The sequence below is a fragment of the Hypanus sabinus genome, chromosome 14 (assembly GCF_030144855.1).
Source record: "Hypanus sabinus isolate sHypSab1 chromosome 14, sHypSab1.hap1, whole genome shotgun sequence".
NCBI lineage: Eukaryota > Metazoa > Chordata > Chondrichthyes > Myliobatiformes > Dasyatidae > Hypanus > Hypanus sabinus.
Genome location: NC_082719.1, coordinates 104,395,855 through 104,534,707, shown reverse-complemented (window position 1 = coordinate 104,534,707; position 138,853 = coordinate 104,395,855). Strand labels below are relative to the sequence as shown.

The following is a 138,853-nucleotide window of genomic DNA, read 5'->3' as shown; positions in this document are numbered from 1 at the left end:
TCTTCTGCTACCACGAGGCCACTCTCAGGGCAGAGGAGCAACTGCTTACACACCTAGGCAGCCTCCAACATCGATTTCTCCAATTTCCAGTGATCCCCTTCCATCACTTTCCTACTCTGGCCTCTTACCCCATCTCCTCACCTGCCTTCCACCTCCCCATGGGTTCCCCTTCTGCCATGATCTACTCTCCTCTCAGATTTCTTCTTCTCCAGCCCTTTGCCTTTTGTACCTCTCATCTCCCAGCTTCTCACTTCATTCCCTCCCCCACCAACCTCATCAGCTCTGGGGATCTCCCATCCACGGCCACCAACCTCATAGTTCCCACACCCCGCACTTCCCGTTTCTACCTCCTACCCAAGGTCCACAAACCTGCCTGTCCAGGTAGACCATTGTCTCAGCTTCCTCCTGCCCCACCGAACTCATTTCTGCATACCTTGACACTGTTTTATCCCCCCTTGTTCAATCCCTTCCCACCTATGTTTGTGACACTTCTCAGGCTTTGAATTTTTCCAATGATTTTAAGTTCCCTGGCCCCCACCGCCTTATTTTCACCATGGACATCCAGTCCCTATATACCTCCATCCCCCACCAGGAAGGTCTCAAAGCTCTTTGCTTCTTTTTGGATTCCAGACCTAACCAATTCCCCTCTACCACCACTTTCCTGCTTCTACCGGGATTAGTTCTTACTCTCAATAATTTCTCCTTTGGCTCCTCCCACTTCCTCCAAACCAAAGGTGTAACCATGGGCACCCGCATGGGTCCCAGTTATGCCTGCCTTTTTGTTGGCTTTGTGGAACAGTCCATGTTCCAAGCCTGTACGGGTATCCGTCCCCCTCTTTTCCTTCGCTACATCGACGACTGCATTGGTGCTGCCTCCTGCACGCATGCTGAGCTCGTTGACTTCATTAACCTTGCCTCCAACTTTCACCCTGCCCTCAAATTTGCCTGGTCCATTTCCGACACCTCCCTCCCCTTTCTTGATCTTTCTGTCTCCATCTCTGGAGATGGCTTATCTACTGATATCTACTATAAGCCTACAGACTCTCACAGCTACCTGGACTATTCCTCTTCCCACCCTCTCTCTTGCAAAAATGCTATCCCCTTCTCACAATTCCTCCGTCTCCGCCGCATCTGCTCTCAGGATGAGGCTTTTCATTCCAGGACAAAGGAGATGTCTTCCTTTTTTAAACAAAGGGGCTTCCCTTCTTCCACCATCAACTCTGCTCTCAAACACATCTCTCCCAATTCTTGCACATCTGCCCTCACCCCATCCACCTGCCACCCCACTCGGGATAGGGTTCCCTTTGTCCTCACCTACCACCCCACCAGCCTCCAGGTCCAACGTATAATTCTCCATAACTTCCGCCACCTCCAACGGGATCCCACTACCTAGCACATCTTTCCCTCCCCCCCCTTTCTGCTTTCTGCAGGGATCGCTCCCTACGCGACTCCCTTGTCCACTCATCCCCCCCATCCCTTCCCACCGATCTCCCTCCTGGCACTTAGCCTTGCAAGCGGAACAAGTGCTACACCTGCCCTTACACTTCCTCCCTCACCATCATTCAGGGCCCCAGACAGTCCTTCCAGGTGAGGCGACAATTCACCTGTGAGTCGGCTGGTGTGGTATACTGTGTCTGGTGCTCCCGGTGTGGCCTTTTATATATTGGTGAGACCCAATGCAGACTGGGAGACCATTTCGCTGAACACCTACGCTCGGTCCACCAGAGAAAGCAGGATCTCCCAGTGGCCACACATTTTAATTCCACGTCCCATTCCCATTCTGATGTGTCTATCCATGGCCTCCTCTACTATCAAGATGAAGCCACACTCAGGTTGGAGGAACAACACCTTATATACCAGCTGGGTAGCCTCCAACCTGATGGCATGAACATTGACTTCTCTAACTTCTGTTAATGCCCCTCCTCCCCTTCTTACCCCATCCCTTATTTATTTATTCATTCATTCATTCTCCTTTCTTTCTTCTTTTCCCTCTCTCTTTTTTCTCTCTCTGCCCCTCTCACAATCACTCTTTGCCTGTTCTCCATCTCCCTCTGGTGCTCCCATCCCCCTTTCTTTCTCCCTAGGCCTCCTGTCCCATGATCCTTTCCCTTCTCCAGCTCTGTATCCCTTTTGCCAATCACCTTTCCAGCTTTTAGCTTCATCCCACCCCCTCCGGTCTTCTCCTATCATTTCGGATCTCCCCCTCCCCCTCCCACTTTCAAATCTCTTACTATCTCTCCTTTCAGTTAGTCCTGACGAAAGGTCTCGGCCCGAAATGTCATCTGTACTTCTTCCTATAGATGCTGCCTGGCCTGCTGTGTTCCACTAGCATTTTGTGTGTGCTGAGAGAATTTCTAGCATCTGCAGATTTCCTCATGCGCACGTATCACCTTCTAATTTGTCCTCTTTCCTCTCCCCCCCACCACCTTGTTCTGCATCTTCTCCCTTCCCTTCCAGTCCGGATGAAGCGTCAGTCTGAAACATTGGCTGCTTATTCATTTAAATAGAAGCTGCCTGACCTGCTGGGCCTCTCCACTGTTTTGTCTGTGTTGACCTAGTAAGTGTGATTTCGTACACTATTGAATATCTCCAGTTTAACAGGATGCTTGATGGAGGTCTAATGTGACTGTATCTTTGCTTAGTTTGTACTTGGTTTGTTAACTGATGGAACTAGCCAAAAAAGGCAAGTTTCCCTACTGCCCCCACTCTAACAGGAGCACCATCGAGTGTCCTGTCTGTCTGCATCATTGTGTGGAACAGAGGCTGCAAGGTATCAGACGCAGACCCTACAGAGGATCACAATTTGGGACATTTACTGATACAGCAGTGCCATGGAGAGAATGAAGAACACGAAGTGCACACACTGGACAATCTAACCTGGACCCACAATACTTCCGTATTAGTCAAGAAGGCACTTTCTGAGGAGATGGGGTGTGTAAGGCTCCCTGCCTCAATTCGAACAACTTTTTACTGAGAACAGTAAACATCGCCTAAAGAATCACCGGGGTCTCCCTGCCTGCCATGTGTGACATTTACTGGAAACATCGTAGACAAGGAACTTGAAGCCTTGTTAACGATCCCACCACCAGGTACAGGAGCATCAGGACGCAGACTGCCAGGCTGGGTAACCACTTCCTCCCTCAGGCTGTAAGACTAATGAATTCCCTGTCACCACTGAGATCTTGTCACCAGGACACTGTTTACTTGTGAAGCACACTACAGACATTTTGAATTATATTTTATTAACTTACTATATATCGATTAGATTAGATTAAGTTCAACTTTATTGTCATTGTACTGAGTACAGATACAAAGCCAAATGAAATGCAGTTAGCATCTAACTAGAAATGCAAAGAATAGTGTTATTTACAAAATAACTGCAAATAAAAAGTAAGTGCTACAGCACACAGATATAAAAGTACTGAGACAGTACGATATGGGTGCAATATTGCTTAGCGCTGTGATGTGAGGTTCAGCAGGGTCACAGCCTCAGGGAAGAAGCTCTTCCTGTGCCCGCTGGTGTGGGAGCGGAGGCTCCTGTAGTGCCTACCGGATGGGAGGAGAGTAAAAAGTCCATGATGCATCCTTGATGATGCTTTTCACCCTGCCCAGGTATGGTAATGTGGTTATATTTTGATTTATGTGCTGAGTGTGATCTCTGCTTTGTGGTTGCACCATGGTCCGGAGGAACATTGTTTCATTTGGTTATATCAGATAATGATAAACTTGAACCTGAACTTGATTCCTGTCTCTCAGCTATCAGCTACTTCAAAGCAGCATGGGAATTTGTCTTTAAGATTCTTTCTCCTAATTGTTGTTCTTCTCCGGAAGAGTTCTGGACCAGCTTCACTCACCTCAGTGCTGAACTGCCCCGTGTCTGTGGACTGACTCTCACGGACTCTGTTCTGCGTATCACTAGTTTACTTTGCATAATTTGTTCTTTTTTTCGCACAGGGGTGTTTGACGATCTTTGCTGTGTGGATTCTTTTGTGTTTCTTTGTTTTGTGGCTTTTTTATTTATTCATTTACGGGATGTGGCATTGCCAACTAAACCAGCGTTTATTGCCCATCCCTAGTTGCCCTTGGGAAGGTGGTGATGAGCTGCCTTCTTGAACCGCTGCAGTCCCTGAGGTGTAGGTACCCCCACAGTGCTGTTAGGGAGGGAATTCCATGAGCTTGACCAATGACAGTGAAGGAACAGCGATATGTTTCCAAGTCAGGATGGTGAGTGACTTGGAGGGGGATTTCCAAGTGGTGGTGCTCCCAGGTATCTGCTGTTCTCACCATTCTAGATGGCAGTGGTCGTGGGTCTGGAAGAATTCAGCCATTCATTGCCTACAAGAAGATGAATTTCAAGGCTATATATGGTATACAGTACTGTACAAAATTCTTCAGCACCCTAGCTTTTTATATGGTTTCAGGTGATACAGCCTGCACAGAGCCTGATCCCAACATCATCAGGGCTGTCTGGGATCACCTGGAGAGACAGAAACAAGAGAGACAGCCAGAGTCTGCAGAAGAACTGGGAAAAGTTCTCCAAGATGCTGGGAACAACCGACCAGTCGATTTTCTTATAAAACTGCACGATAGTCTACCTAAGAGAATTGATGCAGTTTTAAAGGCAAAGTGTGATAACATCAAATATTGAGGTGATTTCATTTTTTAGTGTTTACTACTCTTTGTAGTAAATTTTCTGATATTTAGAAAAATCATTTAATTATTTAGAAGCATCTCCACTTTACAGAATGCTTCACACATGCCTAAGACTTTTGCACAGCTCTGTACAGATGATAAGAGGAATAGATCAAATGGACAGCCTGCCCTTTTCTCAGGGCAGGAGTGGCTAATGCAAGAGGTATAATTTTAAGGTGACTGGAGGAAAGTATAGGAGGGGATGTTAGAGGTAGGTTTTTTACACACAGTGGGTGTGTGGAACACCCTGCCAAGGGAGGTGCTGGAGGCAGTTACATTAAGGACATTTAAGAAGCTCTTTGATAGGCATATGGATGAAAGAAGAATGGAGGGCCATGTAAGAGGGACAGTTAGATTGATCTTAGAGTAAGTTAAAACGACGACTCCTTTGCTTACATCTTCAGAAACGGCTCTATTTCGATCTTTCCTTTTCAGGGTTCTTTTGAAGACCCAGACCTGGAGTTACACACTGACTTTGGTTCTTTGCAGGAATGGGACCCCCTCTCGGGGTCTGGCCGCTGGCCGCTATTCGATATACCGAGGACACGGCCTAGAAGACTAGCTTGCCTTCAGGGTTCCGCGATTTCATGGTTCTGGAGGCGGGCGGACTCGCAATCGGTGCCTCTGCAGGGAATCGGTTTGTCGTGGGAGAGGGAAGATCGAAAGCAGCGAGCGGGCTGCTGGCCCTGTCCCCAGAGACCCGAGTTTGTTGGGCACAGAGCTCGGAAAAAGCCACTCTACAGACTTTCAACATCGTAAGTCAGCGAGTTGTTTGTTATGTCTCCCCTCTTGCTGTGAAACAGGGACATCTCTTTTTCCCTTATTAGGGAGAGAGAGAGCCTGTGGTGCGTTGAATTACTGGCTGAACGAGTAGTCTTTGGGGTACTGCAAGTCTGTCTCTTTATTGAGTGCTCGGTGGGGGGAGCTGATGTCCTTTTGCTGGTGGGGAAGGGGGTCGTTGCTTTGCTGCTGTTTACATGTGGGAGGGGGAGCTGGGGGGTTTGGGGCTCTAACGTTTAACTGTCATTCATTCTTTGGAGCACTCCTGTTTCTGCGAAGAAAAAGAATCTCAGGATGTATGTTGTAATCATTTCTCTGACATTAAATGCACCTTTGACACCTCTGAAAAGATCAGCACAACATCATAGTCAAAAGGCCTGTAACGTTCTGTGTTCTAGCATCACCATCATCATTATGTGCTGTGTCATATGACGTGAGCGATCATCGTCTTTGACCAGGATTGTTCTTGACAAACTTTTCTGCAGAAATGGCTTGCCATTGCCTTCCTCTGGGCAGTGTCTTTACAAGACAGGAGACCCCAGCCATTATCAATACTCTTCAGAGATTGTCTGCCTGGAGTCAGTGGTTGCATAACCAGGACTTGTGGTATGCACCAGCTGCTCATTCGACCTTCCAGCACCTGCACCATGGCTCAAAGTGACCCTGATCCGCAGGTGGGGGTAGGGGGTGCTCGAGCAGGTCCTAGGAGTGCCTTGAACCTCCTTCAGGACAGACGTATCTCCACCCCACCACCTTCTATGTTCTATAATGTTGAAAAACAACGAGCTTTAAAATACATACAACACAATATTATAAAACCTACTACCAATTAAATATGTAAGGTTAATTACATCAAATTCAGTATGGTAAACAGCGTTGTCACAAATGATAATACTGAATAAATCTGATTATATTTATTGTAGGCAGGTTGTAACACGCTGTGTGCTCCTGGTAGGTTACACATAAATCTTTCTGTGTTGCTGAATCACCAGGGAACCAGGGAACCAGGGAACCATGGAACCAGGAAACCAGGGAACCAGGAAACCAGGGAACCATGGAACCAGGAAACCAGGGAACCAGGAAACCAGGAAACCAGGGATCCAGGGAACCAGCCCAGTAGAAGGCATAGGAAGAACACGGGGCTTAACATTCAAAGGTCAAAGTACATTTATTATCAGAGTACATATATATCTGGATATGCAATCCTGAGATACATTTTCTTGTGGCATTCACACAAAGAAATGCAAAAATATCAATGAAAAAATGCACTCAAAGACTGACAATCAATGTGCAAAAGAAAAACAAAAACAAAAAAACATAATAATAATATAAATAAATAGACAGAAAATCCTCCAAGAGGATTACAACCTTGTTGTGGTTTGGAGGCTTGAGTGCCTCAATGACCCGGAGATCAATGTTGGCTGAAGTCAGGGCTTTACGCTTTGGCTCTTGGTAGGGTCACCCATGCAAACAGGTCAAAGGGTAAAGGCCAGACTAAGAGACGTCCACTGGTCACCAGGTTCAGGGTTCAGCTGAGGGCTAACAACCCTGACTGGGACACCAGAACTGTTATAGAAACAGCAGTGAACAATCTTTCTACTACAGAGTGACCAAGAATGGACAGAGATGGAGGACCTTCATTGCTGTCTTGAATGCCAGCAGTGAGTAAGTAAATAAATAAACAAACAAACAAACAAATAATTAATACTGAGGACGTGAGTTGTAGAGTCTTGAAAGTGAGTCCACAGGTTGTGGAATTAGTTCAGTGATGGGTTAGGTGAAGTTATCCCCTCTGGTTGAGAAATAGTAACTGTTCCTGAACCTGCTGGTGTGGGTCCTAAGGTTCCTTTACCTCCTGCCCGATGGTAGAGGTAAGATGAGAGCATGGCCTGGATGGTGAGGTTCCTTGATGATGGATGACGGCTTCTTGTGAAAACTGCTCTCCAGGATGACCCAAGCAACAGAACAATTGTCCAGAAACAAACAGGTCAGAGCAAGTTTGCAAAGTTCAAAGTTCCCAGTACATTTATGATCAAACTTTGTATACCGTATACAGGCCTGAGATTCGTCTTCTTGCAGGCAGTCACAAAACTCAGAAACACAATAGAATTCACGAGAAGCCCTTACACAACAAAACCCATCAAACATCCAATGTGTGTAGAAAAAGAACAAATTGTGCAAACGGAATTTGAAAAGTAAACAAATAACACACAGAATGAACCACAGAGAACCCGAAACTGAGTACATGGCCATGGGCACAGTTCAGCGCAGCAGCTGATCCAGGAGCCCGACAGCTGTAGGCCACGGTCACAGAGACAATTCAGCACAAGAGTCCGATGGCTGAAGACCACAGACACGTCCGTGGCTGGTAGTCAGATAAGTAATAGGAGGATTCAACAAAATTTCCCTCCTCTTACCAGGCGAGCATGGGGATAAGTGAGTTTGAGTGAGGATAAGCCAAAGTGTTTGCAAATGTCTCCAGGCCTCTCTTGGCTCTGGTCCAGGGGCCCCACCACTTTGGTATGGTTTGTTCACATTAAGAAGCAACTGTGTACACAACCTTGAAAAAGGATCACTCAACACTCATTCTTCTCAGCACTTTGTAACTCAGAATCAATTTCAGCTGAAAGAAATCACGCTATACCAGGTTGCAATTCAGCTCAACACAATATTGGACTGAGAAACTGTGGGCCATGTTAGTAACCCCCATTGCTTTCAGTGGTCCGACACACATCTAATGACTGCATAAGGCCATAAGACCATGAGACAACGGAGCAGAATTAGACCATTTGGCCCATCGAGTCTGCTCCACCATTCCATCATGGCCACCTGTGGCAATGAAATCCACAGATTCAATACCCTTGGGCTAAAAGCTGAGAGTTTAAAATTTCAAAGTAAGTATATTATCAAAGTACATGTATGTCACCAGATATAGTCCAACCTTGAGATTCATTTACTTGCAGGCATAGTCAATAGTCCACAACAGAATAATACTCATAACAGAATCAATGAAAGACCACACCAACCCAGGCGTTCAACCAGTGAGCAAAAGAAAAAACACTGTCAATGCAAACAGCAAGAATTAATAATAAGAAATAAATCAGCAATAAATATCAAGAACATGAAATGAAGAGTCCTTGAAAGTGAGTCCATAGGTTGTGGGAACAGTTCAGTGTTGGGGTGAGTGAAGTTGAGTGAAGTTATCCCCTCTGGTTCAAGAGCCAGATGGTTGAGGGGTAATAACTATTCCTGAACAATTCAGGAATCTTCATCCTTGTTCTAAGGGGATGTCCTTCTGTTCTGAGGCTGTGCGCTCTGGTCCATAACTCTCCCAAAGTGGGCAGCCACTATTTCTTTTAATTTTAGAGTTGTTTGTTTTTAATTCAATTTTAACTTAGATGTGATTCTAAGTATCTCAGATAATTATTTTAAATTTAGTCATTGTGTTTTTAGTATGTTGTTTTACTGAATGCAGTCTCGTTGCCCTCACCCATGACAATAAAGCTCAAACTAACTAAAGCTCAAACATCCTTTCCACATCCACCCTGTCTAGGCCTTTCAATATTTAATGGGTTTCAATGAGATCTGCCCTCATTCATCTAAACTCCAGCGAGTTCAGGCACTAGTAGCCCTGATCTTATCCAAGGCTACACTCATCTACAGAGGTCTGTACACAATGTTCATTCCTCCTGCATACAGTAATTGGACCTCCCCCCCTCCAGCATACAAAGGTCAAAGTTCAAAGTAGATTTATTCTCAAAGTGCAACTTCTTGCAACCCTGAGTTTCAGTTCTTGTGGGCATTCACAGTAAATCCAAGAGCCGCAATCGAATCAATGAAAGACCGTACCCAACAGGACGGATAAACAACCCATGTCCAAAAGATAACTAACTGTGCAAATACAAAGAGAACTAATATTAAAACTAAATAAATAAGCAATAAATAGCAAGAATATGAGAACATCAAGGATGAAGAATCCGTAAAAGCGACTTAAGAGTCCATAGGTTAAGAAACCACTTCAGTGATGGAGTGAGTGAAGTTGGTTCAGGAGCTGAAGGGTGATAACTGTTCCTGAACCTGGTGGTTTGGGTCCTGAAGCTCCTGTACCCCCTTCCCAAGAGGAGAGCACGGCCTGTGTGGTGGGGGTAGCTGATGATGGATGCTGCTTTCCTGCGACAAAGCTCCATGTAGATGTGCTCAGTGGTGGGAGGCTTTACCCATGATGGACTGAGCCGTATTCTCTAGTTTTTGTAGGATTCTCTGTTCAAGGACATTGGGCATTGATACAACCAGTCAATATACACCACACATCTATAGAAGTTTGTCAAAGTTTTAGATATCACGCTGAATCTTCGCAAACTTCTAACAAAGCAGAGGCGCTCCATACTTTGTTCGTAATTGCAATTACATGCTGGCCCAGGACAGGCCCTCCGCATGTTAACACCAGCAGCAGGCAATAATCTCAGCTGGACTCAGAGCACATTGTTATAGTCTTAAACACGAGAGTTTCTCCAGTTGCTGGAAATTCAGAGCAAAACACACAAAATGCTGAAGGAACTCAGCAGGTCAGGCAGCATCTATGGAAATGAGTAAACTCTCAATGTTTCAGGCTGAGACCCTTCATCAGGATGAGAAAGAAAGGGGAAAGATGCGAGGATAAGAAGGTTGGGGGAGGGGGAAGAGGACAAATTAGAAGATGATAGATGAGACCAGGTGAAGGAGAGTGTGGGTGGGAGGAAAAGGGGGGGGGGAATGAAGTAAGAAGCTGGGAGGTGATAGATAGAGAAGGTAAAGGGCTGAAGAATAAGGAATCTGATAGGAGAGAAGAGTGGATCATAGGAGGAGGAGGGGCACTAGAGGGAGGTGATAACAGGAAGCAGAATGGGGGCAGAAAAAGAGAGGGGGGAGTGAAATTGCCAGACATTAGTGAAATCGATGTTTATTCTGTCAGGTTGGAGGCTATCCACATGCTTTCCAACCGCAGTGCTTGTTTGGTGCTGTTGTCAACATTTCAGGATCAGAGTAGGTTTATTATCACTGACATATGTTGTAAAATCAGTTGTTTTGTGCAGCGGTACAGTGCCAGCATAACAAATAACCACACGTTATAATAAAATAAATAAGCAGAGTAAAAGGAGAAAAGGGGAATAGGGAGAAACTGGTGATCTCAGGGACAGATGTAGTCACCTGCAGGCTGCAAAAATGCCAGCAGAGATTGCCATGTGCGGCTCCGTTAACGGGATTAGTCATTGAGAGGGAGTCCAGCAGCGACATTGCAGCCTGATCATACCTCGAGGCACTCCTCCCTCCCCATCATCCTCAGTACAGGGCCTTGTACTGAGCCCATCACACACAACTGCACAGCAATCACATTGTCAAGTTCACCAACAGTGGAGGAGGAGAAAGAGCTCGATGCGACCTGCTAGGACCTGCTAGGATGTCTCCCTCAGTGTCAACAGGGGTTATTGGTTGTTAACGCAAAGACAACTTTTACCGCATGTTTTGATGTACATGTGAGACAGACGAATCTGAAGTGGATTCTGATTCTGAAGAGAGATAGGTGATGAGTCCATGGCCACTGCAGGGCCTGGGAAGTCTCGACTGATATGGCTTCACACAGAAATTTTCTCTCTCCAGACTCACTCCAGGTTATCTGAGCTGTATCAGATACCGAGAGCTGCTGACGCACGGCTGCACGGCTAGATCCAGTTCAAACCGAATCCAGTTCACTGATGACACAACAGTGGTTGCCCTCATCAACAATGACAGCAAGGTGGGATAGACAGAGGGGTAGAGCAACAAACTGAGTCTCTGCAGGAAGAAGACCAGAGGAATGGTTGTGGACTTCAGGAAGGAGCAGGCTGGCCACTCCTCACCGTATAAACAGGTGGAGAGAGTTAGGAGCACCAGCTTTCTGTGCGTGTACATAATGGATGATCCCACCACCACCTCGTTAGTCAGGAAAGTACAGCAGTGTCTGCACTTCCTGAGGAGGCTGAAGTGAACAAGGGTCCCCCCCCCCCCCTCACCCACCAATTCAAACCAAATTTTACAGGAGGGTGTCCTGACCAGCTGCATCACCGTCTGGTACAGGAATTGAAAGGCATCTGACCGCAAGACCCTAAGAAGGGTTGTGAGGGCTGCTGAAAGAATCATCAGGGTCTCTCTCCGCCACCCAGGAGCGCTGTGTGCACAGGGCCCTTGGCAGTTTCAATGACACTGATACTTGGATGAGGATCTTGGAGCAGGGTGGAATTGAAAAGGTTGGGCACAAGCCTAATCCAGGTAGTGGGGTACAGGCCCCAGAGCATGTTGAAGCAACTGAACCCAATGCTTGGACAATGATTTGGGCGCTGGGCCAGATTGAAAAGGTCGGGGTGTTGGGGTTCAGCTACTGCTCCAGGACGTTTACTCAGCTCTGCACTGAGGGGTCTCCCCTCAGTTCAGAGTCCTATTTGCTTGCATTTATTGTTTGCGTGATTTGTTTGTTTTTCTCTGCACATAGGGTGTTTGATGGTCTGTTTTTAAATGGGTTCTTTTGTGTTTCTTTGTTTTGCGGCTGCCTGTGAAGAGACGAATCTCAACGTTGTTTAATGTACACATACTTCGATAATAAATGTACTCAGAGCTCTGATCCCCCCCATCCATCCCACAATCTCTTTGATCCCCTACCATCAGGCAGGAGGTACCATAGTGTTAAACCAAGAACTGTTAGGATGGGAAACAGCTTCTTCTCCCAGGCCGTAAGACTACTGAACTCCCTGCCAGCACCCAGGTCTCGACGTGTATGAAGCGCCAGTAGCATTATACTGTTTACTTTTTAATTTGTATTGTGTATGTACCTTATTATTTTTGTGATAATATTACTTTATGAGTTATGTGTGTGTGTGTGTGTGTGTGTGTGTGTGTGTGTGTGTTATATGTTCTGTGTTATGCACCTTGGTCCAGAGGAAAGTTTGCTGGTATACATGTGTATGGTTAAATTACAATAAATGGACCTTGAACTTGAGAAGATGAATAAGGCTTTTAAATGGCTCCCTAGTATGATGAGCTAGACTCTTGACCTTACAACCTACCTCATTATGATCTTGCTCCTCATTGTCTATCTACGCTGCACTTTCTCTGTAACTGTTACACTTTATTCTGCATTCTGCTAATGTTTCATCTTGTTTTATCTCAATACACTGTGTGAAGATTCGACTTGTATGAACAGTAGGCAAGACAAGCAGTTCAGTGTGCATCAAGTTCAAGTTCAAGTTTATCATCATCTGACTGTACATAGATGCAACCAAAAGAAATAACTTTCCTTTGGACTATGGTGCACCCACACACGGCACATAAACCAAAATATTCCTATTAATGAGTTAATGAAATATAATTCAAAGTGCAGGTAATGGGCAACTATTCACAGGTCACTATCTGAGGGACGAGACTTCAGTGGTGGCAGGGTATTCATTAGTCATTACATGTATATATTCATACATGTGATAATCACATGTGACAATAAAGCCGAGATAGACTGGACATGGAGAGGAGGTTTCCTATATTGGGGAAGTCTAGAACTAGAGGGCACAGCCTCAGAATATAAGGAAGTTCCTTTAGAAGAGATGAGGAATTTCTTTAGCCAGATGGTGGTAAATCTGTGGAATTTGTTGCCACAGGTGGCTGTGTAAGCCAAGTCTTTGGGTATATTTAAGGAAAAGGCTGAGAGATTCTTGATTGGTCAGGGCATAAAGGGATATGGGGAGAAGGCAAGAGATTGGGCTGAGAGGGAAATGGATCAGCCATGATGAAGTGGAAAAGCAGACTCGATGGGCCAAATGGCCTAATTCTGCTATAGCTTATGGTCTTGTGGTTATGGGGAGAAATCAGGAGAATAGGGATGAGAGATAATAACTCAGCCATGATGGAATGGCGGATCAGACTCAATGGGCCAAATAGCCTAATTCTGCTCCTTTATCTTGTGCTCTTATATTAAGCCAATACCAATTTTAATTCAGTGGAGGGGTGGGCATAATTTTATGTCAAGCACAGGAAAGTGTAATTCACCAAAAAAAGCAAATTTCTCATTTACATTCAAGTTTTTTCTATCTTTTCTAAAGCATTTCATGTCTGGTGATAATCTGCTTTGACTAACCTTCAAGAAAACTGAACTGCAGTCACCAGCATCAATTTGAGCTCATTTCTGCTTTTCTGAAGGAGGATTAAAGAGGTTTTTTTTCTGCAGCATTGGAATAAATACAGGAAAAAGAATGTAATGACTCTAGGCTGTTTCTAGCTTAATCGCCATGGTAGGCCTCGTTACCATGGTTATATACCAATAAGCTTCGGAAAAGCTGAAAATCCAAATTGGATGAATTTCTGTCCCTAATTAAGAACAGCCCCATATAGGTCTAGGGCAAATATATTTACCCTTGGCTCAAAGATACATCTGTACTTTAAACTCTGACAAGTTCACATTCCTTTCTGATCAGAAGGCCCCCTTGGGATTCTGTGCGGGCGGCCTTTAGCCATACTCAGGGGCAGTGATAAAATTACCTGTTTGGGCTGAGAATTCCAGATTAAATCTGAAGAATTCCATCCTGCCCATTTCCTCTCCTGAAAACATTTGACTCTTTGCTGGTGTTCCGTTGTACAGAAGTGTGTTGTTCTGTGCTACACCACGCTCATATTTATGTGCAAGTTTGCAGACAGAGTCACCAAGCTGCTCAATGGAACAGACAGCACGGTAGTGTAACAGTTAGTGTAATGCAATTACAGCAACAGCAACCCAGGTTCAATTCCCGTCACTGTAAGGGGATTGATTATGTGTTCTCCCTGTGTCCACGTGGGATTCCTCCCACACTCCAAACACACAAGAGGTTAGTAGGTTGCATGATCATATGTGTGTAATTGGGCAAAACAGGCTCACTGGTCTGGGTAGGCCTGTTTACCGTGCTGTATCTCTAAATAAATAAAACCTTTGTAAATCACAAGCAATTCTAATCACCTAGACATCCCATCAAATGGTGCCTGAAAACGGGCCCAAAGTAACCAAATTTCTCATTCAATCTGGGCACATTGTGTTTGGGATAATTTTTTAACGAGATTACAGCGGGCATCAAATTCAATCAGGAAATTCCATGAACTCTTCAACACAAGTCATATTGTCCTAGCATCAGGCACAATCTACAAAATCATTCCATTATTCCACTAACCCTCAACTCCGGATGCCAGATGGAATGGAACTGCCGCAAAATATTTGCGATAGAACTGGAGTTAATGTATCAGGAGCATTTGATGGCTCTGGGCCTATACTTGGTGAAGTTTAGAAGTCTGAGGGGGGAATCTCATCGAAACTTATCAAATAGTCTAGGTAGAATTGATATGGAGAAGAGGTTTCCTTTAGTGGGAGAGTCTAGGACCATAGGGCATAGATTCAGGATAGAGGGATCTCTACTAAGTGATCTAAATTAATTAAAAATATAAAACACAAAATAATTGATTGCACAAGTATTTTCCCCCTTCAAGTCAATATTTAATAGGTGCACCTCTGGCAGCAATTACAGCCTTGAGTCTGTGTGGATTGGCCTCCTTTCAGCTTTGCACATCTGGACACTGCAATTTTGCCCTATTCTTCTTTACAAAACTGCTCAAGCTCTGTCAGATTGCATGGGGATAATGACTGAACAGCTTTTGGTCCAGACATAAATTTTCAACTGGATTGAGGTCTGGACTCTGACTTGGCTACTCCTGGACATTAACTTTGTTGTTTTTAAGCCATTTCTGTGTAGCTTTGGCTTTATATTTGAGGTCATTGTCTTGCTGTTAAACAAATCTTTTCCCAAGCTGCAGTTCTCTTACAGACTGAATCAGGTTTTCCTCCAGGATTTCCCTGCATTTTCCTGCATTCATTTCACCCTCCACCTTCACAAGCCTCCCAGGGCCTGCTGCAGTGAAGCATCCCCACAGCGTGATGCAGTCACCACCGTGCTTCACGGTAGGGGTGGTGTGTTCAGCTTACGCCAAACATAGTGTTTAGTCTGATGGCCAAAAAGCACAATTTTGATTTCTTCGGTCCATAGAACCTTCTTCCAGCTGACTTCAGTCTCCCACATGCCTTCTGGCAAACTCTAGCCAAGATTTCATGAGTTTTTTCAATATTGCCACTCTCCCATAAAGCTGAGTAGTGAACTACCTGGGCAACAGTCGTACATGCAGTCTCTGCCATCTCAGCCACTGAAGCTTGTAACTCCTCCAGGGTTGTCACAGGTCTCTCAGTGACCTCCCAGTCCCCTTCTTGCACAGTCGTTCAGTTTTTGAAGATGGCCTGAACTGGTCAGATATACTGCAGTGCCATATTCTTTCCATTTCTTGATGATAGACTTAACTGTACTCCATGGGATATTCTGTGATTTGGAAATTTTCTTGTATCCATCTCCTGAGTTGTACTTCTCAATAACCTTTTCACGGAGTTGCTTGGAGTGTTCTTTTGCCTTCATGCTGCAGTTTTCATCAGGAAACTGACTCACCAACAGTTGGACTTTCCAGGTACAGGAGTATTTTTACTACAGTCAATTGGAACACCTTGAACGAACACAGGTCTCCAAGAAAGTCCTCCACCTGACTGATTACGACTTCTAAAACCAATTGGCTGCAACAGTGATGATTTGGTGTGTCATATTAAAGGGGAGTGAATACTTATTCAATCAATTATTTTGTGTTTTATATTTATAACTAATTTAGATCACTTTGTAATGATCTGTTTTCACTTAGATACAAATTTTTTTCTGTTGATCAGTGTCAAAAAAGCTGAATGAATCCATGTTGTAAATCAATAAAACATGACAACTTCCAATGGGGTGAATATTTTCTGTAGGCTTTGTATCACAGTCCAGGCAGACAGCCTCAGCTGGTCACTGCCGCACTAATCTCTCCACTTCATTGTGAGAAAATAAAATTATTTTCTTTGTGGCGACACGATAGGTTAACAGTTTACAGTGCAGGAGATCAGGATCCAGTTCCTGCCGCATTCGGTGACCACGTGGGTCTCCTCTGGGTGCTCTGGTTTCCTCCCACATACCCGGGCTGGAGTTAGTGAATTGGAGACATGCTATGTTGGTACCAGAAACATGGGGATCCTTGCAGGCTGCCACCAGCACAATCCTCACTGATTTAATTCCACCGACTCGTGTTTACTGTATGTTTCAGTGTAAATGTGACAAATAAATGTCATCTTCATTCACGCTTACTGATATAGGTTGTGTGAGCTCCTCACTCTACAGCAAGAGGAATATAGGATCTATAACTACCGGGGTGTACCCTAAAAGTCAGCTCAGGAAGATACTCAGGTATTTCTTGGAAGGATAGCAAAGGATTTAATGAGGTGAAAATTATTTAAAAAGAGAAAGATTAGTTGTAGCCACACACTCCCAACTCTCCAAAATGTCACAAATAAATGCAGGGCCAGAAGAAATGAGATTCTGCAGATGTTGGAAATCCCGAGTTCACTCACAGAATGTTGGAGGAACCCAGCAGCTCAGGCAGTTTCCACAGAGAGGAGTAAACAGTCCACACTTCATCAGGGGTGGGGAAGACCCCAGAACGAGGTGGGCAAAGGGGAAGAGGACAAACTAGAAGGGGGTAGATGAAGCCAGGTGGGTGGGGGAGGGAGGATGAAGTAAGAAGCTAGGAGGCAATAGGTTGAAAAGGAGGTGATAGGCAGGCGAGTAAAAGAGATAAGAGGTGGGCCAGAATGGTGAATTGAAGAAGAGGGAAGGAAAAGGGGGAATATTTATCAGAAGTTGGAGAAATCGATGTTCATGCCATCAGGTTGGATACTACCTAGACAGAATATAAAATGTTGCTTCTCCAACCCGAGAGTGGCCTCATCATGGCAGAAGAGCAGGTCTGGACTGACATGTTGGAACGGGAAAGGAGATTGGAATTAAAAAATGTTTGGCCACCAGGAAATGCCACTTTTAGCAGTTGGAGCAGCAGGATAAGTTGTATGCTGTTTGGTTCAACCACACCCGGAGTATTCTACTCTGCTCTGGCTGCCTCATTAGAGGAAGGATGTGAAAGCTTCAGAGAGGGTGCAGAGGAAAATTACCAGGATGCTGCCTGGATTAGCGAGCATGTCTTACGAAGATAAGGTTAAGTGATCTGGGCTTCTGTCTTTGGAGTGAAGGGGGATGAGAGATGAATTCATAAAGACGTACAAGATGATTAAGAGTAATAGATCGAGTAGATAGCCAAAGACTTTTTCCCAGAGAAAAATTACTAATACAAGGGGGCAGAACTTCAAGATGATTGGAAGGAAGTATAGGGGGGATGTCAGAGGTAGGGCTTTCTAACATAGAGAGTGAACAGTGCTGGGGCAGTGGTAGAGACAGAAACGGTAGGGACATTTAAAAGACTCTTAGGTAGGCACATGGATGATAGAAAAATGGAAGGGTATGTGGGAGAAAAGCTTAAAGGTCAGCACAACCCATGGATCGTGGGGCCTGCCTTGTTCTATGTTCTAAAACAGATCCCTACTCTTCACTAATTACTAAGTGGGAATTACTTTCCCTTCACCTGAAAGAGACAGCCAAATTACATTTGTTAAATCAGGTGTACAATTTTATTTTTTCCACTTGAACATAAACTCCTCTATTTAAAAAAAAACATTCTCCTTGGTTTCAGCACCCATAAGAACACCAATTTGTGTTATTTAAATTTTGGCGTTTTCATCTTATTTGCATTTATATTAAGCAAAGTGCATTTTTAATTGTCTGGTTTACACATTGCACAATACATAAATAATGCTATAAAATGTCTTCATATTTACAAGTAATATAATATATTTATATATAACATAAAATACACTTTTCTTTTATTAAATCTCATTACTTTTCATTGAAAGCATCTCTCCTTTAATAACACTGCTCTATCGACTATCGAGGAACACCTCCAGCCAACAAGGGCAGCTGGTTATGAACTGTCTTGTGTAACATTGGCCCCAGCCTTTTACAAAACTAATCTGAACACTGAACCCGGACCACGGCTCGTGCGTGAAATCATGGTCGTTGGGTCTCTGCAAGGTGTAAGACTTCTCGTAGTCGAAAGCCTTGATGGAAAAGCCCGGGAATACTTTGTGCACCAGTAACGTCCTGGAGTCCGGGTTGTCCAGTGTGACCGACTTAATGAAGATTGGGTAGTTGCTGCGATTGTAGACCCACACACCGTCTGGCTCTTTGCTCAGCTGAATTCCGTAACCGATTTTACTCCGCACTTTGGTCACCAATTGGCTTTTGTTGTCAGAGTTCAACTGGCCAAGGCAGAAACCATTCCCGTGAGGTAGATCATAGAAAATATCCAGGGAGGGTTCCTGGACAGTGTAGAGACGTCCCACTCGCGTCCTCTCCTCCCAGTATGCAACAACGCACCAGTGCGATTGACTTCCCAGCTCCTGACTTATTCGCGATTCTGCAGAAGAAAGGAAAAGGAAAACCTTTAGCCTTTTATCTTAAACCAGCATCCAAAGTCATAGAATTTGCTCGTTATTTACAGAAATAAAACATCATTGAAATAGCCATGTACCAGGGAAGAGGGGAGTGGAGTTGGATAGTCTTCCGGAACCAATGGCAAATCCATTGACCATTAGCACCAAAACCCATCCTAGAGTTATAGAGCGCTACTGTACAGAAACAAGCCCTTTGGCCCATCTAATCAATGCCAAACTATTACTCTGCATAGTCCCATCGACCTACACCTGCACCGTTGACCCCCCCCCCCCGTACACCTCCCATCCAAGTACCTATCCAAATTTCCCTTAATTGTTGCAATCAAAGCCTCATACACGATTTCCACCGGCAGCTCATTCTACACTCTCACCACCCTCTGAGTGAAGAATTTCCCCCTCAGATTCCTTTTAACTTTTAACCCATGGCCTCTAGTTCTAGTTTCACACAATTTCAGTAGACAATCCTGCTTGCATTTACCCCATCTATACCCCTCATAATTTTGTGCACCTCTATCAAATCTCCCCTCAATCTCCTCCACTCCAGGGAATAAAGTCCTGACCTATTCAACCTTTCCGTATAACTCAGGTCCTCAAGTTCCTGCAGCATCTTTGTAATCGTCACACACCTCAAATCATCAATACACTAAAGACTGTAGATGAAAGAACAGGATCTTCTGAAACCGAGAAGCTTTGACTCTGCTACACCACAGAATGCACACCATGCACCATGCCTCTGGTTTCTGTTTTATCAAGCTAAACTATACTGAGCTATAGTTTTAAAGGTTAGCTTTATGAGCCACAGGTACATAAACATACAGTGAAATACATCATTAGCATTCATTAAATCAGTGACCAGTGCCAACGGAACAAATCCACAACTTGCTAACCCTAACCGGTACTTTTTTGGAATGTGGGAGGAAACTGGAGCACCCAGAGGAAATACACATGGTTACGGGAGAATGAACAAACTCCTTACAGGGAGTAGCAAGAATTGAACCCTGGCCGGTGAATGCTGGCACTGTAAAAAGCGTCATGCTAAACACTGCACTCATTAGTATCTCCTCCCGCTTTTAGTTAACTGTTCATTACAGATTGTCTCTGAGTCAGAAAGCTTACCAGTACTAAGACAAGTACACACCTGTAACTAATTGGAATCTAGGCTAAATTATTAACATCTAGACTGTGCGCTCACACGTGAATGTTTTATAAGAGCTGGGTTTGTTTACAGTAGTGATTCTCTCTCTCTCTCTCTCTCTCTGGTTAATCCAACAGCCCACACCATTAGCTCTAATATTGTCATCTGAAAATTCGCCAAACTTCTACAGGTGTGAAGTGGAGAGCATTCAGAATGCCTGCATCACACCCTGGTACAGAAAGCATAATGCCCTTGAACTGAAAAGACAACAGAAAGCAGTGGATATGGCCCTGTCCATCACGGGGAGCCCACCACACAGACCATGCTCTCTTCTCAATACTGCCCTCTGGAAGGAGGTAGAGTGCCTCAGGACTCACACCACCAGGCTCAGGAGCAGTTATTATCCCTCAACCATCCGGCTCCCGAACCAGAGGGGATAACTTCACTCACCACAACACTGAACTGGTTCCATCTCTTCATCTAATTTTCTCAATATTTATTATTTATGTATTATTATTTGGGGGTTTTTGTATTTGCAAATTTTGTGGTCCTTTGTGCACTGGTTGTTTGTCCATCTCCATTGTGCGCGGTCTCTCATTGATTCTACCGTGTTTCTTTATATTTACTGTGAATGCCCGCAAGAAAATGAATCTCGGGGTTGCATACAGTGACATATATGTACTTTGAACTAATACATTTATTTTGAACTTTGAGTCAGGCACTGGTAACTAACCAGTTCACTCACCTTGCTCAATACTACAAACTTCAAAGTAAATTTGCTATTGATGTATAGGGTATGTTACCGTATACTGTACAATCCTGAGGTTCACTGTCCTGCAGGAATAAACAGCTGCAATAGAACTTATGTAAAACTATACATAAACATACAAACAAATGACCGGCAAAAAAGACAAACTGCAAATGATCCCGGGAATGAGAGGGTTAACTCGTGAGCAGCTTGTGATGTCTCTGGGCCTGTACTCACTGGAGTTTAGAAGAATGGGGGCAGGGATATCTCATTTAAACCTATCGAATACTGAAAGGCCTAAATAATGTGAAGAGTATGTTTCCTAGTGTTGGGGGGAGGGGGGAGGTCTAGAACCAGAGGGGGGTTCTAGAACCAGAGGTACAGCCTCAGAATTGAGGGACTTCCCTTTAGAACAGAGATAAGGCTGTGTCCTCCGGTTCTAGACTCCCCCACTACAGGAAACATCCTCTCCACATCCACTCTATCTGTGTCCTCCGGTTCTAGACTCCCCCACTACAGGAAACATCCTCTCCACATCCACTCTATCTGTGTCCTCTGGTTCTAGACTCCCCCACTACAGGAAACATCCTCTCCATGTCCACTCTATCTGTGTCCTCTGGTCCTAGACCCCCCCAGTGTAGGAAACATCCCCTCCACATCCACTCCATCTGTACCCTCTGGTCCTAGACTCCCCCACTATAGGAAACATCCTCTCCACATCCACTCCATCTGTGTCCTCTGGTCCTAGACTCCACCACTATAGGAAACATCCTCTCCACATACACTCTATCTGTGTCCTCTGGTCCTAGACCCCCCCAGTGTAGGAAACATCCTCTCCACATCCACTCTATCTGTGTCCTCTGGTCCTAGACTCCCCCCACTATAGGAATCATCCTCTCCACATCCACTCTATCTGTGTCCTCTGGTCCTAGACTCCCCACTATAGGAAACATCCTCTCCACATCCACTCTATCTGTGTCCTCTGGTCCTAGACTCCCCAACTATAGGAAACATCCTCCCCACATCCACTCTATCTGTGTCCTCTGGTCCTAGACTCCCCCACTGTAGGACACATCCTCTCCACATCCACTCTATCTCTGCCCTCTGGTCCGAGACTCCCCCACTGTAGGACACATCCTCTCCACATCCACTCGTATCTGTGTCCTCTGGTCCTAGACTCCCCCACTATAGGAAACATCCTCTCCACATCCACTCTATCTGTGTCCTCTGGTCCTAGATTCCCCCACTATAGGAAACATCCCCTCCACATCCACTCTTTCTGTGTCCTCTGGTCCTAGACACCCCCACTATAGGAAACATCCTCTCCACATCCACTCTATCTGTACCCTCTGGTCCTAGACCCCCCCCCCCCCCCCACTACAGGAAACATCCTCTCCACATCCACTCTATCTGTGTCCTCTGGTCCTAGACACCCCCACTACAGGAAACATCCTCTCCACATCCACTCTATCTGTGCCCTCTGGTCCTAGACTCCCCCACTATAGGAAACATCCTCTCCACATCCACTCTATCTGTGTCCTCTGGTCCTAGACTCCCCCACTATAGGAAACATTCTCTTCACATCCACTCCATCTGTGCCCTCTGGTCCTAGACTCCCCCCCACTACAGGAAACATCCACTCCATGTCCACTCTATCTGTACCCTCTGGTCCTAGACCCCCCCCCCCACTGTAGGACACATCCAGTCCAGCAAGGGCCTTTCAACGAGATCCTCACTTATTCTTCCAAACTCTCATGAGTACTGTGAATGGGACAGAGCGCAGATTACTGTGAATGGGACAGAGCAGAGATTACTTACTGTGAATGGCTACACAGTGTTTATTCATTGTCAAAAGTTTCTCATCAGCCATGCAAATTATAGGCTGCAACGCTGTCTGCAGCAATTACTGCCTTTGCCATTCAAAATAAGTGAAGCCCTTAAAGGGAGGGCAGAGGAGTTACAGCATAAAACAATTTATTCCCAGACAGAATGTAATTGTCTTTGGAGTCTTCACATCCTTTATTTTATGATGCGGTACATGTAGATGATTATTTTATGCAGTTAAGAGATTTAAGTATAAATTTAGAAAAGAGGCCAGATATAAATTTCCCACAAAGATACATCTAAATGTTAAAACCGTAAGATTTGGGAACAGAATTAGGCCATTTGGCCCATCAAGTCTGCTCCACCATTCCATCATGGCTGATTTATTATCCCTCGCAACCCCATTAACCTGCCTTAGACCATAAAATAAAAGGGCAGAATTAGGCCAGTCAGCCCATAAAGTCTGCCCTGCCATTCCATCATGGCAGATTGATTATCCCTCTCAACCCTATTCTCCTGCCTTCTCCCTGAAATCTTTGATGCCCTGACTAATCAAGAACCTATCAACCTCCACTTTAAATATACCTAATGAGTTGTCCTCCACAGCTGTCTAAGAAATTCCTCCTCATCTCAATTATTATTTTATCTAAAAGCTGAATCCGTGGCGACACTTGCAGCTGCCCAGCACAACCCTCGCTGATCTGATGACACAAACAATGCCCTGCACTGTTTGTTCCACTGTCCGTGTGACAAATGAAGCTGATCTACCCTTTACTTGGAGGGGGGGCATAGTCACTCAGTGTTCTGAACCCATATGTGAAAACATATTTAGTACCCCCCCCCCCCAAGTTCAAAGTTCTAAGTAAATTTATTATCAGAGAAGAAATGCGCCACAGCCCTGAGATTCCTTTTCTCGTGGGCATACTCAATAAATCCGTAATAAAATCAATGAAAAACCGCACCAACTTGGATGTTCAACCTATGTGCAAAAGACAACAAACTCTGCAAAACAAAATAGTAAATAGATAAACAATAAATATTGAGAACAAAGTGAGTCCATAGGTTGTGGGGAAGTTCAGTGGTGGGGTGAGCGCAGTTATCCCCACTGATCTAAGAGGCTGATGGTTGAGGGGGTAATAACTGTTCCTGAACCTGATGGAGCAGGTCCTGAGGCTCTGGTACCTCCTTCCTGATAGCGGCAGCGAGAAGAGAGCATGTCCTGGGTGCTGGCGGTCCCTGCTGATGGACACTGCTTTCCTGTGTGTCGATGTGCTCAATGTTGGGGAAGGTTTTACCCGTGATGGACCTGGCCACATTCACTCATTTGTGTATGATTTTCTGTCTAAGGGCGTGTCTGAACCCTCAAGCGTGTGAAGTAATGGAGGGGAGGAGTTACAATAATAAATAAGCAAGCGTGATTTTTTAAAACATGGTCTACAGCCAACTTTTGTTCAAGATCCATAGAATTTGGATGAGGTAATTGAAAGAGAGCAGGAAATAAACATGAGAGATTCTGGAGTGCTGGAAATCCAGAGCAACACACACAAAATGCTGGAGGAACTCAGCAGGTCAGGAGGGAGCATCCATGGAGAGGAACAAGCAGTCGATGTTTTGGGCCGAGACCCTTTATCAGGACTGACTTCTCTAAGAAAGGATGTGCTGGCACTGCACAGAATCCAGAGGTGGTCCACGAAAATGATGCTGGGAACGAAGGGTTAAATGTACAAGGAGCATTTGATGGCTCTAGGTCTACATTGGCTGAAGTTTAGAAGAATAAATGGGGATCTCGTTGAAATCTCTCAAATGAGGGTGCTGAGTCTGTGGAGTTCATTGCCAAAGGTGGCAATGGAGGACACGTCATTGGGTATACCGAAAGCGAGACTGATGGGCTCTTGGCTACTCGGTGCACCAAAGGTTTCAGGAAGAAGGCAGATGGGATGAGAAGGATAATGAACCATGATGGAATGGCAGAGCAGACTCGATGGGCTGAATGTCATATCATCTCATGTTAATGAAGGCAATAAATTATTTACATGAAAGGCATTAACAACTTCACTAAAACGACAAGGCAATTATTGTCGGCTGAAAAAGGGCAGGAAGTAGAGATTAAAAACTCTGTCACCGCTGTCAAATCGGCAAAGTAGCTAGACAGGCTTTCGAAGAGGGACAGTTGTGAAAGATTTATTCCAGTAATGGAACTTGTTTCTTTAAACTTGCTGATTCTGCCTCCATCACAACAGCAGGACTCGAAGCAGGCGGGTGTTCTGATGAAGGATCCTACGCAGGAAAGCTGAGCAACACCTCTTCTGTTTGAGGAGGCTGGAGAGAGCTGGGCTATGCACCTCCATTCTCACAACCTTCTGCATCACTGCTTGGTACAGAAACTACCCTGCTACGGACAGGAAGCCTCCATAACGAGGAGTCAAAACTGCCCAACGCATCACCGGCACCAGCCTACCCACCATCAACAACATGGAAAAGAGAAAGGGTCAGTAACATGATGAGCGATTTCTCCCCCCCACCCTGCTCATGGACTGTTTGCCCCACTCCCATCAGCAAGGAGGCTACGTATTATTCACGCCAGGACCACCAGACTCAAAAACAGTTACTCTCCCCAAGCAGTGAGGCTGATCAACACCTCCACCCGCTACTTTATTATTTCCTGTCAGTCACCCATGTACAGCCTGGTGACACTGGCTATCTTATATATTCTTACTTTTTGTGTATTTGGGATTATTGTGCTCTTCATCTTATTGCGGTTTTCTTTGGTGCTGCATTGGAAACAGAGTAACAATTATTTAGTTCTCCTTCACAATTGAATACTGGAAGTGACATTAGGCAGTCTAGCCTGAACCATTCTCTTGCATTGCCACTGTTGAGTTCCTCCAGCGTATTGTGCGGGAGAAGACTGGTACAGTGATCATTTTACACCGTTACCTCAGTGCCAGTTGGTTCTGATCCACGACAGTGCATGAGACCAGTTGAAGGCCTCTGATAGATAGAACCAACTCCCTCAGGGTGAGCGAGCTTGGGGCATTCTTTGGAGAATTTCGGGAGGCCGCTTCATTTTTATTCAGAGATAGCGAGTAAAGAGGGCCTAGCAACTCATCAATTTAACTCCAGCCTAAGCACAGAACAATTTACAATGACCAAATAACCTACTAACAGGCAAATGCTGGAGGAACTCAACCTACTGACAGGTATGTTGTTAGACTGTGGGAGGAAACCAGAGCAACCGGAGGAAACCCACGTAGTTACAAACGTTCTGACAGAGGGCACCAGAACTGAACTCTGAACTCCAATGCCCCAGCTAATTGCTACACTACCGTGGAAATGCATACTGACTAAATCATGATAGAATGGGCTGAGAGTAGGTAAAACAGCTTCAGCCCCTCACCTCATCTACCCTCCCCCACCAACCCCCATTCCTCCTCAGCTGGTCTCACCTATCACCAACTGGCTTATCTCCTTCCCAGCACCCAACTGCTTTCTGTCCCCTTCCCTTCCAGTCCTTGGTGCAAAACATCAACTGTTCATTCCTCTTCACAGATAGCTGCTGACCTGCTGAGTTCCTCCAATATTTTAAAACATGGAGTACAGCACAGAAACAGGCCTCAGCCCACAACGTTATGCCAAACCAAGTAATTAATAATCAAATGGCAACTAATCCCTCTGCCAATGTCCATATCCTTCAACTTTCCTCACATTCATGTGTCGATCTAAATGTCTCTTAAAAGCCTCTATCACCACCCCAGGCAGTGCATTCCAGACACCCACCACTCTCTGGGTAAAAAAACTTGCCCCTCACTTATGTTTTGAAATTACCCCGTCCCACCTTAAATGCATGTATGTCTTTTTTATTAGACATTTCTACATTTCTACCCTGGGAAAAGATGTTGTCTACCTAGTCTATTTATGCCTCTCATAATCTTATAAACATCTCTATTTTGAAAGTGCTAAGAAACACCCTGTGGTTATGACAGGCACCACATGAATAAACAGAATCAGGTTTAATATCACCAGCATGTGCTGTGAAATTTGTTGTTTCGTGGCAGCAGTACAGTGTAATACATAATAATAAAAACTACTGAATTACAGTAAGTACATTTATATTTTAAAGAGTTACATTAAATAAGCAGCGCAAAATAAAAAAAAAGTGAAATCCTCACGGATTCAGAAATCTGATGGCGGAGGGGAAGGAGTGAGTTTACAACTTTCTGCAGCTTATTTCGAACGTGTGCAGTAGCCGCTCCGTACCAGACAATGGTGCAACCCGTTAGAATGCTCTCTACAGTACATCTGTAGAAATTTGCGAGTGTCTCTTCAAACTCCTAATGAAATATAGCCACTGTCTTGCCACCTTTATAGCCGCATCGATAGGCTCAGTTACAAAGAAGGCTTGTTAAAGTGCCTCCATCATCTTACAGAAAGAACTGTCGTTTGAAGTAACAAGATAAATGCCAGACATTACTTCTCTATCTTTTCATCTCATTTTGCACTGCTTATTTATATTTTATGGCTTTTATTATAATTCATTGTACAGTATATTTGATGTCTTGCAAAGCAACAAATTTCACAACGTTCTGAACAGTAAAGCAGTCTTAACTTAGCAGTTGCAATGTTCACCAGCCAGTTTCTACATAGAACATGAACAGGCCCTTCAGTGCCCAGGTCAGGGCTAACCAGAGATAGTTTCACCAAAACAATCTGCAAGGATTAGCCAGGCCAGGAAAGCCACTCCTGGAAGGACATACACCCCATATTCCTGGACTTCTTCGCCTGGTCAATGTAAATAGAAAAACACTGCACACTCAAGTTTATATTTTACTGGGAACTACGCTGGGTGCTAAGGCCAAAAAGATTAAAGATTAGCTCGTACATTGAAACATCAAAAGTTCACTGAAAGTGTTAAGAAAAGCCCACAACACGTTGCTTTGAGTCAACAGTCCAAGGACGCATTGGGGGCAGACCGTCGAGTGTCACTGCACTTCCCCTGCGAACATAGCATGCCCACAACTTACTAACTCCCACAAATTCGGAATATGAGCGGAACCAGGAGCACCCAGAAGAAGCCCACATCACATGGGGAAAACATACAAACTCCTTACAGACAATGCAGTAATTGAGCCCCAGTCACTAGGGTGGTAAAGCATTATGCTAATCGCTACGATCCTGACAACGCAGTTGTATTTCCTGGTTTTTCATTAGGGAGGTGTAAGCATATCTGTCCCTGAGTGTGTAGCAGTGACCCCTTTCCCTCTCCTCACCTTATTCTGGCATCTGCCCCCCTCCTTTGCAGTCCTGTTGAAGGGGTTCAGTTCGAAACAAAGCTGTGAATTGCTCTCCATAGTCGCTGCCTGACGTGCCGAGTTCCTCCAGCACTGTGTGTGTGTGTTACTCTGGATGAATGAAAATGTCAGGCTAATTCCCTGTCATCTACAGGAGTGTTCAGTGTGGGGTTAGGTGAATCAGGTTTTCTCCCAGTTTAGGAGATACTCAAATTCAATATTGTCCTGGGGCAAGTTTCACAATCTAGCTAATTGTTATGCCAGCAGTCTGAGAGATGGAGGTGGATAGGAAGGTGAATTCATTATCAGAGTACATACGTACTCAGACCACTCAGTCACTGTCTTGAGGGTATTGATAGGGAAATTAGAATCAGCATCCAGTTCAATATCCCTGGTACGTGTTGAAATTAGTTGTGCTGTGACAGCAGTACACTTCATAAAAAACTATCAACTACAATAGGTATATATGAAATAAGTAATGCAAAAATATCCAAATACAATCAAATTTATGAAAAATTACACATAAGCAAAGACTGACAAACAACCAATGTGCAAAAGCAGACAAATTGTGTCAATAAAAATATAAATAATACTGAGACCATGAGTGGTAATGTCTTTGAAAGTGAGTCCGTAGGATGTGGGAACAGTTGAGTGCTGTGTGAGTGAAATTACCCACAACGGTTCAGAAGCTTGTTCCTGAACCTAGTGGTGTGGGTCCTGGGGAGCCTTGTACCGCCTTTCGAGAAAAGACCATGTCCTGGATGGTGGAGGTCTCGGATAATGGATGCTGATTTCTTGTGTCAGTGTTCCTTGTAGATGTAGTCAAAGGTGGGGAGGGCTTTACCTGCGCTGACTGAGCTGCATCCACTACTTTTTGTACCTGAGAATTGGTGTTTCCATACCAGATAAGTTCATTTCCTTAATGAACATGCTTTAGCACAGCTAGGCCCGGAAGGACACACCCCACGTACCCGGACCATGTCCCATGGTCAATATGAGGACACACCCCAGGTACCCAGACCATGTCCCATGGTCAATATGAGGACACACCCCAGGTACCCGGACCATGTCCCATGGTCAATATGAGGACACACCCCAGGTACCCGGACCATGTCCCATGGTCAATATGAGGACACACCCCAGGTACCCGGACCATGTCCCATGGTCAATATGAGGACACACCCCAGGTACCCGGACCATGTCCAATGGTCAATATGAGGACACACCCCAGGTACCTGGACTGATTCTCCTGGTCGATGTGAAGTTAAAAACATTACACACATAAGACCGTAAGAAATCAGAGCAGCATTTGCCCAGTGAGCCCAATGAACCTGTTCCATCATGATTGATTATCACAGAGACACAGAAAACCCCCAGCACAATGCAGGCCCTTCGGCCCACAATGCTGTGCCGGACATGTCCTTACTTTAGAAATTACCTAGGGTTACCCATAGCCCTCTATTTTTCTAAGCTCCATGTATCCATCCAGGAGTCTCTTAAAAGACCCTATCGTATCCGCCTCCAACACCGTTGCTGGCAGCCCATTCCACACACTCTCTGAGTAAAAAACTTACCCCTGACATCTCCTCTGTACCTACTCCCCAGCACCTTAAACCTGTGTCCTCTCGTGCTAGCCATTTCAGCCATGGGAAAAAGCCTCTGACTATCCACACGATCAATGCCTCTCATCATCTTATACACCTCTATCAGGTCACCTCTCATCCTCCGCCACTACAAGGAAAAAAGGCCGATTTCACTCAACCTATTCTCATGCGGCATGCTCCCCAATCCAGGCACCATCCTTGTAAATCTCCTCTGCACCCTTTCTATGGCTTCCACATCCTTCCCGTAGTGAGGCGACCAGAACTGAGCACAGTACTCCAAGTGGGGTCTGACCAGGGTCCTATATAGCTGCAACATTACTTCTTGGCTCCTAAACTCAATCCCATGATTGATGAAGGTCAATGCACCTTCTTAACCACAGGTTCAACCTGTGCAACAGCTTCAAGTGTCCTATGGACTCAGACACTAAGATCCCTCTGATCCTCCACACTGCCAAGAGTCTTACCATTAATACTATACTCTGCCATCATATTTGACTGACCAAAATGAACCACTTCACACTTATCTGGGTTGAACTCATCTGCCACTTCTCAGCTCAGTTTTGCATTCTGTCAATGTTCCGCTGTAACCTCTGACAGCCCTCCACACTATCCACAACACCCCCAACCTTTGTGTCATCAACTCAACTCCATTCCCCTGCTTCTCCCCATACTTTTGATGCCCTAACTAAAGAAAAACCTATCAACCTTTGCACTAAATACACCCAATGACTTCACAGCTGTCTGTGGCAATGAATTTCCCTGATTCACCACCCTCTGGCTAAAAAATGCCTCCTCAATTTTGTTCTGAGTGGCTATCTCTGAGGCTGTGCCTCTGCTCCTAGACTCCCCCACTACAAGAAACATTCTCTCCAAACGCCTTCTATTAAGACCTTTCAATATTTGATAGGCATCAATTAGATCCCCCACCCCCACACCCATTCTTCTAAACTCCAGCAAGCACAGGCCCAGAGACATCAAACACTTCTCATACGTCTTTCACCCTGGGATCATCCTGGTGACCCTCTCCGATATCAGCACATCATTTCTTAGATAAGGAGCTCAAAACTGCTCACTCCAGTCTGATCAGTGTCTTATAAATCCTCAGCATCACATTCCTGCTTTTATATGCCAGTCCTCTCGAAATGAATGCTAACATCACCACCGACTCAACCTGCAAATTAACCCACAGGAGGACACCAGAACTGCTCACAGCAATGAGGCCAACAAGGGATTCTCTTCTCAGCCGCTCCCCTTGCCCATTCCTTCCCCTCAACCCGTCCAACCAGCAGCCAGCTTCACAACTCACACGCTTGTGTCCCCATCGCACTTGCAGGGGAAAACAATGCCAGCCGGCAGACTGGAGACGGAGAGCAGCCGGCAAGAGTTAATCATTACTTCTGTCTGGCTGTGTGATCGCATCACTTCTGCTGTTGGTCACGTGGTGCTCCTCCCCAACACAGGCACATGCGAGGCTCCAACTTGCGACATAAATCACTTGCCAACACCAGGCTCCTGCATCTTCAAAGTGCTGGTTTTTATTTACCAGTAAGCCAGTTGTCACAGGCACCCCCGTCTCCTGGCCCACACTTATTCCAGCCCCAACAGCACACGTACAGCTGTCTGTACGGTACTGGGTAGAACGGGGTCTCGGCAAGCTGCTCTGAAGGGCGTAAGCTCACTCTGTGTGTTCTATTCCCCCTGCCGCCTAGCTGGAGCCTCGCTCAGAGCTGCTAAGTCATCATATCCATGGCCCTGAGGTTCAACAGCCAGGGGACACAATTCATTAACATTAGAAATTCAGCACGGAACAGCAAACTCAGTCAAAGAATTCACCCCAGTTTCTGAGATGACCCGATGGATAGTTTCAAACTTGAAAATGTGGTGGCATTCAACATATCTATCCCCGGGTAAAAAAACCGAAAAACGAGGGGATCATCAGAGCCGAGTGTGAAAGAGGAAGATGTAGGGAGGGGGAGGGAAACGCTTTTCTATTTCCTTGGCACTTGACCACATCACAAAGCACTGCTGAACTCTGATAATGCAATGCCTCCCTTTGCAACCCAGGGAGACCAGGCGCCTGGCCCCTGCTCCCAGAAACACTCAGGTGAGAGCCAAGCAGCAGGTTTATATCCAGCATTGGGATACGTTACCAATTAGATCAGAAAATATTCACATACAAGTTACCAATAAGGGTCATTACCAGTTCCTAGAAAGAAGCACTTGAGGAGGAGGTGGGCAAATGAGAACCTGTTAGGCGGTGGTCACTCACACTGTGGAGGAATGTGAGCAGTTTGCGGCCCCTTATCTGAGAAAGGATGTGTTGGCAGTGGAGAGAATTGAGGAGGTTCATGGGAATGATTTTGGGAATTCAAGGATTCACGTATGAGGAGTGGTTAATGGGTCTGGGCCTGTACTTGCTGGAGAAGATCTCATTGAAACCCATGTTCTGCTTAGTATTTGTTTACTTTGCTATTGTTTGTTTTGCATACATTAAATATCCCGCACATATCTACCTCTACCACTAGCCCTGGCAATGTATTCATTTTAACCAACTCCAAGATCAATCTAACCCTCCTCCAACACAGCGGCCTTCCATTTCCCTATCATCCACGTGCCGATCTAAGAGTCTGTTAAACGTCCCTAATGTATCGGCCTCGACCACCACCCCTGGCAGCACGTTCCACACACCCACCACCCCCCATGAAAAAACCTCTGACATCCCCTTCTACTTTCCTCCAATCACCATAAAATGATGCCTCTTTGTACTAGTCATGTTTGCCCTGGGAAAAGGTCTCGGGCTGTCTACTGAACCTGTGCCTGCCACCATACCTCTGTGAAGTCCCCTCTTGATGTCTGATCTCCTGTCTGTGGCTGTGCAGAGTCTAACGGAGGGCCACTGAGTGAGTCTAACCCTTGGCCCCTGTGGCAAGTCCCTAACGGTACCGCCTCTACTCCAGTTCCCGCTCTCTCATTTCAAATCGCAGTTTCAGCATCTTTCGTTCCCTGGAAAACACTCAGTAATGTGGGAATATTAATTTTTCCTGATCCATTTTTCTCTGAAAAATGGTCAATTCCTGGCGACCTTGGGAGGATTCACAGAACGAGAATAAACCTCAAACTGTCCAACCCCCTCACTCGCCCCCCCCCGGAGACTTCATTCAGCCAAGTTGGTCACGAGCCAGCTCCTTCCCAGTTATTAGCTCAAAGTAAACTGTGTCATTAATAACAGCCGTACCCCACCCGTCACAAGTAGAAGCAGCAGCCTGCAGAAACACAATGTGTGAGTCAGGCCGAGAGTTTTACCTCGTCTCAAACCGGAACATCATCAGCCTTGTAGGATGTCCGTGTGTCAATGTAATCTCATGGGGGAAGTGACACAGAAAGCTGAAAAGTCTGTGCGCGAGACAGCGGGGGGGGGGGGGGGGAGAGAGAGAGAGAGAGAGAGAGAGAGAGAGAGAGAGAGAGAGAGAGAGAGAGAGAGAGAGAGAGAGAGGGGGGGGTGGGGAGAGAGAGAGAGGGAGGAGAGGGAGGGAGGGAAGAGAGAGACAGAAAAAAGAGAGGGGGAGGGAGAGGGGAGAGGGAGGAGAGAGGGACAGAGGGAGGGAGGGAAGAGAGAGGGAGGAGAGACAGAAAGAGAGAGAGCAGATAGGGAGAGGGCAAGAGGGTGGGAGGGAGAAAACAAATTCTGAATAGAGGTGAAGAGTCACATAATTAAGTAGAACTCATATGTCTTTAGCTTTCTTTGGGTAAAATGTGAAACAGTGACAGCCTGATGGATTTCGCAGTGACGAGCACTAAAGTGCTCAGGAAGAACCAGGTTGTGGAGGAATTGAGAACAGGGGAGTAGATCAGGAGGATGAAGTAAGATGCTGGGAAGTGATAGATGGAAATGGCAAAGAGCTGAGACAAAGGAGAGGAGAGTGGACCATAGGAGAAAGGGAAAGAGGAGAGGCACCAGAGGGAGGCGATAGCAGGTGATGGGGAAGAGTTAAGAGGCCAGAGTGGAGAATTGAAGAAGGGAAAGAGGAAGAAATTACCAGAAGTTGGAGAAACCAATGTTCATGTCATCAAGTTGGGTTATAAATGAAACATGAGGTGTTGCTCCTCCAACCTGAGAGTGGTCTCATCGTGGCAAACGACTCCATTGAAAATGTCACAGCTAAGGTACGCGGCCCTGTTGTATGAGTAAATTATTTCTGTTTGCAACGACAAACTGTAGGGTATGGTTGGAGGAGGTGAAGGTGGATGCAAACTCCACCCAGTACCTCAATCTATCACAGCCAAAGGCTACAGAAGATGGACGCTCCACCACGAACAGTCCCAAGCAAAAGGAAGAGAGTTGACTGCTGGAGGAACTCAGCACGTCAGGCAGCATCTGTGGAAAAGAGTCCAGTTGATGTTTCGACAGGATGATCAGTTGTACCCCATCCCCTGAAAGCCCAGTATTACATAAGCTCCAGAGACCTCACTGCTGGGATAAAGAGGAACTTCAAAGATATGCTATAGCTGGGGACGATTTGAAAACCTGACCCAGGACAGAGGTCCCTGGTGAACTGTCGGCAGTCTATGCCCCAGTAGGGGCAATGTGCTTCAAAACAAGAAAAAGCCAATCCACCTTTAAGGAAATCACCACTGCTAAGTCACAGCGACTGAGGCTCTTAAAATTACCAGTCAGCTCTGGAGCTGACCCTCAATTCTGCAAAGCTGTCACTAAGTCCTTTGAGCTGAAATGTCTACAGGCAATTGAGGGCAAATGATGCAATTACTAAAACTCGTGTGACAAATATTTTAGCAAACTGTAGGTAGTGTAACTGGCAGGCCTGAGTGTGTATGGAGCAAAAGGCAGGCAGTTCAGAAGGCAGTGCTACAGTCTAGGCAGGCCGTATGGTAGTGTGACAATTCAGATGAAAGCTGACCTCAGAGGCTCAGATCCAGTGGACAGTTGCAGACTTTTTCCCAGGGCAGAAGTGGCAAATACAAGAGGGGTCAGTAGTTTAAAGTGTTTGGAGAAAAGTAAAGTGGGGATGTCAGAGGTAAGTGCTTTTTCTACGCAGAGAGCGTTGAGTGTGTGAAACGTCTTGCCAGGGTGGTAGTGGAGGCAGGTATAGTACATCAGAGACACAAGAAACTCTTGGTTAACAGAGAAATGGAGAGCAATGTGGAAGGGAAGGGAGTAGGTTAATGCATTGCAGAAAGGCCCTTACTGTTTTATGTTGCCATATTAGCTGGTTCCACCCAGGGTAAAGTCTCTAACTGTCCATCCAATCTATGTCTTTTATCATCTTGTACACCTCTAATCCTCCTTTGCTCCAAAGGGAAAAGAGCTCGCTCAACACTCAGCCTTTCCTCATAAAACATGCTCTCTAATCCAGGAGCATCCTGGTCAATCTCCTCTGCACCCTCTCTAATCCAGGCAGCATCTGGTAAATCTCCTCTGCACCCTCTCTAATCCAGGGAGCATCCTGGTAAATCTCCTCTGCCCCCTCTCTGACCCAGGCAGCATCCTGGTGAATCTCCTCTGCACCCTCTCTAATCCAGGCAGCATCCTGGTAAATCTCCTCTGCCCCCTCTCTGACCCAGGCAGCATCCTGGTAAATCTCCTCTGCCCCCTCTCTGACCCAGGCAGCATCCTGGTAAATCTCCTCTGCACCCTCTCTAATCCAGGCAGCATCCTGGTAAATCTCCTCTGCCCCCTCTCTGACCCAGGCAGCATCCTGGTAAATCTCCTCTGCCCCCTCTCTGACCCAGGCAGCATCCTGGTAAATCTCCTCTGCCCCCTCTCTAATCCAGGCAGCATCCTGGTAAATCTCCTCTGCACCCTCTCTAATCCAGGCAGCTTCCTGGTAAATCTCCTCTGCACCCTCTCTAATCCAGACAGCCTCCTGGTAAAACTCCTCTGCACCCTCTCTAATCCAGGCAGCATCCTGGTAAATCTCCTCTGCCCCCTCTCTGACCCAGGCAGCATCCTGGTAAATCTCCTCTGCACCCTCTCTAATCCAGGCAGCATCCTGGTAAATCTCCTCTGCACCCTCTCTAATCCAGGCAGCATCCTGGTAAATCTCCTCTGCACCCTCTCTAATCCAGGCAGCTTCCTGGTAAATCTCCTCTGCACCCTCTCTAATCCAGGCAGCTTCCTGGTAAATCTCCTCTGCACCCTCTCTAATCCAGACAGCCTCCTGGTAAAATCTCCTCTGCACCCTCTCTAATCCAGGCAGCATCCTAGTGAATCTCCTCTGCACCCTCTCTAATCCAGGCAGCATCCTGATAGATCCCCTCTGCACCCTCTCTAAAGCTTCCACATCATTCCTATAATGAGGCAACCAGAACTGAACTCAGAATTGATACTTTCTTCTTTGAATTAATCTAATTTGCTTTACAAGATTCAACTCGTCTGCTTGACAACCAGTTGTGACAAATATCTCCCGACCTCCAGTGTGTCTTTGCAAACTGCCAATTCAAACTTAAGGTTCAAGACGACAATGAGAATTATCGTTAAAAGAAAACTCACTATCAACAATGTCCAGATTTAATAAATTATTGATCCCAAACCTACGTACAAGGGAAGTGTTAGACTGATTTTAGAATAGGTTATAAGGTCAGTACAGCTTGTAGTTGTAGTGTTCTATGTATATGAAGCATTTCAGGCAAGAAGTGCCCTTATCACAGCTCCATAATAATCATGGTTCCTTAAGGTTGTTATAACTGGGAGGTGGGGGCAAGCTCCCAATGCTGTGGTTCTCAGCTAGCCTCTGACAACTCCTGGCCTTCGCATGCGGCTTAGCTAGGCCCAGCGGAACCGTTTCTACTGACAGGAGAAGGGATAAAGGTGGGTTACCGCTGGTTTAAAGTCAGTTGTTCTGGGCAGATGCCTGCTCATCTGCAGTGCTTGGCAACTCATCGAGGTGAAGGAAAACTCTGATCTCAAACCTCCACAGCCTTAAGGCTATACCTGCTCATGGGGAAGGCTTCGGGAATAAACCCCGAGGGAAAAATCTGGAGCTGGAGGTCCTAAGGCAGTCTCACATTGAGTTCGATGCTGACTGGTGACTCCTGCAATGCTGCTGGTACCAAACTGTATCAGCCCCTTTGGGCTTACTGGATGTGTGGAGACTGCTGAATGGGCAACAGCTTGTGCTGCATAGAACACTACCCTGGCTGGTTTATGGAAAGGCAAATAGCTGGGACACAACAGGCATGGTCGACCCTGACTAATGGAGGGCTTGGTGGAGGGGGGAGGTGTTGTGTTTCTGAAATTTCCCTCAAGATTTTGACTGAGAAACAAGCCAGGCTACAACACCTCTAGACAGTGGAATTTAGTGTCAAATACGTAGGGTCATTCATTCTGCCTACCAAGAATTTGTTAGACACATCAAATCTGTTGTTGCCAAACACGCAGACAATTGTTAATAATTTATTCCAAGTGGCTCCTGTATATTCTCCACCAACAAAGACATTCCTGCCCCATTGCTCATCGCAAGAGATGATATTTGCCTTTCAGAGAGATTGGCCGCTGAAAGCACGCAGCGTTAATACTAAGGTGGGGCTCATTTTAAAGATGTGCTATCTCTGAATGCCAGAAGGACTGACTGCGGTAAATGCCAAGGTCATGTCGAGGTTTCTGTAAACAATGCCCGTCTACAAATGGGCAGACACTTGCACATTCCCAGCTTCAGGTTGGAGATTTATTTCCAGATACAGCTTGGAACAAGCCTGCCCAGCCCAGCAAGCCACAGCACAGAGCAACCCATCCACATTTTCACGTGAGAGTTTACAATGACCAACCTGTTAGTGCAACGCTATTACAAACTGTGTTCAGAGTTCAATCCTCTGTAAAAAGCTTGTACGTCCTCCCCATGGAATCCCTGGGCCTTCCAGCTTCCTCCCACCGCCCAAAGATGTACTGGCAATTGTAAACTGTCCCTGATTAGCCTAGGGTTAAAGTGGTGAGTTGGTGGGTAGCCGGGCTCAAAGGGTCAGAAGGGAGTGTTCCACACCGCATCTCTAAATGCAATGAAGAAATGAGGCACCGACACCTCTCATCCTCTGCCTGTTTCTCACAGCAACACAGCCGCACAAGACGAAGGCAGGAGAAAGAACCAGAATGAGCGTTTTATACACAGAACATTGAACAGTACAGCAAAGTACAGGCCCTTTCGCCCACAACATGCCGCCATAGCCTATAATTAAAGGCTTTCTGTTGGTCATCCTTAACGAATTCGAACATAAAACACTACAACACAGTACAGGCCCCTTGGTCTGCCATGCTGGGCTGACCTTTGAACCCCTGTATGTAGCCCTTCCCTCCTTTTCTCTGTCATCCACGTGCCTATCCAAGGGCGACTGGATGCAGGTGTCTAAGACGATAAGAGGCACAGATCAAGAATGCGATCTCAGGGTTGTCAGATGTACTTTGACAACAAATTTACTTTGAACTTTGAGTGGATGGCCGGGGATTTTTTCCCAAGGGGAGTAAGACTGATATGAGGAAACATAATTTTAAAGTGATTGGACAAAAGTAGAGGAAATAACAGCAGAGGCAGAGTTTTACACAGAGAGTGGTGGGTGTGTTGAAAGTGCTGCTGGGGTGGTAGGGGGGGTATTTAGGAGGCCCTTAGATAGGCACATGGGTGATAGAAAAATGGAGGGGTAAGTGGGAGGGAAGGGGTAAATTGATCTTAGTGTAGGTGAAACAGTCGGCACAAGATCGCAGGCTGGAGAGCTGGTAACTGCTGTAGTATTCCACCTATCTAAACCACAAATGGACATGAAGGTACAGGTTTTAAACTATATTTATTTATTTCGAGATACAGCATGTAACAAGCCCTTCCGGCCCAACCAGCAGCCCACCTATTTAACCCCAGCCTAATCACAGGGCAATTTACAATGACCAACTACCCTAACCCGGGCACCCAGGGGAAACCCACACGGTTCAGGGGAGAAAGTGCAAACAGGAAGTTAACTGAACTCTGGAACTGCGCGAGCTGTAACAGCATCCCGCTGACTGCTACATTACCGTGGGTCGGGGAAACAGATTCTTACCACGAGGGCCGGCTGCTGGGTCTTTGCATTGCAACTCACAGAAGACGTGACTCCGCTGCTGAGCACTGAGCACAAACACAGGAAAGCATCGTCCATCGTCAGGGACCCCCCACCTCCCAGGACATGCTCTCTTCTCACTGCTGTCCTCAGGACCCACATCAGCAGCTTCAGAGACGGTTCTTAACCCACAACCATCTGGATCTTAAACCAGAGAGGATAACTTCACTCAACCTCACTCCCGCAAGCCAGGAGACAGGCTCGGCTTTTCCAGAAAGCTGCATGCTTCTCAGAAAACATGACTGATTTTCAGGTGAGACCAAGCCCCATGAGAGTTGGTGAGACAGAGACAGAGGGTGAGTAATTATTACCCCTCAACCGACAGGCTCTTGAACCAGAGGGGATAACTTCACTTGCCCCGTCACGGAACTGTTCCCACAACCAACCGACTCACTTTTAAGGACTCTTCATTTTTTGTTTTCGATATTCATTGTTTATTTGTTTTCTTATTATTTTTATTTGTATTTACTGTGAATGCCCACAAGTAAATGATGTCAGGGTTGTAAATAGTGACATATCTGTACTTTGATAACAAATTTACTGTGACTTAGACTTTGCTGGGAGGTGAACACTGGGGAACCGAATGTTCACACATCGACAAGCAGAACAGTTCAGCTGGGGCTGCAAGGCAGGAAGGGAATCTCAGGGTTGAATATGGTGACATCCATGTATTTTGATAATAAATTTACATTTTGAACTTTCAAGAGTGCACCTTATCACATTTTCAGAATGAAAGTGAAGAAATCTGTTGTCTTTTCCTTTCCCCTGAAATCTATGGCCTTTTAAAACCCAGACAGGGCCTCAACAAATCACACATTGATGATCCAACTGGCCTGCAGTCTGTTTGTCTTTGATTGAAGGCAATCAGGACTGGGAATCGGTTGCTGCAAAATGCACTCTCCACCCTAGCACAATATGAATTTAATTGGGGGGCACGAAGGACAGGGAAGGGATCCAGACAATGGGGCCCGTACATGCTGGAGTTCAGAAGAATGAGTGGGGATTTCATTGAAAGTTATCGAATATTCAAAGATAGACTGGATGTGGAAAGGATGTTTCCTACAGTCGGAGGATACAACCTCAGAACTGAGGAACATCCCTTTAGAACATTGCTGATGGCTGTGGAGGTAAAGTCACTGGGTTTATTTAAAAGGGAGGTTGAGAGGTTTTTTTAATAGTCAGGGTGTCAAAGATTCTTCCCCTCCACCATCAGACTCCCAAATGGATAATGAACCCATGAACATTACCTCAGTACTTTTCCTCTCTTCTTTGCACTATTATTTAATTGTTTTTAACATTTCTCATTTTAACTTAGTAAAAAAAAACCATTCAATGTATTGCCACCACAAAACAACACCTGATTCTGATTGCGGAGAATGGGGATAATAAATCAGCCACGGTGGAATGCCAGAGCAGACTTGATGGGCTGAATGGCCTAGTTCTGCTCCTGTGGCTTAATGTGCTCTCCGTTTTATCAGAGTATTTAATTTCAGTGGGGTTGCAAAGGGATCCAGACGAAGGTGTAGAGTTTGAGCTGACGACTCTGGGTGGGGTTCAGTGCGTAAGACCCAGAGGTCTGGGACCCAGCCCAAGCGCAAATCAAAACCAGTCCTCAGCCAAAAGCTTCCTTGGCTCCAGAGCCGGGCAGGAAGCTGCAAGAGGAATGAAATATCGACAAACAAGAAGCAGGCGACCACATCCCTCTGGGCACTGCTCACGGCCCTAGTCAAATGGAAGAGACACGTTACCATCCCACCATCAGGAGGCAAAGAAAAAATATTAAATAAATACAACACAGTACGTTCATTGTTTGTTTTCCTCTCCCATTGTGCCGTGAAAATTTCTGTCGTCTGCCTGCTTTCTTCACTTTCTCTTTGCTTTATTTTCCTTTTTTCCTTGGTACAGTGGTTCAGATTTCTTCTCACACTCTCACTGCAGCTTTGAAGCTGCCCGGGCAGTTGGCCCAGTATATTCTGCCCAACATTCCTCCCTGCACCAATTAAACACATTAACTGATTCATTCCGTGGATGCTTACAGGAGAACTGGCGTGTAGAAAATTGTTACTGCAGATGAATACTAGCAAAGGGCAGCAGCAAATCAAAGTTGTTCCTGCAGACCTGCCCAACAGAAGCAATAAAACAATAAGACTTTATTCTGTGTGAGGCCTCTGAGATTTAACAATTCATTGGTTAACCAGCAGGGTTTTTCAGCCCTATACCTCTTCCACCTATCCCCTCCCCCCTCACCTATAATACATCGGATCAGAATTAGGCCATTCAGCCTGTCAACTCTGTTCCATCATGGCTCATTCATTATCCCTCAACCCCAGTCTCCTGCCTTCGCCCCAAAACTTTTGATGCCCAGACCAGTCAAGGAATGTCAACCTCCACTTTAAATATACCCAGTGACCTGCCCTCCACAGCTGAATGTAGCAATGAATTCCACAGATCTACCACCCCCATTCTGAGGCTGTGTCTCCAGTCCTGCCCAAGGGTTTCAGCCCGAAACGTCGACTGTACTTTTTTTCCAGAGGAGCTGCCTGGTCTGCTGTGTTCCTCCAGCAATATGTATGTGTGGCTCGGATTTCCAGCACCTGCAGATTTCCTCTTGTCTGTGCCATCTGGTCCGAGACTCCCCCACTGCAAGAAAAACCCTCTCCATGTCCGCTCTGTCTAGGTCCTTCAATATTCAATAGTTTTTAAATGAGGTTCCCCCCCCCCCCCAGTATTCTTCTAAAATCCACTCCAGACAAGCCCAGGGCTATCAAATGTTACTGATATATTAACCCTTTCATTCCTGAAATCATTCTGGTGAACCTCTTCTGGACCTTTTTCCAATGCCAGCACATCATTTCTTCGATGACAGCCCTAAACTACTCACAATACCGCTGGTGTGGTTTCACCTGGTCTCACCTATCACCTGCCAGCTCGTACAGCTCCCCCCTCACCCATTTTTCTCGTTCTGGCTTCCTCCCCCTCCCTTTCCAGTCCTGAAGAAGGGTGTCAGTCCAAAACGTCAACTCCACAGATGCTGCCTGGCCTGCTGAGTTTCTCCAGCATTGCCTGTGCGTTGTTGCAAAGTTATATTGAATTAGATTTTCAAGTTTTAAGCAAGTCCAGTGTGAAAGATGAAATGTTTAAGGGAAAGCTCTGTGGGCCAAAAGGCCTGTACTATTCTATGTTCAATAACACACACACATCAAAGGAAGCATCTCCATGACAGCAGACTGGGAGCCAATTTAGTGGCTGTGGGGTCATTTAATCCTGAGTCCTGCCAGAGACAGCACAGAGTTAGTTATCTTTTACACAGAGAAGCACAAAGGTCAGTACGAGACGGCACCAGCAGGAATTCCAATGTCCTCTTGGTGTAAGGCAAATGCTGATAAAGTGTTCTCCGACGCCCCACACTCCCTCCCCCCACCTCAAACACTCCTCAGTCAAGAGGTCAGCCAATGCCTATTCTCAAGCAAAAGCCACAGGGCCCAGCCACCCTCACATTTGTTGGAGGCAGGGTCTCCACTGACTGTTGGCTCAGCGCAGAGTCTGCCTCATGCTTCTCCTGACCTCTCTACCACTAGGCAGAATGCCAAGTGTAAAGGAAGCCAGACACACGTGCCCTCTCAAGACACAAGTCAAAGTCCAGTGAGATTTAGACATATCTTCAGAAAATTGCAGATGAATTGGCAGCAAAATCCAGAATACAGATTAAAACAGATAACTACTGCTTCAAGAAAGCCGCATCCAACACCCAAGAACCCCCTCTATCCAGGACAGAATCAGAATCAACGATATATATCATTAAAAATATGTTGTTATGCAGCAGCAGTACAGTGTCATACATCGTAATAAAAACTATAAATTACAGTGTATATATAAAAATAAATTAAATAAGTACTGCAAAAAAAAGGGGAAAAATACTGAGGTAGTGTCCATGGGTTCTTTGTCCATTCAGAAAGGTGATGGTAGAGGGGAAAGCGAAGAACATTTGTCACGATACATCTATAGAAATTTACATTATAGCCTGCCATGCCTTCTTTGTAATTGCATCAATATGTTAGGTCCAGATTAGATCTTCAGAGATGTTGACACCCAGGAACCTGAAATTGCTCATTCTTTCCACTGCTGATAACCTTCGAACTGGTCTGGGCTCCCTCGATTTCCATCTCCGAAAGACCACTGCCTTTGGTCTTGCAGCCTCCTCTTCTTTGGCCTCACTGACCAACCCACCAGCTGGGCGCCCTCACTCTTGTACACCCCCTCACCGCCACCTGAAATTCTGCAACACTGTCCTGTCACTGGCAAATTTAAAGATGGTTTGATCTGTGTCTAGCCAAACAGTTGTGGGTGCAGAGAGTAGAGCAGTGGGCTAAGCACACATCCCTGAGGTGCACCAGTGAGATGGTAATGTTATTAAATCAGCAGAGACTGTGGTCTTCTGGTGAGGAAGTTGCAGAGGGAAATACAAGACATGTTCCCTTCTCACTGCTGCAACAGGGAAGAGGTACAGGAGTCTCAGGGTCAGGAACAGTTAGTACCATCAGGCTGTCAAACTGAACCAGAAGGGACAACTTCACTCACTCCAACACTGAACTGTTCCCACAACTCATGGACTCACTTCCAAAAACCCTTCACCTTATGTTCTCGATATTTATTATGCTTTTTTTGTCGTTTATTTACACTTAGTGTGAATACCCACAAGAAAACAAATCTCAGGTATAAGTATATATGACATATATGTACTTTGATAATAAATTTACTTTGACAGAAAGTTGTTCAGAAGAGCTCTGCTTGAAGGGAGAAGTCTAAGAGTTGTCGGCAGATTGCAGAGTTAGAGTTCCATGTGGGCAGGAGGAGTGAGTTTTGAAGATCTCCTGGGTTTGTGGAACAGAGAGACAGAGAGTTTGAGGCCTAACGTTTGGGGTGTCACAACAGCGCTACACCTGTCTCCATGGCTGTGGCCTGCAGCCATCGGGCTCCTGAACCGGCTCCATGGCTATGGGGTCCGCAGTTCATGTTCTCGGTGTTACTTGTTTACTGTTTTTCATTGTTTGCCTGACTTGTTCTTTTTCATACACTGGATGTTTTGTAGTGTGTTCTTGTGTGCATTGTCTTGTGTTTCTTTGTTTTGTGGCTGCCTACAAGATGATGAATCTCAAGGTTATGTATGGTCTCCATAGTTTGATAATAAATGTACTTCGAACTTTGAAATCTGGAGAGCGAGGCCTAATCTCTGGTGAATGGTATGTCCAGGGTTCAGCACTGAGAATTGAGGTCCGAAGGTTGAACCAGGAGCCTGGAAGGCGAGACCTGTTTAAACGGAGACAAGTCTGTGAATCTCTGGGGGTCTGCTGCGGACGTCGAAGGCTGGTGTCTGCAGGCCTGATGGAGACTGAAGGCCTGTGCTAGGGTTGAAAGATGGAGGTATGTTCACGAGTGGCAGGGAGGGAGGAACATGGCCTGATTTGGTTGCTTGTTGTGTTCTGCTGAGCATTGTGGGAATGCCATGTTGGTGCCAAAGTGTGTGGTGACCCTTGCAGGCTGCCCCCAGCACACAGTCAAATGTGTTGGTCATCAACACAAACCTCTCACTTCACTGTATGTTTCAATATACATGAATCTAAAATCTTAATCCAATAAATATTCCACCTCACCAAGGGCTACAAAAAGCCATTTGAAGCACACTTTCTTCAGCCTTCCAGCTCTGATAGGCCTCACTATAGGCCTGGTTCTAGCCCAGACCTTGTGACCCCAGTGAGGCCCCCACAATGGAAGGATGAGCACACTGTATCATTAAAACCATAAAAATAGGAGTGAAATCAGGCTATTTGCCCCATTGAGACTGCTCTGCCATTTGATCATAGCTGATAAATTATCCTTCTCAATCCCATTCTCCCACCTTCTAACCGTAACCTTTGACTAATCAAGAACTTATCAACCTCTGCCTTAAATATGCTCATTGACTTGGCCTGCATAGCTGCCCGTGGCAGATTCACCACCCTCTGGCTAAAGAAATTCCTCCTCATTTTTGTAGCTTGCATGCTGAGGCTGTGCCCACTGGTCCTGGACTCTCTCAGTACTGGAAACATCTCTGCGATCGAGCCAGTCGTTACGCCAGCGGTCTGTCAGATGGGGAGGAAAGGAAGTAAACGGGGCAACGGTTCACAGCGAAGGGCTAGAGAGCATTCTTACACCGTACAAAACAGTGAAAACACAAGGCTCTCTTCAAATGTCAGGCCGCTGTCCTTCCCGATTCCAAAGAAAAAGTCCACCCTCTTGGCAGCCGAGGGGGCTTTAAGGCAGAAGAGGAACGTGCAAGGAGAGGGCTGGGGGTGGGGAGGTATAGAGAGCCAACAGCCACAGGCAGACGATGCCAAGTCCCAGGCACCAGACTTTGCTGGCTGATGCAGTTTGTACTAGTCATGTGATGTGCGAGAGGCTAGCTACAAGGCTCCCAGCCTGGCAGACAGCCGAGAAAGCAATAGAGAGAGGCTCCTCGTGGCCAAGTTAACCCTTTGGTGACTTCCTGCAGGCTGTGAGTTCCAACAAGCAGAAGCAAAGCAGCCAGTCCTCGCATGCACAGCCGCTCGGCTTCCAGCAGCCGAAATGTTACCTCCTCACCCAGACACAGGAGCACAATTACTCCATTCAGCCCATCGAAGCTGCACTACACCCTCAGCAATACAGTTTCTGAATGGGCATTGAATCCATGAACAGTACCTCAGTGCTTCACTTTAATTCTGTTTTTGCACTACTTATTTAACACAAAACAGGTAATTTTTTTACAGTAATTCACAGCTTTTTCACTATATTTATCATATATTGCATTGTACTGCTGCCACAAAGTTAACAAATTTCACGACATATGCCGGAGATATTAAACCCCACTCTGTGGACTGATTTATTAACCCTCTCAACCCCGTTCTTCTGCCTTCTCCTTGTAACCTTTGAAACCCTGACTAATCATTTAAAAACAGTTCTTTATATAAAAAGCCTTCCTCTCCAGCTTTCCACAATCAAAAGAGCTATCTTTGGGAGGCAAGAAAGCAAAGTGTGGACCCAGTACGGCCAGGTCAGTCCGCCTGCTTTACCCTTGGAAAAGTGGAGCAACCCCGGAAGGGAACTCACCAAACTGAAACGCCTCAAATATTTACAGACAAGACATTGATTTTTTTTTTTAACTCAAGTATCAGTAGATTCAGGCAAACTTAGTGAGATCCTGGATATTGCAGAAATGACTGCAGAGAAAAATAAAATGCTTTCAAAGCTATCATCCCTCTTTTTTTAAAAAAGCAGATCAATTCCAGTCGTCTCCCAGCCAGTTGAATCGTTTGCAGCTCCCAAGGGACAGGCTTCTGATATTTCTGTTTCTTCAATACTCTCTCCTGGTCAAAGTTAGCTCCTCCTCTCCAACGTTTTAACCCCACCGACTGCCCTCACTCCCTCACCTTCCGCCCCCCTCCTTCCCCACCAATGGGCTGCATGGCAAGATCCCACAACTCATCCCGCCGGGCACCGCTTTAGAAGCCAGATCCTAGGCAATGTGCTCACTCACTCCAGCACAAACCCCATTCCCAGGAGAATTGAATTGGCCTTTCCAGAAATCTGCACAGTTTTCAGGAAACGTGATTGATTTTCAGGTGAGACCCAGTCCCATTAGAGGTAGCAAGACAGAGATGGAGAGTGAGCAGTTATTACCCCTCGACAATCAGGCACTTGAACCAGGGTGCATAACTTTACTCGTCCCATCACTGAACTGTTCCCAAAACCTATGGGCTCACTTTCAATGACTCCTCATCTTGTTCTCAATATTTACTGCTTATTTATTATTTTTTCTTTTTGTATTTGCACAGTTTGGTGTCATGCACATTGTTTGTCCAACCTGTTGTGTGCAGTCTTTCATTGGTTATATTGTGTGCCTTTTTATTTACTGTGAATGCCCGCAAGAAAATGAACGCTCACCATTCCCCTTTTGCTCGATATATTTTGTAACTTTTAGTCCTTCTGTGCACTGCTGGTACAAACCGACAAGTTTCACATGTCAAGTATCTTCAAAGCAAAGGTTGATAGGTTCTTGGACACCCTAACTAATCAAGATCAGTCATGATAGGATGGCAATTATCAATGGGCCAAATGGCCTAATTCTGCTCCTAGGTCTTATGATCTTTAATATCAGTGATAATAAACCTGATTCTGATTCTATTGGCCCCCATTGCGCAGGTTAACACTGGTCAGTAAAACTGATTGTTACTCGTCTTCCAACGACTTCCTACAATGTAGTACCACTGTCTAAAATTAACTTGTTGGATGCTAACCAGATCATTAGTCACTGAAATATTAACTCATAGATTCTATTTGAGAGGGAAAGCTAACAATACAACTGACTCAGGAAGAGATTCTACTTTGCATCTTTACTTGCTTCCTCTTTATGAAAACCACAATAATCACAGCTTTCAAAATTCCTCACTGCTGTTTCCCAATCAACTGTCTACACGCAGTGTGGGCGCAATTAAGAATTGCGCAAAGGACCAGTGATTGTTCAAGAACGTTGACGCATATATCTGTACCTCAGGAGCGGCCGTATCACAGTCCAAGCAGAAACCCTGGCTGAGCGCTGAGGTGTGCTCCACAACTCAGTCTGGTGAGCGAACCGCTCTCCGAGCAGCCGCCAGACTCCGACATCAAGAGGGCAAAGGCCACCTACACTCAAAAAAACTCAGGAACACCACTACTTTATCATTTCCTGTCAGAGTCACCATACTCCTGTGCTTGGCATTACTTTATGGACATACAATCTACCCAAGTCCATAAGCTATCTAATGTACAGGCAGTTCCCGGGTTACAAACGTCCAACTTATGGACAACTTGTACTTACGAACGGCCTGCCATAAAGCCTATTATATTGAAAGTTTGATTTAAATACAATGGTTTGCAATAACGAACGGACGCACTACGTTGTGACGCTCATGAAAACATTGCGCAACTTCAGCGATTCGTCGGCTCGAGGAAGGAGAACGCCGTCCGCCATTTTAATGAAGACCTTATGGAACTAGAGCTGCAGATGAGAACATTTGAGGAAGAAGAAGACTGGGACCTAGGAACTCCGGAACCGAAAAAGTTTGTGACGAAAGAGATAGCTGAAGCCTTTCATCTCACTGAAGGAGGGATGGTAAAGTTAGAGGAGCAAGATCCTAATACAGAGAGGTTCACCACAGTTTACCGTGCAGTTACCGAGGACCTCAGCTGCTACAAGGCCCTTTATGATGAGAAAAAGAAAAGCTCTGTACAAGCCTCCCTTGATGCCTACTTGAAGAAATTGACTCCAGTAGTAAACCCCCCCTCCCCAGCAGCAGGATCGAACCCTGACTCTCCAGCACCAGATCCATCGTAATGTTACCTCACGAATGCCCCTTCCGGTATGCAAGACATCGATGCAACCATATGTAGTTACTTTTATTATTATTATTATTATTATTATTATTATTATTATTATGTACTGTATTATTATGTTTAAGATGCTTTAGTGTATTTGGAAGTGTTTCTTAAGTGTTTTATATGCATAGAAAGGTAAAATATACACGATATACTAAAACAATCGTTTGACTAACTGATGCTAAATAATACCGGATGTACCTGTTCCTACTTACATACAAATCCGACTTAAAGACGGACTTAGGAACAGATCTCGTTCATAACCTGGGGGCTGCCTGTATTTATATTTATTGTATGTTTTAGATTATTATTGATTTTTTGTGCTGCGTTGGATCTGGGGTTACAATTATTTTGTTCTCCTTTACACTTGAATACTGGAAATGACAACAGACAATTTTAAATCTTTGCATTTGCAGAGTAAAATCTGTATTTGTAAAATTGTATTTGCAGATAAAACAAGAGCTTCCGCTGATGCTGGAAATCTGGAGAAAGATACAGAGTGCTGGAGGAACTCAGCAGGTCAGACAGCACCTATGGAAATGAATATTCCTTTGTAGGGAAATAAACAATCTTGAATCTTGATGTAGAAATTAGACGCCAGCTCTTTTGGCCTGAGAGCCTTCTCCACCAGTTACTATTCACACAATAACACAATAACAGATTAGGAAAATTGGATGGCAGGACCTGGGGGAAGGGGGGGGGGGGGGTGGTTGTTTAACCAAGGACATGGCCACCACCATTTTAAAGTGATTTTTGCCCAGTTGACATATTTTACAACACATACATGATACAAAGTTGCCTCAAGTTTTACAAAAAGGATGCAAGACAGAAACACAACAGCCCGACCCTGCCGGGACAGAAACACAGCAGCCCGACCCTGCCGGGACAGAAACACAACAGCAGCCCGACCCTGCCGGGACAGAAACACAACAACAGCCCGACCCTGCCGGGACAGAAACACAACAGCAGCCCGACCCTTCCGGGACAGAGACACAACAGCAGCCCGACCCTGCCGGGACAGAGACACAACAACAGCCCGACCCTGCCGGGACAGAAACACAACAACAGCCCGACCCTGCCGGGACAGAGACACAACAGCAGCCCGACCCTGCCGGGACAGAAACACAACAGCAGCCCGACCCTGCCGGGACAGAGACACAACAGCAGCCCGACCCTGCCGGGACAGAGACACAACAGCAGCCCGACCCTGCCGGGACAGAAACACAACAACAGCCCGACCCTGCCGGGACAGAAACACAACAGCAGCCCGACCCTGCCGGGACAGAGACACAACAACAGCCCGACCCTGCCGGGACAGAGACACAACAACAGCCCGACCCTGCCGGGACAGAAACACAACAACAGTCCGACCCTGCGGGGACAGAAACACAACAACAGCCCGACCCTGCCGGGACAGAAACACAACAACAGCCCGACCCTGCTGGGACAGAAACACAACAGCCCGACCCTGCCGGGACAGAGACACAACAACAGCCCGACCCTGCCGGGACAGAGACACAACAACAGCCCGACCCTGCCGGGACAGAGACACAACAACAGCCCGACCCTGCCGGGACAGAAACACAACAACCGGACCCTGCCGGGACAGAAACACAACAACCGGACCCTGCCGGGACAGAAACACAACAGCAGCCCGACCCTGCTGGGACAGAAAACAACAACCGGACCCTGCTGGGACAGAAACACAACAGCAGCCCGACCCTGCTGGGACAGAAACACAACAGCAGCCCGACCCTGCCGGGACAGAAACACAACAACCGGACCCTGCCGGGACAGAAACACAACAGCAGCCCGACCCTGCCGGGACAGAAACACAACAACAGCCCGACCCTGCTGGGACAGAGACACAACAGCAGCCCGACCCTGCCGGGACAGAGACACAACAACAGCCCGACCCTGCCGGGACAGAGACACAGCAACAGCCCGACCCTGCCGGGACAGAAACACAACAACAGCCCGACCCTGCAGGGACAGAAACACAACAACCGGACCCTGCCGGGACAGAAACACAACAACCGGACCCTGCCGGGACAGAAACACAACAACAGCCCGACCCTGTTGGGACAGAAACACAACAACAGCCCGACCCTGCAGGGACAGAAACACAACAACAGCCCGACCCTGCTGGGACAGAGACACAACAACAGCCCGACCCTGCAGGGACAGAAACACAACAGCAGCCCGACCCTGCTGGGACAGAAACACAACAGCAGCCCGACCCTGCTGGGACAGAAACACAACAGCAGCCCGACCCTGCCGGGACAGAGACACAACAACAGCCCGACCCTGCCGGGACAGAGACACAACAGCAGCCCGACCCTGCTGGGACAGAGACACAGCAACAGCCCGACCCTGCCGGAACAGAAACACAACAGCAGCCCGACCCTGCTGGGACAGAGACACAGCAACAGCCCGACCCTGCTGGGACAGAGACACAACAGCAGCCCGACCCTGCTGGGACAGAGACACAACAGCAGCCCGACCCTGTTGGGACAGAAACACAACAGCCCGACCCTGCTGGGACAGAGACACAGCAACAGCCCGACCCTGCCGGGACAGAAACACAACAACAACCGGACCCTGTTGGGACAGAAACACAACAGCCCGACCCTGCTGGGACAGAGACACAACAACAGCCCGACCCTGCCGGGACAGAGACACAACAGCAGCCCGACCCTGCTGGGACAGAGACACAACAGCAGCCCGACCCTGTTGGGACAGAAACACAACAGCCCGACCCTGCCGGGACAGAAACACAACAGCAGCCCGACCCTGCTGGGACAGAGACACAACAACAGCCCGACCCTGCCGGGACAGAGACACAACAACAGCCCGACCCTGCTGGGACAGAAACACAACAGCAGCCCGACCCTGCCGGGACAGAAACACAACAGCAGCCCGACCCTGCTGGGACAGAAACACAACAGCAGCCCGACCCTGCTGGGACAGAGACACAACAGCAGCCCGACCCTGCTGGGACAGAAACACAACAGCAGCCCGACCCTGTTGGGACAGAGACACAGCAGCCCGACCCTGCCGGGACAGAAACACAACAACAGCCCGACCCTGCTGGGACAGAGACACAACAACAGCCCGACCCTGCCGGGACAGAAACACAACAACAGCCCGATCCTGCCGGGACAGAGACACAACAACAGCCCGACCCTGCCGGGACAGAAACACAACAGCAGCCCGACCCTGCCGGGACAGAAACACAACAACAGCCCGACCCTGCCGGGACAGAGACACAACAGCAGCCCGACCCTGCCGGGACAGAAACACAACAACAGTCCGACCCTGTTGGGACAGAGACACAACAACAGCCCGACCCTGCTGGGACAGAGACACAGCAGCAGCCCGACCCTGCCGGGACAGAGACACAACAACAGCCCGACCCTGTTGGGACAGAGACACAACAACAGCCCGACCCTGCTGGGACAGAGACACAACAACAGCCCGACCCTGCTGGGACAGAGACACAGCAGCAGCCCGACCCTGCCGGGACAGAGACACAACAACAGCCCGACCCTGTTGGGACAGAAACACAACAACAGCCCGACCCTGCCGGGACAGAGACACAACAACAGCCCGACCCTGTTGGGACAGAAACACAACAACAGCCCGACCCTGCCGGGACAGAAACACAGCAGCAGCCCGACCCTGCTGGGACAGAAACACAGCAGCAGCCCGACCCTGCTGGGACAGAGACACAACAACAGCCCGACCCTGCTGGGACAGAGACACAGCAGCAGCCCGACCCTGCCGGGACAGAGACACAACAACAGCCCGACCCTGCCGGGACAGAGACACAACAACAGCCCGACCCTGCCGGGACAGAAACACAACAACAGCCCGACCCTGCCGGGACAGAGACACAACAACAGCCCGACCCTGCCGGGACAGAAACACAACAACAGCCCGACCCTGCTGGGACAGAAACACAGCAGCCCGACCCTGCTGGGACAGAGACACAACAGCAGCCCGACCCTGCTGGGACAGAGACACAACAACAGCCCGACCCTGCCGGGACAGAGACACAACAACAGCCCGACCCTGCCGGGACAGAAACACAACAGCAGCCCGACCCTGCCGGGACAGAAACACAACAACAGCCCGACCCTGCCGGGACAGAAACACAACAACCGGACCCTGCCGGGACAGAGACACAACAACAGCCCGACCCTGCCGGGACAGAGACACAACAACAGCCCGACCCTGCCGGGACAGAAACACAACAGCCCGACCCTGCCGGGACAGAAACACAACAACAGCCCGACCCTGCCGGGACAGAGACACAACAACAGCCCGACCCTGCCGGGACAGAAACACAACAACAGCCCGACCCTGCCGGGACAGAGACACAACAGCAGCCCGACCCTGCCGGGACAGAAACACAACAACAGCCCGATCCTGCTGGGACAGAGACACAACAACAGCCCGATCCTGCCGGGACAGAGACACAACAACAGCCCGACCCTGCTGGGACAGAGACACAACAACAGCCCGACCCTGCCGGGACAGAGACACAACAACAGCCCGACCCTGCCGGGACAGAGACACAACAACAGCCCGACCCTGCCGGGACAGAGACACAACAACAGCCCGACCCTGCCGGGACAGAGACACAACAACAGCCCGACCCTGCTGGGACAGAAACACAACAGCCCGACCCTGCCGGGACAGAGACACAACAACAGCCCGACCCTGCTGGGACAGAAACACAACAGCAGCCCGACCCTGTTGGGACAGAAACACAACAACAGCCCGACCCTGTTGGGACAGAGACACAGCAGCAGCCCGACCCTGTTGGGACAGAGACACAACAACAGCCCGACCCTGCCGGGACAGAAACACAACAGCAGCCCGACCCTGCTGGGACAGAGACACAGCAACAGCCCGACCCTGCTGGGACAGAGACACAACAACCGGACCCTGCCGGGACAGAGACACAGCAACAGCCCGACCCTGCTGGGACAGAGACACAACAACAGCCCGACCCTGCCGGGACAGAAACACAACAACAGCCCGACCCTGCCGGGACAGAGACACAACAACAGCCCGACCCTGCCGGGACAGAGACACAACAACAGCCTAAACCTGGTGAGGTGGAAGTGAGAAACCACTATATTTTATTGTTATTTACAGATGCAACACAGAACAGGCCCTCCGAACCCAATAAGCCACATCACCCAGAAAACCACTGACGTAACCCTAGCTTCATCATGGGACAATTTACAATGACCCAGTAACCGCTAGGTCTTTGGACTGTGGGAGGAAACCAAGGCACCAGGAGGAAGCCTGCACGCACACGGGAAGGAACGTACAAACTCGATTAAAGAGAATACCAGAAATGATCTCAGACGCAGTAATAGGTCGTGCAAACTGCTACACTATTGTGGCACCAGAGCAGACTTCACTACAAGAGTACGATGGTTATTGGTTCCCAATTTGAAATTGGCTACTTCACAGTTCACAGATAAAAAAAAATGTTCTAAAAAGAAATGCTTAGGAACATCAAAGTTCAGCAGCACAGATTCAGCAAGGAAGTCCGTTACTTTAGGGGTTAAAGTCACTCTTCATTGCAGTCAGCAGTAAAAACTGTCCCAGGCAGGGGTTAAATTGATAGGGAACATGCAAGCCTCCATATCCCACCAACATACCTTATTATTTAAATGTGAAAACTCTCACAACAATTGCAAATAAAACACTCAGCGGCCACTTTATTTGGGACAACTGTATGGCTGTTCATTAATGCACGTATCTAAACAGCCAATCAGACATTACAGCACCCTGAGGTAGGATGATTAATGACAGCTAATCCAAACACCTTGCCAAGCATCCCGATGCAAAGTCTTCACAACAGGCCCAGTTCTTGCTTGCACATTGCACATTTAAGGGTGCAAAGGATCTAATTTCTAGGCACCTATAACTTTCTACAAAGTTCAGTCAAATTCAAAGTAAATTTATTATCAAAGCACCGTACACAACCATAAGTCATTTTGACCCACTGAGTCCACCCAAGATTTCATCGCGGCTGATCCATTCTTCTTCCCCTGACATTCATTTCTCTTGGGCATTTTAGGTGGTATATTTAGATTTTCAAAAGGCTTTTGACAAGGTCCCACACAGGAGATTAGTGTGCAAACTTAAAGCATACGGTATTGGGGGTATGGTATTGATGTGGATAGAGAATTGGTTGGCAGACAGGAAACAAAGAGTGGGAGTAAACTGGACCTTTTCAGAATGGCAGGCAGTGACTAGTGGGGTACCGCAAGGCTCGGTGCTGGGACCCCAGTCGTTTACAATATATATTAATGATTTAGACGAGGGTATTAAATGCAGCATCTCCAAGTTTGCGGATGACACGAAGCTGGGCGGCGGTGTTAGCTGTGAGGAGGATGCTAAGAGGATGCAGGGTGACTTGGATAGGTTAGGTGAGTGGGCAAATTCATGGCAGATGCAATTTAATGTGGATAATTGTGAGGTTATCCACTTTGGTTGCAAGAACAGGAAAATAGATTATTATCTGAACGGTGGCCGATTAGGAAAAGGGGAGATGCAACGAGACCTGGGTGTCATTGAAGGTGGGCATGCAGGTACAGCAGGCGGTGAAAAAGGCAAATGGTATGTTGGCATTCATAGCAAAAGGATTCGAGTACAGGAGCAGGGAGGTTCTACTGCAGTTGTACAAGGCCTTCGTGAGACCACACCTAGAATATTGTGTGCAGTGTTGGTCCCCTAATCTGAGGACAGACATTCTTGCCAGAGAGGGAGTACAAAGAAGGTTCACCAGATTGATTCCTGGGATGGCAGGACTTTCATATGAAGAAAGACTGGATCGACTAGGCTTATACTCACTGGAATTTAGAAGATTGAGGGGGGATCTTATTGAAACGTATAAAATTCTAAAGGGATTGTACAGGCTAGATGCAGGAAGATTGTTTCCGATGTTGGGGAAGTCCAGAACGAGGGGTCACAGTTTAAGGATAAAGGGGAAGCCTTTTAGGACTGAGATGAGGAAAAACTTCTTCACACAGAGACTGGTGAACCTGTGGAATTCTCTGCCACAGGAAACAGTTGAGGCTGGTTCATTAGCTATATTTAAGAGAAAATTAGATATGGCCCTTGTGGATAAAGGGATCGGGGGTATGGAGAGAAAGCAGGTACAGGGTTCTGAGTTGGATGATCAGCCATGATCATACTGAATGGCGGTGCAGGCTCGAAGGGCCGAATGGCCTACTCCTGCACCTATTTTCTATGTTTCTATGCATTCACAGTAAATACAAAGAAATACAATAAAATCAATGAAAACCTGTACACAGACAGCCAATGTGCAGAAGACAACAAACTGCAAATACAAAAAGAAAAACAAAATAATTCTAAATAATGAACAGAGTTGAGAACATGAGTTGTAGAGCATTGAGATGTAGAATCATTTCAGTGTTGGGGTTGAGTGGCGGTGGATTCTGTTTTCAATCCAAGGGTCTTTTGGAAATCAGGAATGAGGCATGAAACTTGTTGCTTCACGATTGTTTTATGAAGTGTTAATTTAACAAAGGGAGTTTGAAACGGTCAGTAACAGGAGCAGAGGCTAGTAGCAGAAGGTAAAGCAAAAAGAAAGATGCCGAGCTTCGTGGCCAGCTTTTTTATACCCAGACAGAAGAAATACTCCATTCAAATTTGCAGATAACTCAACCAATCAGATACCCCCTATTCAAATAAAGCAGCAACAAGAAAAACTTCCAGCAGTTTCCAGAATGAAGTGGTGAATGCGGGCTCACTTTTAACATTTAAGAAAAACTTGGGACAGGTACATGGATGAGAGGTGTATGGAGGGATATGGGCCAGGTGCAGGTCAGTGGGACTAGGCAGAAAAATGGTTCAGCACAGCCAAGAAGGGTCAAAAGGCCTGTTTCTGTGCTGTAATGTTCTATGGTTCTAATGTGCAAAGTCCTAGGCACTCACACGTATATGTAAATATAGCTAAAATGCACAAGACTGTACTGTAGCAATTTTATGCATTGCATTGTACTGCTGCCATTAAAAAAAACAAATTTCATGACATATGTGAGTGATGATAAACCTGATTATGAAATGGGAGTGGGAAGGGCAGAGGGGAAAAGGGATGGCGCCAGAGAGACATTCTATAATGATCAATAAACCAATTGTTTGGAATCAAATGATGGGTGTCTCAGGGCTGGGTGTATCTGCACCCGTGCCACTCCCCACCCCTGGCACTACTTCTCTGCCATCTGTCCAACATTTCTCTAGCGGCGCTCCACTCTCGCCATTCCCAACATCCTTTGCTCCCACCATATTTATCAAGTTGCTCTCTGCCCAATGGGAGCATGGGACCTAAGGTTTCTATATCATAGTGTACCACAATACTACGACTTCCAACTCTACAGCACACAAGCCAACTAAATAACCATCTTATTACCACTTAACCATTATGCTCTTGAACCAGAGGGGGTAACTTTAGTCAACTTCAGTCACCACTATCACTGAACTGTTCCCAAAACCTATAGACTCATTTTCAAGGACTCCTCTTCTCATGTTCTTGATATTTATTGCTTTTTCAAATCATTTTTTTCTTTTTGTATTTGCACAATTGTTGTCCATGGCATTTTGGATGTTTGCCTGTCCTATTGTGCAATCTTTCACTGACTGTGTTTCTTTGTAGTTACTGTGAATGTTCACAAGAAAATGCATCTCAGGGTTGGATGAAGTGACGTATATGTTCAAAATTGACTTTGAACTGTCACAGAGGGGACAGAATTTTGAATTTCAACAGAATGAAAGTGCAACTCGAGTTACCACATCATAGACACAGCAGGGTTGAGGAATCCTCCCTGGAATCTCAAGCCTTCCCACACCAATAATCCTTCACTAAATAAAAACGTATTTAATTGTAAACATCCTGTTTTAACACTCAGGAGGAATCACTGGCTGGGAATATTACAAAGACAGTCTTACCTGAAAGCCCCCCAGGGGCCATATAACGAGAGCCCCCAGTTTCAGCTGAGAGAGAAACCGAGTCTGGCAAAACTGCTGAAAGCAGAAGGAAAAATATACATTAAAGACACAACATTTTATTTCCTGACATCCTTTGAGTCATTCAATCTGAATGTCACATGTAATTCTGTAGTTAACAGGCTTAGCAACACTGATTGAAGAGCGCTGTCGCAGGAAAGCAGCACCATCAGTGACCCCCACCATCCAGGTCATGCTCTCTTCTCACCACTGGGTTCAGGAACAGTTATTACCCCTCAACCACCAGTTTCCTGAACCAGAGGGGATAACTTCACTCACCCCAACACTGAAATGTTTCCACAACCTATGGACTCATTTCTAAAGATTCTACAACTCATGGTCTCAATATTATTATTTGTTTTGTCAGTCTTTCCTTGTAAATAGGTTTCCACTGATTCTTTCTATGAATGCCTGAAAATTAATCTCAGGGTTGTAATGGTGACATATACATAATCAATAAATTCACTTTGAACTTTTGACTAGGGACAGTCAATTCAACAAGATAGCAGAGTTACCAGTGTGGCTGGAATGATGACACTCAACGAGGCTTCATCACCAGGATGTTTCATATTTCATCCAAAAGAAATAGAGCAAATAGAGAGGTGTATACATTTCATCCAAAAGAAATAGAGCAAATACAGAGGTGTATACATTTTAGAGAGGGTGCAGAGGCAATTTACCAGAATGCTTTCTGTATTAGAGAGAGGGTACAGAGGAGATTTACCAGGAAGCTGCCTGGATTAGAGAGGGTGCAGAGGAGATTTACCAGGATGCTGCCTGGATTAGAGAGGCTGCAGAGGAGATTGACCAGGATGCTGCCTGGATTAGAGAGGGTGCGGAGGAGATTTACCAGGATGCTGCCTGGATTAGAGAGGCTGCAGAGGAGATTGACCAGGATGCTGCCTGGATTAGAGAGGGTGCGGAGGAGATTGACCAGGATGCTGCCTGGTTTAGAGAGGGTGCAGAGGAGATTGACCAGGATGCTGCCTGGATTAGAGAGGGTGCAGAGGGGATTTACCAGGATGCTGCCTGGATTAGAGAGGGTGCAGAGGAGATTTACCAGGATGCTGCCTGGATTAGAGAGGGTGCAGAGGAGATTGACCAGGATGCTGCCTGGATTAGAGAGGGTGCAGAGGAGATTGACCAGGATGCTGCCTGGATTAGAGAGGGTGCAGAGCAGATTCACCAGGATGCTGCCTGGATTAGAGAGGGTGCAGAGGAGAATCACCAGGATGCTGCCTGGATTAGAGAGGGTGCAGAGGAGAATCACCAGGATGCTGCCTGGATTAGACAGCATGTCTTAGGAAGATATGTTGAGTCAACTAGTGCCCTTCTCTTTAGTGGAGGAGAATGAGATGTGGCTTGACAGAGGTGTACATGATGATAAAAGACATTGGTATGTCTTCAGGACAGAAATGGCTAATACGAGAGGGCAAATTTTCAAGGTGATTGGAGGAAAGTATGGGGGGGGAATGTCAGAGGTAGGTTTTGTTACACAGGGAGTGGTGGGTGCGTGGAACATCCTGCCATGCAGACATATTAGGGACATTTAAGAAACTCTTTACGATAGGAACATGGATAATAGAAAAATGGAGGGAAGGGTTAGATTGATTTTAGGAGTAGGTTAATCTTTTAACCCTTCTTAGGGCCTGGATTGTTACATGCTCTACTGGAAGAATGATCCCATCTGATATCCCGAACGCAGGAGAGTCTGCAGAGAAACACGCACAAGCTGCAGGACGGATAGCATCTATGGAGAGGAATACAGGGTTTTTTTTTGGCTAAGTTCCAGCCCTTTATTCCTCTCCATAGACGCTGCATGAGTTTCTCCAGCAGTTTATGTGTATTAATATTAATTTTGCTCCTAGCATAACTCTGTTAAGTCTGCTATACATGCAGAAGTACCAGACTTACTGAAACACTGTGGCTAAACTGTACTGCAGAGGCCAACATCAGTGAGAGTGGAACACAATACATCTCACAAAGCCACATTACAACAGCCCGTGGGGCGAGAGTTCAGATCCACGGACGACATTAGAGCTGGTTGCGCCCCGTCTGGTGTGGCCCACTGCACAGAATTGGAAACTCAGCCAGCTCCATCATGGGCACTGGCCTCCCCAGCATCAAGGACAGCTTCAATAGGCACTGCCTCAAAAGACAGCTTCCATCGTTAAGGACCCCATCACCCAGGACATGCCTATTCTCATTGCTACCATCAGGGAGGAGGTACAGGAGCCTGAAGACACACACTCAATGTTTCAGGAACAGCTTCTTCCCCTCTGCCATCAGGGAGGAGGTACAGGAGCCTGAAGACACACACTCAACCATTCAGGAACAGCTTCTTCCCCTCTGCCATCAGGGAGGAGGTACAGGAGCCTGAAGGCCCACACTCAACGATTCAGGAACAGCTTCTTCCCTTCCACCACCAAAATTCTGAATGGACAATAAACCCGTGCACACTACAGTTTTTCTTTGCCTTCTTTTTGTCCTACGTATTTAATTTTATATTTTGTACATATTGTAATTTATAGCTTTTTAAAATTATCTATTGCAAAGTACTGCTGCTGCAAAACAACAAATGTTGCAACATATGCCAGGGATAATGAATCTGATTGTGGTTCTGATCCTTTCGGCCCTCAATGAGTTAACCTCCATTTCTGTTTCCCTGCAGCTCATTTCTGAAAGCCGTCTGCTAAAGATTTTCAGCCTGGTTTTTCATGCCTCAGCTCAGCATTGAGAGCTGGATAGTGAGGGAGTGAGGTGTCCCGTTTTCTTTGGCTCCTTTCCAAGGTATGTCCATTTCCTACCCAGCCATGCTGAAATGCCTCAAATTCGACATTAGAGCCCAAAGCTGTCTGCCTTTTGGGCAGACCAATCCCAGATAAGACTGAGCAGAGTTACAGTGTGACTGCACACATCCTTTCCGCTGTCTGGACTGGGGAATATTTGCTGATTCAGACTCGGCCATGGACAGTCCCAAGCCCGGCTGCACAAGGATGAGGGTTGGACACGGGACACAGAAACACCAAGACGACAGGCTACACCTAGGGACAATAAGAAAGACTGGTCCAGGACAGAGTCTCTGCAGAGCTGCCGTCAGTATGAGTGATGGGCTGAAATAAGCAAGTCCTCTTGCACTCATACATGTTCAACCTCTTTAGTTATCAACTGAGAAACTGACAAAAGAAATGGACAAAAAACTACTTTAACCCGTTGCAGCACAGAAAATGATGGAACTCAAGCAGCATACGTTTCCCCCTCAGCCCCAGTCTCCTGCCTTCTCCCCATATCCCTTCTTGCCCTGACCAATCAAGAACCTATCAACCTCTGCTTTAAATATACACAATGCTTGTGACAATGAATTCCAGATTCACCACCCTCGGGGTAAAGAAATCCCTCCTCATCTCCGTTCTAAATGGACGCCTGTCTATTCTGAGGCTGTGTCCTCTGATATGAGGCTCCCCCACCACAGGAAACATCCAATTCCCCACTCTCACCCAAATATCACCTCCCCCTGGTGCCTCTCCTTTCCCTTCTCCCATGGTCCACTCTCCTCTCCAATCAGATCCCTTCTTCTCCAGCTCTTTACCCGTTCTACCCATCACCTCCCAGCTTCCTACTTCATCCCCACCTCCCCCACCCACCTGGCATCACTTACCACCTTCTAGCGTCCTCCTTCCCCTCCCTCCCGCCTTCCCCCTTCCTTCTCAGTCCTGATGAAGAGACAGTTTAAACCAACAACTGCTTATTCCTTTTCATCGATGTTGCCCGGCCTGCTGAGACGCTCAGGTCTTCCATCATCTGCAGAATTTGTTTATAATCTATAGTACTGTGCAGAAGTACTAGTGTTCAGGGTTCAAGCAAGAAAGCTTCAATGAGAGTTAAGCTTCTGATTCTAAAACCAGCTTGTGATGTTTAAGGTACTTCACAATCCCCACTTTGCTCCCTGTCACAGCAACCCCCTCGGACAAACAGCCAACCCCCCAACCCCCTCGGACAAACAGCCAACCCCCCAACCCCCTCGGACAAACAGCCAACACACAAAGGACAACAAATTCTGCAAATACACAAAAAAAGAGAATAATGATAATCAATCAAAACTAAATATCAAGGACACCAATACTGAGATATCAAGGCAGATACATTAGGGACATTTATGAAACTGTTAGATAGGCACATGGATGCTAGAAAAATGGAGAGTAATATGTGGAGCTGGTTAAAGGGTCAGCACAATATTGAGGGCCAAAGGCCAGCACTGTGCTATGTCCATGAAGGAAATGCAACATGATGACAGCACCATGGAAAAGTCTAGGGGGGTGTGTATGTGTGTGTGTATATATATATATATATATATACATACAGATAGCGCCCAAGACTTTTGCACAGTACTGTATTTGTCAACGTGGAGTACAGAGTAGAGTTTGTACATCTGGCAGGAGCAAAGGATGCTGGGTATAGTTATAGTGAGGGTGGTGAGCCGCGGGAGGGGTGTGGGACAGGTGGCAGAGCAGTGCCACGGACAGGTGCAGAGACACCCAGCCCCGATACACCAGGCAGGTCATTTGATTCCAAACAACTGATTTTTTGATCATTATAGAATGTCTGGTGCTTCCCACTCCCTCTCCCCTCCCCTTTTCCCAACCATGATTCCACTCTCCCTGCCTCCCTACAGTACTGCGTAGAAGTCTATATACATGCTTAAGATTTTTGCACAGTATTTGTGGGAAAAAAGGGCGGTATATAAACTGTGCATTTATACGACATGATTCACAGCAACACCTTTGAAGTCCCTTTAAGACGCCATTTGACGAAAGACCATAGACCTAGGAGCAGAATTAGGCCATTTGGCCCATCGAGTCTGCTCCATCATGGCTGATTATCATTCCTCTCTATCCCATTCTCCTGCCTTCTCCCCGTAACCTTTGACACCCTGACTAATGAAGAACCTATCAAGCTCTACTCTAATGATTTGCCCTGTACAGCAGTCTGTGGCAATGAATTCCACAGATTCATCACCCTCTGGCTAAAGAAACTCCTCCTCCATCTCTGTTCTGAATGGATGTACCTCTTTTGAGGCTGTGTCCTCTGGTCTTAGACCCCCCTCAACATCCACTCTAAACCTTACAATATTGGACAGGTTTCAATGAGATCTGCCTTCATTCTTCAAAACTCCAGCGAGTGCAGGCCCAGAGCTCCTCATACGTTAACCCTGTGGTGACTGATTTATTTACTTTAGCGATACAGCCCTTCCGGCTCCTTGAGCCACACCACCCCCATTAACCCCAACCCAATCTCAGGACAATTAACCTGACTGGTACACCTTCGGACTGTGGAGGGAAACAGAGAAAACCCACAAACGCCGCGGGAAGAACATACAAACTCCTTTTCCGAACGGCGCCAGAATTGAACGCCAAACTCCGGAAAACCTCGAGCTGTAACCGCACAATCACACACCACAGCCAGTTTCCATGCCGAAAGACTTCTCCAACTACAAAGAGCATTGGTTAAAGGACTAATATTTGCCAGGGCACCAGGGACAATCCTGGCTTACTTCCCTTCCAAACACAACACCGCGTGATAGTACACCAAACGTCTGGCACTGCACTACAGTGCCTGTTGGGATTTTCAGTTCAAATCTCTGGACTGCCTCTTCAATCCACAACTTTCTGACTCAGAAGGCTACCACACAGCCACAACTCACAACATGAAAAGAATTCTTGTGTTTAAAATAATTATTGACCTATTTCCACAGATACACATCCTAGCCCACCTCACCCAAAGAGACATTGCTGCCAACTTTCCTGCCTTTTTTTTCCAACAAGGAGCAATGTGCACCATCAGGCAGCTCACTTCAAACAACCACAGCTCCAACAAACCACTGTGCTAAAACAAATCTGGACTCTCTTACGTCAGCCACTTGTGTGGAGACAACACACTGTTAAAAGTCAAGATCTTTCACCGTGTTGATGAAGTCAAGCTCATGGCTCCCTGGAAGTGGCTACGCAGGTCGAAAGGTTGGTTAATAAGGTATGTGGCATGCTTGCCTTTATTACTCAAGACACTGAGTTCAAAAATCGGGAAGTTATGTTGCAACTTTATCAAACTATGGTTAGGTCATACAGTATCTGGAGTATTGCATACAGTCTTGATTGCTGAGGCTTTGAAGGAGGTGCTGAAGAGGTTACTAGGATGCTGCCTGGATTAGAGGGCATGTGCTATAATGAGAGGCTGGACAAATTTGGGTTGTTCTCTCTGGAGCAACAAGGACTCAGGGGAGATCTGATATAAGATTATGAGAGGCTTGGGTAGAGTAAGACATACGGTGCCTAGGGGGGTAGAGGCAGATACTTTAAGAGGTATTTAGAAAGGCACGAAGATATGAGGAGAATGGAAGGATATGGATATTGTGGAGGCAGAAGGGCCTGTTCTGACATATGAATGTTATTGGGAGAGCAACATTCCTCAACATGGGAGCCTAAGGCTGAAGGAATATGGCTTTTCTAGTGTGGGAAGTGTGTTGGGCAGCGGGGAGCATTAAGGTTCCACACAGCTAAGCACAAAGTTTGAAAGATACAGCCTCCCTAAAGGATGATTTAATCAGTCATATCAAAATGTCCGGACTAAAAAATAATAAAGGACTTAGATAAAGGAAGATATTTCTACCCTAAATACACAAAATTTTAAGGGCAGTCTTGAGTTTTGAGTTTGGGGTCCCATCATCAGCAAGTACAGGATCAATACCAAGCATTGGAGCCCCAAGGTCTGGGATATTCATTGTAGTACATTTCACAGGATGTTTTGATGCACAGGTCATAGACAAATCTAAATCAGCTATGTATTACTGCTCAATACTAACAGTTGCCCGATCATCCCAGCCGCACTACACACGGAAGGAATTTGAATCAGGTTTAACGACACCGACATATGTTGTGAAATGTGTTGTTTTGTGGCAGCAGTACATTGGGATAAACAATTATTAAAACCATATATTACACTAAGTATGCATGAAAAAAATTAAATCAAACAATAAGCACACGAGATGCTGGAAATCAGGAGCAACACACACAAAATGCTGGAGGAACTCAGCAGGCCGGGCAGCACCTATGGAGAGGAATAAGCAGTCGACATATTGGGCCGAGACCCTGCATCAGGACCTGATGTAGGTTCCTGTCCTACATCCTGATGAAGGGCCATGGCCAGAAACATCAACTCTTTATCCATCTCCTTGAACAAGTTGTGCAGAAAGAGCAGAAAAAAAGGTTAAAAAGTAGTGGGGTAATGTTTAGAGGTTCATTGCCCACCCAGAGGGGAAGAGCCTGCAGCAACACCAAAGACCAGCATCCTTCACAAGAAGGGTGCCTGGTGTGATGCCCAGTCTGCATGAAGTCTTTTGTCCACACAGCAGGGCTGTGAACTAGTGCAAAGAACAGTGAAAGCCCTGCCTTCGGAGGTGAAACTTAATTAACAGAGATTCTTTCTTATCATCCAACTGATAACATTATAACTGAACACCATGGAGCACATCCACACAGGGCACTGTCGCAGGAAAGCAGCACCCATCATCAGGGACCCCCACTGCCCAGGCCACGCTCTCTTCTCGCTGCTGCCATTGAGGAGGAGGTACAGGAGCCTCAGGTCTCACACTACCAGGTTAAAGGTGAAAGGTGAAATGTTTCCGGGGGGGGGGGGGGGGGGGGACTCCTTCACTCAGAGAGTGTGGAGTGAGCTGACAGAGGATGCAGTACACCTGGGTTCGATTTCACCATTTAAGAGAAGTTTAGATACATGGGTGGGAGGGGTATGCAAGACTACATTCTAGCTTGTTCTCCCTCCCCTCTTCCCACCTTCCTATTCTGGCATCCTCCCCTTTTATTGCCAAACCTGAAGGGTCTCAGCCCAAAACATTGACGGTTTAATTCCCCTCCACAAATGCTGTCTGACCTGTTGAGTTCCTCCAGCATTTAGTATGTCCTGATCCAGGGGCAGGAGCGAGAGATGGGCTGAAAGGCCTGTTTACCTGCTCTGTGACGGTTGAATGAGCACACCATGCCTCCCTCAAAGGGATGTTCTACGGTTAGGATGTGAATGGTCCCTTGCGCCTGGACTACGCTAAAGTTCACAATTTCTCCTTTACTGGCCACCAGTTCACACCGACAACCCCGCCTGGGAACCACTTTCAAACTAGCACCTGAATCGATTCTGCGGGGTGGGAGTAGGGGAAGGAGGTCCCTAGTGGAAGTCTCTGAGCGGGAGGCCATTGAGGATCTGGGGTGGAAGTTGTTTTCACAAGGCAGCACCGTCAAGTCAGTTCACTGACTTCCCGTCCACCTGTCCATTCCATGGCCGGGAGGAGTCAGTGCAACACTTTTATATGCAGTCCCCATTTGAATACTGCACGCCCGGCGCTCCTGATACACGGGCACCCAGTACGGGGTGGGGGGTGGGGGGAGTCACTCGGAGTCCGAGGGGAAGGGGTCTTGCTCCTGATCCTGGCCAAGATGGACATTCACGGGTCCCGGCCCGAACTGCCCTCTTCCGGGCTTACGTTTGTACCCGGGTGCCCTCGGAGAAAGGTACAGTTCCGAGAACGGTGCCTATACGGACTGAACTTTACAGACAGTAGTAGTCATGTTTTAATTTGAAATTGTTGTACGTTTTGTAAATCCTCGATGTCTGTACCTGTGTGTGAATACACTTCTGTCAAAATAAATTCTGCTTCTTACGGAAACATCGCCCCCCCCCCCTTCGCCCGGGTTTAACCCAACAGAAACGCCATTTGCATAAAATGGGTTTTTATATATAAAAAAGAAACTATTACAAGTTTTTTCTACAAATATACATCTTCAGAATGTTTTCTGCGCCTGGGGAGAACACTTGCTATTTAAATAACCACACATCATGAATAAGGAAGCCGAGACTTACCGGGCTGTTTAATTGAGTCCATTGGAAGTCTGGAATAAGGAGGCGGGGGTGACTCTGGGAACATAAAAAGGGTAAAAGCCGTGATAAGCGATAGAAACTCCAGATAACACTGTCAGGCATTCTTTCGTAAACTGTTTGTCCTACTCTGGGGGCTGGAGGCAGAGCTGCAAAGGCGGCGATCGCCTTGATAGTTAACAGTCACATAAACAGGAGTCAGCCTGGCGCCAGTCTCGCTGATATCCAACTTGTGAGTCTGATCGCCCTTCCTTGCCTCACGTAAACCACTTCTGCTCTGGAAATTACCACTGAATCACTCCCACTGGGTGAGGATCGCACCGCGCCATCTAACTGGAAAAAAACAGCCATTTACCGCGGCGACAAGTCGCCCAACTATTTAGACAGAGAAAAAACTTTCATCTACTTGATGGATACAAAGGATTTAAAGCAAGTTTGAACTTCCGCCCTCAAAAGGAACGCGAATTTAAAGAATACTCGATATTCTGTCAATTCCAAGAAATACTAAAGATATGAATTACCCCACCCACGTCCTTTACCTCTGCCCGCTCCTAACATTTTTTAACTCAGTTAACAATTATGGATATTAAACATACATATTTACATCTCTACAAAGAAAAGTTCCCAGCAATGTCTGGTTTTAGGATAGTTTTAAATCAGCGCACAGGCAGATCCAAGTTTTCGCTAACTACCCCCCCCCCCCCCCACCCCGAACCAGTTTGGGATCAAAACTTTCTCTTAAATTGATTCTCCGGGAATTAAATGTTAATATTGGGACAACCTACGTTGTCGGAAAAGGCATATAATTTAAAACAACCATGTTACGTTTGAAAAATACATTGAGGCAAATATAAAATTATTAAATTATACTGACCATAAGATCCACAAAACCCAGCGCTCTTACGGTAACGCAAAATGAGCGGAACAAGTTTGTAAAGGACTAGTTAATGCTTATCTAATTAAAAATTGAAGTTAACATTAACTGAAAAGACCAACTCCCCCCCCCCCCCCCCCATACACGACTCTCCCGTTCACATGGGTGGCCCAGGTGATGGCAACGAGACCGATGAAAACCTTACGAAACATTACGGTATTGATGTCTGCTTTAAAGTGAAAACCAAAGAAAAACAGCGTCTAACAACGCCGGCTTCGCTTACCGAATTCACAGAGCCTGCTAAGGTGGTGTGGATTACAACAGACCGAATCTGGGTTGCTGGTTCCGTAAGATTCACAACAATAAAGTCTTTTCAATTCCGAAGAGTTTCTCAGGTCAGGCCAGCGGAAGACTTTACATATCAGTACCGGTAGGGAGTAAGTTTGTTTGCTGAGTTTAGGCTCAATCATCTTGGGTAAGAGGAGGCAGCCGGTGCGGGCTCCCCCTTTACTATCTACCGCTTGAAGCAGTAATTCCAATTGTTTCTCCTTGAGTTTCTTTAGCAGCGAGTGAGTTAGGGTTTTCAATTCGGGGTCGGAGTTCGTGTATTTGGACCCTTTACCCCCACAACATCCACCGCCGCCGCCTCCCCCTCCTCCTCCTCCGCGGTTTGCATCTCCCTCGCTGTCCGTCTGCCCGTCTGCCTCTCCCAACGTGCGGCTTCGCCAAAGTCGCCGGACCAGACCCGATCGTTTCGTCCTGAACATGCGAGATGGAAATCCGCCAGAGAGAAATGTGCTAAAATCCAGCCAGATACAGCAAAGACATCTCCGTAAAACATGAATCCAGCCTGTTCTCGATAGCAACACAGTAACAGCCGCACAGATCTGTAGCATACGCCACCTCCTCTCTCCTTCAAATGAAAGGATAAGAGCCCGGGGAAAATGGTTTGATGAAGACTGAATTAAATATATATATAAGCGGGGGATGGGGATGGGTTAGTGCGGCTCCTCAAAGATACAATCATGCATTGTAACCCACCGATACAAAGTAGAAAAAACGTAGCCAAGAATATGCACCCATTGAAATGTAAGCCAAGCGTTCTCTTGTTCCCTCCTTGGCTTTCGGATAGATTAATCCAACCCTATAATCCGGCTCCTTTAATGACTGGAGATCTTCCTTTCCGCGTTTATAGATACACACAGGCAGGGGTTTTAATATGTTCCTGCTTTCTCTCTCTCTCTCTCTCTTCAGCTTGACTTGAACGTGCTTTGACTCCCTCTCTCCCGCTTTCCTCGTTACCTCAATCTTCCTTTTTTTAAACCATAAAAAAACACGATGTACGAAGAGAGTTGTCGCCGTCTCCAGCCCGTGGGTTTACCAAGCGCTCCGGACTCGCGGCTGAAACTGACACAAGGCTTGAAATTTACAAGCCCTCGGCTTGGCTGCGCATTGGCGCGGTCGGTCACGTGTGCGTCTAGACACTTTGTCGCGGCCCCCCGGTTTAAAGTGATTGTTACGCAAACAAGCGATCACATTACTAACAGACCTTCTAAACCGTTCCCCCTTCAACGCACCATTAAACTACTATTAATAATGTAAACATTTAATATATTTATAGTGGGGGAGGAAAACTATCATTGGAATTTTGGAAAGTGGAACTTGCTTTAGTTTCTTGTACATTAAAAAAAATTTGTCTCCATCCACACCCCCCAACCACCACTACTTTATCATTTCCTGTCAGTCACCTTATGTACAGACACTCCTGTGCCCAGTGTCACTTTATGGACACACAATCAATCGGTGTGTATAAACTATTTTGTATATTTATATGTATGATTTTATTATTGTGTTAATTATGTTTTATTGGTGCTGCATCGGATCCGGAGTAACAACTATTTTACATTTGTGTGCTGGAAATGAGATTAAATACTCTTGAACCTTCTCTGGAATCCTGTGCACAGCACGGAACCAGGTAACGGCGCCGGGGTGTGGAGTGGGGACGGAGGTTACGTCTAGAGACACGGTGAATTAGGTATGAATCGGATCCTCTGAAACGGTCGATACGTGCATTTTAGATAGTTAGGTCAACGTTAAATCTGTTTCTTTGCGGTCTTTACATTAATTTTGATTATATGCCCACAAGGTTCCTTAAGATTGTTATAGTCCGGGGTGGTAATAGGGACAAGCTCCCGCTACCTATTAAATGCTCCCAGTGGCGTGCGTTTCAAATAGCCTCTGACAACCAATTCCATCTTCTGGCCTTCATGTGTGGCTTAGCTTAAACCCAGCGGAACCGTTCCTCCTGACAGGCGAAGGGGCAAAGGCGGGCGGCTGACGCCTTCAGACCAGTCGCTTCGGGCAGATGGGGTTCATCAGTCGGAGTTGGCAGCTCACCGAGGAGAAAGGAAACTCCGATCTCAGACCTCCGCTGCCTTACGGCTTCGGGATTAAACCCCCGAGTGAAAATCCGGAGTTGGAGTCCCTAAGGAAATCCTACATTGAATTCAAAGCTGACTGACTGGGAACTCCTGCGACACCGCTGGTGCCAAACTGTATCGGTCGGTCTCTGCCGCTCCTGCCGTGTGGGAGAGGAGGGAGCCTGTTGTAAGGGGGAACAGCTTCCTTTCCAAATCGTGCGAGTACGTAGACAGCTAGGATCCCGACCATGAGGAACTTAGAGGCTTCACAGAGGTGCTGTGTCGTTTTGCGTCCCTGACGACAGGAAACATTCCTAGGTGATGTTACTGCTGGTTCGAGACCATGATGAAGCTGACACACACAAAATGCTGGAGGAACTCAGCAGGCGAGGCAGCACCCATGGGAGCGAGTACAGGTGACGTCATCGCCATAAGGTTAGGAGAAGGACAGGACGGAGCGCCAAACCCCGCAACATGCACAAAATGCTGGAACTCAACAGGCCAGGCAGCATCCATGGAAATGAACAAAGGGTCGAGGCCCTTCTTTCGAGACGCCGACTGATTATTCATTTCCATAGATGCTGCCTAGCCGGCTGGGTTCCTCCAGCATCTTGTGCGTGTTGCTCTGCAGAATCCCTCACGCTAACCCTCGCTTGTCTGGGATCAAAGCGACAAGGCAATAGCTGGGGATTAATCCGAGATGTAACGAGTGGATAATTCACAGAAAAAAAAGGCTGCATCACCGTCTGGTTCGGGAATTGCACAGCACCTGACCACGCTGGCTGACCGGCATGGCGGTGGGTTGCTGTGTGTCCCGTAGCCGTCTGTGCTGGGACCGATTCTTGTTACGTTACATTCCAATGATTTGGATGATGGAGTTGAAGGCTTTGTTGCAAAATTTGCAGAATATATGAAGAAAAGTGGAGGGGCAGGCAGTTTCGAGGAAGTGGTGAGGCTACTGAAGAATTTAGATCAGGAGAATGGGCAAAGAAGAGGCAGATGGAATACAGTGCCGGGACGTCTACGGTCACGCACTTTGCTAGAAGAAATAAAAGCATAGACTATTTTCTAAATGGAGAGAACATTTGGGAGAAATGGGACTTGGGAGTCCTAGTGCAGGATTCCCTAAAGGTTAACTTGCAGGTGGAGTCAGCGGTGACGTGTCAACATTTATTCTGAGAGGATGAGAATTTAAAAGCAAGTATGTAATATTGAGGTTTTATAAGGCACTGGTGAGGCCTCATTTGGAGTTTTGTGAACAGTTTGGGGTATTTAGAAGAATGGGGGGGGGAGGGATCTCATTGAAACCTCTTGGATGTTGAAAGGCCGAAGTGTTTCCTGTAGTGAGGGAATCTAGTGCCAGAAAGCATTGCCTCAAAATAGAGGGATGCCCATTTAAGACGGAGATGAGGAGAGATTTCTTTAGCCAGACGGTAATGAATGTGCCACCACAGGTGGCTTGGAGGCCAGGTCATAGGGTGCATTTAAGGAGGAGATTCATAGATTCTTGATTAATCAGGGTGTGAAAGCTTATGCGGAGGAGGCAGGAGAATGAAATGGATCAGCCATGATGAAATAGCAGAGCAGCCTCGATGGGCCAAATGGCCTAATTCTGCTCCTGTGACTTATGGTCTTAATTTAAAAATTCAAGGCCCTACAAAGGATTGCAAGAACTGCTGAGATGATAAATCCGAGATATTTATCAGGAGCACTGCATACGCATGGTCAATGAGCCCCCTCATCCATCTAGCAATTTCTTTAACCCCCTTCCCACCACCACCCCCCCCCCCCACCTTCAGGCAGGAGGTACCGAAGCATTAGGACAAGTACTGTTAGGATGGGAAACAGCTTCTTACCCCAGGCCATGAGACTACTGAACTGCCTGCCAACACCCAGGCCTCAGCACACATGAAGCACCAGTAGCAATGCCCTGTTTACTTTTTAATTTGTGTTGTAAATGCATCTTGTTATTTGTGGTAACATTACTGCTGTATGTGAGTTGTATGGTCTGTGCTTTGCACCTTGGTCCAGAGGAACGATGCCCTGTTTAGCTGTATACCTGTGTACGGTCGAATGACAGTAAACGTAACTGAACTTGAACTTGAAATGTGATAACACAGGAACACATGTTACTTCCTTTGAAGAACAGAATCAAACATAGAACACTACAGCACAGTATAGGCCCTTCGGCCCACAATGTTGGGCTAACTTTTTGATCTACTCTAAGATCAACCTAAACCTTCCCTCTCTCATAGCCCTCCATTTTTCTACCATCCATGTGCCTGTCCAAGAGTTTCTTAAATGCCCCCAATGTATCTGCCTCTGCCGCCACTTCTGGCGTTGGGCTCTACACACCCACCATTCTCTGTCTAAAATAACCCTGCCTCTGACATCTCTTCCCTCCATACTGTCCATCAATTATCTTAAAATCATGCCTTGTCTTTGACCTTTTCACCCTGGGGAGAAAGGGTCAGGGTGTACAGAAAAAGTCACCAACTCTATATTTGTCTTTCTTCTTCTTGTACACATCTATCAAGTTTCAAAATAAATGTATTATCAAAGTACATATATGTCACCATATTCAACCATGAGATTCATTTTCCTGCAGAAATTCACAGTGGAAAAGAAGTAATACAATAGAATCAGAGAAAAACTACACACAAATAAAGACTGACAAGCAATCAATGTGTAAAATTCATCTCTCATCTGCCTTCACTCTAGAGAGAAAAACTCTAGCTGCCTCAACCTGTAGCTCATAAGGTGTGCTCTCTAATCCAGACAGCACACTGGTAAATCTCCTCTGCACCCTCTCTAATCCAGACAGCACACTGGTAAATCTCCTCTGCACCCTCTCTAATCCAGACAGCACACTGGTAAATCTCCTCTGCACCCTCTCTAATCCAGACAGCACACTGGTAAATCTCCTCTGCACCCTCTCTAATCCAGACAGCACCCTGGTCAATCTCCTCTGCACCCTCTCTAATCCAGGCAGAATCCTGGTAAATCTCCTCTGCACCCTCTCTAATCCAGACAGCACGCTGGTAAATCTCCTCTGCACCCTCTCTAATCCAGACAGCACGTTGGTAAATCTCCTCTGCACCCTCTCTAATCCAGACAGCATCCTGGTAAATCTCCTCTGAACCCTCTCTAATCCAGGCAGCATCCTGGTAAATCTCCTCTGCACCCTCTCTAATCCAGACAGCATCCTGGTAAATCTCCTCTGAACCCTCTCTAACCCAGGCAGCATCCTGGTAAATCTCCTCTGCACCCTCTCTAATCCAGGCAGCATCCTGGTGAATCTCCTCTGCACCCTCTCTAATCCAGGCAGCATCCTGGTGAATCTCCTCTGCACCCTCTCTAAGGTTTCCACAACAACAATGTGGTGACCAGAACTGAACACAATATTCCAAGTGTGGTATAACCAGGCTTTTATAGAGCTGCAACGTTACTTCACTGCCCGCATAATCTCAACCTAACTAATGAAGGCCTTCTTGACCATCCTATCAACCTTCATGGCAAGTCTGATGGATCAATGAACCTGGAGCCACTCTGTTCATCCACACTGCTAAGAATCCTGCCATTAACCCTATATTCTACCTTTAATTTCAATCTTCCAAAGCTCAAAGTAAATTTATTACCAAAGTATGTATATGTTACCATATTCTACCCTGGCATTCATTTTCCTGCAATCAATTACAGTAGAACAGAGAAGTACAATAGAATCGCTGAATAATTATACTGCCGTGGTCCCAACAGAACAGCGGCAGGCAGCCAGGTTCTGGTCTCCAATTCCCCAGAGTACGGTTAGCTGTCATTGTCTCTTTAAAACTCTGACTGCCAGTTATTGCCTGCACATTTGTTCATGGAAGATGTGTTGTGCTGAGCACTGGGTGCTCAATGGTAGCAGCTCCATTTCTAGCACTACTGTTTGTGATTGTGCCTTTGGGCTTCATTTGTGTCGTCTTGGTTATTTGGTCTGAGTCAATTCTGGACCTTACTCAGTACCTGGGTTCACCTCCATCCATAGTTCTCTTGTAACATACACACAACGACTGTCAACGACCAATGTACGAAAGAAGACAGTGTGTGCAAATAATTAATAAACAAACAAATAAATAAATAAATAAATAAATAGATAGATAGATAGATAGATAGATAGATAGATAGATAGATAGTACTGAGAACGTGAGCAATAGAGACCTTGAAATTAAGTCCAGAAGTTGTGGAATCAGTTGTGTTGACGTGAGTGAAGTTATCCACGCAGGTCCAGGAAGCTGATGGTTGAAGGGTAATAACTGTTCATGAACCTGATGATGTAGGCTCTACGGCTTCTGTACCTCCTTCCCAATGGCAGCAGCAAGAAGGAAGCTTGCTTGGATGGTGGGGGTCCCTGATGATGGATATTGCTTTCCTGTAAGAGGGCTCTGTGTAGAGGGTGGGGAGGGCTTTTCCCACGATGGACCGGGCTGTATCCAGCAGACTCTATAGACTGTCCATTCCTGGCCATTGCTGTGATGAAACCAATCAGGATTCTCTCTGCTGTGCAGCTATAGAAGTTTTGGACAACATGACAAATCCGTGCAAACCTCAAACAGTAGAATCATTGCTGTGCTCTCTGTGCAATGGCACTTACATCCTGGTCCCAGGACAGATCTTCTGATACGACTGAACTCCATTTTAACCAGATTAAGCTCCATCTGCCCATCCTGTCAACATCCCGCTGTAAGCCCCGACAACCGCTTCATATGGAGGCGAATGCACGTCTCCAGGGTCAATGGACTGCGGTTGATCTAAGGGTTGTGGAGCTGGTGAGGGAAAAATGATCCATTACACCATGGACCCTTACCGAGAGGTGGGGAATCTCTGCATTACACCATGGACCCTTACCGAGAGGTGGGGAATCTCTGCATTACACCATGGACCCTTACCGAGAGGTGGGGAATCTCTGCATTACACCATGGACCCTTACCGAGAGGTGGGGGATCTCTGCATTACACCATGGACCCTTACCGAGAGGTGGGGAATCTCTGCATTACACCATGGACCCTTACCGAGAGGTGGGGAATCTCTGCATTACACCATGGACCCTTACCGAGAGGTGGGGGAATCTCTGCATTACACCATGGACCCTTACCGAGAGGTGGGGAATCTCTGCATTACACCATGGACCCTTACCGAGAGGTGGGGGATCTCTGCATTACACCATGGACCCTTACCGAGAGGTGGGGAATCTCTGCATTACACCATGGACCCTTACCGAGAGGTTGGGGAGCTCTGCATTACACCATGGACCCTTACCGAGAGGTGGGGGAACCTCTGCATTACACCATGGACCCTTACCGAGAGGAGGGGAATCTCTGCATTACACCATGGACCATTACCGAGAGGTGGGGGATCTCTGCATTACACCATGGACCCTTACCGAGAGATGGGGGATCTCTGCATTACACCATGGACCCTTACCGAGAGGTGGGGGATCTCTGCATTACACCATGGACCCTTACCGAGAGATGGGGGATCTCTGCATTACACCATGGACCCTTACCGAGAGGTGAGGGAACCTCTGCATTACACCATGGACCCTTACCGAGAGGTGGGGAATCTCTGCATTACACCATGGACCCTTACCGAGAGGTGGGGGAACCTCTGCATTACACCATGGACCCTTACCGAGAGGTGGGGGAATCTCTGCATTACACCATGGACCCTTACCGAGAGGTGGGGGAACCTCTGCATTACACCATGGACCCTTACCGAGAGGTGGGGGATCTCTGCATTACACCATGGACCCTTACCGAGTGGAGGGGAATCTCTGCATTACACCATGGACCCTTACCGAGAGGTGGGGGAACCTCTGCATTACACCATGGACCCTTACCGAGAGGTGGGGGAATCTCTGCATTACACCATGGACCCTTACCGAGAGGTGGGGGATCTCTGCATTACACCATGGACCCTTACCGAGAGGTGGGGGATCTCTGCATTACACCATGGACCCTTACCGAGAGATGGGGAATGTCTGCATTACACCATGGACCCTTACCGAGAGGTGGGGGAACCTCTGCATTACACCATGGACCCTTACCGAGAGGTGGGGGAATCTCTGCATTACACCATTCCCACACAGTCACTTGATTAACACAATTACACTGTGGCAGGGACATGGCTACCTGTGTGGGGAAGAGAATTAACTCAGAAAGGAACCCACAAGATATGGTAAGGGCACTGTGGTTAGCCTGATGCTATTGCAGCTTGAGGCATTAGAGTTCAGAGTTCATTTCTGACATCATCTGTCGGGTATTTGCACATCTTCCTTGTGGAATGTGTGTGTTTCCCTCGGGTGCTCCGATTTTCTCCCACAGACCAATTGCATACCGGTTAGTAGGTTAACTGATCATTGTAGATCATGCAGTGATTAGGCTCGGGTTACATCTGGGGTTGCTGGGCACAACTGCTCGAAGGGCTAGAAGAGGCTGTTCCTTGCTGTATCTCTAAATAAATAAGTTTCACCGACCTCCCTGTAAAGTATCCACAGCTGTGAAACAGCCCAGAAAGCATTTACTTCATGGAATAATTCAGTTTATGCAATTATTTTCAAATAAATCACATTTTTAGCTCCCTTTAAAGGTCATTTGGCACAAGGACTGCCCATGTGATGGATCTAGGAAAAAAAACTGTGAATGTCAGTACAATGTTTAACTAACTGTGGCATTCCAAGTAAGGCAGGTTGTGTTTTCAAAGTTCAAAGTCAATTTATTATCAAAGTATGTGGATGTCACCATATACCACCCTGAAATTTATTTTCTTGCAGGCATTCACTGTAGAACAAAGAAATGCGATAGAATCAAAGAAAAACCACGCACAGACGGACAAGAAGGCAAACTGTGCAAAGGCAAGAGAAAACAAATGATAATAATCCTTGTTGTCTGTCATATCCAACAACAATGGAAGCTTGGATGGAAACACTTTTCAAAGTGGGAAATGTGTATCACTGGGACAGTTCCACACTCTTCGCCTCCGATGTCTGGGTCCAGCGTTACGAATAGTCGTCACAACTGGGGTCTTCCTTAGTGCAGTGGATGACTGTGACTTCCTCCATGCCTGGAAACGGAGAATTGTAGAACCGCCTTTCTGGCCTTTTGATCTCATCCGCCCAGTCCATCATTCCCACTCCGATCTGTCACTCCACGAGGCCACTGTCAGGGTGGAGGAGTGACAGATCGACAGCCTTCAACCTGATGGCATGAATATCGATTTCTCCTTCTGGTAATTTTTTACTGTTTTTTTCTTTAACCACCTCCCCCCCCCCCACCCTCCTCCTCCTCATGGACTCCCCGCCCAGGATCTGTTCATCTCTAATTGCCGTCGGGACATTAACCGTCTCGACTTCACCACCCCTTGCTCCAATTCCAACCTTACCCCCTCTGAACACTCTGCTCTCCATTCCCTCTGCAACAATCCCAACCTTACCATCAAACCCACTGATAAGCAGGGGGTGCTGTTATCATCTGGCGCACCGACCTGTACATAGCAGAGGCACAACGACAACTCGCTGACGCCTCCTCTTATCTACCCCTGGACCATGACCCCACTAGGAAGCACCAGTCCATTGTCTCCCAAACCATTTCCCATCTCATCAGCTCAGGAGATCTCCCATCCACGGCCACCAAACTTATAGTTCCCACACTTCCTGTTTCTACCTCCTACCTAAGATTCACAAACCTGCCCATCCAGGCAGACCCATTGTCTCAGCTTGCTCCTGCCCCACTGAGCTCATTTCTGCCTATCTCGACACTATTTTATCTCCCCTTGTTCAATCCCTTCCCACCTATGTCCGTGATACTTCCCATGCTTTACATCTCTTCACAGATTTCAAGTTCCCTGGCCCCCACCGCCTCATTTTCACCATGGACATCCAGTCCCTATATACCTCTATCCCCCACCAGGAAGGTCTCCAAGCTCTCCGTTTCTTCCTGGATTCCAGACCCAGCCAGTCACCCTCTACCACCACTCTTCTCTGCCTCGCGGAATTAGTCCTCACCCTTAACAATTTCTCCTTTGGCTCCTCCCACTTCCTCCAAACTAAAGGTGTAGCCATGGGCACCGGCATGGGTCCTAGCTATGCCTGCCTTTTTGTTGACCATGTGGAGCAATCTATATTCCAAGTTCCTCTTTTCTTATGTTATATCGACGACTGCATCGTTGCTGCTTCCTGCACACATGCTGAGCTCGTCGACTTCATTAACTTCACCTCCAACTTTCACCCCACCCTCAAATTCACCTGGTCTATTTCTGACACCTCCCTCCCCTTTCTAGATCTTTCTGTTTCTATCTCTGGAGACAGCCTATCCACTGACGTCTACTACAAACCTACTAACTCCCACAGCTACCTAGAGTATTCCTCCTCCCATCCTGTCTCCTGTAAAAATGCTATCCCTTTCTCTCAATTCCTCCGTCTCCGCCGCATCTGCTCTCAGGATGAGGCCTTTCATTCTAGGACAAAGGAGATGTCTTCCTTTTTTAAAGAAAGGGGCTTCCCTTCGTCCACTATCAACTCTGCCCTCCATCGCGTCTCCTGTATTTCACACACCTCTGCCCTCACCCTATCCCTCCGCCAGCCCACCAGGGATAGAGTCCCCTGGTCCTCACCTATCATCCTACCAGCCTACAGATCCCACGTATAATCCACCGTAACGTCGGGCCACCTCCTACGTGATCCCACCACCAGCCACATCTTCCCCTCCCCCCACTCTTGGCTTTCCGCAGGGATCGCTCCCTACGCGACTCCCTTGTCCATTCATCCCCCCATCCCTCCCCACCGACCTCCCTCCGGGCACTCATCCCTGCAAACGGAAGAAGTGCTACACCTACCCCCACACTTCTTCCCTCACCACCATCCCAGACCCCAGACAGTCCTTTCAAGTGAGGCACCACTTCACCTGTGAGTCAACTGGGGTGATATACTGTAGGTGCTCCCGATGTGGCCATTTATACATTGGGGAGACCCGCCGCAGACTGGGAGACCGTTTCGCCGAACACCGGCGCTCAGTCCTCCAGCAGTGGCGGGATCTCCCTGTGGCCACACACTTCAATTCCACAGACCACTCCCACTCCGACATGTCTGTCCATGGCCTCCTCTACCGTCAAGATGAGGCCACACGCAGGTCGATGGAGCAATACCTTATCTCCCGCCTAGGTAGCCTCCTACCTGCCGGCATGAACATCCAACTCACTGACCTCCGTTGATACCCCTGCCCCCCCTTACCCCCATCCCTATCTATTATTTTACTCTGGTTCTCTTTCTCTTTTTTCCCCCCTCACTATAATCTCCCCCCAGCTCTACCTTTCTTTCTCTTTTATTTCCCATAATTCTCCACCTTCCCCTTAGCCCATTTCCCTCCAGCCTATCACTTCCCAGCTCTCTGCTTTATCCCTCCCCCCACTTCTTATCCCCCCTCAACCATTCCATGAAGGGTTTTGGCCCGAAACGTTGTCACTACCTCCTCCCATAGATGCTGTCTCGCCTGCTGAGTTCTGCCAGCAAATTGTGTTTTTATTTTTCTAGGAAATCCCAACTGTTGTGGTGGACTGAATGGAGGTGCTCCCATCACCTTCTGTGAAAAAACCTGCCCCTCACAGCTCCTTTGGGTAAGAGTCTGAACCAAAGAGCCTGTTTCTCTGCTGTCGTGCCCTGTGACTGTACAACTCCCCTTAAACTGTTATAGATACCCCCATCCTCCCTTCATCATTTTCTGAACCTCTGTAAGGTCCAATAACCTGAGTTATAGGTTGAGATTGAATAGGTAAGTAGTTTATTCCCTGTTACGTACGAGAATGGGGGACTTTTGATCGAGGTATACAAAATAATGAGGGATATAGGCAGAGTAAATGCAAGCAGGCTTTTTCCACGCAGGTTGGGTGAGGATAGAACAAGGGACCTTAGGTTAAGAGTGAAAGGTGAAATATTTAAGTGGAACCTAAGGGGGGACTTCTTCTCTCAGAGGGTGGTGAGAGTGTGGGATGAGCTGTCAGCGGAAGTGGTGGATGCAGGTTCGATTTCAATGTTTTAAGGGAAGTCAGGATGAGTTCGTGAATGGGAAGAGTACAGATGGCTATGGTGGGTGCATGAGACATGGCAGAATAACAGTTCGGCATGGGCTAGATGGGCCAAATGGCCTGTTTCTCAGCTGTAGTGTTCTAAGACTCTATGACTCATCTTAAAACTGTGTCCTCTAGTTATGTACTCCCCACCCCATGAAAAAGCCACCAATTATCTACTCTACCAGAGGGTTTCATAAACATATAGACTTCTATAAGGTCATCTGCAGAGAGAAAGAGTTAATCTTTCAAGCTGATGACTTTTTACCTGAGCTAATGTTTCTACTGATAATATTTTATCCCAAATGTCAGGTGTATGTTGACCATGAAGTCCCGTGTTTACTGCAATACACTCTAGTAAGAGGGACTGAATGCTCGTGGGAAACTGGGTTTTACAATTCACTCTAGTAAGAGGGACTGAATGTTCGTGGGAAACTGGGTTTACAATACACTCTAGTAAGAGGGACTGAATGCTCGTGGGAAACTGGGTTTTACAATTCACTCTAGTAAGAGGGACTGAATGCTCGTGGGAAACTGGTTTTACAATTCACTCTAGTAAGAGGGACTGAATGCTCGTGGGAAACTGGGTTTACTGCAATTCACTCTAGTAAGAGGGACTGAATGCTCGTGGGAAACTGGGTTTACAATACACTCTAGTAAGAGGGACTGAATGCTCGTGGGAAACTGGGTTTACAATTCACTCTAGTAAGAGGGACTGAATGCTCGTGGGAAACTGGGTTTGCAATACACTCTAGTAAGAGGGACTGAATGCTCGTGGGAAACTGGGTTTTACAATTCACTCTAGTAAGAGGGACTGAATGCTCGTGGGAAACTGGGTTTTACAATTCACTCTAGTAAGAGGGACTGAATGCTCGTGGGAAACTGGGTTTTACAATTCACTCTAGTAAGAGGGACTGAATGCTCGTGGGAAACTGGGTTTTACAATTCACTCTAGTAAGAGGGACTGAATGCTCGTGGGAAACTGGGTTTACAATTCACTCTAGTAAGAGGGACTGAATGCTCGTGGGAAACTGGGTTTTACAATTCACTCTAGTAAGAGGGACTGAATGCTCGTGGGAAACTGGGTTTGCAAGTTTACCTGCTGAATCAGGAGGATGGATCTCAAATGACCCATAGAGACAAGTCACTTAGAATGGTCAGAATCAGGTTTATTACCACTCATATATGTCATGAAACTAGAACAGAAGTATATTCAAATGGAAATTAATGAACAGCTGACGCTTCAGGCCTCCTTGTCGTTGGGTTTGGAGGCTTGCGTGCCTCAAAGACCCAGAGAGCTATGTTGTTTGGAGTCAGAGCTTTATTCTTTGGCTCTTGGTAGGGTCACCCATGCCAAACAGGTCAAAGGGCAGAGGCCAGACCAAGAGTGGTTCACCCCCCAGTTCGGAGGTTCAGCTTAGGACTAGCAACCCTGGCTGGTCAAACAAAATTGTTATGGAAACAGCAATGAAGAATCCTTCTACATCTGAGTGTGATGGTATTCCTGAGTCTCTACCCGGGGCTCGCATGGCTGACAGTCGTGAAAACCAAGAAGAAGCTACTGGCACAATGAACGAAGCTCTGAACACCACCAGAGATATTGCTGCCCTCAACACCAGCAACATAACTGGCAGTAAGTGAAATTTCAGGCCAAGACCCTTCATCAGTCCCGATGCAGGGTCTTGGCCTGAAACGTTGTTTCCTTATTTCCAATGATGCTGCCTGACCTGCTGAGTTCCTCCAGCATTGTGTGTGTGGGTTGCTCTGAATTTCCAGCATCTGCAGAATCTCTTGTGTTCCAGTCTTTCCCTCCCTGAGAGCAAAGATCCAAATAGTGGATTGCACTGCGCTAATGTTTTGAAGTGAATGGCAGTGTTTACTTCAATTGTTGTGTATTAATTTTTTTTTAAATTAAAGAATGCATATCTAACACATGGTCAGTGCATGGAACGTCCCGCCAGGGCTGGTGGTAGAGGCAGATACATTAGGAACTTTTAAGAGACCGTTAGATAGGCACATGGATGACAGAAAAATGGAGGGCCATATAGGAGGGAAGGATTAGATTGATCTTAGAGTAGATTAAAGGGTTGGCACAACATAAGACCATAAGATATAGGAGCAGAATTAGGCCATTTGGCCCATTGAGTCTGTTCTGGCATTTCATCATGACTGATCCAATTTTCATCTCAGCCCTAATCTCCTGCCTCTCCCCGTATCCTTTCGTGCCCCTGATTAATCAAGAGTCTATCAACCTCTGCCTTAAATATACCCAAAGACTGTGGCAATGAATTCCACAGAGTCATCACTCTCTGGCTAAAGAAATTACTCCTCAGCTCCATTGTAAAAGCACACCCCTCTATTCTGAGGCTGTGTCCTCTGGCCTTAGACTCTCCCACCACAGGAAACATCCTCTCCACATCCACTCTATCAAGGCCTTGCAACATTCGATAGGTTTCAATGAGGTCACCCCTCATACTTCTGAATTCCAGTGAGTACAGGCCCACAGCCATCAGACGCTCCTCAAGTGAACTCTTTTAATCCCGGAATCATTTTCGTGAAACTCATGTGTCAGCACATTCTTTTGTAGATAAGGAGCCCAAAATTGTTCAGATACTCCAAATGAAGCCTCAGTTTTACATGCTTGCTGTCATCGTGGGCCAAAATGCCTGTACTGGGCTGTATGCTCTTACATTATGCCTGAATGTTCTTCCTTCACACGTCAGGAATTTAGTGCCAGTATGTGTGAATGGTTTGAGAGCTGGACCATTGGAATTCTTCACTGCAGTCAGAATTATGTTTGGATTAAGTATGCATTTACATGGAGTAGAATGTGCTATTTTGTTCATCACACTTGCATGCCCACAGGCAATCTGGACGGGCTCCGTTAAGGCAAACACTCAACAATTCAGGAACAGCTTCTTCCTCTCCACCATCAGATTTCTGAATGGACATTGAACCCATGAATACTACCTCACTATTTTTCTTACTTCTTTTTCTATTGCACTGCTTATTTAATTTAACTATTTTACACATATATAGTGGCATGCAAAAGTTTGGGCACCCCTGGTCAAAATTGTTGTTACTGTGAATAGCTAAGCGAGTAAAAGAGGAACTGATTTCCAAAAGGCATAAAGTTAAAGATGACACATTTCTTTTAATATTTTAAGCAAGATTACTTTTTTATTTCCATCTTTTACAGTTTCAAATAACAAAAAGGAAAAGGGCCCGAAGCAAAAGTTGGGGCACCCTGCATGGTCAGTCCTTAGTAACACCCCCTTTGGCATGTATCACAGCTTGTAAATGTTTTCTGTAGCCAGCTATGAGTCTTTCAATTCTTGTTTGGGGGATTTTCGCCCATTCTTCCTTGCAAAAGGCTTCTAGTTCTGTGAGATTCTTGGGACGTCTTGCATGCACTGCTCTTTTGAGGTCTATCCACAGATTCTCGATGATGTTTAGGTTGGGGGACTGTGAGGACCATGGCAAATCCTTCAGCTTGTGCCTCTTGAGGTAGTCCATTGTGGATTTTGAGGTGTGTTTAGGATCATTATCCTGTTGTAGAAGCCATCCTCTTTTCATCTTCAGCCTTTTTACAGATAGTGTGATGTTTGCTTCCAAAATTTGCTGGTATTTAATTGAATTCATTCTCCTCTCTACCAGTGAAATGTTCCCCGTTCCACCGGCTGCAACACAAGCCCAAAGCATGATCAATCCACCCCCATGCTTAACAGTTGGAGAGGTGTTCTTTTCATGAAATTCTGCACCCTTTTTTCTCCAAACATACCTTTGCTCATTGCAACCAAAAAGTTCTATTTTATCTTCATCAGTCCACAGGACTTGTTTCCAAAATGCATCAGGCTGGTTTAGACGTCCCTTTGCAAACTTCTGATGCTGAATTTTGTGGTGAGGATGCGGGAAAGGTTTTCTTCTGATGACTCTTCCATGAGGATCATATTTGTGCAGGTGTCACTGCACAGTAGAACAGTTCACCACCACTCCAGAGTCTGCTAAATATTCCTGAAGGTCTTTTGCAGTCAAATGGGGGTTTTGATTTGCCTTTCTAGCAATCCTATGAGCAGTTCTCTCAGAAAGTTTTCTTGGTCTTCCAGACCTCAACTTGACCGCCACTATTCCAATGTTATTTCTTAATTATATTACGAACTGAAAACACTTTGCTTTCTTCTTATAGCCTTCTCCTGCTTTGTGGGCATCATTTATTTTAATTTTCAGAGTGCTAGGCAGCTGCTGATTGTTGGGACAAGGTTTGAGGAGTCAGGGTATTTATAAAGCTTTGAAAGTTGCATCACCTGGCCTTCCCCAACAATGACTGTGAACAAGCCATAGCCCTAACAAGCTAATTAAGGTCTGAGACCTTGGTAAAAGTTATCTGAGAGCTCAATTCTCTTGAGGTGCCCAAACTTTTGCATGGTGCTCCTTTCCTTTTTTTGACTCTAAAATTGCTGTAATTCACAGCTTTTCTCTCTCTGCATTGTCCTGCTGCCACAACATTAACACGTTGCAGGACATTGATATTGAACCTGATCCTGATTCTGATTTATATGTCAGAATCTGTCCTGTGGTATACCAATTAAGTGTGATTTGCTCTCTTCCTTGAACTAATGGAATCAGCTCAACCCTACAGTATGGGATTCTGCTTGAGGTGTTTGAAATACGATGATGATTTAGTGGGATAGAACAGAATGTGTGGTGAAGTTTGTTATTTTGCAGCAGCAGTACATAAAGAATACTGTACACTACAATAAGAAATACTCAGTGGATTCCAGTTAATTGGGACACATCAGGACCAGTTTATTTTGGCCCAATTAGGCATTTGCCCCTGTTGGTGAAGTTTCATGGAAATAGTTAAAAAGTATATAAAAAAAGATAAATTGTTATTTAACAGTAACAAATTATGTATTTAACTGGAATACAGAATGAACTAGAACATTACCAATACTGCTGCAGTACTACAAAACTAGCTTTCTGGATTAATTTCCATCAAACACCCCACTGCCCAACTGCACACTGATCTCTGTATCCATCGGCAACCATCCTCGCTCTCCACATCTCCATCCATCTTCACAAAGTTCATAAACTTGTAACACTGTCACCCAAATCGAATGATTTGTATATATCAAACATCTTGGAACCAATTCCTGAGGTGTACCATTGGTAGTACTTCCAGTTAGAAAAACAGCCCTCCGCCAGTACCCTCTGCTACCCTTTCACCAAGCTACTTTTGGATCCAGTTTGCCAAACCCCCTGGATCCCTATTCCATTTGTGTTTGCACCAGCTCACTATGCAGCAGCTTGTTAGAAACCCTGCTATGATCTATGTATGTCATGTCTACCTGCTTACCTCCAACAACTCTTCTAGTAGCCAATTTAGAAGCCTCCATCAAATTTGCAAGGCAGGATTTCCATGCACAAACTATGCTGACTCTCCCCCCCCCCCCCACTCCCACCTCCAATCAATCCCTGCCTTTCCAAGTGATCGTGAATCCTATCACTAAGAAGCTTCTCCAATAGTTTCCCACTTCTTGGAGGCACATGATGAAATAGGCCCCAGTCAGCATAGTTTCCTCAAGGGAGATTCTTGCCTGACAAATTTGTTGGAATTCTTTTCCAGAAAATTAATCTCAGGGTTGTATATAGTGACATAAATGTACTTTGAACTTGGAATTGATGTTGTCAGTAATGGGTCCTAGGACAAGGTTCTGAAGAGGACGGGCAAAGCAGCAACACACATCCATTCAAAATGCTGAAGGAACTCTGCAAAGCAGGTAGCATCTCCCACTGCTCTCTGCGAGAAGTTTGTATGTTCTGCCTATGACTGTGTGGGTTTCCTCTGGGTGCTGTGCTTTCCTCCTACATTTCTAAGCGTTACAGGTTAGTAAGAGTTGATAGCTTGTTGTCACAAGAAGCATTATGACATTTTCGGGCGACCTCCAGCACATCCTCGGACTGTATTGGTCATTGATGCAAATGACACATTTCGCTGTGTTTCAATGTTTTCAATGTACGTGACAAATAAAGCTAATCTTTAATCTTGAATGTGCAGTTGACATTTTGGGCCAAGAACCTTCATCAGGATTTATGGGTCATTGATGTAATAAAAATCTATTGATCTCTGCCATGAAATGTACAGCAACTCCACTCCCCTCCTGGGCAAATGTCAAAGGTTCACTACCTTCCCTCCCCACATCTGCCTTCAACAACTGACCCTTTATTTTAAGACTGCAAATCTATTTCTTGTCAATCAAACAATATCATTCCTACTTCCACCATGTCAGATGCTGGTAGGTTTTTTTAGGTTCATAGAACATAGAACACAGAACACTGAACCTAGAACACAGAGCCTAGAACACAGAGCCTAGAACACAGAATACAGAACACAGAACACAGAACACTGAACCTAGAACACAGAGCATAGAACACAGAGCCTAGAATACAGAACATAGAACACTGAACCTAGAACACAGAGCATAGAACACAGAGCCTAGAACACAGAACACAGAACACTGAACCTAGAACACAGAACATAGAACACTGAACCTAGAACACAGAGCATAGAACACAGAGCCTAGAACACAGAACACAGAACATTGAACCTAGAACACAGAACATAGAACACTGAACCTAGAACACAGAGCATAGAACACAGAGCCTAGAATACAGAACACAGAACACTGAACCTAGAACACAGAGCATAGAACACAGAGCATAGAAAACAGAACCTAGAACACTGAACCTAGAATACAGAACACAGAACACTGAACCTAGAATACAGAACACAGAACACAGAACCTAGAATACAGAACATAAAACATAGAACACAGAACACTGAACCTAGAACACAGAGCATAGAACACAGAGCCTAGAACACAGAACACAGAGCCTAGAATACAGAACACAGAACACTGAACCTAGAACACAGAGCATAGAAAACAGAACCTAGAACACTGAACCTAGAACACAGAGCATAGAACACAGAGCCTAGAACACAGAACACAGAACCTAGAATACAGAACACAGAACACTGAACCTAGAACACAGAGCATAGAACACAGAACCTAGAATACAGAACATAGAACACAGAACACTGAACCTAGAACACAGAGCACAGAACACAGAGCCTAGAACACAGAACACAGAGCCTAGAATACAGAACACAGAACACTGAACCTAGAACACAGAGCATAGAACACAGAGCCTAGAATACAGAACACAGAACACTGAACCTAGAACACAAAGCATAGAACACAGAGCCAAAAACACAGAACACAGAACCTAGAATACAGAACATAGAACACTGAACCTAGAACACAGAGCATAGAACACAGAGCCTAGAATACAGAACACAGAACACTGAACCTAGAACACAGAGCATAGAAAACAGAACCTAGAACACTGAACCTAGAATACAGAACACAGAACACTGAACCTAGAACACAGAACCTAGAATACAGAACATAGAACATAGAACACAGAACACTGAACCTAGAACACAGAGCATAGAACACAGAGCCTAGAACACAGAGCATAGAACACAGAGCCTAGAATACAGAACACAGAACACTGAACCTAGAACACAGAGCATAGAACACAGAGCATAGAAAACAGAACCTAGAACACTGAACCTAGAATACAGAACACAGAACACTGAACCTAGAATACAGAACACAGAACCTAGAATACAGAACATAGAACATAGAACACAGAACACTGAACCTAGAACACAGAGCATAGAACACAGAGCCTAGAATACAGAACATAGAACACTGAACCTAGAACACAGAGCATAGAACACAGAGCCTAGAACACAGAACACTGAACCTAGAACACAGAACATAGAACACTGAACCTAGAACACAGAGCCTAGAACACAGAACACAGAACATTGAACCTAGAACACAGAGCCTAGAACACAGAGCATAGAACACAGAGCCTAGAATACAGAACACAGAACACTGAACCTAGAACACAGAGCATAGAACACAGAGCATAGAAAACAGAACCTAGAACACAGAACCTAGAATACAGAACACAGAACACTGAACCTAGAATACAGAACACAGAACACAGAACCTAGAATACAGAACATAGAACATAGAACACAGAACACTGAACCTAGAACACAGAGCATAGAACACAGAGCCTAGAACACAGAACACAGAGCCTAGAATACAGAACACAGAACACTGAACCTAGAACACAGAGCATAGAAAACAGAACCTAGAACACAGAGCATAGAACACAGAGCCTAGAACACAGAACACAGAACCTAGAATACAGAACACAGAACACTGAACCTAGAACACAGAGCATAGAACACAGAGCCTAGAACACAGAACACAGAACCTAGAATACAGAACATAGAACATAGAACACCGAACACTGAACCTAGAACACAGAGCATAGAACACAGAGCCTAGAACACAGAACACAGAACCTAGAATACAGAACATAGAACACTGAACCTAGAACACAGAGCATAGAACACAGAGCCTAGAATACAGAACACAGAGCATAGAAAACAGAACCTAGAACACTGAACCTAGAATACAGAACACAGAACACTGAACCTAGAATACAGAACACAGAACACAGAACCTAGAATACAGAACATAGAACATAGAACACAGAACACTGAACCTAGAACACAGAGCATAGAACACAGAGCCTAGAACACAGAACACAGAACCTAGAATACAGAACATAGAACACTGAACCTAGAACACAGAGCATAGAACACAGAACACAGAACACTGAACCTAGAACACAGAGCATAGAACACAGAGCCTAGAACACAGAACACAGAACATAGAAAACAGAACCTAGAACACTGAACCTAGAACACAGAGCATAGAACACAGAACACAGAACCTAGAATACAGAACATAGAACACAGAACACAGAACACTGAACCTAGAACACAGAGCATAGAACACAGAGCCTAGAACACAGAACACAGAACATAGAAAACAGAACCTAGAACACTGAACCTAGAACACAGAGCATAGAACACAGAGCCTAGAACACAGAACACAGAACCTAGAATACAGAACACAGAACACTGAACCTAGAACACAGAGCATAGAACACAGAACACAGAACACTGAACCTAGAACACAGAGCATAGAACACAGAGCCTAGAACACAGAACACAGAGCATAGAAAACAGAACCTAGAACACTGAACCTAGAACACAGAGCATAGAACACAGAGCCTAGAACACAGAACACAGAACCTAGAATACAGAACATAGAACATAGAACACAGAACACTGAACCTAGAACACAGAGCCTAGAACACAGAACACAGAACCTAGAATACAGAACATAGAACACTGAACCTAGAACACAGAGCATAGAACACAGAGCCTAGAATACAGAACACAGAACACTGAACCTAGAACACAGAGCATAGAACACAGAACACTGAACCTAGAACACAGAGAATAGAACACAGAGCCTAGAATACAGAACACAGAGCATAGAAAACAGAACCTAGAACACTGAACCTAGAACACAGAGCATAGAACACAGAGCCTAGAACACAGAACACAGAACCTAGAATACAGAACATAGAACATAGAACACAGAACACTGAACCTAGAACACAGAGCATAGAACACAGAGCCTAGAACACAGAACACAGAACCTAGAATACAGAACATAGAACATAGAACACAGAACACTGAACCTAGAACACAGAGCATAGAACACAGAGCCTAGAACACAGAACACAGAACCTAGAATACAGAACATAGAACACTGAACCTAGAACACAGAGCATAGAACACAGAGCCTAGAATACAGAACACAGAGCATAGAAAACAGAACCTAGAACACTGAACCTAGAATACAGAACACAGAACACTGAACCTAGAATACAGAACACAGAACACAGAACCTAGAATACAGAACATAGAACATAGAACACAGAACACTGAACCTAGAACACAGAGCATAGAACACAGAGCCTAGAACACAGAACACAGAACCTAGAATACAGAACATAGAACACAGAGCATAGAACACAGAGCCTAGAATACAGAACACAGAACACTGAACCTAGAACACAGAGCATAGAACACAGAACACTGAACCTAGAACACAGAGAATAGAACACAGAGCCTAGAATACAGAACACAGAGCATAGAAAACAGAACCTAGAACACTGAACCTAGAATACAGAACACTGAACCTAGAATACAGAACACAGAACATAGAACACAGAACACAGAACCTAGAATACAGAACATAGAACATAGAACACAGAACACTGAACCTAGAACACAGAGCATAGAACACAGAGCCTAGAACACAGAACACAGAACCTAGAATACAGAACATAGAACACTGAACCTAGAACACAGAGCATAGAACACAGAACACAGAACACTGAACCTAGAACACAGAGCATAGAACACAGAGCCTAGAACACAGAACACAGAACATAGAAAACAGAACCTAGAACACTGAACCTAGAACACAGAGCATAGAACACAGAACCTAGAATACAGAACATAGAACACAGAACACAGAACACTGAACCTAGAACACAGAGCATAGAACACAGAGCCTAGAACACAGAACACAGAACATAGAAAACAGAACCTAGAACACTGAACCTAGAACACAGAGCATAGAACACAGAGCCTAGAACACAGAACACAGAACCTAGAATACAGAACATAGAACATAGAATACAGAACACAGAGCATAGAAAACAGAACCTAGAACACAGAACACAGAGCCTAGAATACAGAACACAGAGCATAGAACACAGAACCTAGAACACAGAATCAATTTCCTCCAATCACATTAAATTTATGCCCCCTCGTATTAGGCAATTGGGCTTGGGAAAAAGTCTCTGGCTCTTCACCCTGTGAATGCCTCATACCGTCTTGTACACTTCTACAAAGTCAGCTCTCATCTTTCTTCACTTCAAAGAGAAAAACCCTACCTCACTCTTCACAAGACATGCTCTCTGGATCCTGGACACTACATCCTGGTAAATCTCCTCTCAGTCTTCTGAACGCAAGAGAGTATAGTACTCATCAATATACTCTCCTCCCTCATCCCAGGCGTCAGTCCAGTGAACCTTAGCTGCACACCCTCTATCACGTGTATTGCCTTCCTGAAGTAGGGAGGCCAGGCCTCTACACAACTTACCAGATGTGCTCACATCAGTACACTATGTACTTGAAGGAAGGTTTCAGTATTCTACTTAAATCACCTTGTATTAAAAAATAGAAATTAATGGAGCCGTTTTATTATTATGATTAGAATATAACAGCAAGGTTGAGATGCTGAGGCTTTATAAGGCATTGGTCAGACTGCATATGGAGTATTGTAAGCAGTTTTGGGCCCATTATGAAAGAATGTATTAGCAATGAACTATTGGAAAGAATTCACAAGAAATATCCTGGCAGTGAAAGAGTTAAATTATGAGATGTGTTTTATGCTTCTGGGCCTGTTCACACTGCAATTCAGTAGAATGGAGGGGGGAATCTCATTAATACCTATCAAATATTGAAAGGCCTAGACAGAGTGGATATGGAGGGGATGTTTCCTATAGTGGGAAAATCTAGGATCAGAGGGCACAGCCTCAGAATAGAAGGTCGTCCCTTTAGAACAGAAATGAGGAGGAATTCCTTGAGCCAAAGAGTAATGATTCTGTGGAAATCATTGCCACAGACAGCTGTGGACGTTAAGTCATTGGTTGTATTTAAAACAGAGGTAGACAGGTTCTTGATTTTCTGGGCATCAAAGGTTATGGGGAGAAGGCAGGAGAATGAGCTTGAGAGGGATAGTAAATCAGCCATGATGGAATGGCATTGCAGACTCAGTGGGCTGAATGGCCTTGTGCAGCTCCTATGTCTTGTGGTCTTATACAAATAAAACACAATGCATCCTCCTGTACGGGTCTTTTAGTAATCTTCCACTGAGGCTGTTTTCAGAATTCTTTGAATAAATAACAAACAGGGTGGACAAGGGAGAATCAGTGGATGTTGTGCACTTGGATTTTCAAGAGGCCTTTGACCAGGTGCCACACAAGAGGCTGCTAAACAAGGCACGAACTCATGGTATTACAGGAAAGATACAAGCATGGATAGAGCATTAGCTGATTGGCAGGAGGCAAAAAGGGATCCTTTTGATTGGCTGCCGGCAACTGGAGCTTTCCATGTTGCCTTTAGTGAGAGAGTTTAGGGTCATAGGGCACAGTCTCGAAATAGAGGGAATTACTTTAGCCAGAGGGTGGTAAATCTGTGGAATTCATTGCCACAGGCGACTGTGGAGACCAGGCCACTGGGTACATTAAGGAAGAGGTTGATAGGTTTTTGATAGGTGTGAAAGGTTAGGGGGGGAAGGCAAGAGATTGGGGTTGAGGTAATTGGATCAACCATGATGAAATGGTGGAGAAGACTTGGGCCAAATGGCCTAATTCAGCTCCGATGTCTTACGGTCTTATATATTGCCTGTTCATTTATTTGTTTTTCTTTTTGTATTTGCACAGTTTGTTATCTTTACACATTGGCTCTTTGTTGTTATTGTGTGCGGTTTTCCATTGACTCTATCGTGTTTCTTTGTGTTTACTGTGAATGCCCACAAGAAAATGAATCTCGATGACATATGTGTACTTTGATAATAAACTTGCTTTGAACTTTGAACACTGACAAGCTGTTGGTCCATGTTCAGTAATGACAGTTTCTGTTCAGGTTTATTGTCACTGACAAGTCATGAAATTGATGCTTGTAATGAGAAGAGGGCAAGTCCAGGGGGACGAGGGTCCTTAATGATGACGTCACATCTTGAAGATGTCCTCGGTGTGGAGAGACTAGTGCCGGTGATGGAGCTGGCTGCAGCTTTTTCCGATCCTGTGGAGTGGCCCTTCCCTGCATTTTTGCTTCATTTGGTTATTACAATTTCCTGATTTGCTGGTTGAGTCTTCTTTACGATGATTTCAGTATGATTCATTGCGGTTACAGTTTACAGAACTTCAGATCTTGACCACAACCTTCTAGAGAGCAGACATTCACTATATGTTCAAGGTGGTTGTCCATCGTATCTGATGGTGACAGGAAGGCTGTACGGGGGAGTTTTTAAAGCAGGAAGCAAGGGGCAGTTCCACTCTCTCAACCTCAGAAGGCCAGGTCCAGTGACTTGGGTGGTCGTCACAAACTGGGGTCTTCCTTGGTTGCAGTGGATGACTGTGACGTCTTCTGTGCCTCATCATGCCCTTCACACTCCACAGTGCTTTGCAGAATCATCACCTTGGCCTTTGGATCTCACCGGAGATCTCATCTGTCTGGTTTCCTTGAGCTGACTTCACATGCTAGGACAGGCATACTCTCACCTAACTGGGGTATGAGACCAGCTGGCTTGGTTTAGCCCACCTGTCAAGGCAGTGTGCGGGGTGTGGCCGTTGTCACATGCAAACAGATACCCGGGGCCACAGGTGAGAGCTGAGTGTCCGGTGGGGAGCTGCCTCAGAATAGAGCTCCTTCACCAGAGGTGATACCCTCTCCCTGGGCACCCCATGCACCCCTGCAGTAGCGACTACCTTTCAAAACCACAGGAGATGGGGTGAATGGTGTCTCTGCGTCTGGGACTAAGAGGAGTGTGTACAGCAGAACAGAATGCTTTGAGAGTTGTGTTATTTTTGCAATGGTTATTTTGCTGGTACTTACTGTTGTTTGCCAACACTAATAAGACCATGAGACCATGAGACATAGGAGCGGAATTAGGCCATTTGGCCCCTCGACTCTGCTCTGCCATTCAGTCATGGCTGATCCTGCTTTTCCCCTCCTCAGCCTCGCTCCCCGACCTTCTCCCAGTAATCTCTGATGCCATGTCCAATCGAGCTCTGCCCTGGCCTCGCAGCTGGCTATGGTAACAAATTCCACAAATTCACCAGCTTCTGGCTGAAGGAATTTCTCCGCATCTCTGTTTTAAATGGACGTCCCTCTATCCTGAGGCTGTGCCCTCTTGTCCTAGACTCTCTCACAGTGGGAAGCATCCTTTCCACATCTACTCTGTCTAGGCCGGGGGTCGGCAACCCGCGGCTCTGGAGCCACATGTGGCTCTTTTACGTCTGTGCTGCGGCTCCCTGTTGCTTTGGGAAATAATTGGTTGTGGCGACCCTTTTCCTGGCACATCCGAACCGACTCACAATAAGATAGCCTACGGGGGTTTGCGAGCACAGAGCTTTGGAGCCTCTGCGCCATGGGGGGGGGGGCAGGTTGAGGGAGGCTTAAAAGTGAGGCTGAAGATTTCGAATAAAGTTTTTTTCCTTCGACTGCAGTTACCGACTCCGTGTCGTAATTTTAGCGCTGCGTGTAGCACACCGCTACATGGTCAGTATTTAATTAATATGTATTTTATGTTAGTTTGTTAGTTTTTGAAATGTAAATCTAAATTTGAAGATTATGGTGATCTTGTACAATCTAAATAAGACGTTGTGGCGACCCATTTCCTGACACATCCGAACCGGCTCACAATTAGCCAGCGTTCAGGCTAAGGGAGATAGCCTACGGGGGTTTGTGAGTACGTGTCTTTTGCAGCATCCGCGCCCATGGGGGGCGGGTTGAGGGAGGCTTAAAAGCAAGGCTGTTTAGTTCGAATAAAGCTATCTTTGACTGCAGTTTACTGACTGCGTGTAGCAACCGCTACAACGTGTTTTTATCGCTGGCTGTCCAGAGGGGAGGTGCTGAAACGCTTTGTCGCGCGTCTGGAAGAAGTGAAAACTTTCCTGGGCAGCAAAGGGCTCAACTTTCCTGAACAGCCAGAGTGGCTGGAAAAGCTACACTTCATGGTAGACATGACAGCGCACCTGAACACGCTGAACACAGCTCTTCAACGGGGTAAGGACGTACAGCCCTGCACATGTTGGAGGATGTTTTGCATTCGAGAGCAAGTTGACGTTGCTTGCCAGAGATTTACAGAAAGGCACATTGTCTCACTTCCCCAATTTGAGAGAGTTCAAACAATGTCACGACATGATAAATTCGGAGTATTTACATTCTGCAATCATCGCAATGCAAACATCGTTTGGGAAACGCTTCTGTGAGTTCAGAGAGGTAAAAAACACATTATCCTTCCCGGTCACTCCCCTAAGCATCGATCCATCCCTACTGAATACGACTGCATTGTCAGGTGTGAGTCAACCTGAAGAAGTATGATAAATATTTTAATTGCGTATTATTTTACGTATATTCATATGTTTTCATTGTTCAGTGAAATAGTCCTTTTATTTTTCAGGTTGACAGCTGGCTGACGTTATTTTTGGTTTGCTGCTGGCGGCAAATTTAAGTTTGGCGTTTTTCATAAATACAAGAAGGACTCAAATAGACGTTGAGTATTTTACTTAAAAGTAACCTTCAACCCAACGTCTTTTTTTCGGAGTTCAAAATGTTTTTGTTGCATGCAGAAATGTAATTTCGTTTTCTCTGCAGGAGTTCATCAATTTCATAAATGCAACACATTATAGTTTATTTATACATAGCATAAAGGCAAAACAAAACGTTGTATGCAGTGTTATTTCATTTTAAATGTCAAACGGGTTTTGCGGCTCCCAGTGTTTTCTTTTCTGTGGGAAACGGGTCCAAGTGGCTCTTTCAGTGGTAAAGGTTGCTGACCCCTGGTCTAGGCCTTTCAAAATTGGAAGGTTTCAATGAGATCCCCCTCATCCTTCTGAATTCCAGTGAATACAGACCCAGAACTACAAAACATTCCTCGTATAATAACCCTTTCATTCCAGGAATCATCCTTGTGAACCTCCTCTGGACCCAAAACTGTTCACGATACTCAAGGTGAGGACTCACCAGTGCCTTATAAAGCCTCAGCATCACACTCCTGCTCTGGGTCTAGAACCCTGAAATGAATGCTTGAAGTAATAAATAATAAAGCAATTTTTGGGGGACTATTTACTCTTTTGCTAGAACTGTGGTCTTTCAAAAGTTACAGCTAGGGATTATTCCATTTTTCATCAGTCGATTCCACACATATTAAAGAATGGTAGCATAGTGCAACACCATTACACCTCAGGGTGTTCTTCGATTCGGACACCATCTGTAAGGACCTTCCCATATGCGCGTGGGTTTCCTCCGGATGCTCAGCTTTCTTCTCACAGTCCAAAGTGAGTTCAATGGTCATTGTAAATTCCCTGTGATTAGGCTAGGGTTAATAGGTGAGTTGTTGGGCATTGCGGCTCATTGGGTCAGAAGGCATCGATAGATAGATAGATAGATAGATAGACAGACTCTGTGGCCATTTTACTTGGTACAGGACTGAAACCTGGTGTGGTCTTCTGCTGCTGTCGCCCATTCAGTTCAATATTTGATGCGCTGTGCATTCAGGGATGCTTTCTGCACACCACTGTTATGGACAATAGATGCAGGAGTAGGCCATTCGGCCCTTTGAGCCAGCACCGCCATTCACTGTGATCATGGCTGATCATCCACAATCAGTACCCCGTTCCTGCCCTCTCCCCATATTCCTTGACTCTGCTATCTTTAAGAGCTCTATCTAACTCTCTCTTGAAAGCATCCAGAGACTTGGCCTCCACTGCCTTCTGGGACAGAGCATTCCACATATCCACCACTCTCTGGGTGAAAAAGTTTTTCCTCAACTCTGTTCTACCCCTTATACTTAAGCTGTTGTAACACACGGTTAATGAGGTTAGTGTGGCCTTCCTGTATGGTCATTCTGCTCCGGCGTTTTTGCCCACAGAACTGGCGCTCATCGAAACATAGAAAATCTACAGCACAATACAGGCCCTTCGGCCCACATGTACTGACTTTAGAAATTACCTAGGGTTACCCATAGGCCTCTATTTTTCTAAGCTATATGTATCCATCCAGGAGTCTCTTAAAAGACCTTATCATTTCCATCTCCACCACCGTTGCTGGCAGACCATTGCATGCACTCATCACTCTTTGCATAAAAACTTACCCTTGACATCTCCTCTGTACCTGCTTCCAAGCAGTGCCCTCTCGTGCTAGCCATTTCAGCCCTGGCAAAAAGCCTCTGACCATCCACACGATCAATGGATGTTTGTTTTTGTTTTTCACACTATTCTCTGTAAACTCCAGAGACTGTTGTGCATGAAAATTGCAGGAGATCAGCAGTTTCTGAGATACTCAAACCACCCCATCTGGCACCAACAATCATTCCACAGTCAATGTCATGTGGTCATACTTCCTCCCCATTCTGACGTTTGGTCTGAACAACAACAACTGAACCTCTTGACCATGTCTGCATGCTTTGATGCATTGAGTTTGCCCCATGGTTGGCAGATGAGATATTTGTATCAATGAGCATGTGTACAAGTATATCTAATAAAGTGGCCACTGACTGTAGAGTCGGAGGCAGTTTACTTCCCGGTTCTTTATTAATTATAATTCATGATTCGAGATTATTTAATGTCATTTCCCATACGCAAGTGTAAAGGAGAACAAAATGATTGTTACTCTGGATCCAATGCAGCATTAAAAAATGCAATAAGGCAAAGAACACAATAATAAAAACACAATAAATATAAACACATAAGATAGCTTATACACATAGATTGATTGTATGTTCATAAATTGACACCAGGCACAGGAGTGTCTGTACATAAGGTGACTGACAGGAAATGATACAGTAGTGGTGGTTGGGTTGTGGAGGGGTGGGTTGGTGGGGGGGAGGTGTTGATCAGCCTCACTGCTTGGGAAAGTAACTGTGAGTCTGGTGGTCCTGGCGTGAATGCTACGTAGCCTCCTCCCTAGTGGAAGTGGGATAAGCAGTCCATGGTGGGTGAGATCATGATGTTATTGGCCCTTTTCAGGCACCTTTCTGTGTGTATGTTCTCGATGGTGCATAGGCTGGTACAGTGATGCATTGGGCAGTTTTGACTCTCCGTTGTAGATCCTTCCTGCCCACCACAAGTGCAGCTTCCCTACCACGCACTGATGCAGCTTGATTTACGCTGGAGTAAAGTTCTGCAGAGCTAAACAGAAATCCCATGCTATCATTCCACATATGTCTGATTGGGAAAGGGAATTAAACTGTTTGGCCACAGGAAAGTTCTGTTTTTGGTAGCTGGAGTGGAGGCGCTCGATGAAGTGGTCCCCATAGGTTTCACCAATGTAGAGGAGACCGCATTGGGAGCACCGGACACAATAGATGACCCCAGCAGATTCGCAGGTGAAGTGTTGCCTCACATGGAAGGACTGTTTGGAGCCCTAAATGGAGGCGAGGGAAGAGGTGAATGGGCAGGTGTGGCATTTCTGTTGCTTGCAGGAATATGTTGGGAGGTAAATTAGTGGGGAAGGATGAATGATCAAGGAAATCATGGAAGGAGAGATCCTCATGGAACGTGGAAAGAGAGGGGAGGTAAAGATATACTTAGTGGTAGGACCACTTTGGAGATGGCAGATGTTGAATCTACTCCCTTGAACCTTGAGGCTATGTCCCCTCATTCTAGTCTCACCTACCAATGGAAACAACTTTCCTGCATCAACCTTATCTATCCCTTTCGTAATTTTATATGTTTCTATAAGATCTCCTCTCGTTCTTCTGAATTCCAGCGAATACGATCCCAGGAGGCTCAATCTCGCCTCATAGTCGAACCCCCTCATCTCTGGAATCAACCTGGTGAACCTCCTCTGCACCACCTCCAAAGCCAGTATATCCCTCCTCAAGTAAGGAGACCAGAACTGCACACAGTACTCCAGGTGTGGCCTCACCAGTACCCTGTATAGTTGCAGCATGACCTCCCTGTTCTTGAATTCAATCCCTCTAGCAATGAAGGCCAACATTCCATTTGCCTTCTTGATAGCCTGTTGTACCTGCAAACCAACCTTTTGTGATTCATGCACAAGCAATCCCAAGTCCCTCTGCACAGCAGCATTTAAATAATAATCTGCTCTTTCATTTTACCTTCCAAAGTGGATGACCCTACATTTACCAACATTGTACTCCATCTGCCAGACCCTTGCCCACTCACTTAACCTATCTATATCTCTCTGCAGACTCTCCATACCTTCTACACAATTTGTTTTTCCACTCAATTTAGTATCATCAGCAAACTTAGATACACTACACTCGGTCCCCTCTTCCAGATCGTTAATGTATATCGTGAACAGCTGCAGGACCAGTACTGACCACTATGACACACCACTCATCACTGATTGCCAACCTGAGTAACACCCATGTATCCCAACTCTTTGCTTTCTATTAATTAACCAATCCTCTATGCTAATACATCACCCTGAACAAGTCTTTTCTGTAACATCTTATCGAACACCTTCTGGAAATCCAAGTAAGTAACATCCATCTGTTCCCCTCTATCCACTGCGCTCGTTATATCCTCAAAGAACTCCAGTAAGTTTGTCAAACAGGACCTGCCTTTGCTGAATCCATGCTGTGTCTGCCTGGCAGATCCAATTCTTTCCAGCTGCTTCGATAGTTCTTCTTTAATGATAGCTTCGAGCATTTTCCCAACTACAGATACTAAACTAACTGGCCTAGCTACCTGCCTTTTGCCTACCTCCTTTTCTGAACAGTGTTGTGACATTTGCTATCTTCCAATCCACTGAGAACTGACCAGAGTCCAGAGAGTTTTGGTAAATTATCACCAAAGCCTCTCCTATAACTTCTGCCATTTCTTTCAGCACCCTGGGATGCATTCCATCAGGACCAGGGGACTTGTCTATCTTCAGGCCCACAAGTTTACTCAGCACTACCTCTTTAGTGATAGCTATTGTATTGAGGTCCTCACCTCCCATCGCATCCATAACACCTCTCTTTGACAAGTTAGATGTGTTCTCCACCATGAAGACCAACACAAAATAGTCATTCAAAGCCTCTGCCATTTCCTCATTACCCAATATCAATTCCCCCTTCTCATCCTCCAAAGGACCTGCATTCACTTTAGCCGCCCTTTTCTGCTTTATATAATTATAAACATTTTTATTATCTGTTTTTATATTTTGTGCTAGTTTATTTTCATAATCCAGCTTCCCTTTCTTTATTGTTCGCTTAGTGTTACTTTGTTGCTTTTTAAAGTATTCCCAATCTTCCAGTTTCCCACTACTCTTGGCGACTTTGTACACACGAGCTTTTAGTTTGATGCCTTCTTTTATTTCCTTAGTTATCCAACTGGCTCTCCCTACTCTTCCTGTCCTTGCTCTTATCTGGAACATACTTTTGTTGAGCACTGTGAAAAAGCTCTTTGAAAGTCTTCCACTGTTCCTCAACCATCCCACCGTATAGCCTGTGTTCCCAGTCTACACTAGCCAAATCCTCCCTCATCCCATTGTAGTCTCCATTGTTTAAACATAATACACTGGTTTTAGATTGAACTGTTGCACCCTCCATTTGTATGAGAAACTCAATCATACTGTGATCACTCCTTCCAAGAAGATCCCTAACTACAAGATCACTAATTTTACCTGTCTCATTGCACAGGACCAGATGTTCCCTGTAGGTTCCGTAACAGGTTCAGTACCACAGTTAAGGAAGCAAGAAGATGGAGTGAGTGTGGATGTTCGGGAAAGGAAGGAGATACGGGTGAGGGCAGCATCAGTAGGTGTCAGTGTTGCAGACGAGCAGGGGAGACTATGGAGCCATGAGGGAGGAGCTGGCCAAAGTTGACTGGACGGATAGCCTAGCAGAAAAGACTGTGGAACAGCAATGGCAGGTATTCTTGGGAATAATGCACAAGGTGCAAAATCAGTTCATCCCCCAGAGAAGGAAGGATTCAAAGGGGGGAAAGGGGCCACAGTGGTTGACAAAGGAAGTCAGAGATTGCATAGCATTAAAAAAAAGGAAGTATGACAGAGCTAAGGTGAGTGGGAGGACAGATGATTGGGAAGTTTTTAAGGAACAACAGAACTTAACTAAAAAGACAATACGGGGAGAAAAAATGAGGTACGAATGCAAGCTAGCCAGGAATATAAAGGAAGATAGCAAAAGCTTTTTTAGGTATGTGAAGAGAAAGAAGATAGTTAAGAACAATGTTGGGCCCTTGAAGAATGAATTGGGTGAAATTATTATGGGAAACAGAGAAATGGCAGAAGAATTTAATGAGTACTTTAGATCTGTTTTCATTAAGGAAGACACAAGCAATCTCCCAGATGTATGGATGGGCCAAGGACTTAGGGTAACAGAGGAAATGAAACAGATTGACATTCGGAAGGAAACGGTGATGAGAAGACTGATGGGACTGAAGGCTGACAAATCCCCAGGTCCAGATGGTCTGCACCCTAGGGTACTAAAGGAGGTGGCCCTGGAAATTGTGGATGCATTGGTAATCATTTTCCAATGTTCCTTAGATTCAGGATCAGTTCCTGATGATTGGAGAATGGCTAATGTTATCCCACTTTTTAAGAAAGGAAGGAAGGAGAAAACAGAGAACTATTGACCTGTCAGCTTGACGTCGGTGGTGGGAAAGATGCTAGAGTCCATTATTAAGGATGAAATAGTGGCATATCTAGATAGCAGTGATAGGATTGGGCCGAGCCAGCATGGATTTACCAAGGGTAAATCATGCTTGACTAATCTGTTGGAGTTTTTCGAGGATGTAACCAGGAAGTTAGACGGGGGAGATCCAGTGGATGTAGTGTACCTCGATTTTCAAAAGGCATTTGATAAGGTCCCACATAAAAGATTGGTGGGTAAAATCAAAGCTCAGGGCATCAGGGGGAAGGCATTGACATGAATAGAAAACTGGTTGGCAGATAGAAAGCAAAGGGTAGCGGTGAATGGGTGTTTCTCGGAATGGCAGGTGGTGACTAGTGGGGTGCCACAGGGCTCGGTATTAGGACCACAGCTGTTTACCATTTACGTTAACAATTTGGATGAAGGCATACAAAATAACATCAGCAAATTTGCTGATGATACTAAGCTGGGTGGCAGTGTGACATGTGATGAGGATGTTAGGAGAATTCAGGGTGACTTGGACAAGCTGGGTGAGTGGGCAGATACTTGGCAGATGGCGTTTAATGTGAATAAGTGTGAGGTTATCCACTTTGGGAGTAAGAACAGGAAGGCAGATTATTATCTGAATGGTGTAGAGTTGGGTAAGGGAGAAATACAAAGAGATCTCGGAGTCCTTGTTCATCAGTCACTGAAGGTGAATGAGCAAGTGCAGCAGGCAGTGAAGAAGGCTAATGGAATGTTGGCCTTTATTACAAAGGGAATTGAGTACAAGAGCAAGGAAATTCTTTTGCATTTGTACAGAGCCCTGGTGAGACCACACCTGGAGTATTGCATACAGTTTTGGTCTCCAGGGTTAAGGAAGGACATCCTGGCTATAGAGGAAGTGCAGCGTAGATTCACGAGGTTAATTCCTGGGATGTCTGGACTGTCTTACGCAGAGAGGTTAGAGAGACTGGGCTTGTACACGCTGGAATTAAGGAGATTGAGAGGGGATCTGATTGCAACATATAAGATTATTAAGGGATTGGACAAGATAGAGGCAGGAAATATGTTCCAGATGCTGGGAGAGTCCAGTACCAGAGGGCATGGTTTGAGAATAAGGGGTAGGTCATTTAGGACAGAGTTAAGGAAAAACTTCTTCTCCCAGAGAGTTGTGGGGGTCTGGAATGCACTGCCTCGGAAGGTAGTGGAGGCCAATCCTCTGGATGCTTTGAAGAAGGAGCTAGATAGGTAACTTATGGATAGGGGAATCAAGGGATATGGGGACAAGGCAGGAACCGGGTATTGATAGTAATTGATCAGCCATGATCTCAAAATGGCGGTGCAGGCTCGAAGGGCCGAATGGTCTACTTCTGCACCTATTGTCTATTGTCTATTGTCAGTAGTGGACGGAAGGAAACCCCATTTTTGGAAAAAAGAAGATGGCTCCAGTGTCCGGCAAAGGAAAGCTGCATCCTGGGAACAGATGTGGTGGAGGTGAAGGAGCTCAGAAAAGGGAATTGCATTTTTAAGGAGATAGGGTGGGAAGAGATACAGTCAAGATAACTGTGGAAATCACAAACGAGAAGCGCTGCAGATGCTGGAAATCCACGCAACACTCACAAAGTGCTGGAGGAAGTCAGCGGGCCAGGCAGCATCTCTGGAGAGGAATAAACAGTCAACATTTCGGGCCGAGACCCTTTCATCGGGATCCAGTGGCTTTCTAAATAATTTTGGTTGACAGTTTGCCTCCAGAGATGGAGATAGAGAGACAGAGAGATCGCGAAAGGTGTGGGAGGGAATTACAACAGCAGTGAACATTCAGTCACCCACTAAGAGAATAATATTATAGCCCAAGTCCTTGAGTGTCGTGTCCTGTAGATTGATGGAGCATGGATGTTGAAGCCCACTGAAGCAGTCTGATCATCGCGCGGAGGTGCAGTCTCAGATGAACTCAGTGCAGCTTGTCTTCCTACAAAGGTGGGGTTGTGAAGTTAGCTGGAATGCTCACAATGAATGTGTATCTAAATCACTATAAATAGGAAAATAAACACTGTGGCAATTTGGCTTAAACTGCAACTGAGTCACAACATGTTCCACTGCATACCGGAACTCAGATCGTGGAAGACTTTGTAACAGATCCAAACTTCAATGTGCAATGTAATCAGTATGTGCAACTTACCGTGAAAGATCTTCTTTTATAGAAGATCTTTTAGATGAGAAGGATGCTTAGAACAGAGGATGTCCCTTTAGAACAGAGATGAGGAGGAATTCCTTTATCCAGAGAGTGGTGAATCTGTGGAATTCATTGCCACAGACGTCTATGGAGACCAAATCACTGGGTGTATTTAAGGTGGAGGTTGATAGGTCCTTGGTTAGTCAGGGTGTCAAAGGTGATGAGCAGAAGGTGGGAGAAGGGGGTTGAGAGGGATAATTAATCAGCAATGATGGAATGGTGGAACAGACTCGATGGACCAAATGGCCTAATTCTGTTCCTACGTCTTTGCTACTCCAGCTCCCATTAACGAGTGAGCAGGAGTGTGGATCATTGATGTTCGTTGATTTCAGGCTTCCTGTACCTCCCCACTGATGGGGATAATGAGAAGAGGGCACATCCTTCAGATGAATGCTGCCTTTTTGAGACATCATCTTTTGAAGATGTCCTTGATAAGACCATAAGACATAGAAGCAAAATTAGGCCATTCAGCCCATTGAGTTAGCTCTACAATTCCATCATGACTGATCCCGGATCCCACTCAACCCCATACACCTGTCTGACTTTGACTTATTTTATCATTAGTCTCCAAGTACCCCAAAACCTCATCCTTAATAATAGACTCCAAGGCTCCAATTGTAGTCATAACCAAAGGGGTGGTAGTGGGGCCGAGCTCCCACCGTTAAACAAATGCCCTTCATGCCGTGCGTCTCTAACAGTCTCTGACAACCAAGTCAGACTCCTGGCCTTCACGTGTGACTTAGTTCTTATGCCCGGCAGAGCTGTTCTCACTGACAGGAGAAGGGGCAAAGGCGGGCCACTGGCACCTTAAAACCAGTTGATCCGGGTAGATGGGCTTGTTAACCACGGATGGTAGCTTATCTAGGAGAGGGAGTACTCCGATTTCAAACCTCCGCTGCCTTGTGGCTATACCCGCTCACGGGAAAGGCTTTGGGAGTAAACCCCGAGGAAAAATCCGGAGTCGGAGTCCCGAAGGTGGCTGACTGCTGAACCCAGCACCGGCACGGCAACTCCTGCTATGCTGCTGGCACCAAACCGTACCGACTTCCGTCGTTCCTTTGGACCCGTCGTCAGCATGGAGGCGGGGGGTCCCACTGTATGGGCAACAGACGGATCTCCATATTAACTCTGCCCTGGCTTGCGCCCTGGAGAAGCCACTCCTGGTGACTACCAGAGGGGGAGTACCCATGGTTGACCACGACTGACGGAGGCCACACACACAATAATAGACTCCAACACTTTCCCATCTGGCCTATAGTTTCCTTTCTTTTGCCATCCTTCCTTCTTAAAGAGTGAAGTGACATTTATAATCTTCCAGTCCTCTGGGACCATGCCAGGATCAAGTGATTCTTGAAAGATCATGACCAATACATCCGTAATCTCTTCAGCAACCTCTCTCAGGACTCTGGGATGTCGTCCATCTGGTCCAGGTGACTTATCCACCGTAAGACCTTTCAGTGTGCTGAGCGCTCTTTCCTTTGTAATAGTAATGGCACTCAGACCTGCTCCCTGACACTCACAGACCTCTGGCGTAAAACTAGTGTCTTCCACAGTGAAGACTGATGCAAATTACTCATTAAGTTCATCTGCTATTTTTTGTCTCCCACCACTACCTCATCAGCATCATTTTCCAGTGGTCCAAAATCAACTCTCACCTCCGTTTTACTCTTTGTATAACTGAAAAAACTTTTAGTATCCTGCTTTATGTTATTGGATACTTAGCCCGATGTTTCATCTTTTCCCTTCTTATAGCTTTTCAGTTGCTTTTTGTTGGATTTTAAAAGTTTCCCAGTCATCCAACTTTCCACTCCCTTTTGCTAACTTTTATGTAGTCCTGAACTTCCTTTGTCAGCCACAGTTGCCTATCCTGCCATTTGAGGACTTCTTCCTCTGTGGGACATATCTATCTTGCTCCTTGTGAACCATTCCCAGCAACTTCAGCCATTTCTGTTCTGCCATCATCCCCACCAGTATCCTCCTCCAATCCACCTGGGCAAGCTCCTCTCTCATGCCTCTGTAATTCCCTTTATTCCATTGTGATACTGATACACGTGACTTATGCTTCTCCCTTTGAAATTGCAGTATGAATTCAATTTTATGACCACCGCCTCCCAAGGGTTCCTTTACGTTAAGTTTATTAAATCTGTGTATTTACACAACATCCGATCAAAGACAGTCTTTCCCCCCAGTAGGCTCGAGCTCAAGCTGCTCTGAAAAACCTTCTCGTCGGCGTTCAACAAATTCCCTCTCTTGCGATCCGACACCACCCTGATTTTCCCAATCCCCTTGCATATTGAAGTCCCCCATTACAATTGACATTACCCTTACTACATGCCCTTTCCAGCTCCCTTTGCAATCTCAACCCCACATCTTGGCTACTATTTGGAGGCCTATATATGATTCCCATAATGGTTTTATTACCCTTGCACTTTCCTAACTCCACTTACAAAGATTTAACATTCTCTGACCCTCTGTCACCGCTTTCTAAAGATGTAATTCCATCTCTTACCAACAGAGTCACACCACCGCCTATGCCTTCCTGACTGTCCCTTCGATACAAAGTATATCTGTTGATGTTAAGTCTTCAACTTTGACCTTCTTTCAGCCACGACTCAGTGATGCCCGCAATGTCATATCGACCAATCTCGAATTGTGCCACAATTACATCCACTTTATTCTGAATGGTACATGCATTTAAATACAGCTCCTTCAGTTGTGTGTTCTTTGCCCTTTTGAATTTTGCCTCTGTGGTACAATTTAACTCTTTGCTCTGTCTGCATTTTTACCTAATCATTGGCTTGCCCTTCCTCTCTTTCATGTTACACCCTCATCTGCTTGTGAATCTGCTGGCTCATCCTCAGCTATATTGTACTGGTTCCCATTCCCCTGCCATATTAGTTTAAACCACTCCCAACAGCTCTAGCAACCCTGCCTGCAAGGATATTGGATTCAGGTACGACCTGTCCCTTTTGTACAGGTCACACCTGCCCGAGAAGAGGTCCCAGTGATCTAGAAATCTGAATCCCTGCCACCTGCTCCAATTCTTCAGCCATGCATTTATCTGCCACCTCATTCTCTTCCTGTCCTTATTGTCATGTGACACAGGCAGTAATCCCAAGATTTGAGGTCCTGCTTCTTAGCTTAAATCCCTGTATTTTTAGAACCTCCTCTCTTTTCCTTTCTATGTCATTGCTACTAATATGTACCATGGCTTCCGGCAGCTCACCCTTCAAACATAGTGTTTAGTGTAATGGCCAAAAAGCTCAATTTTGATTTCATCAGACCATAGAACCTTCTTCAAGCTGATTTCAGACTCTCACACATGCCTTCTGGCAAACTCTCGTCAAGATTACAAGCGAGTGTTTTTTTTTCAATAGTGGCTTTCTCTTTGCCACTCTCCCATAACGCTATGACTGGTGAAGCACCCGGGCAACAGTTGTATGCACAGTCTCTCCCATCTCAGCCACTGAATCTTGTAACTCCTCCAGGGTTGTCATAGGTCTCATGGTGGCCTCCCTCACTAGTCCCCTTAAAGCATAAGACCATCAGACACAGGAGCAGAATATGGCCATTTGGCCCATCAAGTCTGCTGCACCATTCAATCATGGCTGATCCATTTTTCCCCTCCTCAGCCCCATTTCCCGGCCTTCTCCCCATAATCTTTGATGCCGTGTCCCATCAAGAACCTATCAAGATTTGCCTTAAGTACACCAACGACTTGGCCTCCACAGCTGCCTGTGGTAATAAATTCCACAACTTCACCATCCTCTGCCTGAAGAAATTTTTCAGCATCTCTGTTTTAAATGGATGCCCCTCTATCCTGAGACTGTGCCCTCTTGTCCTAGACTCTCCCAACACGGGAAACATCCTTTCCACATCTACTCTGTCTAGGCCTTTCAACATTCAAAAGGTTTCAATGGGATCCCCCCCCCCAACCTTCTGAATTCCAGTGAGTGCAAACCTAGAGCCATCGAACATTCCCAGAGTCATCCTTGTGTACATCCTCTGGACCCTCTCCAATGCCAGCACATCTTCCCTTAGATGAGGGGCCCAAAACTGTTCACAATACACAAAGTGAGGCCTCACCAGTGCCTTATAAAGCCTCAGCATCACATCCCTGCTCTTGTATTCTAGACCTCTTGAAATGAATGCTAACATTGCATTTGCCTTCCTCAACACTGTCTCAACATGTAAGTTAACCTTTAGGGTGTTCTGTCAAGAACGCCCAAGTCCCATTGCATCTCAGATTTTTGGATTTTCTCCCCGTTTAGAAAATAGTCTACACATTTATTTCTACTACCAAAGTGCATGACCATGCATTTTCCAACATTGTATTTCATTTGCCACTCTCTTGGTTGTTCTCCTAATCTGTAGCCTTCTGCTCCCTACCTGTTTCCTCAACACCACCTGCCCCTCCATTAATCTTCATATCATCTGCAAACTTGGCAACAAAGCCATCTATTCCAGCATCTAAATCATTGATATACAGCATAAAAAGACTCCTGTGGAACACCTCTAATCACTGGCAGCCGACCAGAAACAGATCCTTTTATTGTCACTATCAATCAGCCAATGGTCTAACCACGCCAGTAACCTTCCTGTAATACCATGGGCTCTTAACTTGGCAAGCAGCCTCATGTGGCTTCTGAAAGCCCAAATATACAACATCCACTGCATCCCCTTTAGCTATGCTATTTGTAATCTCTTCAAAGAATTCCAACAGGTTCTTCAGGCAACATTTTCCCTTAAATAAACCATGCTGACTTTGTCCTAACTTGTCCTGTTTCACCAAGAACTCCATAACTTCATCCTTAACAACTGACGCTAACATCTTCCCAACCACTGAGGTCAGGCTAACTGGTCTATAATTTTCTTTCAGCTGCCTTCCTCCTTTATTAAAGAGTGGAGTGACATTTGCAATTTTCCAGTCCCCCAGCATCATGTCAGAGTTCAATGATTTTTGAAAGATCATTGCTACTGCCCCCACAATCTCTAATACTACCTCTTTTGGAACCTTAAGGTGCAGTTATCTGGTCTGGGTGACTTAGGTACCTTTAGGTTTTTCACCTTTTTGAGCATCTTGTCCCTTGTAATAGTCAACACGTACCAACAAGCTGGATGAACTCAGCAGGTCGGGCAGCATCCGTTGAAATGTTGACTGCTGAGTCCTGACGAAGGGTCTCGGCTCAAAACATTGACTGTTCGTTTCAACGGATGCTGCCCGACCTGCTGAATTCATCCAGCTTGTTTGTACGTGATTTGACCACAGTATCTGCAGTGTACTTTGTGTTTACCCTTGTAATAGTAACCACACTCACTTCTCTTCCTTCACACACTACAATATCTGGCACACATCAGCTAATCTCTTCCACAGTGAGGACTGGTGCAAAATACTCATTTAGTTCATCTGCTATCACTTTGTCACCATTATTATTTCTCCTGCCTCATTTTCTAGTGGTCCGATATCCACTTTCACCTTCCTTTTATTTTTTACATACTTGAAAAAGCTTTTACAATCCACTTTGATATTGTTTGCTAACCTTACTTTCTCCTTATCAATTTTCAAGTTGAACTCAATCATATTGTGATCACTGTCTCCTAAGGGTTCTTTTACCTTAAGCTCCCTAATCACCTCCAGTTCATCACATAACACCCAATCCAGTATAACCAATCCCTGAGTGGGCTCAACAACAAACTGCTCTAAAAAGCCACCTCGTAGGCATCAGCAAGCTCACTCTCTTGAGATCCATTGCCAACCTGACTTTCCCAATGTTGAAATGTTGAAAATGTTGAAATGTTGAAAACGTTGAAATGTTGAAAACGCATGTTGAAATCTCCCTTGACTATCATAATATTGTCTTTTTGACACACTTTTTCTATTTCCTGTTGTAATCTGTGGTCCACATCCCAGCTACTGTTCTAAGGCCTGTATACAACTGCTATCTGGGTCCTTTTACCCTTGCAGTTTCTTAACTCAACCCACAAGGATCCAACATCTTTTGATCCTTTGTCACACCTTTCTACTGATTTGATGCTATTCTTTACCAGCAGAGCCACACCACTCCTCTGCTTATCTTCCCATCCCTGTTTAATCATGGACATTCAGCTTCCAACTACAACCAACCTTCAGCCACAATATCTTTCCTCACAATCTGTAGCAGTACAACAAGATCATCCACCTTATTGTCTATACTCCGTGCATGGAGATATAACACTTTGAGTACTGTATTTGCTACCCTTTTTGAATCTGCATCCCTAGTGGCTACAATTTTGACTTATCATCTGCCTGCCCTTTCTAACAGTGACTGCATGCTGTCTTTGCTTTTTTACCATCTGTCCTATCCTAAATCCTTTCACTCTGGTTCTCACCCCCTCCCAAATTTGTTTAAACCCTCCCCAGCAGCTTTAACAAACCTGCCCACAATGATACTGGGCCCCTCGGGTTCAGATGCAACCCATCACTTTTGAACAGGTCATACCTCCCCAGAAGAGATCCCAATGATCCAGGAACCTGAAGCCCTGCCCCCTGAACCAGCTTCTCAGCCATGCATTAATCTGCCAACTCATCCTGTTTCTACCCTCATGGGCGCTTGGCACAGGCAGCAATCCAGAGATTACTACCCAGGAGGTCCTGCTTCTCAGCTTTCTACCTAGCTCTCTAAATTCTCTTTTCAGGACCTCTTTGCTTTTCCTTCCTATGACAATATGTACAATATGCTGTAGTTTTTGCCAGGGTACTGACACACCAACAGTCAGACCTTCCAGTGACAGTTTTATTTTTACTACAATCAATTGAAACAACTTGACTGTACACAGGTCTCCAAAAACAGATCTTCATTTAATCAATTGTGTGACTTCTAAAAACAATTGGCTGCACAAATGATGATTTGGTGTGTCATATTAAAGGGGGGGGTGAATACTTATGCAATCAATTATTTTGTGTTTTATATTGTAATAAGTGTCAAAAAAGCCAAATTAAATCCATTGTGATTCAATGTTGTAAAACAATAAAACATGAAAACTTCTGGGGGGGTGGTGGTGAATACTTTTTATAGGCTCTGTAGTTTCTTGATTAGTCGGGGCATCAAGGGTTTTGGGGAGAAGGCAGGAGGAGTGTGTTGAGAGAGAATATTGAAAGGGCAGAGCAGACTCAACGTGCTAAGTGGCCTAAATCTGCTCCTGAGTCTTATAGTCGTCAGGCCTTATTAGCTCTGGTATGTTCACAGATAAATTCAGAGCACGGACACAAGTTAGCTACCACATAATTTCACACAACCTCGAGAACAGAAAAAATATTTGGATCATTTATTGTATCAGTGCAAGAACTCATCTAGTAAAAAGTATCAAAATATTTAGTCTAGTCCGATTGCAGAGAGCTAATGGAGACTTAAAATAGTTTTTAAAATGATTGAAAATAAATCTCTGCAGCAGATAAAATGGAGACATCACAGTTTTCTGATTAGTATTCAGCTTCTGTATGTAGAGTCTTTGCAGTTGTAACAAGGAGTGTTCATGCAATCTCAACATCACAATTAAACTTTTAAAATAAACAGCAAATACAATCATGTTGTGGTTCCTTGTCCATCTGTTCTAGGGAGAAGGCAGTCCAAAGGGCCCACTTCACTGCTGTCCTTTGCAGCTATACCCACTCATGGGGAAGGTTCTGGGAGTAAATCACGAGAGAAATCTCCAGAGCTGGAGTCCCTGAGGCAGTCCTACGTCGAGTTCAACACTGACCGGCAACTCCTGCAGCGCCTCTGGTGCTGAACTCTATCGGTCTCTGCCATTCCTTTGGACTTATCAGCTGCATGGAGAGGGGGAGCTTGCAGCGTGGGCAACAGCTTGCTCTCCGTATCGAACTGCCCTGGCTTGTGTGTCTGGGACACATCACCCACATCCAATGAGGGGCAGTTCCGTGGGTGAGAACACCTTGTTAGTAGAGAGGTCAGAGAAGGGTGGCCAGACTGGTCTAAGATGACAGTAATTCAGATAATCACACACGCTGTGCAGAAGAGCATCTCTGAATGTACAACATGTCAAACCTTGAAGTGGGTGGGCTACAGCAGCACAAGACCACGAACGTACACCCAGCAGCCACTTTAATAGGTAGGGGAGTGCATGTTGCAAAACTTACCGTCTCGTGGCCAAATGCAGTGAAAGACAATATATATCTGCACCATCTCAAGGTTGCTAGCCTGCTTCAGGTGGACATGCAAAAACAGTCTGAAAGGTCACTGACTGCCCCTGTGGAAGACAACTGTTCCCTTGCACAAAGCACTTGGTAGCAGGTACGTTGTGCTCAGGCTGAGCCTGTCTCAATCTGTGCAACGCTCCATGACATTTAATTTATTTATTTAGAAATATAATGTACAGTAGGCCATTCTGGCCCCTCAGGCTGCTCCAGCCAGCATTTTCCTCTATAACTCAGGTTCTCTAACCCAGCAACATCCCTGTAAATATTCTCTGTAACCTTTCAACCTTAGTTATATCTTTCCTGTAGGTACGTGACCAAAGCTACACAGAATACACCAAATTAGGCCTCGTTAACGTCTTACAACTTCAACATAACATCCATCTCCTGTACTCAATACTTTGATTTATGAAGGCCATTGAGCCAAAAGCTTTCTTAGTGACCCTATCTAACTGTGATGCCACTTTCATGGACCTGTATTCCCAATTGTATTTTATTTCTGATTCTCCATTGCATTCACTCTAGAGTCATGACAACCTTACTGTGTTCTGGTGTCCAAACAGAGGTGTACATGATACGAGTCACGGTGTAGATAACCAGAGACCTTTCTTCAGGCTGGAAATGGCTTATATGAATGGATTCAAAGTTCAAAGTAAATTTATTATCAGAGGTCATATATGTCACCATATACAACCCAGAAATTAATTTTCTTGCAGGCATTCATAGTAAATACAAAATAATAATAACAAATAAATATAGAGAAGATGAGATGAAGAGTCCTTGAAAGTCTGTCCATAGGTTATGGGAACAGCTCAGTGACAGGGTGAGTGAAGTTGAGTGGCTTCAGGAGATCATGAAGCCACTAGTTTGTTAGAACGGTTCAAAAGTAGGTTACTTCAGGGAAAATGTAGGCTGTGGATTGCTGTGAAAGTTATTCAGAAGAAGTGTATTTGTAAACCTTGTGTTTCACTAGCACCGGCTTGCCATCGCTATGTTTTAAATTGAAATACTGCAGAAACCCTGCAGCCAGACATCACTGTGTATAAATGCATCAGTTCAACAAGGACAACACAACCAGTTGATGAAGGAATCTATGGTAAAGTAAGTTCAAAGTGAATCTGTCATCAAAGGACATATATGTCACCATATACAACCCTGAGATTCATTTTCTTGTGGGCATTCACAATAAATATAATAACCGCAATAGAAGCAATGAAAGACCACAGCAACGGGGTGGACAACCAGGGTGTAAAAGATGACAAGCTGTGCAAATACAAAATTGAAGAAAGACAAAGGAAATAATAATAATAATGAATAAATATTGAGAACATGAGATGAAGAGTCCTTGGAAGTGAGCCCGTAGGTTAAGGGAACAGTTCAGAGATGGTGAAAGTGAAGTTGAGTGAAGTAATCCCTTCTGGTCAACAGCCTGATGGTTGAGGGGTAATAACTGTTCCTGAACCTGGTGGTGTGGGTCCTGAGGCTCCTGTACCTCCTGCCTGATGGTTGAGGGGTAATAACTGTTCCTGAACCTGGTGGTGTGAGTCCTGAGGCTCCTGTACCTTCTTCCTGATGGCTGAGGGGTAATAACTGTTCCTGAACCTGGTGGTGTGAGTCCTGAGGCTCCTGTAGCTTCTTCCTGATGGCAGCAGTGAGAAGAGAGCATAACTGGGGTGGTGGGAGTCCATGATGATAGGTGCTGCTTTCTTGGGACTACATTCCTTGTAGATGTGCTCAGTGGTGGGGAGGACTTTACTGGTAATGGACTGGGCCGTGTCCACCACTTGTAGGATTTTCCAGTCCATTAGGACCCCAGCCAGTTCAGATTGGCAACAACATCTCCTCCACGATCTCCATCAGCACAGATGTACCACTAGACTGTGTGCTCAGCCCCCTGCCCGACTTGCTTTACACTTGTGACTGTATGGCTAAGCACAGCCCCGATGCCATATTCAAGTTTACTGATGACACCACTGTTGAAGTCCGATTCAAAGATAGTGACAAATCAACATATAGGAGGGGATTGAAAGTCTGGCTGAGTGAAGCCGACCTCTCATTCAACGTCAGCAAGACCAAGGGATTGGTTATTGACTTCAAGAGGAACAAACCAGAGGTCCATGAGCCAGTCCTAATCAGGGGGTCAGGGGTGGAGAAGGTCAGCAACTAAATTCCTCAGTGTCTTGACGAAGGGTCTCGGCCCGAAACGTTGACTACTCGTTTCCACGGATGCTGCCCGACCTGCTGAGTTCCTCCAGCGTGTTGTACATCTTACTTCCTCAGTGTTATCATTTCAGAGGGCCTGTCCTGGGCCCAGCGCGTAAGTACAATTGCAACGAAAGCATGGCAGTGCCTCTATTTCCTTATGATTTTGTGATTTGGCATGACATCTGAAACTTTGACTGACTTCTATAGATGTGTAGTGGTGAGTATATTGACTGGCTGCATCACAGCCTGCGATGAAAACACCAATGCCCTTGAAAATAAATCACATAGAGTGCTGGATTGTCACTAAAACATTTCTATTTCCTCTCTTTTCTCTTTCATTAATAAAGAAGCAATTTAACACGGTGCCACAGTAATGTAGCATGATGCTATCACAGCTTGGGGCATTCCAGAGCTCAGAGGTCAACTCTGGTGCTGTCTGGAAGGAGTCTGTCCGTTCTGCCCCTGAACCACGTGAGTTCCCTCCAGGCGCTGTGGTTTCTTCCCACAGTCCAAGTACATGGAGTTAGTGGGTTAACCGGTCATTGTAAATGACCCCGAGATTAGACTGGGGTTAAATCAGTGGGCTGCTGGGTGGTGCGTCTCACTGAGCTAGTGGTGCCTGTTCTGCACGGTATCTCGAAGTGAGTAAATGGATACACATGCACGCTGTGTGGCATCAGTCTGCGGCCAATAACTCCCTTGTCTTGTGGCTGCCATCAGCTAGAATGAGCAAGAGCCTGAGCACCATGTTCAAGACAGTTTGCAGCTCGATGTCAGCAAGACCAAAGAGATTACTGTGGACTTCAGGAAGGGTAAGACAAAGGAACACAAACCAGCTCTCATGGCAGGATCAGAAGTGGAGAGAGTGAGCAGTTTCAAATTCCTTGGTGTTAATATCTCGGAGAATCTAACCTGGACCCAACATATCAATGCAGCTATAAAGAAGGCAATTCATTACGAATTTGAGGAGATTTGGTTTGTCACCTAAAACACTCGAAATCTTCTACAGATGTACCATGGAGAGCATTCTGACAGGTTGTATCACCGTCTGGTATGGAGAGCGGGGTTGGTGGTGTGGGGGGCTACTGCACAGGATCGAAAGAAACTACAGAAAGTTGTAAAATCAGTCATTAGGTACAGTACCAGCTTCTGTAGCATCCAGGACATCTTCAAGGAGCGGTGCCTCAGAAAGGCAGCGTCCTTTATTAAGGAACTCATTATCCAGACTTCTCCTGTTCTATTGTTACTGTCAGGTAGGAGGTACAGGAACCTGAAGGTACACACTCAGCGATTCAGGAACAGCTTCTTCCCCTCTGCCATCCAATTCCTAAATGGACATTGAACCCATGAACACTACCTCACTGATTTTTTTCTGTTTCTGCACTACTTATTTAATTTAACTATTTAATATACATATATACTTACCGTAATTATTTTTTTCTACGTTTATCATGTATTGCATTGTACTGTTGTCGCAAAGTTAACAGATTTCACGACATGTGCTGGTGATATTAAACCTGATTCTGAACAGTTACTACCCCAACCATCAGGCTCTTGAGCAAAGAGGGTAACTACACTCATCTATTGAAATGTTCCCACAACCAGTGATTTTACTGTAAGGGCCCTTTATCTCATTATCTCATGTTCTCGGTATTTATTGCTATTTATTTATATTTGCATTTGCATAGTTTGTTGTTTTCTGCACCTCAGTTGATCTTTAATTGATCCTGTTAGAATTACTGTTCTATAGATTTGCTGAGTATGCCCGCAGGAAAATGAATCTCAGGGTTGTAGGTGGTGACATATCTGTACTTGGATTAAATTTATATTGAACTTTAATAGTTCCTTTAATGAGGTCACCCTTTTTAGGGTCTGGTCGACGTGGTGACTGATGTTAGTGTTGCAGACGGTCTGGAGACAGAACAGTTGAAGGGGAGATGCCACAACACACCACAGGTCAGGCAACGTCTGTGAAAGAGAAATGGTTAACGTTTCTGATCAAACACACTTCCCCAGGTTAACGCTGTTTCTCTTTCCACGACGCTGCTCAAACCACTGAGCATCAGCAGACAGTTCTCTTCCTTTGGTTTCAGTTGCAGTTCTGCTGTTATTTTGATTCTGACCTGTGGTCGGAGGTTGTCTGGTGTCAGTTAACACCATAACATAGAACACAGAGCATAACAGGCTCTTCAGCCCACAATGTTGTACTAACACCTTAACCGACTCTAAGATCTATCTAACCCTTCCCTCCCACAGGACATTCAATGTAGCCATCATTCTCAGTGAAAACTCAACTCAACTCTGCCATCTGCCCGATACTTTTCTCTAATGAAGTTCTTTGTTTTATAAGCACAAGGAAATCTGCAGAAGCTGGAAATCCAAAGCAACACACACAAAATACCAGAGAAACTCAGCAGTACACGCAGCATCTGTGAGAAAGAGCGAACAGTTGATGCTTTGGGCCGAGAGCCTTCATCAGGACTGAGGCTGAAATGTTGACTCTTTTCCATAGACGCTGCCTGGGCCTGCTGAGTTCCTCCAGCATTTTGTGTGTGTCCCTTTGCATCAGCCTTTACTGACCTGGGAAAAAGTCTCTGGCTGGCCACTCTCTCTGTGCCTCTCATCATCTTGTACATCTCCATCAAGTCACTTCCCATCCTCCTTCGCTCCAGAAGGGAAGAGTCTCTGCTGACGACTTCCAGCCTTGTGGGGGGTTTGTGGGAGACATTAGTTGTTCAGAACCTGCAGGTAACCGTTCACCCACGGTCGATCATGCACGCGCACAAAGGTAGCCAGAACCTCCATAACTAAGCTGGAGCATACGGTCTCGCATGAGGGGTTGTAGATGAGTTTTATTGATTTATTTATTTATTTTATTTAGAGATGCGCTCTTCACATTGTTACCATCAGGAAGGAGGTACAGAACCTGAAGACACACACTCATTGTCTGAGAAACAGCTTCGTCCCTTCCGCCATCCAACTTTCAAACGGACATTGAACCCATGAGCACCTCCTCTCTTCAGGTGTTTTGCATTACTTACTTTAACTTAACTATTTAATAGATATATGCATAATGTAATTCAACTTTTTCTCTATATTTATTTATCATGTATTGCATTGTACTGCTGCCACAAAGTTAACAAATTTCACGGCATATGCCAGTGATAGAATCATAGAAAATCTACAGCACAATACAGGCCCTTCAACCCACAAAGTTGTGCCGAACATGTCCCTACCTTAGAAATTACTAGGGTTATGCATAGCCCTCCATGTACCTATCCAAAAGTCTCTTAAAAGACCCTATCGTATCCACCTCCACCACCGTTGCCGGCAGCCCATTCCACACACTCACTACTCTCTGCGTAAAAAACTTACCCCTGACATCTCCTCTGTACCTACTCCCCAGCACCTTAAACCTGTGTCCTCTTGTGGCAACTGTTTCAGCCCTGGGGAAAAAGCCCCTGACTATCCACACGATCAATGCCTCTCATCATCTTATACACCTCTATCAGGTCACCTCTCATCCTCCATCGCTCCAAGGAGAAAAGGCCGAGTTCACTCAACCCATTCTCATAAGACACGCTCCCCAATCCAGGCAACATCCTTGTAATTAAACCTGTTTCTGATTGTGATACATGGTGGAACAGCCCCTCCCGGTCTGCTGAGCTACACTGCCCAGCAACCCAACGATTTAACCCGAGTCTAATCACAGCCTCCTTAAAGTTGTTACAGGCAGAGGGAGGGGTGGTAGTGGGAATAAGCTCCCACTACCTATTGAATCCTTCCAATTGCTTGCATCTCAAATGGCCTCTGACAACCAATTCCAGCTGCTGGCCTTCATGTGTGGTTTAGTTACTGAGCTTGGCAGAACCAGTTCTGCTGACAGGAGAAGGAGCAAAGGCGGGTTACTGGTGCCTTCAAACCAGTCATTTTGGACAGGCGGGGCTCATCAGTCTTGAGTGGCAGCTCATCTAGGAGAAGGAAAACTCTGATGTCAAACCTCCGCTGCCTCGCGCTCTACCCCCTCATGGGGAAGATTTCAGGAGCGAACCCCGAGACCCTAAGGCAGTCCGACATCTAATTTAATGTTGACAGGCAATTCCTGTCATGCTGCTGGTACCAAACTATATCAGTCTCTGCCAATCCTTTGGGTTTATCTGCTGAGTGGACAGGGGGAGCTTGCTACAGAGGCAACAGCTTGCTCTCCATATCATACTGCCCAGGCTTGCGGACCTAGACAGCTGGGACACAGCATCCATGGTTGACCCCAAATAATGGAGGCCTCAGAATCACAGGACAATTGTCAATGACTAATTAACATACTAACTAGTACATCTTTGTACGGTGGGAGAAAACCGCAGCACCCAGAGGAAATCCTTGTGCTCACAAGAAGGATGAAATAACCTTGCTTACAGAGGACATTGGAATTGAACTCTGAACTGCAATAGTGTCACACTAACCGCTACACTTGCATGGCGCCCAAAGACGAGAAAGCAGTCAGATAAAATAGGGGTGCGTAGGAGTTACTTCCTGCAGAACTTGATTAATCTCTGGAACATTCTAGATGTAGGTTTGAGGATGAATTGAAAGAAGAGTTAAGTTAAAGCAGTTAGTTAATGCTTTGCACGGCCAGCAGCTGGGGTGCAATTCCCATTACTGTCTGTGAGGGGTTTGTATTTCTACCAGTGACTGTGGGGGTTATCTCCCACAGTCCAAACACATGCCAGTTAGCAGGTTAACTGGTCTCAGGTGTGTAACCGGACTTTGCAGGATCATTGGACCTGAACGGCATGTTACCATGCTCTATCTCTAAATAAATAACATCTCCTTGTTGTTCACTGTTAACATGTGTGGCCATCAAGGCTGCATACTCGGACCCTCTGTTCTTCCTCCCCCGATACACACAGAGTTGTGTGGTTAAGCACAGCTCCTATGTAAAATACAAACTCACCCATGGCACCAAATCACACGTGGCAGTCGTTCAGGCTGAAACCAGCTCCTATTTAAAATACAAATTCACCCGTGGCACCAAATCACACGTTGCAGTCGTTCAGTCTGAAACCAGCTCCTAATTAAAATACAAATTCACTGTTGCCACCAAATCACACGTAGCAGTCATTCAGGCTGAAACCAGCTCCTATGTAAAATACAAATACACCAGTGGCACCAAATCACACGTGGCAGTCGTTCAGGCTGAAACCAGCTCCTATATAAAATACAAATTCACCGGTGCCACCAAATCACACGGGGCAGTTGTTCAGGATGAAACCAGTGCCTACATAAAATATAAATTCACCGGTGCCACCAAATCAACGTGGCAGTCGTTCAGGCTAAAACCAGCTCCTATTTAAAATTCATATTCACCGGTGGCACCAAATCAAACGTGGCAGTCGTTAAGTCTGAAACCAGGTCCTATTTAAAATACAAATTCACCAGTGGCACAAAATCACATGTGGCAGACGTTCAGTCTGAAACCAGCTCCTATTTAAAGTACAAATTCTCCGGTAGCACGAAATCACACGTGGCAGTCGTTCAGTCTGAAAAGAGCTCCTATTTAAAATACAAATTCACCAGTGGCACCAACTTACACGTGGCAGTCGTTCAGGCTGAAACCAGCTTCTACGTAAAATACAAATTCACCACTGGCATCAAATCACACTTGGCACTCGTTAAGTCTGAAACCAGCTCCTATTTAAAATGCAAATTCACCCCTGGCACCAAATTACACGTGGCAGTCGTTCAGGCTGAAACCAGCTCCTATTTAAAATACAAAATCACCGGTGGCACCAAATCACACGTGGCAGTCGTTCGGGCTGAAAGCAGCTCCTATGTAAAATACAAATTCACCCGTGGCACCAAATCACACGTTGCACACGTTCAGTCTGAAACCAGATCCTATGTAAAATACAAATTCACCACTGGCACCAAATCACACGTGGCAGTCGTTCAGTCTGAAAGCAGCTCCTATGTAAAATACAAATTCACCCCTGGCACCAAATCACACGTGGCAGTCGTTCAGGCTGAAACCAGCTCCTAATTAAAATACATATTCACCGGTGGCACCAAATCACACGTGGCAGTCGTTCAGGCTGAAACCAGCTCCTATGTAAAATACAAATTCACCAGTGGCACGAAATCACACGTGGCAGACGTTCAGGCTGAAACCAGCTCCAATATAAAATACAAATTCACTGTTGCCAGCAAATCACACGTAGCAGTCATTCAGGCTGAAACCAGCTCCTATGTAAAATACAAATACACCAGTGGCACCAAATCACACGTGGCAGTCGTTCACGCTGAGACCAGCTCCTATGTAAAATACAAATTCACCCCTGGCACCAAATTACACTTGGCAGTCGTTCAGGCTGAAACCAGCTCCTATGTAAAATACAAATTCACCCCTGGCACCAAATCACACGTGGCAGTCGTTCAGGCTGAAACTTTAGCACTTTAATATTGTCACATCTGTGGCATAGTATGTACAGGCTGAATCAAGGTGGTTGGAGAGCAGGGAAATGAGACAATATTTCACCAATCCTGGAGCAAACTTGAAGGCAATTTGATTCAGCAGAACTGAGGCAAATCAAACATGGCAGTCGTTAAGTCTGAAACCAGGTCCTATTTAAAATACAAATTCACCTGTGGCTCCAAATCACACGTAACAGTCGTTCAGGCTGAAACCAGCTCCTACGTAAAATTCAAATTCACCGGTGGCAGCAATCACACGTGGCGGTCGTTCAGGATGAAACCAGCTCCTACGTAAAATGCAAATTCACACCTGGCACCAAATCACACGTGGCAGTCGTTCAGGCTGAAACCAGCTCCTATATAAAATACAAATTCTCCGGTAGCACGAAATCACACGTGGCACTCGTTCAGTCTGAAAAGAGCTCCTATTTAAAATACAAATTCACCAGTGGCACCAAATCACATGTGGCAGACGTTCAGGCTGAAACCAGCTCCTACAAATTCACCAGTGGCACCAACTTACACGTGGAAGTCGTTCAGGCTGAAACCAGCTCCTATGTAAAATACAAATTCACCGGTGGCATCAAATCACACGTGGCAGTCGTTCAGGCTGAAACCAGCTCCTATGTAAAATACAAATTCACCGGTGGCATCAAATCACACGTAACAGTCGTTCAGGCTGAAACCAGCTTCTACGTAAAATACAAATTCACCACTGGCATCAAATCACACTTGGCACTCGTTAAGTCTGAAACCAGCTCCTATTTAAAATACAAATTCACCCCTGGCACCAAATTACACGTGGCAGTCGTTCCGGCTGAAACCAGCTCCTAGGTAAAATACAAATTCACCGGTGGCACCAAATCACACGTGACAGTCGTTCAGGCTGAAACCAGATTCTATGTAAAATTCAAATTCACCGGTGGCATCAATCAAACGTGACAGTCGTTCAGGCTGAAATCAGCTCCCATGTAAACTACAAATTCACCGGTGGCACCAAATCACACGTGGCAGTCGTTCACGCTGAAACCTGCTCCTAGGTAAAATACAAATTCACCCCTGGCACCAAATCAAACATGACAGTCGTTCAGTCTGAAAGAAGGACCTACGTAAAATATCAACTCACCAGTGGCATCAAATCACACGTAGCAGTCGTTCAGGCAGAAACCAGCCCTACGTAAAAGACAAATTCACCCCTGGCACAAAATCACAAGCGGCAGACGTTCAGGCTGAAACCAGATCAAATATAAAATACAAAATCACCGGTGGCACAAAATCACACGTGACAGTCGTTCAGGCTGAAACCAGATTCTATGTAAAATTCAAATTCACCGGTGGCATCAATCAAACGTGACAGTCGTTCAGGCTGAAATCAGCTCCCATGTAAACTACAAATTCACCGGTGGCACCAAATCACACGTGACAGTCGTTCAGTCTGAAAGAAGCTCCTACGTAAAATATCAATTCACCAGTGGCATCAAATCACACGTAGCAGTCGTTCAGGCAGAAACCAGCCCTACGTAAAAGACAAATTCACCCCTGCAACAAAATCATACGTGACAGTCGTTCACGCTGAAACCAGCTCCTATGTAAAAGACAAATTCACCCCTGGCACAAAATCACACGTTACAGTCATTCAGGCTGAAACCAGCTCCTGTGTAAAATACAAATTCACCGTTGGCACCAAATCACACGTGGCAGTCGTTCACGCTGAAACCAGCTCCTATGTAAAATACAAATTCACCCATGGCACCAAATCACACGTGGCAGTCGTTCACGCTGAAACCAGCTCCTAGGTAAAATACAAATTCACCCCTGGCACCAAATCAAACATGACAGTCGTTCAGTCTGAAAGAAGCTCCTACGTAAAATATCAACTCACCAGTGGCATCAAATCACACGTAGCAGTCGTTCAGGCTGAAACCAGCTCCTACAAATTCACCAGTGGCACCAACTTACACGTGGAAGTCGTTCAGGCTGAAACCAGCTCCTATGTAAAATACAAATTCACCGGTGGCATCAAATCACACGTGGCAGTCGTTCAGGCTGAAACCAGCTCCTATGTAAAATACAAATTCACCGGTGGCATCAAATCACACGTAACAGTCGTTCAGGCTGAAACCAGCTTCTACGTAAAATACAAATTCACCACTGGCATCAAATCACACTTGGCACTCGTTAAGTCTGAAACCAGCTCCTATTTAAAATACAAATTCACCCCTGGCACCAAATCACACGTGGCAGTCGTTCAGGCTGAAACTTTAGCACTTTAATATTGTCACATCTGTGGCATAGTATGTACAGGCTGAATCAAGGTGGTTGGAGAGCAGGGAAATGAGACAATATTTCACCAATCCTGGAGCAAACTTGAAGGCAATTTGATTCAGCAGAACTGAGGCAAATCAAACATGGCAGTCGTTAAGTCTGAAACCAGGTCCTATTTAAAATACAAATTCACCTGTGGCTCCAAATCACACGTAACAGTCGTTCAGGCTGAAACCAGCTCCTACGTAAAATTCAAATTCACCGGTGGCAGCAATCACACGTGGCGGTCGTTCAGGATGAAACCAGCTCCTACGTAAAATGCAAATTCACACCTGGCACCAAATCACACGTGGCAGTCGTTCAGGCTGAAACCAGCTCCTATATAAAATACAAATTCTCCGGTAGCACGAAATCACACGTGGCACTCGTTCAGTCTGAAAAGAGCTCCTATTTAAAATACAAATTCACCAGTGGCACCAAATCACATGTGGCAGACGTTCAGGCTGAAACCAGCTCCTACAAATTCACCAGTGGCACCAACTTACACGTGGAAGTCGTTCAGGCTGAAACCAGCTCCTATGTAAAATACAAATTCACCGGTGGCATCAAATCACACGTGGCAGTCGTTCAGGCTGAAACCAGCTCCTATGTAAAATACAAATTCACCGGTGGCATCAAATCACACGTAACAGTCGTTCAGGCTGAAACCAGCTTCTACGTAAAATACAAATTCACCACTGGCATCAAATCACACTTGGCACTCGTTAAGTCTGAAACCAGCTCCTATTTAAAATACAAATTCACCCCTGGCACCAAATTACACGTGGAAGTCGTTCCGGCTGAAACCAGCTCCTAGGTAAAATACAAATTCACCGGTGGCACCAAATCACACGTGACAGTCGTTCAGGCTGAAACCAGATTCTATGTAAAATTCAAATTCACCGGTGGCATCAATCAAACGTGACAGTCGTTCAGGCTGAAATCAGCTCCCATGTAAACTACAAATTCACCGGTGGCACCAAATCACACGTGGCAGTCGTTCACGCTGAAACCTGCTCCTAGGTAAAATACAAATTCACCCCTGGCACCAAATCAAACATGACAGTCGTTCAGTCTGAAAGAAGGACCTACGTAAAATATCAACTCACCAGTGGCATCAAATCACACGTAGCAGTCGTTCAGGCAGAAACCAGCCCTACGTAAAAGACAAATTCACCCCTGGCACAAAATCACAAGCGGCAGACGTTCAGGCTGAAACCAGATCAAATATAAAATACAAAATCACCGGTGGCACAAAATCACACGTGACAGTCGTTCAGGCTGAAACCAGATTCTATGTAAAATTCAAATTCACCGGTGGCATCAATCAAACGTGACAGTCGTTCAGGCTGAAATCAGCTCCCATGTAAACTACAAATTCACCGGTGGCACCAAATCACACGTGACAGTCGTTCAGTCTGAAAGAAGCTCCTACGTAAAATATCAATTCACCAGTGGCATCAAATCACACGTAGCAGTCGTTCAGGCAGAAACCAGCCCTACGTAAAAGACAAATTCACCCCTGCAACAAAATCATACGTGACAGTCGTTCACGCTGAAACCAGCTCCTATGTAAAAGACAAATTCACCCCTGGCACAAAATCACACGTTACAGTCATTCAGGCTGAAACCAGCTCCTGTGTAAAATACAAATTCACCGTTGGCACCAAATCACACGTGGCAGTCGTTCACGCTGAAACCAGCTCCTATGTAAAATACAAATTCACCCATGGCACCAAATCACACGTGGCAGTCGTTCACGCTGAAACCAGCTCCTAGGTAAAATACAAATTCACCCCTGGCACCAAATCAAACATGACAGTCGTTCAGTCTGAAAGAAGCTCCTACGTAAAATATCAACTCACCAGTGGCATCAAATCACACGTAGCAGTCGTTCAGGCAGAAACCAGCCCTACGTAAAAGACAAATTCACCCCTGGCACAAAATCACAAGCGGCAGACGTTCAGGCTGAAACCAGATCAAATATAAAATACAAAATCACCGGTGGCTCCAAATCACACGGGGCAGTTGTTCAGGCTGAAACCGGCTCCTGTGTAAAATACAAATTCACCGTTGCCACTAAATCACACGTGGCATCGTTCACGCTGAAACCAGCTCCTATGTAAAATAGAAATACACCCCTGGCACCAAATCACACGTGGCAGTCGTTCAGGCTGAAAGCAGCTCCTATGTAAAATACAAATTCACCGTTGGCACCAAATCACACATGGCAGTCGTTCAGGCTGAAACCAGCTCTTAGGTAAAATACAAATTCACCGGTGGCACCAAATCACACGTGACAGTCGTTCAGGCTGAAACCAGCTCCCATGTAAACTACAAATTCACCGGTGGCACCAAATCACACGTGACAGTCGTGCAGGCAGAAACCAGCCCTACGTAAAAGACAAATTTACCCCTGGCACAAAATCACAAGTGGCAGACGTTCAGGATGAAACCAGCTCCTATGAAAAATAGAAATTCACCCCTGGCACCAAATTGCACGTGACAGTCGTTCAGGCTGAAACCAGCTCCTGTGTAAAATACAAATTCACCGTTGGCACCAAATCACACGTGGCAGTCGTTCACGCTGAAACCAGCTCCTATGTAAAAAAAAAATTCACCCCTGGCACCAAATTACACGTGGCAGTCGTTCAGGCTGAAAACAGCTCCTATGTAAAATACAAATTCACCCCGGCACCAAATCACACGTGGCAGACGTTCAGGCTGAAACCAGATCCTATATAAAATATAAATTCACCCATGGCACAAAATCACACGTGGCAGTCAGTCAGTCTGAAACCAGCTCCTATATAAAATACAAATTCTCCGGTAGCACGAAATCACACGTGACAGTCGTTCAGTCTGAAAAGAGCTCCTATTTAAAATACAAATTCACCAGTGGCACCAAATTACACGTGGAAGTCGCTCATGCTGAAATCAGCTCCTATGTAAAATACAAATTCACCCCGGCACCAAATCACACGTGGCAGTTGTTCAGGATGAAACCAGCTCCAATATAAAATACAAATTCACCAGTGGCACCAAATCATATGAGGCAGTCGTTCAGGCTGAAACCAGCTCCTATATAAAATACAAATTCACTCATGGCACCAAATCAAAAATGACAGTCGTTCAGGCTGAAACAAGCTCCTATGAAAAATACAAATTGACCAGTGGCTCCAAATCACACGTAACAGTCGTTCAGGCTGAAACCAGCTCCTACGTAAAATACAAATTCACCCCTGGCACCAAATCACACGTGACAGTCGTTCAGGCTGAAAGAGATTCTATGTAAAATTCAAATTCACCGGTGGCAGCAATCACACGTGGCAGTCGTTCAGGCTGAAACCAGCTCCAAGGTAAAATACAAATTGACAGGTGGCACCAAATCAAAAATGACTGTCGTTCAGGCAGAAGCAAACTCCTATATCAAATACAAATTCACCCGTGGCACCAAATCACACGTGGCAGTCGTTCAGGCTGAAACCAGCTCTTCTGAAAAATACAAATTCACCCTTGGCACCAAATCACATGTAGCAGTCGTTCACGCTGAAACCAGCTCCTAGGTAAAATACAAATTCACCCCTGGCACCAAATCAAACATGACAGTCGTTCAGTCTGAAAGAAGCTCCTACGTAAAATATCAATTCACCAGTGGCATCAAATCACATGTGGCAGACGTTCAGGCTGAAACCAGATCCAATATAAAATACAAAATCACCGTTGGCACCAAATCACATGTTGCAGTCGTTCAGGCTGAAACCAGCTCCTAGGTAAAATACAAATTCACAGGAAGCACCAAATCACACGTGGCAGTCGTTCAGACTGAAACCAGCTCCTATATAAAATACAAATTCACTGGTGCCACCAAATCAACGTAGCAGTCGTTCAGGCTGAAACCAGCTCCTATGTAAAATACAAATTTACCGGTGGCACCAAATCACACGTGGCAGTTGTTCAGGCTGAAACCAGCTCCTATTTAAAATACATATTCACCGGTGGAACCAAATCAAACGTAGCAGTAGTTCAGGCAGAAACCAGCCCTACGTAAAAGACAAATTCACCCCTGGAACAAAATCACATGTGACAGTCGTTCAGGCTGAAACCAGCTCCTGTGTAAAATACAAATTCACCGTTGGCACCAAATCACACGTGGCAGTCGTTCACGCTGAAACCAGCTCCTATGTAAAATACAAATTCACCCATGGCACCAAATCACACGTGGCAGTCGTTCACGCTGAAACCAGCTCCTAGGTAAAATACAAATTCACCCCTGGCACCAAATCAAACATGACAGTCGTTCAGTCTGAAAGAAGCTCCTACGTAAAATATCAACTCACCAGTGGCATCAAATCACACGTAGCAGTCGTTCAGGCAGAAACCAGCCCTACGTAAAAGACAAATTCACCCCTGGCACAAAATCACAAGCGGCAGACGTTCAGGCTGAAACCAGATCAAATATAAAATACAAAATCACCGGTGGCTCCAAATCACACGGGGCAGTCGTTCAGGCTGAAACCAGCTCCTATATAAAATACAAATTCACCGGTGCCACCAAATCACACGGGGCAGTCGTTCAGGCTGAAACCAGTGCCTACATAAAATATAAATTCACCGGTGCCACCAAATCAACGTGGCAGTCGTTCAGGCTAAAACCAGCTCCTATTTAAAATTCATATTCACCGGTGGCACCAAATCAAACGTGGCAGTCGTTAAGTCTGAAACCAGGTCCTATTTAAAATACAAATTCACCAGTGACACAAAATCACATGTGGCAGACGTTCAGTCTGAAACCAGCTCCTATTTAAAATACAAATTCTCCGGTAGCACGAAATCACACGTGGCAGTCGTTCAGGCTGAAACCAGCTCCTATATAAAATACAAATTCACCGGTGGCATCAAATCACACGTGGCAGTTGTTCAGGATGAAACCAGCTCCAATATAAAATACAAATTCACCCATGGCATCAAATCATATGAGGCAGTCGTTCAGGCTGAAACCAGCTCCAATATAAAATACAAATTCACCCATGGCACCAAATCAAAAATGACAGTCGTTCAGGCTGAAACAAGCTCCTATGAAAAATACAAATTGACCAGTGGCACCAAATCACATGTAAGCAGTCGTTCCGGCTGAAACCAGCTCCTCGGTAAAATACAAATTCACCGGTGGCACCAAATCACACGTGACAGTCGTTCAGGCTGAAAGAGATTCTATGTAAAATTCAAATTCACCGGTGGCAGCAATCACACGTGGCGGTCGTTCAGGATGAAACCAGCTCCTACGTAAAATGCAAATTCACACCTGGCACCAAATCACATGTGGCAGACGTTCAGGCTGAAACCAGCTCCTATGTAAAATACAAATTCAAGAGTGGCACCAAATCACATGTGGCAGTCTGTCAGTCTGAAACCAGCTCCTATATAAAATACAAATTCTCCGGTAGCACGAAATCACACGTGGCACTCGTTCAGTCTGAAAAGAGCTCCTATGTAAAATACAAATTCACCGGTGGCACCAAATCACACGTGGCAGTCGTTCAGGCTGAAACCAGCTTCTACGTAAAATACAAATTCACCCCTGGCACCAAATTACACGTGGCAGTCGTTCAGGCTGAAACCAGATCCTATGTAAAATACAAATTCACCCATGGCACCAAATCATATGAGGCAGTCGTTCAGGCTGAAAGCAGCTCCGATATAAAATATAAATTCACCCATGGCACCAAATTGCACGTGGCAGTCGTTCAGGCTGAAACCAGCTCCTATGTAAAATACAAATTCACTCCTGGCACCAAATCACACGTAACAGTCGTACAGGCTGAAACCAGCTTCTAAGTAAAATATAAATTCACCCCTGGCACCAAATCACACGTGGCAGACGTTCAGCCTAAAACCAGCTCCTATGTAAAATACAAAATCACTGGTGGCACCAAATCACACATGGCAGTCGTTCAAGCTGAAACCAGCTCCTATGTAAAATACAAATTCACCCCTGGCACCAAATTACACGTGGCAGTCGTTCAGGCTGAAAACAGCTCCTATGTAAAATACAAATTCACCCCTGGCACCAAATTACACGTGGCAGTCGTTCAGGCTGAAAACAGCTCCTATGTAAAATACAAATTCACCCATGGCACCAAATCACACGTGGCAGACGTTCAGGCTGAAACCAGATCCTATATAAAATATAAATTCACCCATGGCACCAAATCACACATGGCAGTGATTCAGTCTGAAATCAGGTCCTATTTAAAATACAAATTCACCAGTGGCACAAAATCACACGTGGCAGTCAGTCAGTATGAAACCAGCTCCTATATAAAATACAAATTCTCCGGTAGCACGAAATCACACGTGACAGTCGTTCAGTCTGAAAAGAGCTCCTATTTAAAATACAAATTCACCAGTGGCACCAAATTACACGTGGAAGTCGCTCATGCTGAAATCAGCTCCTATGTAAAATACAAATTTACCCCGGCACCAAATCACACGTGGCAGTTGTTCAGGATGAAACCAGCTCCAATATAAAATACAAATTCACCCATGGCACCAAATCATATGAGGCAGTCGTTCAGGCTGAAACCAGCTTCTATATAAAATACAAATTCACCCATGGCACCAAATCAAAAATGACAGTCGTTCAGGCTGAAACAAGCTCCTATGAAAAATACAAATTGACCAGTGGCTCCAAATCACACGTAACAGTCGTTCAGGCTGAAACCAGCTCCCATGTAAACTACAAATTCACCGGTGGCACCAAATCACACGTGACAGTCGTTCAGGCTGAAACCAGATTCTATGTAAAATTCAAATTCACCGGTGGCATCAATCAAACGTGACAGTCGTTCAGGCTGAAATCAGCTCCCATGTAAACTACAAATTCACCGGTGGCACCAAATCACACGTGACAGTTGTTCAGGCAGAAACCAGCCCTACGTAAAAGACAAATTTACCCCTGGCACAAAATCACAAGTGGCAGACGTTCAGGATGAAACCAGCTCCTATGAAAAATACAAATTCACCCCTGGCACCAAATCGCACGTGACAGTCGTTCAGGCTGAAACCAGCTCCTGTGTAAAATACAAATTCACCGTTGGCACCAAATCACACGTGGCAGTCGTTCACGCTGAAACCAGCTCCTATGTAAAATACAAATTCACCCCTGGCACCAAATTACACGTGGCAGTCGTTCAGACTGAAAACAGCTCCTATATAAAATATAAATTCACCCATGGCACCAAATCACACATGGCAGTCATTCAGTCTGAAACCAGGTCCTAATTAAAATACAAAATCACCAGTGGCACAAAATCACACGTGGCAGTCAGTCAGTCTGAAACCAGCTCCTATATAAAATACAAATTCTCCGGTAGCACGAAATCACACGTGACAGTCGTTCAGTCTGAAAAGAGCTCCTATTTAAAATACAAATACACCAGTGGCACCAAATTACACGTGGAAGTCGCTCATGCTGAAATCAGCTCCTATGTAAAATACAAATTCACCCCGGCACCAAATCACACGTGGCAGTTGTTCAGGATGAAACCAGCTCCAATATAAAATACAAATTCACCCATGGCACCAAATCATATGAGGCAGTCGTTCAGGCTGAAACCAGCTCCTATATAAAATACAAATTCACCCCGGCACCAAATCACACGTGACAGTCGTTCAGGCTGAAAGAGATTCTATGTAAAATTCAAATTCACCGGTGGCAGCAATTAAACGTGGCAGTCGTTCAGGCTGAAACCAGCTCCAAGGTAAAATACAAATTGACCGGTGGCACCAAATCAAAAATGACTGTCGTTCAGGCAGAAGCAAACTCCTATATCAAATACAAATTCACCCGTGGCACCAAATCACACGTGGCAGTCGTTCAGGCTGAAACCAGCTCTTATGAAAAATACAAATTCACCCTTGGCACCAAATCACATGTAGCAGTCGTTCACGCTGAAACCAGCTCCTAGGTAAAATACAAATTCACCCCTGGCACCAAATCACACGTGACAGACGTTCAGGCTGAAACCAGATCCAATATAAAATACAAAATCACCGTTGGCACCAAATCACATGTTGCATTCGTTCAGGCTGAAACCAGCTGCTAGGTAAAATACAAATTCACTGGTGCCACCAAATCAACGTAGCAGTCGTTCAGGCTGAAACCAGCTCCTATGTAAAATACAAGTTTACAGGTGGCACCAAATCACACGTGGCAGTCGTTCAGGCTGAAACCAGCTCCTATGTAAAATACAAATTCACCCATGGCACCAAATCACACGTGGCAGTCGTTCAGTCTGAAACCAGGTCCTATTTAAAATACAAATTCACCCTGGCACCAAATCATATGAGGCAGTCGTTCAGGCTGAGACCAGCTCCAATATAAAATATAAATTCACCCATGGCACCAAATCATATGAGGCAGTCGCTCAGGCTGAAACCAGCTCCAATATAAAATATAAATTCACCCATGGCACCAAATCACACGTGGCAGTCGTTCAGTCTGAAACCAGGTCCTATCTAAAATACAAATTCACCAGTGGCACAAAATCACATGTGGCAGACGTTCAGTCTGAAACCAGCTCCTATTTAAAATACAAATTCACCCTGGCACCAAATCATATGAGGCAGTCTTTCAGGCTGAAACCAGCTCCAATATAAAATATAAATTCACCCATGGCACCAAATCACACGTGGCAGTCATTCAGGGTGAGACCAGCTCCTATGTAAAATACAAATTCACCCCTGGCACCAAATCACACGTGACAGTCGTTCAGTCTGAAAGAAGCTCCTACGTAAAATATCAATTCACCAGTGGCATCAAATCACACGTAGCAGTCGTTCAGGCAGAAACCAGCCCTACGTAAAAGACAAATTCACCCCTGGCACCAAATCACACGTGACAGTCGTTCAGTCTGAAAGAAGCTCCTACGTAAAATATCAATTCACCGTTGGCACCAAATCACACGTTGCAGTCGTTCAGGCTGAAGCCAGCTCCTAGGTAAAATACAAATTCACCGGAAGCACCAAATCACACGTGGCAGTCGTTCAGGCTGAAGCCAGCTCCTAGGTAAAATACAAATTCACCGGAACCACCAATTCACACGTGGCAGTCGTTCAGGCTGAATACAGCCCCTGTGTAAAATACAAATTCACCTGTGGCACCAAATTACACGTGGCAGTCGTTCAGGCTGAAAACAGCTCCTATGTAAAATACAAATTCACCAGTGGCACCAAATCACACGTGGCAGTCGTTCAGGCTGAAACCAGCTCCTATGAAAAATACAAATTGACCAGTGTCTCCAAATCACACGTAGCAGTCGTTCAGGCAGAAACCAGCTCCTACGTAAAAGACAAATTCACCCCTGGCACAAAATCACAAGTGGCAGACGTTCAGGCTGAAACCAGATTCAATATAAAATACAAAATCACCGTTGGCATCAAATCACACGTTGCAGTCGTTCAGGCTGAAACCGGCTCCTGTGTAAAATACAAATTCACCGTTGCCACTAAATCACACGTGGCAGTCGTTCACGCTGAAACCAGCTCCTATGTAAAATAGAAATACACCCCTGGCACCAAATCACACGTGGCAGTCGTTCAGGCTGAAAGCAGCTCCTATGTAAAATACAAATTCACCGTTGGCACCAAATCACACATGGCAGTCGTTCAGGCTGAAACCAGCTCCCATGTAAAATACAAATTCACCGGTGGCACCAAATCACACGTGACAGTCGTTCAGGCTGAAACCATATTCTATGTAAAATTCAAATTCACCGGTGGCATCAATCAAACGTGACAGTCGTTCAGGCTGAAATCAGCTCCCATGTAAACTACAAATTCACCGGTGGCACCAAATCACACGTGACAGTCGTTCAGGCAGAAACCAGCCCTACGTAAAAGACAAATTTACCCCTGGCACAAAATCACAAGTGGCAGACGTTCAGGATGAAACCAGCTCCTATGAAAAATACAAATTCACCGTTGGCACCAAATCACACGTGGCAGTCGTTCACGCTGAAACCAGCTCCTATGTAAAATACAAATTCACCCCTGGCACCAAATTACACGTGGCAGTCGTTCAGGCTGAAACCAGATCCTATATAAAATATAAATTCACCCATAGCACCAAATCACACATGGCAGTCATTCAGTCTGAAACCAGGTCCTATTTAAAATACAAATTCACCAGTGGCACAAAATCACACGTGGCAGTCAGTCAGTCTGAAACCAGCTCCTATATAAAATACAAATTCTCCGGTAGCACGAAATCACACGTGACAGTCGTTCAGTCTGAAAAGAGCTGCTATTTAAAATACAAATTCACCAGTGGCACCAAATTACACGTGGAAGTCGCTCATGCTGAAATCAGCTCCTATGTAAAATACAAATTCACCCCGGCACCAAATCACACGTGGCAGTTGTTCAGGATGAAACCAGCTCCAATATAAAATACAAATTCACCCATGGCACCAAATCATATGAGGCAGTCGTTCAGGCTGAAACCAGCTCCTATATAAAATACAAATTCACTCATGGCACCAAATCAAAAATGACAGTCGTTCAGGCTGAAACAAGCTCCTATGAAAAATACAAATTGACCAGTGGCTCCAAATCACACGTAACAGTCGTTCAGGCTGAAACCAGCTCCTGCGTAAAATACAAATTCACCCCTGGCACCAAATCACACGTGACAGTCGTTCAGGCTGAAAGAGATTCTATGTAAAATTCAAATTCACCGGTGGCAACAATCACACGTGGCAGTCGTTCAGGCTGAAACCAGCTCCAAGGTAAAATACAAATTGACCGGTGGCACCAAATCAAAAATGACTGTCGTTCAGGCAGAAGCAAACTCCTATATCAAATACAAATTCACCCGTGGCACCAAATCACACGTGGCAGTCGTTCAGGCTGAAACCAGCTCTTATGAAAAATACAAATTCACCCTTGGCACCAAATCACAAGTGGCAGTCGTTTAGGCTGAGACCAGCTCCTAGCTAAAATACAAATTCACCCCTGGCACCAAATCAAACATGACAGTCGTTCAGTCTGAAAGAAGCTCCTACGTAAAATATCAATTCACCAGTGGCATCAAATCACATGTGGCAGACGTTCAGGCTGAAACCAGATCCAATATAAAATACAAAATCACCGTTGGCACCAAATCACATGTTGCAGTCGTTCAGGCTGAAACCAGCTGCTAGGTAAAATACAAATTCACAGGAAGCACCAAATCACACGTGGCAGTCGTTCAGACTGAAACCAGCTCCTATATAAAATACAAATTCACTGGTGCCACCAAATCAACGTAGCAGTCGTTCAGGCTGAAACCAGCTCCTATGTAAAATACAAATTTACCGGTGGCACCAAATCACACGTGGCAGTCGTTCAGGCTGAAACCAGCTCCTATATCAAATACAAATTCACCCGTGGCACCAAATCACACGTGGCAGTCGTTCAGGCTGAAACCAGCTCTTATGAAAAATACAAATTCACCCTTGGCACCAAATCACATGTAGCAGTCGTTCACGCTGAAACCAGCTCCTAGGTAAAATACAAATTCACCCCTGGCACCAAATCACACGTGACAGACGTTCAGGCTGAAACCAGATCCAATATAAAATACAAAATCACCGTTGGCACCAAATCACATGTTGCATTCGTTCAGGCTGAAACCAGCTGCTAGGTAAAATACAAATTCACTGGTGCCACCAAATCAACGTAGCAGTCGTTCAGGCTGAAACCAGCTCCTATGTAAAATACAAGTTTACCGGTGGCACCAAATCACACGTGGCAGTCGTTCAGGCTGAAACCAGCTCCTATGTAAAATACAAATTCACCCATGGCACCAAATCACACGTGGCAGTCGTTCAGTCTGAAACCAGGTCCTATTTAAAATACAAATTCACCCTGGCACCAAATCATATGAGGCAGTCGTTCAGGCTGAGACCAGCTCCAATATAAAATATAAATTCACCCATGGCACCAAATCATATGAGGCAGTCGCTCAGGCTGAAACCAGCTCCAATATAAAATATAAATTCACCCATGGCACCAAATCACACGTGGCAGTCGTTCAGTCTGAAACCAGGTCCTATCTAAAATACAAATTCACCAGTGGCACAAAATCACATGTGGCAGACGTTCAGTCTGAAACCAGCTCCTATTTAAAATACAAATTCACCCTGGCACCAAATCATATGAGGCAGTCTTTCAGGCTGAAACCAGCTCCAATATAAAATATAAATTCACCCATGGCACCAAATCACACGTGGCAGTCATTCAGGGTGAGACCAGCTCCTATGTAAAATACAAATTCACCCCTGGCACCAAATCACACGTGACAGTCGTTCAGTCTGAAAGAAGCTCCTACGTAAAATATCAATTCACCAGTGGCATCAAATCACACGTAGCAGTCGTTCAGGCAGAAACCAGCCCTACGTAAAAGACAAATTCACCCCTGGCACCAAATCACACGTGACAGTCGTTCAGTCTGAAAGAAGCTCCTACGTAAAATATCAATTCACCGTTGGCACCAAATCACACGTTGCAGTCGTTCAGGCTGAAGCCAGCTCCTAGGTAAAATACAAATTCACCGGAAGCACCAAATCACACGTGGCAGTCGTTCAGGCTGAAGCCAGCTCCTAGGTAAAATACAAATTCACCGGAACCACCAATTCACACGTGGCAGTCGTTCAGGCTGAATACAGCCCCTGTGTAAAATACAAATTCACCTGTGGCACCAAATTACACGTGGCAGTCGTTCAGGCTGAAAACAGCTCCTATGTAAAATACAAATTCACCAGTGGCACCAAATCACACGTGGCAGTCGTTCAGGCTGAAACCAGCTCCTATGAAAAATACAAATTGACCAGTGTCTCCAAATCACACGTAGCAGTCGTTCAGGCAGAAACCAGCTCCTACGTAAAAGACAAATTCACCCCTGGCACAAAATCACAAGTGGCAGACGTTCAGGCTGAAACCAGATTCAATATAAAATACAAAATCACCGTTGGCATCAAATCACACGTTGCAGTCGTTCAGGCTGAAACCGGCTCCTGTGTAAAATACAAATTCACCGTTGCCACTAAATCACACGTGGCAGTCGTTCACGCTGAAACCAGCTCCTATGTAAAATAGAAATACACCCCTGGCACCAAATCACACGTGGCAGTCGTTCAGGCTGAAAGCAGCTCCTATGTAAAATACAAATTCACCGTTGGCACCAAATCACACATGGCAGTCGTTCAGGCTGAAACCAGCTCCCATGTAAAATACAAATTCACCGGTGGCACCAAATCACACGTGACAGTCGTTCAGGCTGAAACCATATTCTATGTAAAATTCAAATTCACCGGTGGCATCAATCAAACGTGACAGTCGTTCAGGCTGAAATCAGCTCCCATGTAAACTACAAATTCACCGGTGGCACCAAATCACACGTGACAGTCGTTCAGGCAGAAACCAGCCCTACGTAAAAGACAAATTTACCCCTGGCACAAAATCACAAGTGGCAGACGTTCAGGATGAAACCAGCTCCTATGAAAAATACAAATTCACCGTTGGCACCAAATCACACGTGGCAGTCGTTCACGCTGAAACCAGCTCCTATGTAAAATACAAATTCACCCCTGGCACCAAATTACACGTGGCAGTCGTTCAGGCTGAAACCAGATCCTATATAAAATATAAATTCACCCATAGCACCAAATCACACATGGCAGTCATTCAGTCTGAAACCAGGTCCTATTTAAAATACAAATTCACCAGTGGCACAAAATCACACGTGGCAGTCAGTCAGTCTGAAACCAGCTCCTATATAAAATACAAATTCTCCGGTAGCACGAAATCACACGTGACAGTCGTTCAGTCTGAAAAGAGCTGCTATTTAAAATACAAATTCACCAGTGGCACCAAATTACACGTGGAAGTCGCTCATGCTGAAATCAGCTCCTATGTAAAATACAAATTCACCCCGGCACCAAATCACACGTGGCAGTTGTTCAGGATGAAACCAGCTCCAATATAAAATACAAATTCACCCATGGCACCAAATCATATGAGGCAGTCGTTCAGGCTGAAACCAGCTCCTATATAAAATACAAATTCACTCATGGCACCAAATCAAAAATGACAGTCGTTCAGGCTGAAACAAGCTCCTATGAAAAATACAAATTGACCAGTGGCTCCAAATCACACGTAACAGTCGTTCAGGCTGAAACCAGCTCCTGCGTAAAATACAAATTCACCCCTGGCACCAAATCACACGTGACAGTCGTTCAGGCTGAAAGAGATTCTATGTAAAATTCAAATTCACCGGTGGCAACAATCACACGTGGCAGTCGTTCAGGCTGAAACCAGCTCCAAGGTAAAATACAAATTGACCGGTGGCACCAAATCAAAAATGACTGTCGTTCAGGCAGAAGCAAACTCCTATATCAAATACAAATTCACCCGTGGCACCAAATCACACGTGGCAGTCGTTCAGGCTGAAACCAGCTCTTATGAAAAATACAAATTCACCCTTGGCACCAAATCACAAGTGGCAGTCGTTTAGGCTGAGACCAGCTCCTAGCTAAAATACAAATTCACCCCTGGCACCAAATCAAACATGACAGTCGTTCAGTCTGAAAGAAGCTCCTACGTAAAATATCAATTCACCAGTGGCATCAAATCACATGTGGCAGACGTTCAGGCTGAAACCAGATCCAATATAAAATACAAAATCACCGTTGGCACCAAATCACATGTTGCAGTCGTTCAGGCTGAAACCAGCTGCTAGGTAAAATACAAATTCACAGGAAGCACCAAATCACACGTGGCAGTCGTTCAGACTGAAACCAGCTCCTATATAAAATACAAATTCACTGGTGCCACCAAATCAACGTAGCAGTCGTTCAGGCTGAAACCAGCTCCTATGTAAAATACAAATTTACCGGTGGCACCAAATCACACGTGGCAGTCGTTCAGGCTGAAACCAGCTCCTATGTAAAATACAAATTCACCCATGGCACCAAATCACACGTGGCAGTCGTTCAGTCTGAAACCAGGTCCTATTTAAAATACAAATTCACCCTGGCACCAAATCATATGAGGCAGTCGTTCAGGCTGAGACCAGCTCCAATATAAAATATAAATTCACCCATGGCACCAAATCATATGAGGCAGTCGCTCAGGCTGAAACCAGCTCCAATATAAAATATAAATTCACCCATGGCACCAAATCACACGTGGCAGTCGTTCAGTCTGAAGCCAGGTCCTATCTAAAATACAAATTCACCAGTGGCACAAAATCACATGTGGCAGACGTTCAGTCTGAAACCAGCTCCTATTTAAAATACAAATTCACCCTGGCACCAAATCATATGAGGCAGTCGTTCAGGCTGAAACCAGCTCCAATATAAAATATAAATTCACCCATGGCACCAAATCACACGTGGCAGTCATTCAGGGTGAGACCAGCTCCTATGTAAAATACAAATTCACCCCTGGCACCAAATCACACGTGACATTCGTTCAGTCTGAAAGAAGCTCCTACGTAAAATATCAATTCACCAGTGGCATCAAATCACACGTAGCAGTCGTTCAGGCAGAAACCAGCCCTAGGTAAAAGACAAATTCACCCCTGGCACAAAATCACAAGTGGCAGAGGTTCAGGCTGAAACCAGATCAAATATTAAATACAAAATCACCGTTGGCACCAAATCACACGTTGCAGTCGTTCAGGCTGAAGCCAGCTCCTAGGTAAAATACAAATTCACCGGAAGCACCAAATCACACGTGGAAGTCGTTCAGGCTGAAGCCAGCTGCTAGGTAAAATAAAAATTCACCGGAACCACCAAATCACACGTGGCAGTCGTTCAGGCTGAAAACAGCTCCTATGTAAAATACAAGTTCACCAGTGGCACCAAATCAACGTAGCAGTCGTTCAGGCTGAAACCAGCTCCTATGTAAAATACAAATTTACCGGTGGCACCAAATCACACGTGGCAGTCGTTCAGGCTGAAACCAGCTCCTATGTAAAATACAAATTCACCCATGGCACCAAATCACACGTGGCAGTCGTTCAGTCTGAAACCAGGTCCTATTTAAAATACAAATTCACCCTGGCACCAAATCATATGAGGCAGTCGTTCAGGCTGAGACCAGCTCCAATATAAAATATAAATTCACCCATGGCACCAAATCATATGAGGCAGTCGCTCAGGCTGAAACCAGCTCCAATATAAAATATAAATTCACCCATGGCACCAAATCACGCGTGGCAGTCGTTCAGTCTGAAACCAGGTCCTATCTAAAACACAAGTTCACCCCTGGCACCAAATTACAAATACAAATTGACCAGTGTCTCCAAATCACACGTAACAGTCGTTCAGGCTGAAAACAGCTTCTAAGTAAAATATAAATTCACCCCTGGCACCAAATCACACGTGGCAGACGTTCAGCCTAAAACCAGCTCCTATGTAAAATACAAAATCACCGGAGGCTCCAAATCACACGGGGCAGTCGTTCAGGCTGAAACCTGTGCCTACATAAAATACAAATTCACCGGTGCCACCAAATCAATGTGGCCGTCG

General features: G+C 45.6%; 1 protein-coding gene and 1 long non-coding RNA gene across 4 annotated transcripts; one reads left to right on the top strand and one right to left on the bottom strand.

The window, feature by feature from the left end:
- Window positions 1-18,059: 18,059 nt before the first annotated feature.
- On the bottom strand, window positions 18,060-68,473 carry smad7 (SMAD family member 7). Of its 2 annotated transcripts, none has more exons than XM_059989752.1 (4): window positions 67,231-68,473; window positions 66,059-66,112; window positions 57,080-57,151; window positions 18,060-18,921 (listed from the first exon to the last, which is right to left on the bottom strand). In XM_059989752.1, the coding sequence occupies exons 1-4, from the start codon at window positions 67,841-67,843 to the stop codon at window positions 18,383-18,385; spliced, it is 1,278 nt and encodes a 425-aa protein (XP_059845735.1). In that variant the 5' UTR covers window positions 67,844-68,473; the 3' UTR covers window positions 18,060-18,382. The 2 variants fall into 2 exon arrangements, with proteins under 2 accessions (XP_059845735.1, XP_059845734.1); XM_059989751.1 differs by having other exon boundaries at window positions 57,080-57,154; window positions 67,231-68,468.
- A 291-nt stretch (window positions 68,474-68,764) lies between these two features.
- LOC132405044 (uncharacterized) lies at window positions 68,765-80,305 on the top strand. Of its 2 annotated transcripts, none has more exons than XR_009515740.1 (3): window positions 68,765-69,783; window positions 76,179-76,633; window positions 78,933-80,305. It is a non-coding gene; the product is annotated as an uncharacterized LOC132405044 (long non-coding RNA). The 2 variants fall into 2 exon arrangements; XR_009515739.1 differs by having other exon boundaries at window positions 68,765-69,802.
- The last annotated feature ends 58,548 nt before the right edge of the window (window positions 80,306-138,853 follow it).

Bases quoted from the DNA above. Each gene is read 5' to 3' on its own strand.
- smad7 (XM_059989751.1), bottom strand. From the start codon at position 67,843: ATGCTACAGATCTGTGCGGCTGTTACTGTGTTGCTATCGAGAACAGGC. The intron at 57,155-66,058 runs GTAAGTCTCGGC...TTCTGCTTTCAG, and splicing joins GGACTCAATTAAACAGCCCG to CAGTTTTGCCAGACTCGGTT. The intron at 18,922-57,079 runs GTAAGACTGTCT...TTTCTTCTGCAG, and splicing joins GGCCCCTGGGGGGCTTTCAG to AATCGCGAATAAGTCAGGAG.